At 36.5% G+C, this 121,896-nt stretch overlaps 8 protein-coding genes across 24 annotated transcripts in view; 5 read left to right on the top strand and 3 right to left on the bottom strand.

Moving 5' to 3' along the window:
• The first annotated feature begins 363 nt into the window (after nucleotides 1-363).
• mfsd6a (major facilitator superfamily domain containing 6a) lies at nucleotides 364-10,401 on the top strand. 6 transcript variants are annotated; one of them, XM_067398574.1, is made up of 9 exons: nucleotides 364-603; nucleotides 1,783-2,784; nucleotides 3,396-3,988; nucleotides 5,173-5,270; nucleotides 6,126-6,287; nucleotides 6,380-6,478; nucleotides 7,393-7,676; nucleotides 9,119-9,155; nucleotides 9,517-9,654. In XM_067398574.1, exons 2-8 carry the CDS (start codon nucleotides 1,807-1,809, stop codon nucleotides 9,140-9,142), a joined length of 2,238 nt encoding a protein of 745 aa, XP_067254675.1. In that variant the 5' UTR covers nucleotides 364-603; nucleotides 1,783-1,806; the 3' UTR covers nucleotides 9,143-9,155; nucleotides 9,517-9,654. The 6 variants fall into 6 exon arrangements, with proteins under 6 accessions (XP_067254675.1, XP_067254672.1, XP_067254676.1 ...); XM_067398571.1 differs by having other exon boundaries at nucleotides 7,393-7,702; nucleotides 9,517-9,613; XM_067398575.1 differs by having other exon boundaries at nucleotides 9,119-9,183; nucleotides 9,517-9,611.
• Nucleotides 10,402-21,365: 10,964 nt separating this feature from the next.
• nab1a (NGFI-A binding protein 1a (EGR1 binding protein 1)) lies at nucleotides 21,366-31,679 on the top strand. 5 transcript variants are annotated; one of them, XM_067395981.1, is made up of 8 exons: nucleotides 21,366-21,482; nucleotides 22,466-23,250; nucleotides 23,383-23,516; nucleotides 23,940-23,991; nucleotides 26,158-26,277; nucleotides 26,856-27,015; nucleotides 27,112-27,255; nucleotides 30,508-31,679. In XM_067395981.1, exons 1-8 carry the CDS (start codon nucleotides 21,380-21,382, stop codon nucleotides 30,579-30,581), a joined length of 1,572 nt encoding a protein of 523 aa, XP_067252082.1. In that variant the 5' UTR covers nucleotides 21,366-21,379; the 3' UTR covers nucleotides 30,582-31,679. The 5 variants fall into 5 exon arrangements, 4 of the variants coding, with proteins under 4 accessions (XP_067252082.1, XP_067252083.1, XP_067252085.1 ...); XM_067395982.1 differs by having other exon boundaries at nucleotides 21,374-21,482; nucleotides 22,496-23,250; XM_067395984.1 differs by lacking the exon at nucleotides 21,366-21,482 and adding an exon at nucleotides 21,553-21,668.
• A 2,764-nt stretch (nucleotides 31,680-34,443) lies between these two features.
• On the top strand, nucleotides 34,444-61,397 carry glsa (glutaminase a). 6 transcript variants are annotated; one of them, XM_067395976.1, is made up of 18 exons: nucleotides 34,444-34,725; nucleotides 44,723-44,813; nucleotides 45,007-45,125; nucleotides 46,044-46,173; nucleotides 46,301-46,380; nucleotides 46,473-46,636; nucleotides 47,067-47,125; nucleotides 48,734-48,766; nucleotides 48,843-48,901; nucleotides 50,305-50,371; nucleotides 50,454-50,504; nucleotides 52,565-52,741; nucleotides 52,849-52,980; nucleotides 53,069-53,161; nucleotides 57,063-57,124; nucleotides 57,243-57,319; nucleotides 57,445-57,508; nucleotides 60,213-61,397. In XM_067395976.1, exons 1-18 carry the CDS (start codon nucleotides 34,568-34,570, stop codon nucleotides 60,364-60,366), a joined length of 1,770 nt encoding a protein of 589 aa, XP_067252077.1. In that variant the 5' UTR covers nucleotides 34,444-34,567; the 3' UTR covers nucleotides 60,367-61,397. The 6 variants fall into 6 exon arrangements, with proteins under 6 accessions (XP_067252077.1, XP_067252076.1, XP_067252075.1 ...); XM_067395975.1 differs by having other exon boundaries at nucleotides 44,720-44,813; XM_067395974.1 differs by having other exon boundaries at nucleotides 44,717-44,813.
• A 194-nt stretch (nucleotides 61,398-61,591) lies between these two features.
• Nucleotides 61,592-80,251, bottom strand: stat1a (signal transducer and activator of transcription 1a). 2 transcript variants are annotated; one of them, XM_067395972.1, is made up of 26 exons: nucleotides 80,068-80,251; nucleotides 78,832-78,974; nucleotides 75,373-75,523; nucleotides 75,129-75,224; nucleotides 74,835-74,924; nucleotides 73,587-73,665; nucleotides 73,274-73,365; nucleotides 73,036-73,187; nucleotides 71,353-71,511; nucleotides 70,809-70,901; nucleotides 70,650-70,709; nucleotides 70,453-70,476; nucleotides 70,035-70,122; nucleotides 69,892-69,933; nucleotides 69,665-69,748; nucleotides 69,475-69,573; nucleotides 68,431-68,566; nucleotides 68,281-68,336; nucleotides 68,068-68,159; nucleotides 67,699-67,838; nucleotides 67,317-67,505; nucleotides 67,132-67,207; nucleotides 65,690-65,762; nucleotides 65,043-65,244; nucleotides 63,494-63,517; nucleotides 61,592-63,374 (listed from the first exon to the last, which is right to left on the bottom strand). In XM_067395972.1, coding segments are annotated over exons 2-25 (2,403 nt in total). In that variant the 5' UTR covers nucleotides 78,960-78,974; nucleotides 80,068-80,251; the 3' UTR covers nucleotides 61,592-63,374; nucleotides 63,494-63,515. The 2 variants fall into 2 exon arrangements, with proteins under 2 accessions (XP_067252073.1, XP_067252074.1); XM_067395973.1 differs by lacking the exon at nucleotides 65,043-65,244 and having other exon boundaries at nucleotides 61,595-63,374.
• Nucleotides 80,252-82,282: 2,031 nt separating this feature from the next.
• On the bottom strand, nucleotides 82,283-87,647 carry mstna (myostatin a). The gene is made up of 3 exons (XM_067395971.1): nucleotides 87,241-87,647; nucleotides 85,528-85,898; nucleotides 82,283-84,964 (listed from the first exon to the last, which is right to left on the bottom strand). Exons 1-3 carry the CDS (start codon nucleotides 87,593-87,595, stop codon nucleotides 84,596-84,598), a joined length of 1,095 nt encoding a protein of 364 aa, XP_067252072.1. The 5' UTR covers nucleotides 87,596-87,647; the 3' UTR covers nucleotides 82,283-84,595.
• A 2,590-nt stretch (nucleotides 87,648-90,237) lies between these two features.
• Nucleotides 90,238-96,322, bottom strand: ftcd (formimidoyltransferase cyclodeaminase). Its single transcript, XM_067395970.1, has 14 exons — nucleotides 96,175-96,322; nucleotides 95,115-95,298; nucleotides 94,904-95,032; nucleotides 94,710-94,798; nucleotides 93,361-93,540; nucleotides 93,062-93,199; nucleotides 92,832-92,963; nucleotides 92,687-92,748; nucleotides 92,450-92,579; nucleotides 92,142-92,303; nucleotides 91,935-91,978; nucleotides 91,348-91,486; nucleotides 90,889-90,984; nucleotides 90,238-90,692 (listed from the first exon to the last, which is right to left on the bottom strand). The coding sequence occupies exons 1-14, from the start codon at nucleotides 96,226-96,228 to the stop codon at nucleotides 90,609-90,611; spliced, it is 1,623 nt and encodes a 540-aa protein (XP_067252071.1). The 5' UTR covers nucleotides 96,229-96,322; the 3' UTR covers nucleotides 90,238-90,608.
• An 883-nt stretch (nucleotides 96,323-97,205) lies between these two features.
• On the top strand, nucleotides 97,206-105,384 carry cnot9 (CCR4-NOT transcription complex subunit 9). Its single transcript, XM_067398569.1, has 8 exons — nucleotides 97,206-97,366; nucleotides 97,912-98,094; nucleotides 102,401-102,516; nucleotides 102,628-102,737; nucleotides 102,817-102,926; nucleotides 103,069-103,167; nucleotides 103,408-103,499; nucleotides 104,192-105,384. Exons 1-8 carry the CDS (start codon nucleotides 97,349-97,351, stop codon nucleotides 104,358-104,360), a joined length of 897 nt encoding a protein of 298 aa, XP_067254670.1. The 5' UTR covers nucleotides 97,206-97,348; the 3' UTR covers nucleotides 104,361-105,384.
• A 3,952-nt stretch (nucleotides 105,385-109,336) lies between these two features.
• Nucleotides 109,337-121,896, top strand: part of plcd4a (phospholipase C, delta 4a) — a 14,981-nt gene continuing 2,421 nt past the window's right edge. Inside the window, exons 1-12 of one of the 2 annotated variants that reach the window (XM_067398567.1) lie at nucleotides 109,337-109,579; nucleotides 110,732-110,791; nucleotides 111,602-111,760; nucleotides 112,695-112,923; nucleotides 113,183-113,312; nucleotides 113,462-113,693; nucleotides 113,926-114,127; nucleotides 114,292-114,436; nucleotides 115,171-115,323; nucleotides 116,092-116,259; nucleotides 120,622-120,778; nucleotides 120,870-120,986. In XM_067398567.1, the coding sequence (XP_067254668.1) occupies nucleotides 110,752-110,791; nucleotides 111,602-111,760; nucleotides 112,695-112,923; nucleotides 113,183-113,312; nucleotides 113,462-113,693; nucleotides 113,926-114,127; nucleotides 114,292-114,436; nucleotides 115,171-115,323; nucleotides 116,092-116,259; nucleotides 120,622-120,778; nucleotides 120,870-120,986 (1,732 nt within the window). In that variant the 5' untranslated portion in view covers nucleotides 109,337-109,579; nucleotides 110,732-110,751. The remainder of the gene's footprint in view (nucleotides 109,580-110,731; nucleotides 110,792-111,601; nucleotides 111,761-112,694; nucleotides 112,924-113,182; nucleotides 113,313-113,461; nucleotides 113,694-113,925; nucleotides 114,128-114,291; nucleotides 114,437-115,170; nucleotides 115,324-116,091; nucleotides 116,260-120,621; nucleotides 120,779-120,869; nucleotides 120,987-121,896) is intronic. The other variant, XM_067398568.1, reaches the window with a different exon arrangement.

Below are 121,896 nucleotides of genomic sequence, written 5' to 3'. Positions count from 1 at the left end.
CTTTGGTTATCCCGTAGGCTACATTATATTTTGTAATGTGAAAGTGATACCATCAGCGGCCATGTCTTTTTCTATCAGTCAGTCTTGTAATGTTCTCCATAAGGAACTAGAGAAATGACGTAAAAAACATGTAGGCTAGTATCTTCAGAGAGATAACTACAAAAATGACAAGGCACATTTTCAGAATTAAATTTTAAATTTATAATTTTAAGACTTCAAAGTGCACATTTGCTTTGGGGGTGAAGAGGAAGAAATAAGCTGTTGTCAAATATTTTACAATATTTTTTTTTCAGAAGCCTTGCCTTCTCCAGAAGAAACTAAGCTAGCAACGTCAGCACCTAATTAATATTCATGAGGTAAGCCCCAAGTCGGTTTGCGCTCAGGTGAACGCTGGATTCTCGCCACCAAGCAACAAAAATGCATTGACAGGACATTAAATAAGGGAGAAATTGCCTATTTGGACTGGTAGAGAAGCCAGAATACCAAAAACACTGTCCATTAAACAAAACAATCACTGGAAATGGAAGAAAATCAACTTAATCATCGAAGCTCGTCTGTTCCAAAGTAGCCAACTCACCTGAAAGTACCGAGGCTAACTTGCAGGTAAATGCAAATGACTGTCTTCTTATGACATGCGAACTTTTATGTAATAAAATACACAACATTGGGACTTGATGGACTTTTCTTGTCCTTTTCCTGCAATTCTTGAATATAATTTTGTGACCCGTTTTAGTCATTTAGGTTCTCATAAGAAACAGTACAAAGAATTTTCTAGAAATAGTTTAAAGACTTTGGCGAACACGGTTTATCTTTTTTTAAATGACATCTCAGTATAGGAAGCGCTAATACTTCCGTAAAAGTGGGACAATTTGAGACAGGCGCGCCATAAACCTCCATTACGTCATTCAGCAGTATACATGACGATCAATGTTTATATGCGTTATATTTGGAATATAATACTTGATTAGGCTACTACTTAGTGAATACGGCACAGTATACACTGTATAATGCTTCCTAGTTTGATATGTGAACCCTGCCTTGTATAACTTACACCTATAATTTAATAATATAGTAGTATGTTACATTGTTGTCACATGACCTTATCACATTAATTATAAATATAATATATAGTAGTATATAGTGAATATAGTAGTAATCTGTGTATTCATACCGAACATTTGTATACTGTGAATAGTATACTTGTACTGCAGCACAATGTTAGTATATACTGAACATAACCTTGCAAAAATTGCAATAAAGAGTGTTCTGATAGTAAGTTTTAAGATTGGTTCGCCTTTTCTAAAATCTGTCAAAGATCTGTATCTTTTTTTATTTGTTCAACATTATTCTCATTCTTTTAAAGTTGGCATGAAATGGAAGTTGCGGTAGTCTCTTCTTCCCTATTGTGTATAACCGAGTGAAACAGCTTCTCAAACCAGAAAAAAATATAGGATGTTGCTGCAAGAGGGTGGGGAAGATATTTTGATTAAAGATTATGAGGGCACATAGATTTAAAAAATAATAATAAATAATAATGATGATGTGCACTGATAAATCATTTATAATTCGTACTGCAATATTCTGTAAACAAATAATTGTCAATTTGGTTTCATGGTGACTTTAAAGTCAACATTGAATCAAAACTGACCCTATTTACTTGCTTTACATTTTCATCAAAATACTTTTGTGAGTGTCCTATTTACAAACAGTGTCTCATATTAAATTTAAATGTCATTTTTAATGCATTTTCATATGTTAATATGATCTTTAACCCAACTTTAGAAACATCAAAGCCCCCCAGCGAAGATGGCAGATGACCGTGTAGCCATCTTAACTGATGATGAAGAGGAGCTGAAAAGGAGACACCTTGAGCGCTTTGACCGTCTATCGCTTGAGATTAAATCAGATCAACCATCCCAGCCATCTGAAAACAATGTACCAAGCGATACGGCACCAACTCCATCCCCTCAAAACGACATGGGCTGCTGCGAGCGATTGTTCCTACGGGTCAACCGCTACCTCCTTGTGTCAAAAGTCTTTTATTTATTCTTCTATGCTGCATATGGTTCCCTTCATCCACTTCTTGCTCTGTACTACAAGCAGCTAGGGATGAGTCCCACCCAAAGTGGTCTCTTAGTAGGAATCCGATATTTCATTGAGTTCTGTAGTGCCCCTTTTTGGGGCATTGTTGCAGATCGCTTTAGGAAGGGTAAAGCAGTCTTATTGTTCTCAGTGTTATGTTGGCTCTTCTTCAATTCTGGGATTGCCTTTGTGCAACCAGCGGACATGAAGTGTCAAGAGAACCTCCCAACGACCACAGCTATGGCTGCGACTGTCCATCCTACCACATCTAACGAGACATTCTACCTCAATACCACTTCTTTCCTGACAACAAAAAGGATGAGACAGCGCAGGGATCTGATTGGACACTACCCTTGGCGAACCATCCTCTTGTCTGTTCAGTCTTCAGGCTACAGCGCTGAACACCGGTTCAAACGGGACTCTAACATGAGTTTCACTGTGGCATCTGATGAACCAGCGAGCACGACAGAATCTGTCCAAACCACGACCACACAGCCCGAGCCAAGTACATCCATCTCAACGTCAACCCCCAACAGTACAAACACAACGTCCAGCAGCACTACTCAGAGTACAACATTGAAACCAAAACTACCACCTCCTGAATATAACATGGACCAGGTTCACGCCATTTTCCTGCTGATTCTGCTCGTTATCATCATTGGCGAGTTTTTCAGTGCTCCAGCTATTACAATCGTAGATACGGTATGTAACTCTTTCTCCTCAAAATGAACTTAATATTAAGGCATATCAACTTGAACTTCCATTGTATTTAAACGGTAGATATAAAATCAAACTACAATCCCTTGTTGGTGCATGAGCACCTTACCGATCTGGAACCACTTCATGTGTTTCCACTTCTGAAAAGGTGCTTCTGGGCTTGAAAAGCCGTAGACGTGGGGTGGAATCTAGTAAAGTTTGCAGAGTAACAACTGGATGATTCATAACAACTAGTTTAAGAAGTCTTTGTATGTCAAAATATGTTGTAAAAACATGTTTATTTTGGGGAAGGTTATGTAGCATCATAGCTAGTTACATTGGAAGCATATCTATATTCCCAGGGAATTTTGTTAGAGTGAAAATAAGGGTAACATCGAAACATAAGAGTTTACCCTGGGAACATTGGAACATTCATTATGTGCCATGTAATTTTGGGGAATATAGTACTCTAGTACTAAAATGTACGGATTACATCGCTGTTCAGTTCTCAAATCAGTGGAAACCTTAGATCCTCTGGCACCAGCTCCAGCACCTTTATTGGAAAAGAGGTATTTGTTGTGTCTAAAATAGGTGCATGACGATTTGGATTGTTGTAGGTGACGCTGCAGTACCTGGGCCTGCATCGTGACCGCTACGGTCTCCAGCGAATGTGGGGATCTCTAGGCTGGGGTGTCGCCATGCTCTGCGTCGGCATCTGGATCGACCACACTAGCACCAACCTTGTCATTGGCGAATGCGTCATGGAAAATTACAAGAACTACCATATTGCCTTCATCGTGTTCGGAGTATTAATGGGAGTCGCTCTGGTCGTTGCCACTCAGTTTATGTTCAATGTTCAGCACCAAAACAACAGTGAAGAAAACGAGGTTGGCAACCAGCAGCAAAACGCCCAACCTAGAGCTTCCCCTGGAAGGGATATCTCTGAGACCCAAACAGTTGTCCAAGCCAAGGAGTTCCAGTACTGGGACTTGATGCGACTGCTGTGCGGCATACAGTACGGCACTGTGTTATTCGTGGCCTGGTTCATGGGCTTCGGCTATGGGTTTGTTTTTACTTTCCTTTACTGGCATTTACAGGACCTGACAGGAACCACAACACTGTTTGGGGTTTGCTCTGTCCTAAGTCATGTGTCGGAGCTTGCTGCCTATTTCACCAGCCATAAATTCATTGAACTGGTGGGACACATCAGGTGAGGTTCCACACTTTTTTTTGATTAATCTGGGTATTGAAATGCACGTTTTCTTTTGGAATTTTCAGTGAACACACTATTTATACTACAAAATAGCATAGAATAGTGCACAAGTGTGCAAATTGGAACACACCTTTACTTATGAGGTTCCCTTTTTTATTTGGGAAATAAAAATTATGTAGACCGCAAGGCAGCTCGCTAGTGTTCAAAACAGGGCCGCTCATTTGACTTAGCATATCTACTACTGTTTGTGCTTCTGAATTATCATACCATAGTAGTTTAGTCCAGTCACAGCAGAGAATTGTCCAGGTAACCCAAACCATCTCACTGCACCTTGTGACTCAAGCTCATGTGATCCTGACCTTGAATCAGTGAGCCTTTGTGCGTGGTGCTGTCTTGCGACTCTGTAGGTCTGCACTGGGATCAGCGAGGCATTGTTTGCTTCAAGAACACAAAGCCTTTTTCTGTCAATGGTGGCCCAAGTCCAGAATGCATTGCACAGCAGCTACAGTGTCTACTTTGTGGCTCCTTTCAAAGAGGGAACATTCATGCTCTTTTGGTGTTTAACTATTTCTCTATAACTACTTAAGTTATGGAGATAACCAACCATTTGACTGAATGATTGACAGATCAATATAAATTAATAAGTAATCTCACCTTTGACCAGTTCAACTTCTTGTGACAGTTAAAAGGAATTTCCTGTTCGACATTGGTATATTTTATAGACTCTTCTTTGACCTGCACGGACGGTAAAGATTTTTGTGATATGACTTTGCAGTTATATCTAAACTGGAATCCTGTTTTACTGCACAGAGGAAGTTATTATAATGAGTCATCATTTGCATAGACAAAAATTAAACTTGGTTGGTTGACCATCAAAGTGTTTTGTATTGCAACTATAAAATGCAATTATTATTATTACTATTAATATATTTATTTATACTTGCATATTTTATTTATTTATTTATTAATAATACTAATTTACATATATGCTACAATTTAGCTGTCCTATTTGCATGGGGTGCACTTAATTAAATAAAAATAGACTTTATCTTCTTTAATTAAAATATATCTTCTTTTTTTCCTATTTTTTATTTTTTTTGGAGGGGTGAAGCATAGCCTGACATGTTTTGTGAGATTCATGCATGTATTTTTAATAATTGTGTATTGTGTTTCTTTGTCAGAGTTTTGTACATCGGCCTGGCCTGCAACACGGCACGCTACCTCTATATCTCATATCTGGAGAATGCATGGACTGTGCTGCCCATGGAAGTGCTACAAGGTATGAATCATCAAGCTCTCAATCCTGGGAAAAAGCAAATACTACATCATTAAAATGGGTAAATGTGTTCTGTGTGTACACATTATGTTTTAAACCATCAAAGTCGGTTATAAACATAAAAAGATGTGCAGTACAAAGAAGGCCCAGGGTTCATTTCAGGGGAAGAAATCAAGTCAGTTTGACATTGTCAGTTTCACCAGCCTTTCTTGTGGCAAAACAATCAAGACGAAACCAATTACTGAATGAATACATAGGAATGAAGATCTGGATCAAGTCTGTTTACATTCAACACAGACATTGTTTTGTGTGTTCAAAGAAACGTCAGTACTCTTACAGTCTTATTAGCTGCCTTCTCTTTCTTTGTATTTTGAAGTTATAACACAAGTTTTTTCATGAGACAAATTTGTATGTTAGCACATAAATTTAAGCATGTAGGTACACAATGAACTTTAAGTCAAAAACACTTGTTTGTTTTGTTTTTTCATATAAATTTTGAGATTTTGAGCTCTTTAGCTTTTAGTAATGTGTTGTTTCAAACTAGTGGAAAGTAAACATCCAAAAAACACATTTAAGTGTTTATTTTATTGCCTTTTATCTATTTGTGTCTGTACCCTAGATTACGCGATGATCGCGTAAATGATCGGCTGATGTTTTTAAGGCCCTACCTCGTGCACAGATGATGTATATTAATATTATTCCTTTCAGTGCACCTAATAAATAGTCTTTTATCAGTTAGTAAAAACAGTTTCAAGTAATATTGCAAAAATGTATAAAACAAAACATCCTCTTTGAACTAACCTTTTTAAGCTTTATTTTATGTATGATTTGATGTTAACTCCTTGTTTACCTGCACAGGAATAACACACGCATCAGTTTGGGCGGCATGTATCTCATATTTGAGCGCAGCCGTACCTTCGCCGCTTCGAACGTCAGCTCAGGGCATCTTGCAGGGTCTCCACCTCGGCCTGGGCAGGGGCTGCGGGGCGATGGTCGGCGGGATATTTGTCAACTACTTTGGTATGAACATTGATAATCAATTTTGTAATTTTATGACAATACGAATACTGTTGTGTGTGTGTGTTTATGAATGGGGTTGTCTTGTTTTTCAGGTGCTGCCGAAACATTCAGAGGAATAGGAATGACCTCACTTGTAATTTTGCTGCTCTTTTCATTAATTATGTGCATCACTGGCCAGAATGAGAAAAAAGGTGAGAAACACAATTCATTGTTTATTGTTGTAAAGTAATAGCTGAGAATAACGAAAATGAGGAAATCGCACTTTTCGACACTACTAACTTACCTACATTTTATTTGTTAATTGAAAATACGTATCCTCATTAGTATAACAAAAGCACTTTTTTCTTAATTCTGGCAAAAACTGTAATAATAAAGTATCTTTACAAAATAGTGAAAAAAATTTTATGTGTAATTTGAGCTTAGATAATAAAGTTTTGTCTTTGCGTTTTTTTTTCACGTGCAGACGGCAACGTTGTCAAAAACGATCCCTGTTCACACGGATCTGCGAAAACGACTGAAACTCTGTATTGTGCTGCCAGGCCAGTAGTTTGCTATGTCACTTTGTAAAGAAACACGACTCGCCTATAGACTGAACACGTAATACGCATGTGCATGACGTCACCGTTTTCACACATTCAGGTTTTGTGCTTTACACTGAGACGATAACGGCATCGTTTTACAAAAATTGCACTTTCCGTTTTTCACTTTTTGTTGTCATGTTAATGGACAGCCAAAATGCATAAAGCGTTTACCGTTTTCAGTTGAAAACTACAACATGTAAACGGCCCTTACAGTGTCTTCTCTAGGAAGTCCATTTAAGTTTATTTCAGCAATTCATTTGGATAGTTTGTTCAAATGATATTAAATGATTTTTGATTAATTTGTTCAACATTCTTTTTGTTTTTTTGCAAAATGTTAAGTTTATTTGTAATGTAAACAAAGCGGCAGAATTTAAAACAGATAGTTTTTGTTACTGTTTTTAGCCTACTAATAGATACATTTCTTTAAATTACAAGAAGCTTTACAACTTCAATGTAATTATTGTTAATAAAATGTTTTAATGTTTTTTTTGTTTTGTTTTAATTGTTTATTTTTTACCCCACAGAGGACAAGATGCTGGCAGAGAACATTCCTATCCCGTTCAGTCCTGTTCCCATTGCGACCATCGACCTGGTTCAGAACACAACAGACGTGGCCGCACCGGCTCGACCCGAGCCCAAACTTCCAGCTCGGAAAACTAGGCACCAGGAAGAGCAGGAGGATCTGAACAAGCCTGCTTGGGTCCCTTCCGGGTCGCCGTGGGTTACAGTCGTTCTCCTGTTTTACCAAGTCAGAGAGATGGTCGTCATGGCAAAGAGACACCCTCCTGTTGAGGTCCTGCCCCTTCAGGTAGTGCAGAGGATCATGGGAAAATAGTAGGAAAATTATGAAAATGATTATTATGAATATGGATCTAAATGTTTTCAAAATAGTAAGTTGTATGTTGAGTGTTTTCTCTCTCTTTTTTAATGCATTCTTTGGCATTGGCAGAAAGGTGAGAACACGTAGATTTAGTTGAAAATTATACTTTATATTATATATACAGTATATGAAGACTTCAGATGCAAAAGCCTCTAAGTGCCGTCTGAAATTTTCTTCTAACTTAAAGGTTTAGTCCACTTTTAAATAAACTTTTCCTGATAATTTACTCACCCCCATGTCATCCAAAATGTCCATGTCTTTCTTTCTTCAGTCGAAAAGAAATTTAAGTTTTTGATGAAAACATTCCAGGATTTTTCTCCTTATAGTAGATTTGAATGGGCACCAAATGGTTGAAGGTCAAAATTAGTTTCACTGCAGCTTCAAATTGTTCAAAACGATCCCAGATGAGAAATAAGTGTCTTATCTAGTGAAACCAGTGCTCATTTTCTGAAAAAAATTGAAAATTATTTAAGTTTTAACCTTAAATGCTCATCTTGAACTAGCTCTCTTCTTCTTCTTCTCTATTTGAATTCCAGCAGTGTAGACACTGCTAAGTGTATTACTGCCCTCCACAGGTCAAAGTTTGAGCTAATTTTTATATGCAATATGCTAGTTCAATAGTATATGAGCACTGGTTTCACTAGATAAGACACTTATTTCTCATCTGGGATCGTTTTGAACAATTTGAAGTTGCAGTGAAACTAATTTTGACCTTCAACCATTTGGTGCCCATTCAAATCTACTATAAGGAGAATAATCCTGGAATGTTTTCATCAAAAACTTAAATTTCTATTCGACTGAAGAAAGAAAGGCATGGACATCTTGGATGACATGGGGGTGAGCAAATTATCAGGAAAAGTTTATTTAAAAGTGGACTAATCCTTTAAGCATTTTTATCAAGCTTGTATGTTTAGGTTAGTAATTCCTTAATTACTAAATTATTAGTAATTAGTAAGTCCTTTTCATTGCCATTAAAGTGAGATAACTGAAAATAAACATACAAGCTTGATAAAAATGCTCATTTTAGAAGAAAATTTCAGACGGTACTTAGAGGCTTTTGCATCTGAAGTCTTCATATATATATATTCAATATTAAAACTCTTATATATTTATATACTATAATTATATAAATATTATTTATAACTTATTTGATCCAAAATACAATAAAAACTGTAATATTGTAAAATATTGTTATTTGATTATATTTTAAAGTGTAATTTATTCCTGTGATGCAAATCTGAATTTTCAGCATTATAACTCCAGTCTTCGGTTTCACATGATTCTTCAGATATCATTCTATAAAGTATAAAATACAAAGTAGGGTAAAGCATAATTTTTGCTTTTTGTTTTACACTTTTTTTACACTGAAGAAAAATCAAGATCTGACGGTCTGACTACAATCTGAAGGTCTGACTAAACAACACCATAAATATTTGTAAATATTTTTTTCCGCACCACAAATAAACAACACAACAGTATAAAATGGATTTAATCAACCAGTTACACAAACTGACAAACCTTCATAATTTACACGACATAAGTTTAGTTACCCAAATTAATCAGCATCTGAACAATGAAAAATCAACCTAGTCTCAAATAAAATAATCACATTATGCTATTTTATATCCTGTGTACAAAACTCTGCAAAGATGCATTTTTGTTTTAAAATATTATGCATGAGTTTTTTTTTTTCTGTCAGAAGTTTTATTTTGTGTCAGATATGAAATAACTTCATTACATGCATTAAACTGACTGTTTCTCTAACTAGGACACACCTGAGGTTCCCTCAGACTCCAGAGAAGACGACCAATCAGTGTTTAGTGATGCCTTGCATCAGGAAAGCTTTCCCAGCAGCCTCCAGTCCCAGAAGGACCCTAGGCCCCCAGAGGCCATCGCACAGCTTGAATTCCCACCACATTCTGTATTACAACCAAACAGCTGATGGCACAAACTGACTCAGTAACCCCTGTGGAAAGTAAACATCAGTAACCTTTACCTTTACTGACTCACTTCATTTTGTTTTCTTTGTGAAGAGTTTTTCATGAACTACTTGGGGAAATACAAGAAAGATGAATGTACTTTGCTGTATAAGTGGCCTTTGTATGATTTTTAACTTATTTACAGGTGTTTTGCACAAGCTTTAAATAAAGCCTGGCAGGTTTTAATGAAACTGTAACATGTGCCTGTTTTTACTTTCTTTGACCTGTAGAGGGCAGCAGTGCCTGGGCATTCTGCCCATACATGATTGAGCTTTATGAGGCCTATAATAATTGTATATATCTTCCTTGTGAAACAAATTGTGAAATATGAATATAAATGAATTTAAATAGGTGAAATGTCATTGCTTACTTGTCATACACTTACTTGTGTCATTACTACGTCATTGCATTGTGAATAACGGGGACGTTTGCGTTCACACTTTCACCTGTGACTTGTAATGTAGGTGTAAAAGAGTTGGAGAAATTTTTGCAAGGGGATTTAATGGTGTTTTTATTTTAGCACGTGTCGGCGAGCACCTCTCTCTCATCATTAAAGACACCAGCATTAGATCATATTCTTTCATACATTAGATTGGCAGACATCTCCTGTTAACCAGACCATAATGCTTTGCTTTATATATACACATACATATAGGTGGCTTCTTGGTAATTAGATAGACTTGAATTACCTGCTAAAATGTTTGCTCACCATGTACAAGGAGTAGACTTTTTTTTTTTTTTTTTATTCCCAGAATTCATTTCTTTCAGTGTAATCAAACACCTTATTTGCAGCACACAGCCACTCACAGCACAGATTTCATCTCCGGTGGGATTAACTGTCACTAATGCAATATGCCCTGCAACAATGCAGTGCCATGTGTCAGAAATCGGTTCAAGGCAATTTATGATATCAGAATGTTTGAAAGAGATAAAGATATGTGACAACAAAATGCTTGTTTGCTAATCTGAAGTTCCTAGGATCAGTTACGCTTGCTTTTTTGTTATTGTTTTTGTTTTGTTTTCTGTTAAGTTTTAGTGTTGTTTTTTTAATTCTGGTCCATTTTTGTTCTGCTGCTTTGTTCAGTTCCTTTTTGTTTTATTTTAGTTTAGTTATAAATTTGTTATTGCATGCTGGTTTAGTTTTGTTTGTTTAGTGCAGTATTTTGCTGCATTTTATTATACAGATGTTGTTTGGTTCTGTCAAAACAGAATAGTTTAGCCTGTCCATTTAATAATGTTTATTTTCAATTCTTGTTCTGCTTGAACATGGATAGCTCTCTGGGAATTACTAACATAATAATTATCGCAGGCAAACATCAGGCAGAGCTGGGAAAGCGGTGTGAAGAGATTCCAGGTGACCATAGCTGGTCTCTGACGCATATTAATGTAGACAGCTGCCACACTCGCATACTGAAAGCACTGCCTGACTCAGTTTCTCACACAGATAACTTGGCGGAAGAAAACATTATCCAAGAGCCTTTAGTAGTGATTCTCTGGCTGCTTTTACGTACTGAATGTTTCGTTTTAGTTTTCGTTTGGCTGTTTTGTTTAGTTTTAAGGTCTGTTTGGGTTTTTGTAGTTTTGGTTTGTTTAGTATCATGTTGCGTTGCTTTTTTTGTTTGTTTAGTTCAGTCAAGTCTTGTTTTTTGCTTTTTCATGTTAGCTTTTATTTATTTGTTGTTTGTTTAGTTCAGTTAAGTCTTGGTTATTTGCTTTTTAATGTTGCCTATTTTTGTTTGTTGTTTGTTTGTTTTTGTTCAGTTAAGTCTTGTTTTTTACTTTGGACCACCACATAAACCCTTTTGTGGTAAATTAGCACCAAAATGTTTGCAAACATTTGACTAAATTTAATTATTTTTATGATAGTCTTTCTTATGAAATTGTAGATTCGAAAACATTTACACAAATTGAAGATAAAACTGTCAATTGAGCAAAACTTGTCAAATTAATGTCATTTTATACCATAGTGCTGCCACCATACCTTTTACTTCAATACAAGTAGAACCCGTCAAAGTTTGACAGGTCATTTTTTTTCCTCAACCGTGTCTAAAGTCCAATTCACTCTGCACCAAAAGACACTTCTTCAGGTTTTGTTGGTTCACCAGTGTCTGTTGCTGTTGGTCACCACTTATTTTCGCCAAACGAACATGTTGAATCGGCGTTTTGTCTGGTCGTGGCATGTCTGAGAAGTGACATCTGTTGGTGCAGTGTAAGTTGCTTTTATGGACTTCTTTGTTTCACAATTAATTTTTATCACCATTTCTCTCTGAAAAATATCTGCAGGTTTCAACTAAGATTGTGCTGATCCAGAGAATAGTGTGGCATTCTGTGTGAAAATTTCTGCGGCCCTTAAACACTGTTCCCACACGGCAGCAGAGTGTGGGCAGCCACCGCCTATTCTGAAATTCCGAAAGCGAAGATCCAGCCAAAGGAGAGGAATTAGTGGGAAACTAGGGAAGTCATTTGGATGGTTTAAAAAGTAGGCAAACAACGTGTCCTTGTGAGGGGTCGCTGAATGGCCATCTTGACCTCTGACCTCTAAAGAGAAGTGATATGCCAAGTAAAACAACTAATGACTAATGAATAGATGGAGGGCATAGAAGATGTCATATAAACAGATGGTGGTTTATAAGTAATTGCGAATTTGTTATGCAGACTGAGCTGAAATGCAAGAAAAGTGAGTCATGCTCATTGGTGTGTGAAAGGTAAATTGGAACTTCTGAGGATTGGATTGCAGATATTGTTTAAATCATTATTTAGTTGGAGACACTTTTTTAGTCAAACTATGGTTGTTGAGATGAAACCCTGTTTAAGTGAGTTTGAGATTTTTACATGTTGCTGCCATTGTGGTCGATGTTCTGACAACACCAAATTCAGGAAGAGGTTTCTGCAGAGATGATTACCAGGATTTCAGCTTGTTTCAAGTCATTGTGATTTGAATCATGTTGAATGTATGGCTTATTTTCTCTATTTCAGCCTAATGAGTTGAGTCAGGATTTCCTCCTGTGTGGTGGGTGGAGTTGTGGGCGGGGCTATTTCTCATGGGCCCCATTTTTCAAAGCTGAAGGGCCAAACATCAAAGACTCCAAATGATAATCACCACGCCTGATGTGTTTACTGCATTTCAAAGGGGCGACTGAGTTTATTATCTTCAATTATGTTGCTCTTGTCTAATGAGTCCTTTGTTTGTCAGATCTCAGAATTTCCATTGTTCCTTTCTCGTTTCTTTGTTCATGAAGAAATGTCACATTATTCACGTCGCATGCGGAAGCTTTCATGTCGAGATAAAACCTTTGAAATGTCAAAACTGTGGCAGGTAGTCCTGATGATTTCCAAGTGATTAATTCACTTCGTTAGTCTTGATGGGGCTTTAGAGGTGACAATAAGATAAATCTAGCATTTTACATTTCCTGAAGAAAAAAAAAAAGTTTTTTTAATATGTTTTTGTTTTTAAGATGGCAGAAAGAAACATGTTTTTTCAAAACCTAAACAAAATGTTCCACAATTGTTGCAGTTAAGTCTTGTTGTTTTCCTATTAAAAATTAGAACACTATACCAAAGTTTTGAAAAACATTAAAGAAAACATGTCAGAGGTGTTTTCAGTGTGTCCAAAATGTTTTATTTTGGTTTTATATGCATTTTTGCAATATATAAGTATGATATGGGAATGCATTTAAAATGCTCAACTGCAACATAACTTGTCTTATGTACTTTATACGTATTATTACACCCACCCTTCACACGCATGGTATGGCAGCAAAGTTCCTTGATTATTACGCCGGAATGAGAGTATAGTTCCTAGCCATAACAGCCTACAAAATCGTAACTTTTCATTTTCAGTCGGTCTTAGTACACGATGTATCTACAGAAGAGTCGAGTTTTAAATAAGAAAAATACCGAAACTCTTTGGTCATTTTTGAGCGAGATGCTAACGGTCTAATCAGATTCAATGAACTATGCTAAGCTATGCTAAAAGTGCTACCGCCAGACCCGGAGATCAGCTGAATGGATTCGAAAATGATAAAACTCAACTGTTTAACTCTAGGGGAGGTGGAAAATGAGCCTATTTTCAAAAAAAGTGGAGTGTTCCTTTAAGCCAGTTATTTTTATCTTTTGCTGTATTGTGTCAGTAGGAAATATCAGTTAACATTTCCAAACCTTCATTTTGGCATTAGTTATAATAATCCAGTGAGATTTTTTGTATGCACAAGAAGTCCAGCAACAGCCAGTATGCTCCACACGGAGATCTGATCTCACCATCATCGAGTCTGCCTGTGATTACATGAAGAAACAGAAAAAAACTGAGACAGGCTAAATCCAGAAGAACTGTTCCAACATCTCCAAGACGCTTGAAGAAACCTACTACTGTCAAGTTATGTAGAGATTCTCAGCCTCAATGTTTTCCCAAACTTGACAAAGGCTTCATTCAACTTCAGAGGGCACATGGAATAACTCAAAACATCTGATTCTTCATCATCAAAGTAATCATTTGCTTATTTTCAGAGCTTAAGTCAGATGCTTAGCTTAATAACCTACAGGCCTACAGAGAATCTTTATAAATATATATGAGTTACTACACACACAGCAATGACATAATTTAAGGATATTTAACTCATTTAAACTACAAACAATGTTACTTGAATACTCACAAATCACATAAAGTACATAGCGGTTCAACAGCAACACTAAATCAAATGCATTTACTCCACGTGGCCAGTTAGCATATTAGATGCTAAAACCACTAGCATTACCAAAGAACTTGAGACAGAAGTTGCGTCCCAAATGACGCACTATACACTATGCACTTATACACTATGTACTTGTGCACTATGCACTCATCCATGTAGTGCGTGAATTGTATAAGGTTATTTAGTCATTTAACAACGGAGTCCGATCCTCCCTTCCCCTCCGCTACGTAATTAAAGCTGCGACAGTTGAGTGCACGAAGTGTCCAACATTCCAAACTTTGTTTTTTCCGTTAATTTAGTGCATCATCCGGGTATTTAAAGTGCACTTTTTCTTTTTGGAATTTTCAGTGTGAACGCACTAGCACTATTTGTACTTAAAAACGTCATGGAATAGTGCACGAGTACGCGAATTGGGACGCACATAGACACATTTGTTCTTTTAAACAGTTTATAGTCACTAAAGAAATTAATCTTTATCCTGTCACAGTAGCATCACAAAGTTGATGAACACATTGTAGCTTTTCCCTGCTGTCTTCAGACTAACTCAGCATGTGGTTTACTCCAAACTCAATGGCTATATCAGTGCATGTTTTAGCAATCTTTCTCCTCTGGTTTTATAATCAGTATCAACACCAACTTGGGTAGGAGAAACACATCCACTTTGCAAACCAGTGTTAATTTAGTTGACAAATAATTTGTCATAATTTTCGTCAACGACATTTTTTCACGGACGAAAATGAGACGATGACTAAGCAAAAATGTGAATGACTAAAACTATGACTAAAATCTACAAATTTTCGTCAACGAATAAAAACGGGACGAAAATGAAAGAGAGGATCGATTTGGAACGATATCCAGTCAGGACTGTTGTCTTGTGTGGAAGATGCGCACTTTTCTTTTGAAGTGTAACGTGCTGATCTAACCGCGGGAAATGCGGCGCTGTTTCGCCCTCTACAGGCTCGTCAGAAGCACTTCAGACTGCTGCGCAATTAATGAATAGCACACATTTATGCCAAGCGATTGCTTATAAGCTAATGTTGATGAATTATGACAGTGTTTACTACACGAATGTTTAAATGATAGTATGTTTTAGACGGTTGAAAGAATGCATATTTATCACCCTCATGAGCAGCTACAGTGCAGACTGCAGACATTTCAGAATAAGAGTCACGGTGTATTTCGGGATGGTTTATTTTCTATTTAATTTATAGTAAACTACTGTAATTTAAACTTATTTTATTTCAGCTAGTTTCTAGCTTAACCTGAGGTATTAAAATAACAAACAGAAATAAAAACTTATAGACATTTAAAAGCAAAAACTAAAACACATAAACACAAAAAAAAAATACTAAAACTTTTAACTAAAATTACAATGAAAGCAGAAAAACTAAAAATCAAATCTAATACATTTTTAAACGAAAGCTATAATAGTACCTCAATGAAAAGTCAATCCCTGAAAAGTACTGAATTTTGCTCTTTCGTGTCTTTTTGCACTTTAACGGTCAAAAACAGTTGGGTGAACATAAACAGTTTGGGGAATATCAGATGTACCTATATCAGTGTATAGGATCTGTGCATTGTTAGAGAAATGCTTAATGCATTACAATTTAACTAAATTAGATTTTAGTCGACTAAATCTACTGTAGATTTAGTCGACTAAAACTAGACTAAAACTAAAACAATTTCCGACGACTAAAATATGACTAAAACTAAATGGCATTTTCATCAAAAGACTATGACTAAAACTAAATCAAAATTTGCTGTCAAAATGAACATTGTTGCAAACAGAGATCCCTCTGCACATTGATAATCACACAAACACACCTGGTTCATTCCACAGTTCTTCTGGATTTAGTCTGTCTCAGTTTTTTATATTTCTATTCTGGCTTGGGTCACGCCTTCAATCAAAATCTATGGGATTTTTTCCTTCCTTGTTTTGTTTGCTAGGTGAAAAATCATCAAATTTGTAGTTAGTTTAAAACTAGTGATTTGAACAAACCCCATAGCACTAAGTGTGAGCGATAGGGTGATATATGAAATAGGTGGGCATTGACAGTTCAGAGAGGACAGCATGATCTCTCTAGCTCTCTGTCTGTCACTCTCGCCCACACAATCTCCCCCAATTGGTTGTCATCGGGCACTGAAGGTCAGTGGAGGTGTTCTTGCATTGTATAAGGGTGCTAATAACCAGGCAAATATGTGTGTCTGTATGAGTGTGCGCGTTGTTGTTGGCACGTCTGCTTGTAAATTGCTGTCATCTAATCTGTGGTTAAAGCTCCAGCCAGTAATCCATTTCACACTTCGGGTTATTTTGTGGCATCCACAATCTTAAAACACGCCAACGGCACGCCACCTAATCCTGCCAAATAAAGCCACGGTATACAGGATCCACGCACTGCATAAACGCTGACATCGCCATGGTAATCTGACACACGTCACTGCTTATGTTTATACATTTCCTTTTGTTCAGTACAAACAAATTCATCCCAGTTAAGAGACGTCATATCTCAGTTCTTAGGCCCATACCCTGTCAAAACTGAACAAACAGATTGTGTCTTAGCTGCATAGTTCGGGTCCTGGATGCTAAACTTGTTGAATACGTTACCCATGTTATGTTAGCTAGTTGACCTTTTCATCCACTAAAGCAACACTTGTGGCAATTCTAAAAATGCAACGTATACTTTAATTGAATTATTAAATGTGAACTGTAAAGGTATTTCAAGGGACAACATCTTCATAATAACTTAACAAAACTTATGTTACACTAAACATATTTTTTAACCCTGTTCCACCAATCATTATTACATATTCGGGTCTTTAGCGACCCGGATCTATATCTAACATGGATGGATCTCTAACTGCCACAATAGTATAAAACTCTCCTGATATTTTAATAACAATTACAAAAGAATAAATTTAAACATATTTAGTTACCTTTTGGACATTGGAAGGGTTCAATATGAGCAGATGCTTTTACTATCATCACTGTCATCGTCAAAGCTCATTTCCCCAGTACAATCAGCATGTGGCTCATATTCATAATCTCAACCATATTCTCAAAACTATTGTTTTTAACGTCTTCGAAATCAAAATTTCCATCACTTACAGCTTCTTCACCAGATCCACCATCACGTGACCGTGACACTAATATTTAATCGTGTATAGTATTTGCTCAGCAGTAAATCACTGAGCCATTTCAAGTTTTGCTGATGATACTTGTGTATTCTTTTGTTTTATGCCTGCGGTAATTATGAGTGAAAAATAAGAAAAAAATTCTGCACCAATTACAAATTAAAACATTTAATTGGGGGCATAGATTCAGTGGGTCAATGAGGAAAAACAGAAAAAAGGAATCCGCACACCAAACAAGTTGAAGGTCCTTTGAACAAGATTTACAGAAATTGACAACAAAATATTAATGTGCACTAACAAAAATGTGACTGTGCACATACAAAAAAGAAAGAAAAAACAAAAAAGAAAGTTTCAGTCCATTTTGGAGTATCTTCAGTGCTGATTATGTAATTGACCATTTGCAAAGACCCGCCCCCTTTAGTTAAGCTGCATTCACGTCACCTCGTATTTACCGGAATCTTGAAATGACAACACGTGACATTATATTCGGAGCTGTTCACGTCCTTTTGGTCCTTGGACTGGAAATTATGCGTTTCCATGGCACCACTATCAACGCCTAATAAATCAATCTACAGCGGTCAGGTGGTATAGTGGCCACATGTTACATGTGGGAGCTTTCAGAAAACTCCCAGCTTACAAGCTGTAATTACGAGCTCTACGAGGACGTGAACGCTTTTTACAAGCTAGAATCTTGTAACTACAGGAATTACGAGGCCGCGTGAACGCACCTTTTCTGTTGCTACATCCGACATCATGTTCTCACGCAGTGAAAAATACACCGCGGAGCAAAGAGGACACTGACAACGCGTCAACAGACAAAACAAGCAGGTTATTTTGATATGAAACAAAGTCACAAATTTAAAATTTTGTAATTTTTAAAGAAATTTAAACAATAAAAACCGTTTTGTGGCTCTTTAATGTGCCATGACAGATCGCTGTAGCGCTATAGTTTAAGAGTCTGGCGAACCAATCATCTCTTCCTGATAGTTAATAATAGCATCAAATAAACATGAATGAACTGAACATCAGACGTCAGTACACACCATTTTTCAAGTTCAAGTCCACCGATGTTAATCTACTAATAACTCCCCTAAAATGCTCCCCAAAATGGCGGATTCAGCGTTATGATTGGTTAGATCGTCTGTCAATCAAACTCCCGGTGAAGGGTTAATTATGAGAGAAACATCACATCATCGTGTATCTATCTATCTATCTATCTATCTATCTATCTATCTATCTATCTATCTATCTATCTATCTATCTATCTATCTATCTATCTATCTATCTATCTATCTATCTATCTATCTATCTATCTATGCCAATAATTAAATGTTGCAGCTTTAAGCTCTCCCTGATTCATAAACAACCTTTTTTTGATTTTACCAGTGATAAAATACATCACTTCATTACTGTTTTACTCTCTCAGACAAGTTTACCAAAGCATTTTAGACAGAACAGTCTTCTGCATGTTAAAACTAAAGTCAATTAATTAAATCTGAAAGTGAGCGTGAAGTTGCATGGCAAAGAAGGAAGAAAGAGGATTTTCTGAGTAACTGTCAGCTTAACCATTAAAAACCGCAAACCCACGCGTACCCTGTCAACAGCCCTACCCTGCAATGACAACACCCACTCTGAGCAGGGGGCCCCTATACGCAGTCACACACAAACCGAGATGTGTTTGCACGTCACAGAGTGCCTATGTATATGTGCGTGTTCATATGCGTAGGCGGCCAAGTGTGTGTGTGGGCGTGTTTGAGTAGGAAGACACGCTTGACTCGGATAGGCTCAGCAAATTAAAGGAATCTTAGTTTGTTTGTTTTTTTCATTGCCACCCCCCCTTTGTCTCTCTCTCTTTCCCTCTCTTATGTTTCTTCAGGCTTATGTTAGAGGTCACCTATTTCCAGATATAAAGGAACAAGATCATGTATAGTGTATAGATAAATATGACACACGTGTGTGTGTGTGTGTGTGTGTGTGTGTGTGTGTGTGTGTGTACATATGTATATGTTGTCATCATTTTTATCCTATACCATTTATAAAACGCAAATTTTCCACGTTGAAAAAATGTTAGGTCATTTGTTTACAAGACCTCAAGAGCAAAACTCTGATAGCATGACAGAAAATCATCACATTCCCTTGAGAGCAGATACACTTTACAAAACTCCAGTAAAAGGATCCATGATGGCAGTCAAGGTGTCGCTTGTCATTTTTGTCACATAAGATGGGAAAAGACTTGGAAAAGCTTTTGTTTTGAGGAATAGACTAACACAAAACTGGGGGATGACAGCAACCACCACGCACTTCCTCCCAGGGGCTGTTCGCTGTGCCCAACCTCCTTCCTAAAATAGCTCAACATCATGCTATGGCAGATGGGAGGTTGCTGATGCGCCCCTTTATCTAAAGATCCAGCCTTTTAGATACATGAACATTTCATTTTAATATGCTGTTATATCTCTCTCTCACTTCCTGTGTCCTCAACATACTAAACAGTGTTTTTTTGAAATTCAAAAAAATGCAGACAGTTTTCTGTGATGGGTAGTGTAGGGGGATAGAATGTACAGTTTGTACAGTATAAAAAAACATTACGTTTATGGAGAGTCCCCATACACCACATATACAAGTATGTGTGTGCGTGTGTGTGGGGGGTGAGGGGGGGGTTGAGCATGATTTAACATTATAGGTAGATTCTGCTGTGGTGTTATGTTAGGTGTTTATTTAAAGCTGTAATTTTATTGAGATGCAAGAAAGAAAGAAAAAACATTCAGACAATTATACATTTAAGTAGAAGCATACTTGGGTGGGTTTGGGGGGATTTTGCACGCAAGAGAGTGTGAGTGAATTTCCTGTGGGGTTTACTGTCTGTGGACAAGAACAATTGTCACACAGTGGATAAATGCAGTAAGCCGACCACATTAAGTTGCAAAAAGTCTTGCAAGGCATTTGACATTACAGCATGCGTTTATGAAAACAAAAATGATAAAAGTAACACATTACATGACATAATAATGTCACATAAGCAGTCATTAGAGTGAATAAATTACTTAAAGTAAATATTTTGGTGGTGCTATCCGTGAGTTTAAATATCAAAATGTATACGCCTGCGGCCTGCCACTATTCACTGAAAATCGTCCACATTCAATCACATTTTTATTAGTTTATTTTTGCAGCCAAAACTTTAAAGCATGCATTTACACTGACAATGACTTTTACCTGACTTAAAATGTAAATGTTTTGTGTTGTTTCTGCTTACGAGTTTAAAAGTCAAAATTTTTATCGCTATTGGTCTAAATTAATCGATTAATCGTTCCCTCTTCTAGTAGCCTATTTTCAATCACATTTTTATTATAGCTTATTTTTCGCGGCCACACTTTAAAGCATCCATTCTGACTTTCAAAAGTAACCCATATCATGTTAAACATTTACTGTGATTAAAAAAAAAAAAAAAAAAAAAAAAAAAAAAGTGAAACAATCTGCCTGCCTGGTTTCCCTTATTTACATGTACGAACATGGACACCACAAAAAAAAAAAAAAAAAAAAAACTTCATATAATGTACTGAAGGCTGTGTGGGTTTGTGTCGAAAAAAAAAAACACTGTATTACCGATTAATATTCCTCAATATGTCATCATTAATGTGTGTATTTTATCGGGTGTGTGACCGTTCAGGTCTTCTCTCTCTTTCTCTCTCGGTATTCCGTCCCACGCGCTCAAGCCGCCCACGCGAGGATTTGCGTCAAGCAACGCGTGGGAGTAAGAGAGCAATGCAGCTTACATCGGAATATCCCCGCACAAGCGAGAGAGAGAGAGAGACAGCGCGAGAGGGAGACAGCAGTGATGAGCCTTCAACGCACTTTCTCTCCTGCGCGAGAGGCGGAGCGCTGCCTCGAGACAGCGGCGAGCACCGGGAGCAGTCGCGCGCACCAGCTGCGAAAAAGAGGTACGTAAACCTGAGGACTAATATAAAAATTTCATACATAAACATTCAGATGGGGAGGGTAGACAGTCAAAGCATGTTGATTTGAGCTAGTTGGGTATATAGACTTAATATCCGTGTTATTTGCGTGCATTGATCTCTTGGAGATTCCCAAGTGCATAGTCAAGCAATAGTTTGAGATCTTCTCAGGTGAGTTTGCAGGAACCTGTACATGCTTGTGTGAAGAATACTGTAATGCACAGTTGTGTCTGCAACAGTATGGACTTATATTTGACACAGCCTACTTGCAACTTCATTTTTAATTTGATGTTATGATAACTAAATTTGAACCTTTATGGGAGTTTACCTATGTGCACTTGAGCAAGGCACTCAAATTCAGGCTGTGTCAAGTGGATTGTACCTGTAATAAGCGTAGATTAAGTCACTTTACTTGAAAACATCTGCTAAATAACTACTTATAGGAAACGTGTATAAGTTTTTCAACATTAAAATGCAACAATAAGCCATCTTTTCATAGCTTAATACAAACAACAGTAGATAGCCTACATCGGTTATTAATTTCCATTTGAAGTCATTAATTTCTGATTGAAAGTAGGACAGAGGTTCCAGCTCTCTGCAGATGCAGGATTTCCAGATACAATTTGAGCTTCAAATGCATTGTAAGTTTGCAGGTTGAGTGAATAAACATTATGTGACCATCTGACTGGATATTATGTAGGCTACAGACCTTAGTCACGGCAGGTGCCATAGAGAATTTGATGTGGATGAAAACAAGACTGTGTGGGTAATGGGCAATGGGTAAATGCTTTTGTTGTCGGCTTCATGAATGACTTCAAAGTACATTGGCATTGTAGACAAACTGTGACAGTCATATTGTGAGTTCACAGACCTTTCCTGGGAAATTGCTTCATGTTGACTTGAAACGTTGTCGATAAGAAGCTTGGAATGACAATACTATGTTTTGCTCTATGTGTTTGCATGTGTAGCCATGTCAGTGCTCCTGCCTCGTTCCTTAGGCGAGCTACAACTGTACCGGATCCTGCAGAAGGCAAACTTGCTCTGCTACTATGAAGCCTTCATCCAGCAAGGCGGTGACGATGTGCAGCAACTCTGCGAGGCTGGCGAGGAAGAGTTCCTCGAGATCATGGCCCTTGTCGGAATGGCGACCAAACCCCTCCACGTTCGGAGGCTCCAGAAGGCTCTACGGGATTGGGTGACCAACCCTTCCCTCTTCAACCAACCTTTGACATCTCTTCCCGTTTGCAGTATACCGGTGTACAAGCTACCTGAAAGTTCCCCAGGCATCCACAGCAATGGGCAACAGAACCAGCTCGCGGTTCCTAGGGCGTTATTACCCACAAGCCCCAGTCCTGGAAGGCTGGATCTCAGCAGGGACGGCACACCAGGCTGCTCCCCACTCCAAGGGGCTAGCGAGAGTCGCTTCTGGGGAAGCGAAAGCGAACACAGCCTATCTCCTTCTGGAGCCTGTTCCCCATGTTCTCCACATGACGCTCTCGAAACTCTCGATTCTGTCGCCGTCCAGTGCGTGATGGAGTGCGTAGAGCGACTAGCCCAAACATTGCCCAAGAGCAACCCCACGGAAGTCAAAGAACACGTCCGTGCCAATAAGAAGTTCAGCAAGATGATCGGCCACATCTGCGAGATGAACGAAGACGATCCGCAGAAGGAGGTGGAGATTCGGAAATACAGCGCCATCTATGGGCGGTTCGATTCCAAGAGACGGGACGGACGGCAACTTACGATGCACGAGGTTGGTTGATTCTTCTGATTGGGGTGAATGCTAAAATATCGGGATTCCCGCATCAGATGACAATTGTGGTGATTAACAGAACATGTTGTTCCATAAGTTTCAGTTTTCATTGTTGTCTCATTTATTGTGTAGCTAACGGTGAATGAGGCGTCCGCTCAGCTGTGCATGAAAGATCTATCGCTGCTCACCCGAAGAGATGAGCTTTTCACGCTGGCCAGGCAGATTTCACGTGAAGTTACCTACAAATACACACGCAGGAGCAACAGGTAATGAGCAAATTCTCCAATTCTTCATTTGATTCTATAGAATAGCTTTCCTTTGTTGACATTTTCGAAGGGCTTGCTTTTGGTTAAACAGCAGCCGGGAATATTGCAGGAGGGGCATTCTCATTCTTAAGATCATATTATTAGACAAAAATTTGCATACAACCTTGTGACCTTGTCCCGTAAGAAATTTTAAATGTTTTTTGAGTCTACTGTTTAGAGTACATTGGCATTTGCCAACGTACTTTCATTAACGTCACAAAACCTACATGTGATTTTGACCATTTTTTCAGACACTTATGGTCTTCAATTATTCATATAAGCACCATCTTTTTAGTAGCCTACTTTCACTAGTTTGTTATTCAGTAAAACTGTGTTACCGGAGTGACTGTTTATGGTGTATAAAAATAAAAATCTTTGTTTTAGGTCCCACTGCGGTGATGATGATGAACCATCTCCCAAGAGAATCAAATCTGAGGTAAGGTTAAACAAGTTCTGTAGATTCAGTTCATATTCATAAACCCCACTGCGACAAATTGCTTTATTTGCATGAGACGCCTCAGTTTTGTAATCATTTCGAGCTCCAGGTGGTTTCTCAGGACTTCTTTATTAGTTTTGCATTCTTGTCATGATATTTATTGCCAGCCGCCTTCCCATTGTGTCTGAATTTAGTGCTGTGTTTGTGTGTGCACTCTCTCTGTTAATAATCTCAGGAGAGTAATTACTGTCATGATTCACTCCGAAATGTCGCGTTCACAGCTTTTTCCCCATGAGCGACAGTCTGTGCCTCTGGGTGAACATCTAAAAGTAAATGATATCGTTGTTTTCATATCTCTGTGAGGCCTCTAAGTCAACAAAACGGTTGCAAACAAAACTCTCAAGACGTCAATTTAAAACTCTATGCGATTAATTTTAGCTCGCTTTTAAAAGCTTGTTTTTGACGGAAGTTGTTTTGTGGGGTTCTCTGGATAAAGAGAAGCTTAGTACACAAAAGCACAATCATTCATCCACACAGGCGGAGAAGTACACAGTGGACTGAAACACATAATTGACATCATCCTGTGGGTGCTTACTGAATTACCCACGCATCGCTGTGGCTGTCTTTGCCTGAGTCTAACGTCATACGTGGACACACACACACACACACACACACACACACATACGTGATGACCTCAGAGGAAAATGCGGAGGTTGTCAAGGGGCAACATGAAGTTCAAATTCGTTCAAAGGTGACGATCTGAATAACAACATAAATACTGGTGAGAGATAAACAGTAATGTTGCCATGGCAGAGAAATGTTCATTATGTATAAGTGTTTTTAAGAAAAAAAAAAAAAAATCTTATATTTGAAGATTAAATCCTTCAAAAAGGACCAAATGATTGTTTTTCATAATTATGTGTATCTAAAAACTCAAAAAGTAAAAATAATAATAATAATAATAATAATGCTAATACTAAAAGCAAATCTAAAAATAAAAGACTATATTTAAGGTTTACTATGCCTCTTACAGTATATTTGATGTCAATGGTTTTATTTTGCACAAATTCTTCTTCTATGCGCTAATATTCAAATATTGTTTTATTACCAAATTTAAAAACATAAATTATATAAACTACTTTATACATAAACTATAAACTATATTTACTGTACTGTATATTTACTCTTATATTTGAGGTCAATGTGATTTATGGCTTTAAAATGGTTTTATGAACATTTTACACAAATTCTTCTTCTGTGCATCCAATATCAAAATAAGTAAATATTGTTTTATTACTAAATTATAGTTGGAATATGATCTTTACTAATATCCTAATGATGTTTGGCATAAAAGAAAAATAGATTTCAGTTCAAAAATAAAAGACTTTATTTATTTGGCTTTAATATTTCTTTTATAATTTGAGGCTTTAAAATGGTTTCATGAATAAAAATATAAAAAAAATATTATTTTAATACTAAATTTAAATAAAAAAAAATACTAAATTTATTTAGCTTTAATACATCTTTCATATTTAAGGTTAAGGTTAAAACCATTTTATGAAAAATTCACACACACACACACACACACACACACACACACACACACACACACACACACACACACACACACACACACACACACACATTTCTGCTGGATTTTATGCATCCAAGACCCAAAAAGTTAATATTATTAGAATACTAAATTTACTTTAGCTTTATTATAACTCTTATATTTTAGCTGTATGTATTCATGCAACAAATTCTTGATCTGTTTGCAAAATTGTGTGGTTTGTTTCTAAGCTCAGAGAGAGGGGGGAAATTGTAATGAACAAAATAATGAATGGTTTTGGTGCAAACATATTTGACTGGCATTATAAGTGGAGTTTTGGGAAAAAAACAACTGCTACAAAATTGTAAAATATGATTATTTGGATGGTTCATCTCTGTAAGCAGCATGACTTGCCTCCTCTGGCACTGTGGACTACAGATGTGATGACTCAGACTGTGCTAACAGCTTTCTTCATTTGCGCAAATGTCATATTTGCACCAGACATGCAAATAAATGAAGCCATCATAAAACTCTCTCACTTCTGTCTCAGCTAGTTTTAAGGAAAGTTTCCCATGAGCTCATCCTTCTCTCTTTCACTTTTTCTCACTTTCTCTTAGGATGGTGTCTATGATCTACAGGAGGCCCTTCAGGTTCTTCATACGCGGCAGGAGACAGTGAGAGAGCAGCTCGCAATTGCCAAATCTAAAGGAGATGAGACGATCAGACATAGTCTACAGGTAGTTTGAGTCTGCATTAAGTTGATGTATCGCAAAACACGGTGTCTGTCGTTTGCATGATTTGTTTGAAACTGTTGTTTTAGTCATTGAATGTTTGTCTAAAGTTAGTTTAAACATTGTTTCAATGTTGTTTGAACTTTGTTTGAAAATGTTTTTTTTTTCCAATGTAATTTTGAAAGAACTTGTTTTGAACTTCATTTTAACGTATTTTGTTTTCAAAGTTGATTTAGCTGTTTGAAAATATTTGATTTGACAATATTTTGTTTGAAAGTTAGTTAATTTATTTTAACATTGTTTGAAAGTTATCATCAAACTTGTTTGAATTTCGCTGTTTTAAAAAAAATGTTTTTATTATGTTTGTTTTAAAGTTGTTTGAACTACAGTATGTTTGTTAACAGTGTTTGTTTGAATGTTTTAGGTTTTGTTTTGTAGTTGTTTGAACTTTGTTCGAAACATTCTTGTGAATATATATTTGTTTGAAATGTTAGTTTTCAAGTTGTTTGACATTGCTTTTTTTGAAATCTTTCTGTGGACATTTTTTTCCCCGTTCAGTTCACATTCAGTGTTTGTGTGTGTAGGTACAGCTGGACTCTCTCCTGGCCAAGCAGGTGGAGCTCTTGCGTGATGCTGCCGTCCAGGAGAGACTGAAATCACTGGACTGGCGGATTCCAACTGCGGCACTGAAATACCTCGCTCCCACCGCTCAACACTGCAACAGCGGTCTCTCACATCTCTCTGGTACATATCTCCTTATTTTCTTACTGTTACTTTGTAACTGTTGCAATTGTTTGTATCAGTGGTTGAGTATACGCACCTTTCTGTGCTTAAATACAGGCGAGAGACCCCTAAACTTGCGTCTGAGCGATGTTCCACTGGGCAGGCAACTGGCCAATGAGCTGAAGCGACATCACAAACAGAACACAGAGGAACGACATCATAATCAGCAGAACTGTGAAGAGAGAATGACGGCAGCCACAGGTTAGTGCTCACAACCAGACCATGACAGATTCTTCACAACTTCGAGCTTGCGATTACTCTTAAGTGAAGCTAGAAAAGAAAAATACCACCTAATAAATGTATCTACCCTGTTGTGTAGTCTAACTTCACTTTGAGAAATGAACGTTCAAATTGGAACTAAAAATTGTTCTTCAACCTGATGTCATAGGAGAACCTTTTGAAGTTGCTCGAAGAACTTTTTGTTGTCTAGTTCTTTAGAAAACCATCAGGTTCTTTGAAGAACCTAAAATCTGAAGAACATATAATGTAACATCAAGAACCTTTTAAGTTCTATTCCAAAAGCTAGTGTGCTGCCATGCTGTGTACTACACTACAATTCAAAAGTTGGATCAGTAAGTTTTTTTAAATGTTTCTTTTTTGTTGTTAATAAATTAATACTTTTATTCAGCAAAGATTAAATTAATGAAAAAATGATAGTAAAAATCTTGACAGTGAATTTTCAAATGAATGCTGTTTTTAAACTTTCTATTCATCAAAGAATCCTGAACAAAAAGCATCATGGTTTCCACAAAAATATTAAGCAGCACAAGTGTTTTCAACATTAATGTTTTCTTGAGCAGCAAATCAGCGTATTAGAATGATTTTTGAAGGATCATGTGACACTGAAGACTAGAGTAATGATGCTGAAAATTCAGCTTTTCATCACAGGAATAAATTACCTTTTAAAACATATTCACATAGAAATAATGTGTCAATCTGATCAAATAAATGCAGCCTTTGTGAGCATAAAATACATGGTCTTTCAAAAACATTTTAAAATTCTTACTGACCCCAAACTTATAAGCAGCAGCATCTAAACTGAAATATAACCTAAATGACTAATCTGGAAAAATGCATATGCAGATACAATCAGTAATATATTGCAATACGTTTTCTATTTATGCATTTAATGTCCTGATTCAGCTCAATAATGTCATCTAAATAAGCAGAAATGTGACTGGCGACACATTGGGAACAGCTTCACCCTCATTGCAATGCATTCTGGGACTGCCAGGCTATTCACAATGGATACATGTGGTTCTGCCTTATAATTTGGCTAAAACGTGGTATCTCAGAAGGCAGCATAACGTTGCCGCCTACCTTTTGGAACAGCCTTCAAATGCTGTCTAGGTAGAGCTGTAATCTTCAAAGAACCGGAGTACAAATTAAAATCGGTCTTGTTGGACCAGGTATTTGCGTGCATGTTGTAGCCTGGATTGGCACAGGTTTATCTCAGTATCATCCTGGCACACTGACACCTACACCGCTCCATTAAACCCTGATGTGTCAACGTAGCGCACATATCAGCAGGGCTTCAGAGAACTTTGTGTAATATATGCTATCTCTTGCATGCAAATGTCCTCGATGAAGGTAGCACTTTCTCTCTGAAACTCCTACCTCCCTCTGCAAGCTGCGTTAGTACGCCGCGAGTAGGTGAGGAAGGGGGTGAGGATTTACTCGTCTTTTTGACGTTTTGGGTTTTTCTTCCGCCCCAATGTGGGCAGAGCCTGATGTCAATCAGTGTCATTTACTGATCGCACTGGTCGTTTGAACTAATTTGAATATTTGAAAAATACGTTTAATACCCTCAACTGTCTATTCAGTGATATAGATTTGAAACAGTAAAAAGTACCATCCTTTATTTTGGCGTAAGCACTTACAATATGTGTTTGTTTACTGGAAATGGCTGAAATATGTTGAAAATTCCAGCATACTGAAACTGTTATGTTGCGAGAATTGAGACAATGAGGTTCAAGGTGGTTTTTAATGCACTTTTACTTGTTAACCATTTTTAAAACTACACAATGCACTAAATACTTATATATTATACATACTTAATATTAAGTAAACCCTTCCTAATACAGCCAGCAAATAAAAGGGTTTAAGGATAATTTTATAGTACAAAAGTTTCCACCTAGTACTAATTTATTATGTTGTTTCTGCAGTATTTTTATTATTTATTTGGTAACACTTTACAATAAGTTTCCATTTGTTTACATTAGTTAACTGTATTTGTTTTCATTAACTAATACTTGTACTAGTTATTAATACTTATACTAATAATACTAATTATAGTTATTAATACTAATACTAATACTAGTTATTTCAACATTTACTAATACTTTATTAAAATCAAAACTTGTTTCTGTTCATATTAGTTAATGAACCTGAGCCAACATGAATGAACAATGAACATTTGTATTTTAATTAACTAACTTAAAAATAAATGTTAATAAATGCTGTAGTGGTAACACTTTATTTTAGGGTCCAATTCTCACTATTAACTAGTTATTAGCATGCATATTACTATATTATTGGCTGTTTATTAGTACTTATAAAGCACATATTAATGCCTTATTCTGCATGACCTTATTCTACATCCTTAACCCCCCCAAACTTAACAACTACCTTACTAACTATTAATAAGAAGTAATTAGGAGTTTATTGAGGCAAAATTCGTAGTTAATAGTTAATAGTGAGAACTGGACCCTAATCTAAAGTGTGACCATTGAAGCTAATATATTTCTCATTGTTAGTTAATGCATTAACTAACCTGAATTGTAAAGTGATACCATTAATATTGAGAAATAATTAGTATTTTGGTAAGTATTAAATATTATTTTGCTAAATATTTATTATTTAGCTTGATTTGACTATTGCCTCGTTCTAGAACTTTGAAAATTTGATGAGTTTCCACATAATCAAACGTATCTTGAATCTCAGTTCCACACATTTCTTCATTGTCATTTAACTTAATGCAAGCAAGCTAACCAATACATATTAAACAAATTAATTTTAACAAAGTCCCTTTAAGACAAGTCATTTGACTCGGCGGCCATCTTTGAAACGCCTCTCGGGCAGCTCCAATCTCTTTCAATAGGAAACATCAAATTCTCTAAAGCTATTCACCAAGCTTACGATTAAATTTCACATTTGAAATCACCAGTGAAATCTGATAACGACTTTCACACAAATTGTTTTTTAACACTCAAGTCATGACAGAAAACTGCATTTACTACAGTCACAAGCGTGCATCTCAAATCACTGACTGTTTCATTAGCAACCAGCACTTCTAATGGCCACTGCAGTGATGCAATGACTTTACCAACTGACAACTTTTTTATTTAGAAGGCGGGACTTATTCCGCATTGCACTTCCTCCCATTCATATTTGAGTGTACTGTGTTTGTATACCTAAAGTCTTTGATTGTAATCCATTGCCTTTTTATTTCAGAAAACGGGTCTCAAAAAGAGCTCAGGCTTCTGGACAAGAAGACCATCAAATCAGAACCAGAGGACTCCAGATAACATCTTCAGCCTGTGAATGAAACTCGCGTCTTGTTTGCTCAGTGGATTTAGTACTGAAACTGTGTGGCCTTAAGAACTGTAAATGCCTAGAGATCAATTTATTTAGATTTTTAGTTTTTAAGAATTATTTTTATTTCTAATTTTAGAACAAAAAAACGTGCAGTTTGCAGTTGGTGTATACAGGGAAACTGTCTAAGAGTTTATTTGTGAATGTGCATCTTTTTGTACATAATCTGTGTTTGTTTATTTGATTGCATGTCTTATTCGTAAAGTATTTTTATTTAATCTATTCGTTATTCAACGGAAGCACTCTCCAACTGAAGTTTCGTAGAAAACGGTTGTGTAGTCCTTAGATTAGTTGATAATTTTAAGGTTAAATGATGACATTCATCTGTTCGTATTGGTTTGTCAGTGAGGATGAACTTAACGTGTACTTTGTAAAAGAATACTGAATATGTAGAATTAGGTTTGTGTGTTTATGTGATTGCGTCACTTTAGATGTTAGTACTACAAAAAAAGTGTGTTCCGTATTTGTTACCAGCAACTCTAGCCTTATATGGCCCATTCAAACCAAGAACGATAACTATAAAGATAACGATATAACGATCATTTGTATCCACACCAGTGGCCGATATCTTTCTGATAAGCGCATGCTGCAGTTTTGTCATCTGCCACTTTAAATTTTGGTGGATTCTGATTGGCTGTCGTTGTTTTTATTGTTCATCTGCTGGAAAAAAATAATTCTGAAAGCGATTGCAACGACACTGCTGTGGTGTGGACTCTGCTATTCTTTTGCATTTAGAACGATTTTTAGAAATATATCTTTATCGTTATGGTTTTAGTTGTCGCCCTTGGTGTGAACGGGCCTTTATTCTCAGCATACAACACTGTATATCTCGCTGTCTTTAAACGTTAACTGTTACATCGTGACTGTGATTTTTTTTTTTTTAAGTTCTCCAACATTTTTTTCTTGACACGCAGTTGTTTTGTTAGTTAGCTGTGATAGTCTGTTGTGTACTGGTCTTTTTCTATGTACATTTGTCGTGTTTCACTCTTTTGTGTCTTGTTTTTGTGAAATTGTTTTACAAATAAAAACCAAACTGGAAAAATGTAGTTCACAAATTTCTCTCTTCTAGTACTTCTAGCTACTTCAAGTGTTTATCATATGTTACAGTTAACGGGAGGAAAAACATGAGATTGAGGATTAATTCAGTGCTTTCATGTTTGTGTTCCACTGAGAAAATTTGCATTTGCTCACAAAATTTTGGGAGCAAACTGTATGTAAATACTTTTTCAAAAGAAACTGATGCCATTTTCTTGAGGTAACACAAAAGTTATGCAAACGTAGGCAAAAGCATTGAAATATAATTCTTCCTTCCATCTTTCTCTTTTTATTACCATGTAAAATGTAAGCATAAAATATCAATACAATTATTTAATTTTAGATATATAGATATTAAGATATATTTAAAGGTGACATGAAACGGATAGTCTTTTCTTCCCTATTTTGACGTATGGGACAAGAAAAAAAATGTTGGGCAGAACTTGATTTTGTCCATTGGAAAATGATTGGATGGTTGTGGTTTTGAATGTAAAATTAATTTTAAAAAAATAATGTCCATCATTTATAATAAAAAACTGCAATATCCCATATAAAAATAAGAATGATCTATTTTGATTTCATGGTGACTTTAATATTTACATATAGGCCTATAACTTATTAACTCATTTTAATTTATGATTGCCATTAAACTTTATGTAAGCAAGCTAACAAATTAAAAATGTAAGAAGGCGATAATCTGGAAGCAGCTCATAAATCGAACTGATCCAAGCAGCTTCCTGTTCCACGCATGTCACACACATACGTTAATGCAAAAAAAATGCGCCCACGCTCCATACATGTGTGTGTTCTCCAGTCGCTTCGATCTAAAGAAGCCCAACACGGGTGTTCCTCAGGAGACACGTCAGTGAGCACCTACAGAATCTCTGCGTGTGTGTGAGCGGTTAGAACACTGTGGTGACCCAGATGTGTGGGCGGTGCCTGAATGTGGGCGGAAACATTTCGAACAGCACTGCAGCTCACAGAGAAGGCTTTTGTCTTGGTGGAAGGGGCACTTATTTAGCGCTTGGATTTTTTTTTTTTTTTTTTTCAAAAAACTATTATTAAAGATTAACTTGTCGGGATTGGCAGTAAATGCAAAATATAAACTCTTCAAAACAAACAAACAAAAAAAAAAAAAAGGTAAAGTAAAGGTGCAGGATTTCCCATGACGCCTCTCCTTCCTGGGTTTAATCATGAACGTGATATCTCACTCTGTTAAAGGCCATGTAGATCTTGTCTCAGTGGGATAGAGGAAACATGCCTCATTTTAAATATACTACTTTTAAAATCCACTTGAGTTGTCTTGTGCAGTAAAATGAAAGGCAGAAAATAATTAGAATTGTAATATATAGCCTATATAGATAGATAGATAGATAGATAGATAGATAGATAGATAGATAGATAGATAGATAGATAGATAGATAGATAGATAGATAGATAGATAGATAGATAGATAGATAGATAGATAGATAGTCAAACCAAAAATTATTCAGACACTCTAAGTTCATTTATCATTTATGTAAGTGAGGATAGTAAAATAAAGTAAACCGTGACATATTATACCCAAAAATTCTTCATACAGTTGACTACCAGTGAAAGTGATAAAATGTTGGAATCAGCTATAGTGAATAAAATGTATTAATTGTTAATAAATTAAATTGTTCGAGATGTCTGAATAAGTTTTGGTTTGACTATATATATATATATATATATATATATATATATATATATATATATATATATATAGTTTTATATTATCATAATATTAATATTAAATATTTCACACACACACACACGTGTATCTATATATATTATAATATATCACTTAGGCCTACTGATATCCATTTGACTGTATAAACATTTTTTTTTTTGTGAAAAAAATAAATCTGTTAATTTTTAAATTGTCCACCAGGTGGCGAAATAGCTTAAGGTATTGGCATGCTTTTGTAAAAACGGGAAGATTCATTGTGTAAAATGTGTAATTTAATCTATTGCATATTTGTAATGTTCATATGCTGATAATGTTCCATTATAGCCTACATGATTATACATAATTTTTCTTTGCTGTGAGAAAAAAAGAACAAACTATTGATCATAAATACACTTTTGACAGATTTGCACAATTGTGGCGTAAACAAACACACTTTATTTAGGAATCAGTTTATATGTGAATTATATCAGTTAGATGTAGATTGGTTTACATTAAACAGACGTTTTGGATCAAAGCAGGCTTTCATAGGGGGTCAAGTCAACATTCAACTATGCAGGTTGGTTTTGATGATATATAGAACAATAACTCGTCTTTGTCGCGCCAAATTCCTCCGTCTCACGTCAAAACCTCGTACGAGATCTCGCTGAGGCTTTCGCTGTGTTTGCATTGGACATTATGTTTATAAAGCAGGCCAGTCATCCGTTGAGAAGGTCTGAATAAACTGTAAAAGGGTTATATCATGATGTAAACTAAAAGTACTGGCTGTAATTTTGCATATTATTGTCTCACAAAATGTGAGAGTGGCTCTCAACAATTATAACAGGTAATAAAAACTCCTAACGTTTGCAGGTCACGCACATTCAGAGAATGTATACTGCACAGCACGCAGGACGCCTCTCTACCAAGCGCAGGAAAGAGATAGGAGTCATAATACTGATTGACGGATGCCTGAGCCAATCAGCGTCCGCCATGATGTCACGCGACCAATGGAGTACGAGCAGCGCTTCAATGGGCGGATTCGATTTTGTCGTCACTCGCGTGAAAACACACCGAGCAGGGGGAGACGAGGAAAGAAACCGGCACGACTATTTCAAATATATTCCAATTAACATATGCTGTAATATTGCTAGTATTATTGTTGGAAATTACTCTGCGTAGCCTGTCGAGTTTAAAATGTTACAGTTTAGGTTCTCGAGGGTGTTAAGGGGGGTTTGTAAATCCAATCTAAGGCTCATTTGGAAAAATAATACAGGTCATACAACAACCGCCGGAGGATGCGCATCTTCATATAGACGATCGCTGTGCACACAGACAGATGCTAACACCGAGAAGTGAGTATAGTGCTCCTGATAACCAGCTCAAAACCTCAATGAGCCAAGCGGGGGTTTAATTGAACATGGTCATTATAGATACCAGCTTTGGTTTCACTTTTAAAATGTATGGATTTGATCCATCCATTCATTCATTCATTCTTATGGGGGCCCCGCATCCCGACAGATGATTCCCTGGCCTTGATCACGATGATGGATGTAAAAGATTTTTCTAAAAGGGCCTTAGATCTTCTAAATTTGTCAGGTGGACAAGATGTGTAGGATAGCCGCACCGTAGTGTGCACAAAGAGAAAGAGCTTTTACAAAGGATGGGGGCCAAATTCCCAGGGGCCTCTCTGATGTCCTCTGTGAATAATCAGAAAGGTTGGGCTATAAGGGTCGGTTTTGATTCATTTTAAGCTGCTTTTCCCCCAAAACGATGCATTTATTGGTCAAAATCAAGATAATGGTAGTGTAGAAGATTCTAGATCCCTTCATTGTAATTTAAGGTATGACTGAATGTTAAGAATAAGTAATTGATGAACTTGTACTGACTATTTTAGGTTAGAAATTATAGTCTTTATTATTTTTATTTAAGTCAAATTAATGGTAGACTGTTTAATCGCTGATATTTTGTAGTCATGATGATCCTTGAATTCTAAAACCCACTGATAGCTTTGAAAAATTAAAAATTTTTGAGTAAAATGTCTGTTTACTTCCAGCAATTTTTCAGACTTATTTTGTTATCATTACATATTTTTTAAAAATATATTTCAGTTTCAGCCAGTTCTTTTCAGAAAAAGCATGTTAGTTCCTGTACAACCAGATCAGCCATTTCCTCTTCCTGTAATGATGGCATTCAAAGCTCAGAAGTGTCGAATCAGGGGGTTCCTCAAAAAACATTTCCTCTAAGTCTACTTGCTCTTCAGCCGACCTTTCAGGATGCGCTGGATGTGTCAGACGAGCTTATTCTTTCATATTAGTATGCACTCATTTCATTCTTTCGGTATACGTGCTGTGAGTGTTTGTCCTTGGAGAGACAGATTGACCTTTCTCTCCATCTGTCTGTCAAGGAGTTGTGAAAGTCAGGTCTCAGATTATTTCAACATCTGTAAGTTTCTGTCTGGGGAAACGTTGTCAGTGTTGAAGTCTTTGTCATTATGCTTGTTCCAAAAGGTCCAGGGCTGCTCTGCTACCTACATAGTTTGCCTCCTTTTAAGTCAGTTAGTGACTGATTTTGAATGCTCTACATGTGCAGTAGCAATTTGTCAATTTGTCAAGTAGCACACAGGAGATACAATATGCTAAAAGTAGAATTTTCAGAGTTTGTTGTAAACATATTGCTAAGCTAACAGCGTAACACTGAAATAAATAAATAGCGGACAGGAGATATTATTCGCAATTGATTTTGGGTAGAGTTTGTTGATAGCATGTTGCTAAGCTAACAGCGTAACACTGAAATAAATAAATAGCGGACAGGAGATATTATTCGCAATTGATTTGGGTAGAGTTTGTTGATAGCATGTTGCTAAGCTAACAGCGTAACACCAAAATAAATAAATAGCGGACAGGAGATATTATTCGCAATTGATTTGGGTAGAGTTTGTTGATAGCATGTTGCTAAGCTAACAGCGTAACACTGAAATAAATAAATAGCGGACAGGAGATATTATTCGCAATTGATTTGGGTAGAGTTTGTTGATAGCATGTTGCTAAGCTAACAGCGTAACACCAAAATAAATAAATAGCGGACAGGAGATATTATTCGCAATTGATTTGGGTAGAGTTTGTTGATAGCATGTTGCTAAGCTAACAGCGTAACACTGAAATAAATAAATAGCGGACAGGAGATATTATTCGCAATTGATTTGGGTAGAGTTTGTTGATAGCATGTTGCTAAGCTAACAGCGTAACACTGAAATAAATAAATAGCGGACAGGAGATATTATTCGCAATTGATTTGGGTAGAGTTTGTTGATAGCATGTTGCTAAGCTAACAGCGTAATACTAAAATAAGTAAATAGCAGACAGAAGATATGATTCAATATGAACATTTTGGCCGATACCGATAATTCTTTATATTTGAAAGCTGATATATATATAGTGGCCAATAAATTTAAATGCAAATTTTTATATAATTTTTGAGAGCCTGATTACATAAACAAAAGTCTCACCATTAAAAACCATGTCCCTAGCACACAATTATATTGTTTTCATTATAATTTTAAGTAGCCTATATGACAGACTTGTGCTGTACAGCTGTTAAGTGCTGCACTTAACTGTATTTTCCTTTTTGAAGTGATTTCAATCATATTTCAAGCAATTCAAAACCATCATTGCGATCAGTGCTGAAGTGACTCAGCTGAAGGAAATAATCCATTATTTACCGGCTTTAATATATCAGCCAAATTTTCTTATCGGGCTGATAACGATAACATTAAAAATGAAGGTATATCTGCCGATACTGATATTGTGGCCGATATATCATGCATCCCTGTTCGCAGTTTATTTGGTTTTGTTGATAGCATGTTACTAAGCTAACAGCATAATACTCAAAAGTAAATAGCACACAAGATATACAATTCGCAATTGATTTGAGCAGAGTTTGCTGTTAACATGTGGCTAAGCTAACAACGTAGCAATTGCTAATTAGGGTGAACTATTTGTTCTTGAATACATTAGAGTATCCAAATGAAATATTATAAAAATAGTATATTATATATTTATATCGTGCACCATGTTGAATGGATTTTTCCACCAAGCTTGTTGCAATGCATTCTGGGATTGGTATTTCCACATAAGATTGGGCCATTTAAAGTATCTTACTAGCACGTTTATCTTATCTTTTAGAAGTGTCCAGGCATTTTTCATGTAGTAATTCAGGAATAGAGGATGGCATAAGCTGCTTGTCAATGGCAACCTCACATTCAGACAGATGCTGAATTAATTCTATGAAGACAGCCTCCCCCCCCATTCTTTTTTAGCGCTGATGATTGGATCAATTGACCACAGCAATAGTTCATTAGTGAACCCAATACCCTTTTTAATCTCTCTCAATATCACTCTTTTGCTTTCATTGTGTTCATAAGCATCATATAAAAATGCTCTTTGGCATGTTACCAGGGGCTCGCTCTTGCTCTCTACACTGTAATTCGTGGTGTCAGGTTTCAGAGGCACATGTGCTCTGTCCTGAGGGAGTCCACCAGCCTTTACATTTTTACACCAAACAAAGAGGGGGTTTATACAGATATATTTGCATTACAGATAATTAGTGTTATGATTTTTTCACCTGGTGGATTATAAAAAGGGTGAAAAAAAATCCCATGTTTACATTTAATCCCCAAAACACTCAACCAACCACATAGCAACACCCTGGCAACCAATCAGAGCAGCAAAGCATTTTAGCAGACAAGCACCAGATATTTTATATTTTGAATTGCAAATTTTAAATAAACTCCAGTTTTAAGGTGCAGTCACATTTACTAGTGATCGACCGATATTTATTTTTTATAACCGATACCGATTATTTGCATGTTTATGTACCCGATAACCGATATGCAGAACCGATATTTATTTACTGTTATACTTCTGTTTTTGACAATTATTACAACACAAATGAGCTGAACAAACCATTTTATTTATAAGAATCACTCCATCCTTGCATACAAAAAAAAAAAAAAAAAAACTTTACTGAATAATATTAGCTGGAATATATAACATTGTCAGGAAAGTAACAAACAAAACAGCATACATCATTGAATTTTCCAACTAGTGTTATTAATTACTATGTTTTGTCGGTCTAGATCATGAAATGCTTTCTGACAAAGTGCTGTAACTTATCTATGCATTTACACAAAACTATAACCGCGATCGCGTGTGGAGATACTAAATAATTTCCACAGAGCTGCATTTATTTAGATTTCTATTAACTAAATAATGGTTATGTAGTAAATCAAATGATTATATAATCTAATAAAGTTAAACAGCACTTGTCAGTTGGCATTTTATGATCTAAATTTAATCTAACGTTAAATCATGAAATGCCAACTGACAAAGTGCTGGAGATAATAAATAATTAATTTCCACAAAGCGGTAGGCTATATTTATATGTGTATTAGCGAAATAATTGTTATGTAGTAAATGATAATATAATCTAGGGTGCTTAAACAAGATAATCTTGTCAAAAGTTTCATTCAGTGGCCGTGCTTAAGCCTCCTGATCATCCGTCAGTTGCTAAGCAATATGAACGAACTTTTTCTTCTAGACTAATGGTGAGCAAATACAACAGATAGAGAATTAAATTCAGCGCTTTTATTTTCAACATGCACTCATTCATGTCTGTTTTATTTAATTCATGTAAAGTTACATCTTTATTGGGGCAGGACATGACGAATTACACTACGTGACTCAATGAGTTCGTCTCAATTGTTTAGAAACAAGCTGCATAAATTAACGTTAACTATATCAGGAATTTATGTCTCAGATCTCATTTGTGCATGTCTGTTATGTTAAATAAAGTTGATTAATTAAAGCAAACCAAGTAGAACATATACTTTACCTGTGCACTGAGTTGTTGACTGATCTCCTCAGACGGAGGAAGTCTCAAAACGGCCACAAGATGGCGCCGTAAATCGGCGAATCCGATATTACAAAACCGACACCCGATTATGGAAAAATGCTTAAATATCGGGAAAAATATCGGTAAACCGATACATCGGTCGATCACTAACATTTACTGTTGCTCGGCGAAAATTCGCCTGCAAAATCCAGTAATTTCAAAAGGATTATGTGAGATCAGGAGCTTTGTGTGAGGGCATGAACACTGATTTCACTCGTGTTCAGGTTCACCATGTTGACCAACAGAAAGCTGCTTGGTTTGAAAGTGACTTCTGTCTGAGCGGTGCTTCATACATCACCGCACTATGGACCTTTTTTTGCATGCAATTTTTTGATAATTTGACCGCACTTTTCATAGTAGATAATGTGTAGCTGTCAAGTACTTTGAAACATTGTACTTGCTCTTTTGACGAACGAGCCTTTAGAAGCCAATATTTGTTTATCCTTACATAAAAAGGATAAACAAATATCGGCTTCTAAAGGCTCATTCACACCAAGGAGGAAAAATAAAACTGTAACTACAAATTTTTAATAATCATTCTAATTCTGTGAGAACATGTTAGTCCACACCACAACAATATGATAACAACTTTGCGATATCAACACAATCACATTCAAAATGATTTTTCCAGCAGATGAACGAAAAAAACACTGACAAACAATAAGAATCCACTCGACTTTAAAAGAGCTTGAGCATTTAAAGCGGCAGATGACAAAACTGCAGCGTGATTACAATAAACAGAATATCATCTGTCGGTGTGGATGCTAATATTAGTACTGTTATAGTTATCGTTCTTAATGTTAAAATATGCCTATTTTAGATATAGGGACCAATATATTGTGCATGTCATTTTCATTGTCAACAAAGATTGTTTATACTAAAATAATTGCTAATTTTACCTTTAGTTGTTTTTGTTGGTTTTAACACAAATCCTGCAGTGCGAACACTAACAAGAGTATCGAATGAATCACTTCACAGCAGACTCGCTGACATCTGAGATTTATCTGACATGACGGCACCAGCTGACACGTGAGTGTGTGTGTGTGTGTGCGTGTGTGTCACGCTGGCATGGATGGCATCTCTGCATGCCACTGCTGAATTGCCAGATTGTGCACACTGAGCATCTTCATCCAAACAAATTCTGTGAAAAATGAATGGAATAGGAAATTTCAGACACGTCACGCAAAAATATTTTGCATTCTTTTTATGTATAGTGGAATATTAGATAAGAGAATCATGGTAATACCGTGGTACCTTTCAGTAAGTGACAGCTGGTTCATTTTCTGTGTTTTATTCACTGCAAGCCAAAATATGTTTCTGTGAATCTAAACACAAGCGATTCTGTGGGAGTGTCAGCTGTTTTGCTGGTTGTTTGACTGATTCTCATTGAGGTGGAAGAAGATAATGAAGATATTGTTACAGAATCATCTCACTTCCAGGTGGATGTGGGCCCTCTAGTGAATTTTACATTGTATGTTGAAATGTAGGCTAGATGCTGATAATGCTGCTTAGAGATGGTGACAAAAACAATTGCTTTAGCTTTAATTTTTTTAAGTACTGTAAAAAGCCTTTTAAAAATCTTTATAAGAAGACAACATTATGTTTTGGAAACATTTTAAAGTATAAAATTTAGAGTTTCAGAAGTAATCCAGTGTGGATGCTAATCATGCTTATCCTGTTTTGATACCAACTTTTATCTCCACTGTTAATGTAAAATAACCATCATAAAAACAAACAGTGTGTTTATTGAGCTGTGTCATCAAAAGGATTATTTCTGGTGTGTTTGTGTGTAAAAATAGCGACGTCAGAGAGTCGGTGCCTGCATTAGTGAGGATCAGAACTTGCTAGGAAGTGAAGGCTTAACTCACCATCATTTACGGGACGGGAGGGGCGGCTGCTCTCGTCAGGTTACGTGTCCTAGTTTAATGCCGTGCCAGGTCGGACGGCCCGCGTCAGAGCACGGGTTGTGTTTGGCTCACAGAAATTGTGTCTGATATTGTTTTGTCTACAGGCTGTACTAAAGGCTGATAATCGACCAGTATTTCACTGTTTTGGGTTCTGAGCAGTTTCACAAATCTGTTGACAGCTCAATATCTGATAATGTTTTTAAATATTTATTTAGCAATATTTTGAGTAAACATTATGGAAAATTATTTAGTATATTTTATTTATTCATCATTTGTTTATTTTTTTATACATTATGTATATATTTTTGTGGGTTTATATTTAATTTGTGGGTCTGTTATTAATTAATAATCTCTATTTAAACTCAAACAAATGTCTGCTTTTGATCAGTGTTGTTCTTATTTAGAAATTAAATGCAATTTCTCATGAACACATGTGACCTATGCATTTATGTGTATTTATTTATTTACTCAGTGTCTCTGAATGTCTCATTCATTTCTGTTTTATTTCTCTCTCCTTTGGTTGGTCTGCGTACTTTGCATTTTTTTGTGTGTGTGTAAGTATCATTTTATTTGGTGTTATTTATTGTTCTCTTCCAATTGTTTCTTACTCTTGCAAAATGCTATGCTTGCTTTTCCCGCTGTTCTAGAACCACATGTATCATCCCGAAATGACATCGCAAAGGCCTTGAGCCATTATTGGTCACTTGTCTCTACCTACAAACAATTTTCAACTGGGTTTAAGAATAATTTTATTGAATAACTTATTGAAGTTAGTGTCTCTTTAGTTCATTTCTGGATGGTTTGTGGTCAGATTATAAACCAAAGTGATTCTTTTTCAAGGCCTTATATGGAATTCTGTAGCTATCCCAGAATATAATCCATTGTTGAAACTTCTGAATCTACTGTGGGAAGTCTTTGGAAGTTTTATTCCCAATTTTTTTACTAAGATCCTGCTTAAATATTAAACCTTTGCAAACCTGAATTATGTTACACAACTACCATTTCTAACAGACTAACCTTTACTGAGGGAAAATGGGTTTCAGACAACCTCACAATGTCAGTCAGCGGTAAAATGCATTTTCCCTTCATAAAGAAACATTCTTTATGCAAATACAATTAATCAATTTAAAGGGTTAGTTCACCCAAAAATTAAAATTCTGTCATTAATTACTCAATCCAAATTCGTAAGACTTTCGTTCATCTTCGGAACACAAATGAAGATTTTTTGATGAAATCTGAGAGATTTCTGTCCCTCCATAGACAGCTATGCAATAGGGCTGGACTATATGGCCAAAATTTATATCACAATATAATAGCCTCAGAAAAACAGCCACAATGGATGTCTTTACCTACAAACGTCTGAAAAATGAATTTGCCAAATCTATGAAATCTCTTCCTATAAAACTATATAATATTTTAGAAATAAAAACAGTACAAATAAATTTATGTTCAGCTTTTATTTGTATTTAGCCTTCATACAAACATAAAAGTAAACATAAGACTCACTCACTTTAGTAATATTAATATCTTTAACATTAAACTATAACGTAGGCTGATTTTATTATTCTTAAAGGGTCATGAAACCCCAAAACACTTTTTTTGAGATGTAAACAGATATGTATAGGCTGCATATTATTGAAAACACTAAAGGTACTCAATGTTATTCATAAGTGAAAAATAGTTATTTTTGCATTTTTCATAGCAATTTCTGTCTCTCTGTTTGAAAAGCTGAGTCAGAGCAACGTCACAAAATCTGACGTAATCATGTACTTTCGGCCCAAGCATGGGCATGGTCGAACATGCTGACGTAGACCGTTTCGAGCTAATCTCGACATATATATATCGACATATATATTTCGAGCTAATCTCGACATAAAGCTCATTTAATCCAATCACTGAGCTGTAGTATGCATAAGATTATAATTGCAGTATTATGCATGAGGAAGCATCACTTCTCTCGGAAGTGGATTGTTTTGCTGCAATCTACCAGCACAAATGGAAAATATGTTCGCATGAAATCGCATTACAGCGGAGAATTCAAATGTCACAAAAGTGCTGTTCATTCACCTCTGCCTTCCCTAGCTGCATTCAAATACGCAAGCCGTAGGCTGTTTCCCTCAGCACAGCAGCACATGTGTTGTTTGTATTTTGCTCGCGATGCGGTCAGAACTGGAGTTTGAATACGAACACATGAAAAATACGATTGTTTTTATGATATACAGGCGGAGCGTGCATATGCTCGGTTTCAGCGCGGAGCTCCGCGATGAGTTTAATAACACTAGCCACGTGACACACAGCTCATACAGAATAAAGTATCCGTGTTTAAAGTTTTTATTTCACACATTCTCCTGCACCAAACATTAACCAGCACGGTGTAGTTATGCACACATATTTTCATCAAGTTGTGGAAGCTTGTTCCGTCGCATTTGCATCAGGTGTACTCATTTTGTAAAACTTGCCGCGTTTGCATTTGATCTTAGCGTACAACTGTTGAGCACTGGCAGGTGGCAGCATGTCTCTGTGGTGTACATCATCACGCAAATAGCCAATCGCGTTCTGCTCTTTCTAATGGCTGCGCCTCAAGTCAGTGATGCTGTAATGTATATATCGAAATACAGGAAATGTGTTTAAAAATCATATATCGAAAAAAATTATAATCGCGATATATATTGATATCGAATAATCCAGCCCTACTATGCAATTGAAATTTGACGCTTCAAAAAGCTCATAAAGAGATCGTAAAACTAATCCATATGAATTAAGTCCAAATTTTCTGAAGAGACTCGATCGCTTTATATGATGAACAGATTGAATTTAGGCTTTTATTCAGATTTAAACATTCATAGACTACACTGCTCAATTTATATTAGTTTTACGACCTCTTTATGAACTTTTTGAAGTGTCCGTTTCAATTGTGTAGCTGTCAATGGAGGGACAGAAAGCTCTCAGATTTCATCAAAAAGATCATTTGTGTTCCGAAGATGAATGAAATTCTTATGGGTTTGGTACGACATGAGGGTGAGTAATGACAGAATTTTAATTTTTGGGTGAACTAACCATTTAACTAGTTAGCTATAACTAGTTAACTTACATAGCAAAATGCTCCTCAAACTTTTGATCTGCCTGTTTCAGCATAAAAAAATACCATATGAATGTTTATTCTAAAACACGCTATGGCACCCTAGTGGCAGACTCTGAGAATGCGACTTGTTAATTGCATAGCAAGTATATTTTGGGCCTGGCGTTTTTTACAAATTACAAAGATTTGACAAACAAAATTTGTTTTATTTCATTCAAAAACAACTTTGCCATCCAATGTGAAACCTACCGCCTGGCATTTTGAGAGTAATTCTGAAACTAAAAACAAAACATGAAATCTCAGTATAACCTCTCCTGCTGCTGATAAGCCCTTTTTATTAAGCACATTTTGTCTATTTTTGTTGTCTGTCTGCTTACTGAATTTTTTGTGTATCTGTTCGTGTCTCAGGAGAAGGAAGGCAGGCATTTTGCCCAGCCTGGAAGATCTGCTATTTTACACCATTGCAGAGGGCCAGGAGAAAATTCCAGCTCACAAATTTACCACGGTAAAACCACACACCAGCTGGTCAAGGAGAGCAAGGCCATTGCTACCATATCTCTTATAGCACATATCTTGGTTTCCAAATAGCTGTGTCTAGAATGGCGAATCCTTTGATATGTTCCACAATAAAACTGCAGGTTAAATGAAACACAAGATTTGTTGTAAATGAATTTAAGGTGAATGTTGTTATTTTTCAGGCTCTGAAAGCCACAGGTCTGCGTACTGGAGACCCTCGTCTTAAGGAGTGTATGGAGATGTTAAAGGTCACCCTCAAGACTACTTCAGATGGTGCTCTGGATCGACATCTCTTCAAAAAGTAAATATATAGCCTATTTTAAACCAAACCCCTATTTGTTAAAACTAACAGTTTTAGTTGAGAAAATAAGAATATATTGGCTGTAGTGTGTTTATCGTAGTTCTTCAGTCTGTCTTTTGTTGAACTCCAGTCAATGTTGCTACAGTCACTGTTAGATTCAGATTTCAGAAACCAGTAGCTGTTACTTAAGCATGAGTTTTCATAGGTCAGCAATTTTTTTAAAGGACCTTTGATAGTCCTGCAGTATATGAATTATTTAGTCTAGCTCAGAAAATACAAATAAAATGGCCTAAGACTTGAACATACCATCATACAGCTATTTATATTACGTTTGGGTCTATATAGTATAAGTGAAAGCAAGACTATTATAATTATGAAAGGAAATTATGAAGTAGTTTATATCATCAGATATATTTCATCAGATAATTCTGTTTTCCGAATTGTTTGCAGAACAGTTAAGTATCTTCTGTTTGAAGTTTTCCACAAAATCTTATTGACTTCCTAAAGTGTTTTTTATGTTTGTGTCCACGTCGGTTCGAATTTGAATCAGTGTTATTTTAGTTTTATTAATATTATGTATTAGCTTTTAGTTTTATTTTAGTCATTTCGTTATGTGCTTTTGTTATTTTTATTATTATTATTTTTTTTTAAATTTCTATTAATTTTTTATTTATTTTTATTTAAGTTTTAGTAAGTTTTAGTTTTTATTTCCAGTTAATATATTTAGTGCTTCAACTTCATTGCTAAGGCAACATTTCAAACTTTTGTTAGATTTACATTTTTCAGCTAATTTTAATTTCATCTTAAATTATTTTATTTCAGCTTTATTTAAATGAACAGAAATGTTTTTATTAGTTTTAGTTAACGATAATAACCCTGATTTGATAAATCATGATCTTCACTTTTCTCTTCCTATAGGTGTGTGCAAAGCAACATTGTGTTGCTGACGCAGGCTTTCCGAAAAAAGTTTGTCATTCCCGACTTTCAGTCATTCACCTCTCACATCGATCAAATTTATGAGAGCGCTAAATCAATGTCGGGTGGCCAGGTACACTTATTAGACAAACCCTATTACACAGTGTGAATTTCTGATGCTATTTGTTTACCAATATTTTTACGTTTTGTTTTGCCACTTTTTTGTGTGTGTGTGTGTGTGTGTTTGTGTTTGTGTGTAGGTGGCAGATTACATTCCTCAGCTAGCGAAATTCAGTCCTAATCTCTGGGCCGTTTCACTCTGCACTGTAGATGGCCAACGGTGAGCTTTCTGTCTTTAGTACAATAGCTACATTTATCCCCATTTGCTTTGCCTTGTCATAATTCTATAATTCTTCTTTTTGTATTTTACAGATACACTGCAGGTGACACAAAAGTTCCATTTTGTCTCCAGTCATGTGTGAAACCATTAAAATATGCGATTGCGGTTCACGATCACGGCACTGAATACGTGCACCGCTTCATAGGGAAGGAACCCAGCGGCCTTCGTTTCAACAAACTCTTCCTTGACGAAGATGGTAAGGATTTCTATGATGCATTAAAAAATAGATAAAACTAAATAAATGGCTTTGTTGTATTTAATTCCAAAATCAAAACAAAGAAATTCAACAGTTTTTTGTGTGTGTGTGTTATTGCATGATTTTCAAGACAATTAAACACATTGTTCCCTTTAACTCTCATTACCATAAAGCAAAAAAAAAACTAATTTATTGTAAGATAAAAAAAACAATAATATTAATATTTAAAGTATTTATATACACATGCTTTATTATTTGTTGTAATGTTTTTCATTTATAAATCATTTAAAAATACATATAAAATGTAATAAAACTACATATAAAATGGGGTAAAATGTTCTAAAGTGCCATTAAAATAGTCACAATGAAAAAATGTATATTGCTTCTAAAAATAGGCATTATTTATTTATTCTATCATCTATTTTTCCAGATAAACCTCACAATCCCATGGTAAACGCTGGCGCTATAGTTTGCACTTCCCTTCTCAAGGTAAATCTCATTCTTATCTTCACATCCTTCTAGTGTTTTGATAAAAATGGGGGCCTAAAACTGCCATTAGCTGTATTTCCTACATAATGCGTTAAGTTCAACAGAATTCCCATTTTTTTTCCTGAACTGAACTAAAAAAAGTGCCTTGCCGAATGTTTAGCTTGATGCGTTTGTGGATGTTTGACGTGAGAACGGATCAGAGGGACGAATGGATTTAATCTGATTACTTTCCCTCTCTCATCAGATTAAGGTTATGAATAATCACGCTAAAAAGGATTATATTGAAGAGAGGGAAAGCAGGAGAAACGGAAGTGGGATGGGGAAAGATAAGGGAAAAGAGCAATCAGATGTGAGAGAATAATAGTAAGGTATTTGAAAGGGCAATGTGATAGAAGAATGAGCACTTGTATATATATAATGTTTTTATTGTTCTAAGAGCAGGCAGAATACCATATTGTTGTCATTCTCAAAACAGCCACAATCTGTATTTAGCATCCTTGCTAAAACTTGTGTTAAAAATGCTACACAGGGCTTTGTTGACCTGTTAAAACAATGCAAAAAAAAGAAACTGTTTAAGCAGATATTTATAACATAACTTGTTTTGTAATTAAAAAATTTGTGATGAAGGTTTGTAGCGTTTAAGGTAAATACACTGCATGATACGCATCTTTCTTAGGCTTGTCGGGGTGGTAATGTGTGATGTCTGTGTGAAGGCTTTTTGTGGTTTTATTGTTGTTGCGTATTTTACAGCATTAGGAACTGTGGGAAATTTTGACCCTCCAACAGGTCAATGACGTTGGTAATTTCCCTTTCATTTATTTGTTTTTCCTCATTGAACAAATTTCAAACTGAGCTGCATTAGCACAAGTCTGACAAATTCATTGCTTTGACTGAAAATCAAATGTGATTCTGTTTAATTACTGTGGGAACAGGAATTAAGTTTTATTTTAATTTTTTAAATAGTTTTTTTTTTTTTTTTGTATATTTAGTAACTTCTTAACTTTACAAATTTAAGTGTTTAATAAGATACAGTACTTTTTCTTTCTAAATAAACATTTCTTCAATGTGGAAAAAACTTTACTTAAAAAACTTTAAAAGTTTACTTATTTTAGAGCCTCAAATCAATGTATTACACGAGACATAGTTACAGTTTCTTTAGAAGTCTACTAAAACAAACTTACAGACAACACACAGTTCAATTTACTTGACAATTTAGTGTTGTTATTGTTCTTTTAATCTTTTAGTTTTGTCTGATTTTTCCACACCCCCTTTAACAACTACATTTGTGATTCCATAGCAATAATAATACATACTTGAACACAAACACTGTTTGCCTTTATTTCTTTGAATGATGTTACTCAAATCTAGAATCCTTATAATTTTTCCATCCTTCACTTGAAATGCCTCTCAAGCTATAGAGAAATAATTTTACTACAACTGTCAATCTAATTTATAGAATATCTGTGTCTACTATGTGTATGTCTAAATATTGTGGTAGTTTAATAATGTTTCCTTTAACTGAATGGCTATGCATTCAGAAGTTTGTGTGTAACTATACAAAATATTTCAATTATACAACACATTCATCAGTTTATTTTTGATTTTCAGCAAGGTGTAGGCAACGCTGAGAAGTTTGACTATGTAAGTATAATACAGTATACATTTTTTTTATTAAAAAATAAATAAATGAAGTGTTTAATGAAGTGTTTTGTATTAGGTGATGAACTTTATGAAGAAGTTGGCAGGAAATGAGTATGTTGGTTTCAGCAATGCTACGTAAGTGTTCCAGATGCTAATAAAAATGAAATTTTACTATTCTCAATACAAATGAGGATACTACATGAAGTACTTTCTCAGTTAAATAAACATAGCTCAGTTATCAAGTAGACGGTCAGTAAGTAAATAAACGTAGAATCAAACTGCAAACAGTAGAATAAAAATACAAATTAAATTATTTTTAAAGGTGCCCTCGAATGAAAAATTTAATTTATCTTGGCATAATTAAATAACAAGAGTTCTGTACATGGAAATGACATACAGTGAGTCTCAAACTCCATTGTTTCCTCCTTCTTACATAAATCTCATTTGTTTAAAAGACCTCCGAAGAACAGGCGAATCTCAACATAACACTGACTGTTACGTAACAGTCGGGGTGTACGCCCCCAATATTTGCATATGCCAGCCCATATTCCCAACATTATGAAAGGCATTAGACAAGCCAGTATTAACGTCTGGATGTGCACAGCCGAATCATCAGACTAGGTAAGCAATCAAGATCAATAGCGAAAAATGGCAGATGGAGCGATAATAACTGACATGATCATTGATATCATGATATTTTTTGTGATATTTGTAAATTGTCTTTCTAAATGTTTCATTAGCATGTTGCTAATGTACTGTTAAATGTGGTTAAAGTTACCATTGTTTCTTACTGTATTCACGGAGACAAGAGCCGTCGCTGTTTTCATTTTTAAACACTTGCAGTCTGTATAATGCATAAACACAACTTCATTCTTTATAAATCTCTCCAACAGTGTAGCATTAGCCGTTAGCCACGGAGCACAGCCTCAAATTCATTCAGAATCAAATGTAAACAATATAACAGTATACAATACTCACATAATCCGACGCATGTATGCCGCATGCTTGATGAACACTTTGTAAAGATCCATTTGAGGGTTATATTAGCTGTGTAAACTTTGTTTAGGCACTGTTTAAGGCAAGCGCAAGCTCCATGGGCGGAGAGCACGAGATTTAAAGGGGCCGCACAGCATAAATCGGCTCATATTTAATGATGCCCCAAAATAGGCAGTTAAAAAATTAATTAAAAAACATCTATGGGGTATTTTGAGCTGAAACTTCAGACACATTCAGGGGACACCTTAGACTTATATACATCTTGTAAAAAATGTTAGATGGCACCTTTAAATATTTTAATGGCAGTATAAATTATTCAATTTAACATTCAGAAATTTTACATTTAGAACTAATCAATTGTTAAATAATAAATGTTAAATGTTGTTAATATCAAACTGCAATCAACTATTGACACTGTAGTGACAAACACTTTTTAACCGCATTGATATCAAATTTAAAGAAAGTTATTATTTTAGTATAAACTTACTACTTTACTACCTTTTCTTTGGACATTCCTAAACATTCTTTCTTGTTCTTGGCAGGTTTCAGTCAGAGCGATTGTCAGGAGATAGAAATTTTGCCATTGGTTACTACTTGAAGGAGAAAAAGGTATATGTTTAAACATTTTACAGCAATTAGAGACCATTGAAAATCCACTAAAACATTATTTTTATTTGTTTTCCATACCTAGTGTTTCCCGGAGGGTACAGATATGATTTCCATCTTGGACCTTTACTTCCAGGTTAGTATAAGTTAAACAACCATTCTTACACACAGTTTGTTAAGGGATAGTTCACCCAAAAATTTAAAGTATCCCATGAAAGCCATCCTAGGTGTATATGACTATCTTCTTTCAGCCAAACACAATCGAAGTTATATTAAAAAATATCCTGGCTCTTCTAAGCTTTATAATGGTAGTGAAGAAGGCTCAAAATTTTGAAGCCAAAAAAAGTGCATCCATTCATAGTAAAAGTAATCCACATGGCACATGGCTGGGTTAATAAAGGCCTTCTGAAGTGAAGCGATGCATTTTTGTAAGAAAATTATAAACAATATAAAATTTACAATATAAAACTTAATAAACTATTATCACTGGCTTCTGGCAACAGCTGTATGTAAGTCTAGTTCTGGCGAAAGGGTGACCTCTGGAGTATCATAAGCTTAGGTGAGAGTAGACGCCTCTCGCAGTTTAAACAAATAGGGCTCGGTAACAAACTCAAGCTCCTTTTCTCTTATATCGGAATCCACCGACATTTCTCTTTTAAAAATTCTCATTTTAGACTTTTAATTCATGACTGGTGTTTTGTTTTGCTCTATCCTCTGCTCTTTCACGTTCACCAATATGTCGCAATACGAGTGCCGCAAACAAACAGTAGCCGCCTTTTACAGTTCTTCCTGAACCCAAACAACAAGCTTATGCTGTGCCATGTCATCACTGTAATTACGAGATGGCAACCCGTGACGTTCCCTGAGCTGTTCATGTCCTCAGACTTGGATTTATGCGTTTCTATGTCAACACTATAAACGCCAAAATGAATCTGCAGCAGTCAGGTGGTACAAGTCAGAGCTCTGTAAGTTGTTTACATTCATTATTGTAATGTTATGTGCTTTGAGATATGAGATAATTTAACGCGTGAAGCTTTGCAGACTTTGCTGTATGCGTTCATTTGTTGTGTGGCTTTGGAGACGCTCTGTAGGGAGAGTGAGATCTCATGCTTTCAAAGCTACCTTGCTATTGCTAGCCTCTCTGAAATTGCCTACCCTACCTTTAATACTTGTTTTCCACATTAAAGGTGCCATAGAACGCTTTTTCACAAGATGTAATATAAGTCTAAGGTGTCCCCTGAATGTGTCTATGAAGTTTCAGCTCAAAATACCCCATAGATTTGTTTTTATTAATTTTTTTAACTGCCTGTTTTTGGGCATCATTAAATATGCGCCGATTCAGGCTGCGGCCCCTTTAAATTCTCGTGCTCTCTGCCCCCGGAGCTCACGCTTGCCTTAAACAGCATAAACAAAGTTCAAACAGCTAATATAACCCTCAAAATGGATCTTTACAAAGTGTTTGTCATGCAGCATGTCTAATCGCATAAGTACAGTATTTATTTGGATGTTTACATTTAATTCTGAATGAGTTAGATAGTGCTCCGTGGCTAAAACTAACATTACACACTGTTGGAGAGATTTATAAAGAATGAAGTTGTGTTTATGAATTATACAGACTGCATGTGTTTAAAAAATGAAAATAACGACAGTCTTGTCTCCGTGAATACAGTAAGAAACGATGGTAACTTTAACCACATTTAACAGTACATTAGCAACATGCTAACGAAACATTTAGAAAGACAATTTACAAATATCACTAAAAATATCATGATATCATGGATCATATCAGTTATTATTGCTCCATCTGCCATTTTTCGCTATTGTTCTTACTTGCTTACCTAGTCTGATGATTCAGCTGTGCACAGATCTAGACGTAAATACTGGCTTGTGTAATGCCTTGAACATGGGCTGGCATATGCAAATATTGGGGGCGTACATATTAATTATCCTAACTGTTACGTAACAGTCGGTGTTATGTTGAGATTCGCCTGTTCTTCAGAGGTATTTTAAACAAATGAGATTTATATAAGAAGGAGGAAACAATGGAGTTTGAGACTCACTGTATGTCATTTCCATTCCAACTATGTCAAGGTAAATTCAATTTTTAATTCTAGGGCACCTTTAGAAGCATAAGTGGACCTCTTTAAGATTTAAATATCAGAAAATACATGATTAAACATATATATTTTTTTTTAGCTGTGCTCTATTGAGGTAACCTGCGAAAGTGCCAGTGTGATGGCAGCTACCCTGGCGAATGGCGGCTTCTGTCCAATCACGGGCGAGCGCGTGCTAAACCCAGAGGCCGTACGAAACACTCTGAGTCTCATGCACTCCTGCGGCATGTACGACTTCTCCGGACAGTTCGCTTTCCATGTGAGTTTTGCACGTATGCATTCCTGGGGAAATGACAGTTGTAGTTTTAATGAAAAACATTCATATTCACAATCTTCGTCAAATTTAAGTTGTATGTTGTGCTGTAGGTCGGTCTCCCAGCTAAATCAGGTGTTGCCGGAGGCATCCTGCTGGTGGTGCCCAATGTGATGGGCATCATGTGTTGGTCTCCTCCTCTTGACAAACTGGGCAACAGTGTGCGAGGAATCCAGTTTTGCACGGTACAAAATCTATATAATCTTAGCTAACGAATCAGTAGATTTCTTGCTCTTTCACTTAATTTAAGTCTTTCGGTCTTTCCTTTTACAGGATCTGGTCCAGCTCTTCAATTTCCACAATTATGATAATTTACGCCACTTTGCCAAGAAACTGGATCCACGCAGAGAGGGCGGAGAGCAACGGGTGAGTGTCAGATTCAACTTCCCAACCACAAACAACATGCAACTGATGCAACTAGGGGTGGGCAATAACCTGGCATACATTTTTGAATATTGTTGTACAAAATAAATCTTGACTTTACATTCATATAGACAACGAGAAAGTGCTTTTTACATAAAAATAGATAATCCCATTTCCAGAAAAGTTGGGACATTTAGTAAAATCCAGTAAAATCAAGAATCTGCGGTTTGTTAATTCTCTTTAACCTTATATTTAACTGACAAAAGTACAAAGATTTTCAATGTTTTCACTGACCAACTTAAGTGTATTTTGTAAATATAAGCACATTTTTTTATTTTAATGGCTACAACACAGTCCAAAAAAGTTGAGACAGAGGCATGTTTACCACTGTGTCACATCACCTTTCCTTTGAATTTCACTTTTTAATTGTTTGGGAACAGAGGTTACCAATTGTTGAATTTTTTCAAGTGACATTTCTGCACAATCTCACCTGATACAAGACAGCTGCTCAACAGTCTGTGGTCATTGTTTGATTCTCCTTTTCATGATTGCTTTTGCATCTGTCACTGATGAAAGTCTATATGGTCCTTTTTGTCTTTGGGACTGAGAACTCAGTGTCCGTTTTTTCCTACAACAAGCTTAAACGTGGACTCATCTGACCACAGCACACATTTCCACTGTCTTTTGGATCATCCGAGATGAGCTTGGGCCCAGAAAACTCAGCAGCATCTCTGTGTAGAACTGATGTACAGCTTTCTCCTTCAAGTGCTATTTCTTGATGCAGTGGAAGACTGTTAAGTGACAACAGTTTTCCAAAGGGCTCCCAAGCCCATGTGGCTGTTTCTCATGTAATGCTGTCTGAGGGGTCAGAGGTCACGCATATTCATCTGAGGTTTCCTGCCTGGCCCTACACGGACTGAGATTTCTCTGGATTCCCTGAATCTTTTCACAATATTATGCATGGTCGATGGCGAAAGAGCTAAATACTTTGCAATCTTGCATTAAAAAAAATTGATTTTTGATTTGTCTGACAATTCTCTCATGAAATTTGGCACAAAGTGGTGAGCCATGCTCCTTTTATCCCCAATCACGACCCTCACCTATTACCAATTCACCTGCTTATTGTGGACTGTTTTAAAACTATTTAACTTTCTATAACCTTTTCACTATTATTTTGCCTTGGTCCCAACTTTTTTGTTGTGTTGCAGCCATCAAAATCAAAATTTGTTTAAATTTAAAAAATACAAATATTTTTAGTCAGTGAAAACATTTTAAACAAAGGTTCAAGAGAATTAACAAACCACAGATTCTTGATTTTTTTATATATTATATATATATATATATATATATATATATATATATATATATATATATATATTATATATATATATAAATTTATTATTTATTTTTAATAAATGTAGGCCTATTTCATATTTGTTTGATGAGCATAACTTTAGACATTGTTAAAAACCAACTGCCATTTAAAGAGACAACAAAATAGCTCAGAAAACTGATATTAGTTTGCAAATGTCAATTGGTCTGATATTTTATTATCAAATGCAATTCAATCCATGCATGACTTAAGCGTCCATTTCATTTTTGTGGCCACTGTATATCCCACCTCTAGATGCAACTAATGCAAATGATCCTGTAACATTGACATATTGTGAGTGTGTGCATATGTTCGTATTGATATGTGTCCTGCAATCTTATCGTGTATTATCCAGCATTTCACTTCTCTTGGCAATTGCATATTTCTTTTCCTCTTCATTGTCTGCCCTCTGCTGGAGGACCAGCGTACTCTCTGCTTTTAAACACCACTGTCATCATCCATGTGCCTTGATGCTAAATATTTTACTGCTTGAATTGCATACACTTGCTAATATATATAATTATGACCTTTACTTTTCTATACTAAAAAATAACACCTCAGTGCCACTCTGATTGACTGGCTTGCTTAAGTTTCTGCCGTATCTGTGTTTTCTTCTTTATTGCCATCCATACTAATCCAAGCAGGAAATTCCATAATGAAACAATCTAATCTGATAATCTATCCGTGTCCGTATTGGTTGAACCGCAGCAACAGCAGCAGCAGAATCTCGAACCGCTGGACTATACAAGCCTTCAGAAGGAACTAGCGCTGACTGACAATGTGTGGAAAAAAGTCTGTCCTTCCGAGACAGACGAGGACACTTCCACCTCTGTAGTCTATAGGATGGAAAGCGTGGCGGAAAGAAACTAGAAGAGACAACAACGCACACTCTTCCTCGTTTTGTCATCCATCATCCATTCATTTTCTTGGGTTCATCAGTCTTTGGGATTAGAGAGGTTTTTGTATTGGTTTTGTTTTGTTTTTTTGTGAAGGATTTGTTGTTTTTTTGCTTTAAATGCACACTATAGAACATGCCAAAGACTTTGAAACCCAATGTGCAATTATTTTGTTACATTTTGGGGTATCCGCAAGGACCAAACTATACAATATGATATCAGTATCTGGGTAACAATCCAATAATATTATGATGCATTTGTTTATTGTATCATGATTCATACATTTACTGTTTTCCTTCACCGCTAGCTAAAATACTTTCTCCTATCCTAGTTTAATGTGAAGAGATATTTAGCCAGTCTATACGTAAACCACTCGTAAACTGACTTCCTGAACCTGCCTGACATGGCAACACTGAGTTTTGGTCTGACTTCTCGAGTGTTTAGAAAACCTGTTTGAAAAAAAGTATTTTTTCAATTCTGTTTGTTGCTGCTAGCGGCACATCTTTACATCTTTATGCCGTACAAAGTTTTAAGTTCTAAAAAAGTTCTTTTTGATACGTAATCACAAAGACCTTCTAAAAGAATTGTTCTTTACACTTAAATGTTTTTTTATTCACCCCTTTTTTACCCTATGTGATGTCTAAATATTTGGTGAATGTATGTGTTGGTGCATGTTCTGTTAACTTATTTCAGGCAGTATTGGGCTTCAAGTGAAAATGTTTATCTGGTAGAACTGATAACTGTGAACAGGTCAAATCTGAGACTGTATAAAGTGTCTATAAATCCTCCAGATCACTGGGTTCAATCCAGCAGCCACAATGTTTAATTTTGTTTGTTTGCTCACACACACACACACAAAAAAAAATATTATTTGTAAATTATAAATGGAAGGCTTTGTACAAGTACAAACCAAACTGTATGTTTCAGAACCAAACAAGTGATAAACGCTAACTAGAGCGGAACTAGTCGACTGTGATCAGGAAGGAAAGATTGTGCGACTAGTGGTTTCACAATTCAAGTTGATCTTGATGTCATCCTGTATTCAAATCATCTGTAACCCAGTTTTCACTTGAATTAAATATTTACTGTAGCAGTTTATTGATACCAGAAAAGTTTTTCATTACTTTGTCCATTTAGGGAATCATTTCTGAAACTGTGCCTCTTGAAATCCAGTAATGTGCTTACAAATTACTAAATTAAAAGTTACTTTTCATTGAGCTATATGTATTTAACTGTCTACTATTTAAAACTGACTATGTGAACTTGATTTATTTTATTTTTAAGAATGTAATGCTGAATTTCAAGCGACTGGCATTTCATTTGTTATAAAACAGTTGGAAGCTTCTTCTTTTTTCTTTTCTTTTTTATGTCTGTTAACCAAATTGTTTAAGTTTTTAAACCATTTGTTTGTGCCATTTGTAAAGACTAGCTTCTTTAAAAAAGCTTGACTTGTTTTTATTTATTTTGTGATTGCGGTTTTAATAAATGACTGGTAAAAACAAAATTTGTTTTACTTAGTGTGTAGTTTGTTTCTTTATTGCTGTTTTTGAAAACATTGCAACTGTTTTTAAGTAAGTGTTCACTACGCGTTGATGTCGTCCAAATGTCCACAAACGACTCGTCTGTTTTCTTCCAGGTCAAGTCGGTTATCAACCTGCTGTTTGCGGCCTACACAGGGGACGTGTCCGCTCTGAGGAGGTACCGCACCGCCAATAAATCATGCTTTTTTGCATTTACTGTACTACAAATTGCGCAGTTTAACTCCATTAAATCCTCCATTTTTAGTTTCTGCCTACTTCACGTGTGTTTTGCCTAGGTTTGCGCTCTCTTCGATGGATATGGAGCAGAGAGATTACGACTCGAGGACGGCTCTTCATGTAGCTGCCGCTGAAGGTAGTGAACTCATCTACAGTAAACCCATCTTTTTCAACCCCCAGAGACTTGCTGTTTGTGACTGACCTCATTTTCTCTACGTGCTGTGTGGAAATCATGCTAATGTGCACTTCTGTGGCTTTCAGGTCACGCTGAGGTTGTGCGTTTTCTTCTAGAAGCCTGCAAGGTGAACCCGGTGCCCAGGGACAGGTACGAATCTCATTAATTATGCAGATCTTTGCGTTTTGCTACGCAACTACTTAACCCTCTGGTCCTGTTTGGTAAAATCGGAATGGTAAGAAAATTTGTAAAGATTTTGGCACTTGCTGTGACAACAACAACAACAACAAAAAATAATAATGGAAATGATTTGAAAATGTTAAATGGTCTTAAAAAATAATCACACTTTTAGTTTTAAGGTAAAGAAAGTGTGTTTTGGAAAATATTTAATATAAAAATCGAAAATGGTATTTTTGTGCATTTTTTCATAACAATAAATGTAAAGTTTTAAAACTTTTTTCAATTTCACTTTTTAAAACTTTTTTTCACTTCAGCAAAAATCTGTTGGAAATTTCATTTTCAGGTACATGCTCAAAAAGTGAATAAATAGATTAAAACTAGCCTACTGCATAAACATAATTTAATACCCTCTAAATATAATTTAAAATCCCCTAAAAATACAAAATATTAAATAAAAAACATTATCAAACTAAAATATAGTACAATTATTTCATTGAAATTCAAAAACATAGGTAATTTTTGACTGACACATGAACAGCACCAGAGGGTTAAACCGCCAAAATGTGGAAGGTCACAAAATTCTGTTGCAAACAACAATTTTATAGTATATTCTCAAGGTTGTATTTCATACCACTGTATTTCAGTGCGTTTATGTAGCGTCGTGTCATTTACGTTTTTTCATAAGTTGAATACAGAAGGTGGTCTGGCAGAAGCTAGTTATTTTACTTTATAACTTGTTAAATATGGATATTTTTCTTACACAAACGCATCGCTTCACTTCAGAAGGCCATTATTAACCCACTTGAGCCATATGGATTACTTTTATGATGGATTGATGCTCTTTTTTTGGCTTCAAAATCTTATTATTCACTCCATTATAAAGCATAAATGCACAGCATAAATGAGTACACCCCCATCTGAACAAATACAAAAGATGTATTTTGTCATGTATTTAGCCATAAAATAGGAAAATAGCCACTTTTGTTTAAATTAAGGATTGCAGAAATTAGTACATGCTAGATTTCAATTCAACAAATGTATAATATTCCAGTACTTAGTATGCCCTCCATAATTTTGAATATACTGCTCTGACCCTTCTTGGCACGGAGTGTACAAGTTCATGACAAATTGTCACATCTGTCCTGTTTAACTCCTGGATGATGAGCTCCTTAAATGCCCTGATCTTTAATGGGGAGTGTTGCTCAAATCTACTGAATCTCCCACAGTTGCTCAAGAGTGTTAAGATTGAGTGCGATACAAAGTCCATGGAAGGTTTTTCACCCTGGGAGAATGCATATCCTCATTGTTATGTTGAAAAAATGCTCAACAATGCAGGGAATGAGGAAAGGGTAACATCTTCTGTTTCAAGTTTGTGTATTAAATTACACAGTGGTGTGGGAATTCAAAGCACAACTCCCTCACACCTTCAGCACTCATACTCCCTATATAAGAGCTTTACTACCACTGAACTTCACTGTGGGAACCAGGCACTTCTCACTGTACTCCTCCTCTAGCAACACCATAACATTTTGGATGCTGTTAGATCCAAAATGATTGATTTGGTCTCATGAGACCAGAGTATTGATTCCCAGAATCTAGATTTTGTAAATATGGGCTTTGGAAATGGCTAACTGACTGTGCTTTGGCTACAGCAGGTAGTTCCAGTGAGAACAAGCACCATGCATGTCATTTCTGCAGACTGCATCTTACTCTGAGATAAACAGTCACTCTTTTCATAGCTTTTGCTGGCTCTGAGACACTCACTTGGTATTTCTCCTGCTCTTTGTCTAGCAAAAGATCCCTCATCACTAAATGAAAGCTTAAAATGAAGGCCTGATTATTTCAGGGGCCTTGTCACAAGTCCATTGTTTTTGAATTTCTGTGTTACTTTTGCTATATTTTCACACTTAAAACAATGATTTGGTAATCCTCTTCTACTACTGTCCTCTTTTGTGCTAAGAAATACGTCTCCTGACAGTTCTCTCACAAGTGCTTCCACTGTTGTCAGTATCAAGTCTGAGAATGATTCAGTGGGCTATATAACACTTTTAATAGTCAAGAAATTACTGCTCTTTAAATGTTTTGGCTCAACATACTTACCTGTTGAACCAACAATATTAATGAATTGAAACTTATTGTAAAGTATTACCAAATTTTCATACCACTGTATTTAATGCGTTTTTGTCAATTTATTGTGCTTAACTAACCATTAATTTATTAGCAAAAATAGTAATATTTATATAAATTACAGATGGAGCACTTTCTCCAGTAAAAAAAAATAATAATAATAAATATATAAATAAATATATATATATATATATATATATATATATATATATATATATATATATATATATATATATATATATATATATATATATATATAATATCGTGTGGATAGTAAAATATTTTGGACATCACATTTTATTTGCAAATGAAACTGAAAAAAAAAAAGTTTACAATAAGACATTTACAATGAAAGTTTACAGAGCAAGTGCACTGGACAGTTTAAAAGTAAAATCTTGTATCGTAAATAACATTAGTTTAAAAAAAAAAATTGTCATGAATTGTATATTTTTAATGTTTGTGCTGTACATTCACCTGTGACTTTGCAGTAACCAACAGTGCACAAAAAATGCTGTTTCTTTAAACTTGGGTTTTGATCTCCATACAGGTGGGGCAACACTCCCATGGACGAGGCCATTCATTTCGGCCATCATGATGTCGTAACAATCCTGCAGGACTATCACAACACCTACAGCCCCAAGGAGAGCACGGCCGACAGCGAAAAAGAGACTGCTGAAAAGAACCTGGACGGCCTGCTGTAGAGATGAACTGTTGCGTTAAAACTCTTCAGATTTTTCCCAGTGAGTCTGTGTGTCTGAGGTACGCATTTAAGAAAACTTACAAAACGAAAAAAAAAAAGAAAAAAAAAGTGTTTGGCGCCTTTTACCCTGTTTTGTGATGTTTGTGTGTATGCGTGGTTTGTAACCTGGTAATTTTGTTTTATCGTACACACTGAGGGATGTAGCATCATAAAGGTCTTATTTAGCTCTATCTCCATGTAAACATACAATATAAATTTAATATACTCAAAACAAGTATATATAAAGTGTATATGTACATTCATGTATGTTTTGAGAAGCTTCATAAATGATGTCAAAGAGATATTTAAGAAAAGATATCTTAAGAAAAGGCAGCTTGGCTGAAGACGGAAGTATTGGGTGGGATGTTTCATTCTGAATTATTTTCATATTTTTACCTTTTACTTTTTCTTTATCCTCTACTTTAGTCTTTACTTAGTTATAAATCAACATAAAGCACAGTAGTAGTTCTTTATGCCTTTCTGATTGTGTATCATCTTGTGAATATGTTCCAGATATGACACTGTTCTTTGTCAAAAATATTTGCACTTTTTTATTTTATTAAATATATTTATTTCTTTTAAAATATTTTTTTCAAGTAAAGGTTTCAGTAAACCTTAGTACGTTTTTTTTCTAAATGTGTTTTATCAGTTTACAATGTGATAACATTAGTTATGTTTGTTCAGCATATTTTATGCTATCAATGTACAATTTAACAGGTATTACTAGTATATCTAACAATTACCAATAACCAAGATTAATAAATGCTGTAAAATTGACCCCTATATACATAACTAATGTTAACAAATTGAAACTTATTGTAAAATGTTACTGAAATTACTTTGAAGCACTAGAGGACCATTTTCGTACCTGCCCATTAATTGTGCTATGGGAATTTCCTGTATTTTCTAAAACTATCATCTAAAAAAAACAAATTTCAATACTGAAGTGTACTGGAAATCTTACTGTAGTAACCTAATGGATAATTATTTGGAAAACCAACACAAGTTTCACAAATGACTGCAAAACTGGGAAGTTGCAATGTTGTAAATTCTGCAAAACTCAAGGATGTGGAAATGGATTTTGTCTTAGCAATTAGACAAACTGCAAAGAATTTACATGTTTAATAAGACAAATTCACTTGACAAAGGAAAAAAGAATCAAGCAAAAATTTGACATTTTGTGTTTTATTCTCAGTACATGGTTAAGTGACAAGTAAGGTTGAAAGCTGAAAACAAAACAAAAAAAAAGTATTGGTATTAACATTCTGCAATGGTTAAAAATGTAGTCTAAACATGTCCCACCAGTTGTGTAACTGAGAATTTCTTTTGGTTACATGTCTATAAGCACGCTGTATGCGGACAAGCACACTGATTGTTTTAATGTACAGTTTGGATGATAAAGAGGCGTGCATATACTTGAAAAACCTCCAAAGCTGAGTCAGTCTCAGATATGTGAATATTTTCTAGTTGGACACTATTGTTGAAGTATTGTAAATGTGTTTTGTAATGTGTGTGTGTATATAAATGCTTAACCTGGAAATGTTATCTATTGGGGTGGAAGTAACACAACCAGAAGACAAAAAAAGTAGGTCATTGATCGTATCCAAATTTGTTCATTTCCATGTGTTGCACTTTAGTCATTTTTGTTGCTTTATGTAATTTTAGAAAGCTGTTACAATTTTTTCAGCATTTATTTACTGCTATGAATGTATGAATGTACATCATTGTGTTGTGAAATTTCCTTTGACTTTGATTTTAATTATGCTGTGCTGTAAATGTTCTAGATTTAAGCTGATAAATATATTCCACAAAAAATACTAGATAAAACAATAAAGACCTAGAACACAGATCACTATGCTTTCCAGGGGGGGGGGGGGGGGGTCATATTGTTAGTCAAATTTTTAAGGCATTTCAAAACATTGGATTTCCACAACAGTACTTATCTATAAAGCCCAAAAAATATTCTGTAATTAACTAAACACAGCCATACAATCCAGTGCAAAAAGTAGAAATGACAACAAAGTACATAAAGTGGACATAATACTAATAAAGCACCAGCAAGTTTAAGAAAACAGATCAGAGATTTTTTTCACATATACAGAAACAGTGTTTAAGAAAATAAACACCTAACAGCTTAAATGTTTAATCAGATCTAAATTCCTGCATTTCTCAGTTCTTTGAGTAAATCTTACAAAACACATCCAGGTCTTGTTTTTACCCAAAATCTAACAAAGACGTTTAAAATATTATATATATATATATATATATTTTTTTTAAGAAAATGAAGCCTAATTTAGGACCATTTTTAAATTCTTGTTTTATTTATTTCATTATGACAATTTGTTTGTTCATTTCCATAATTCTCATAATGGAGTTTCATTATTGTAATACTCTAATTCCCTTATATTACAGTAAAACTTCCTGTACTAACAAATGTTAAATTAAATCAGCATAAATTAAAGGCAGTACAACAACAACTGCTGCCCCCACAATATTTGTTGGCATTCTTATAAGAAGTGCTCAACTGTTAAAAAAAAATCTTAATAGTCCTAAAAATGGGTTTCATTTTCTTTATAGAAATGACAGATTAAACAGTTGTGAAATTCATAACTTTCTCATTCAATCATTTATTACTTGGCATATTAGAAAGTGAAGTGCTCTACTGAATGGAGTGCTATTAGTACACAACTTCCCTGCCTTAAAAGTTGCTTAATTTGTGAGAGGTGAAAGTGCTGAGGTAACAGTAGCATTACTATGAGGGCTAAATCAGCGGTTGTCTTTTTGCTATAGATGACAGTGTTTTTCTAATAATTTCCTCTGTTAGAATGAAAAAGAGAGGACTACCAAACCCTATACCTCAGGCTATACCTCAGACAAATTGTTCTTTCATTTGCGCTATTAAAAACACAGAATGATTTTTTCTGAGTCATCTGTCTTCTTTCAGGTGCCTTAAGAGATGAAGTCTGATGGCTGTGATAAAACACAAAAAAACAACATTAGCATCTCACTGTATGCAGTGCACAATTTATAAAAAATAAAATTGATGATATGCATTTTATATATTATACAAAGGAATAGTAGTACTCTACCTCCAGTCGGATATCGTATCGGTTCTAAAAAAAAAAGAGAAATGGAGAGAATAACTGCTGTATATATTGAACTATTGCTTTAAAGGATTAGTCCACTTTTAAATAAAATTTTCCTCATAATTTACTCACCCCTATCCAAGATGTTCATGTCTTTCTTTCGTCAGTTGAAAAGAAATGAAGGTTTTTGATGAAAATATTCCAGGATTGTTCTCCTTATAGTGGACTTCAATGGCCTCCAAACGGTTGAAGGTCAAAATTACAATTTCAGTGCAGCTTCAAAGGGCTTTAAACGATACCAGACGAGGAATAAGGGTCTTATCTAGTGAAACGATCGGTCGTTTTCGGAAAAATACAACTGTATATGCTTTATAAACACAAAATATCGCCTTGAACGTACTTAGGCTTAGGCTGTATGTCTTACGCCTTCCCTATTCTACTTAAGGAAAAAAAATGGAATTGTCACTGCATTCAAGGCGATATTTTGTGTTTATAAAGCATATACAGTTGTATTTTTTTCGAAAATGACCGATCGTTTCGTTAGATAAGACCTTTATTCCTCGTCTGGTATCGTTTAAAGCCCTTTGAAGCTGCACTGAAACTGTAATTTTGACCTTCAACCCTCTGGAGGCCATTGAAGTCCACTATAAGGAGAACAATCCTGGAATGTTTTCATCAAAAATCTTCATTTCTTTTCAACTGAAGAAAGAAAGACATGAGTGAGTAAATTATCAGATAAATTTTATTTAAAAGTGGACTAATCCTAAGTCCCTGTAAAGTAATATTAAAATGTGTTCTGAGTTTATCACACCCCAGAAAAATGTGCTGTTAACCACCCAGCCAAATCTGAATGATTAAAGAAAACTGCCAAGTAAATGGAATAAGTTATCAAAGCCTTGAAAAAATAAGCAGTATTGTCTGCTCTCAAATGCTGGGGGCGTGTCCGTTGTTGGCGCTGAAACCACACCTACTCGCGAGAAAGATGCAGTCTCTTTCAAATGACTTGTCTAATGAATCAAACATAGAGACAGAGCACATTTAGGCCACGCCCACACCGGAGGGGAAAACAATCCAACCATCTCCATTGACTTTGTATTGCATGGAAGCTGCCTCCTTGTCATTTCTTGCTTCTAACAAAAGACAAAACAATGCCTAAAAGCTGCTGTGTGACAGGGTGTACAGTAAACAAGCTAAAAACCCTCAGAACTAAGTTTTTATAAGCTACCGAACTGTAAAAGCCAGCCTTTAAGGAGACAAGGGGGTATTTTTGGTTCTGGGTTTTTTTGCTGTACACCCTGTCACATAGCAGCTTTTAGACCTTGTTCCGTTTTTTGTTATAAGTCAAAAATGACAAGGAGGCAGCTTCACGCAATACAAAGTCAATGGAGATGGTTGGATTGTTTCCCCCCCCCGGTGGGTGTGGTTTTCAGATTATGCTCTGTCTCTATACTGATCCATATAAACAAAAGAATCATGTTAGAGGGTGGCAAAATTTAGTAGAGTTACTGTGGACTACCAACTAATTATAATATAAGCACACAAGGCAACTTACAGTCATTGGTGGACACGTACTGCCGACTGTGGCACCAGATGTCGGCACCACGAGACGGGAGGGTGAAAGCCGGGGCGGGAGATAGTCGGTCCTGCCCTATATCATCGGTTGTCAGCGGGACGGGAGGATGAAGGCCGAGGCGGGAGATGTTTGGTTCAGCCCCATTCACCAATGACAGTGGATCAATGAATCCCAGTTGTCTCTGATGAAAGTTTATAAAGCTATCCTGTGTTAACTTATCACTGCAGAGGCCACCTCCTCTTCATATCATCGTTTTTAGGAAATTTAAATAAGGAGTCCGAGCTGTTTTTATCGCAACCAGGTATTATGCATGGCTGTAGTAACTAACGAAAATGACAGTAACTCTTTGGTAACTTGTGATTGAGGGGCGAGCCACTGATGCTAATACGCTGTCGTTATTATTGTGCTAGGGGCAGGGCCATGCTTGGTGGCTCCAGTGCATCATCGAGCCACTGTTTTAGCCCCACCAAAAAATCCTCAACACAGAATTGGTGAAAAACTGTCTTTGTAATGTGTTTCAGCAATACATTTGTAACATTTATAATGTGTTTAGAAACAATTCTCAGAATTGACTTTACAGGGACTTTGAATGATTTTGTAAATATATAGATTATCATTTTACATACCACCTCCTGCTCCAGTTGGCCGTAAACCTCAGGTGACATTGGCATGAGCGTGTCGTTATAATCTTGTGGTTTCCTAAAATTCAAACACATTTGAGCCCCCCCCCAAAAAAATAATTTAAAAAAGAAATCATTATTTTTGCATGCTCAGAAATATGGAAGCTTGTTTCCACCATGAAATAAATAAGAAGTCAACAGCGACTTTGTGTCTCACAATTATTACTTTTTTTGTCACAATTGTATGATTATGTAAAACAGTTCTGACAAAAAAAAAAAGAGCTGTCAGAGTTGGTCTAAATTGCTAGATATAAAAAAGAAGAAAGTCAGAATTGTGAAATATAACCTTGAATTTACGTGTTAAATATCAAAATTGCAAATTATAAACTCGAAACTGCGCATTTTAAAGTCTGATATTTGAGATATAAACATGCAGTTATAGTTTATAGTTTAAACATGCAGAGAAAAAAAAGATTTAGATATAAATTCGCAATGCTGAAAAAAAGTAAAAATTGTGAAATATAAACTCGCAATTCAGAGTAAAAAGTAAGAATTGCTAGTAAAAACTTGAAATTGCAAGAAATTTCAAGTTTTGAATTTATTCAAGAAACTTTAAACTGAGAAATACAGTCTGAATTGCGATATATGCAGTAAACTCGCAATTGCAAGTTATAAAGTCTGAATCGCAATTGTATGGAACAGGATTAGGGCCAAGCAATAATAAAAAAATAAAACCATCTCTAGATTAAAGTTGTTAAATTTCAAGAAAAAACTCGAGGGATGTTAAATGTCGAGGGAAAAAATTTTTTGAAATAAAATGTTGAAAATAAACTCATTAAATTACGAGAAAAAAAGTCGTTAGATTATGAGAACAAATTCGTTAAAATATTTTTCTCGTAATTTAACGAGTTTATTCTCAACATTTTATCTTGACTTTTTTCTTGAAATGTAACAAGTTTTTTCTCGAAATTTAACGATTTTTTTTCTCGTAATTTAATGACTTTATTCTCAACATTTTATCTCGACTTTTTTCTCGTAATGTAACGAGTTTTTTCTCGAAATTTAACACCTTTAATCTCGAGATGGTTTTATTTTTTTGTTTTATTGCTTGGCCCTAATCCTCTTCCATACAATTGTGAGTAAAAAGTAAGAATTGCGAGTTAGAAACTCAAAATTGGATGAAAAAATCTGAATTGCAAAATACAAACTTGCAATTCTGAGAAAAACGCCAAAATTATGAGTCATAAACTCGAAAATGCGAGAAATAGTCTAAATTGCGAGATATACAGTGAACTTGTAATTGTGAGTAAAAAGTCTGAATTGTGAGTTACAAACTCGAAATTGAGAGAGAAAAAAGTTGCAATTACAAAACAAAATTCCATATAGAAATTAAACATTTCTAAAATAAATCTTAGTCTGACTGGGGGATTGTGGAAGTTATTGCTCACATTTCAGAAATGGAGATGAGAGTGGTGCTGATGTATCCCTCATCTGACTTCTTGTCGACATCCATTGGTTCTTGCTCTAAAGAAATGGAAGACGAAGAAAGGGTAAGAATTTTATTTTTACGTTTTTTAATACATTTAATCATATTTAATAGGATTTTTATATAGTTCAGAACTGTGTTTCTTACTATCGGTAGGTTTGGAATAGTATTTTTTGAAGGCGTCGTCTTTGGGTATATTGGGATGGAGGAAGCGCAGAGGGTTTTCTGGGACGTTGTCGGCGGCCATTACGCGATAGTTGCGAATAATGTCAGGAAGTGAGACGGCAGAGAGTTCCTTCTTCGTGTAGGGCTCTACGGAGCGAATCTGCGGCTCTTCTAAACCAACACAAAGCCAAACACATGAATGAACAATAAATTTGCTAAAATGGATTAGATTTCAAGTTTAAGCAAAACCCACATCTAAGTTTTGACATTTTGATATCAAGACCAGAGAAAAATCCTATATTTTATTTAGTTTAATTTAATTCTTTATTGTTCCATAGCATATCAGAATAAAGGTGAGTCTCACCGTTTGCATCATGTTGGACCCAGCTGAATGTGATTGCTCCGTCGCGGTTGCTCTCACTGAAGCGCAACAGAAACGTGCCGGGAGCTTTATCATAGAGCAGAGCTTTTGTACGGTCCTTGGTCACAAACCCCATTATACACCTGTGAGAGATGGACAGTGTTAAAGCAATGTTCCTGCTTACCCAATTCCCATTGTGCAAGTTTATTAATATGTTTTTACACTTAGAAACTTTGAAAAACTAAAAATAGAGGGAAAAACTGCTGGTAATTAAAAACATGCCACAGACTGTCAGTCTGTTGTTGTTGTTGTTTTTTACAGAATTCATTAATTATAATTATATATCCAAAATTCAAACATCTGGATTCTTACCCATCATCCCACAGGCTCAGCAGATGTCTCTTTATAAGGTCCAAAATTGCTTCAATCCACAGCCAGAAGGTGAAGTTCTTCTCGCTGCCAGACTACATCATACACAAGACTCAGATCAAATCACTTTTAACAAACACTGGTAACAAAACTAGGGTGCTCAATTCAGAAGGTTCGACCTAAATTAATAAGTAAAAATATCTAGTTTAGACCAACCTTACAAAATTTATTCCAAGGTATCTGAGCTTCAGGATCCATAACTCCTTTAGCACCTGTCGGCCAAAGTTCACAAGCTTGTGCATTTAGTTCAACTGATCCAACAGAATCAGTCACACTCAATGGCAGGCAAGTAGCTATCAGACTCACCTAGCAGTTTAGTTCCCAGCATGCTTAACTGTTCCTGATTAAGACCTCTTTTGGTGATGGAGGAGAACTGCCAGCTCAGCACCTCCGATAGATGCCCCCAAGTAGCTGAAGAAGGGGTCACGAAGAATGAAAGGTTCTGGAGAAGAAACGGCAAAAGGAAACAGAGGTTCAAGGCAAGTCAGAACCTGTGCAAGCACCTCCTGGCATCTGTTTTGTTTTGATGTAAGTAGAGCTCAACTACTGCTGAAACCTTTCAAGAACATTTGCCTTGAGGATTAGGATTTGAGGATTACTTTTTTGAAATATAAATATTCCTATTTATATTTAATTTATTTTATTTCAGTCTTAGTTTTTATTTATTTTCAGTTAGTAATTTTAGTGCATTAACTTGAACTTATTTCAGTTTTTTGCCCAAGCAACATTTCTAATTTTTTGTTTAAAAAGTATTTATCTAATATTTAAATTTTCAGTTTTCATTTTAGCTTTAGTTTAAGTTTTAGTAATTTTGTTAAGTGCTTTCATATTATTTTTTGACTTTTGTTCTTTTAAAATATTTCTATTTAGGTTTAATTTATTTTATTTCAGTTTAGGTTTTAGTTTCGTTTTCTTTTCTTTCTTTTATTACTAGTTAATAATTTTAGTGCTTCAAATTGAACTTATTTCAGTTATTTTCCAAGGCAGCATTTCTAATTTTTCATCAAGTTTTAAGTTTTTCATCTAATATTTGTATTTTCACTTTTCATTTAAAATTTAGATTGTTTTAGTAATTTTGTTATGTGCTTTTGTGATTTTTATTAGTTCTTGTTCCTTTCTATTTAGGTTTTCTATTTATTATTTTTAATTCAGTTTTAGTTTTTATTTATTTCCACTTAGCAGTTTTAGTGCTTCAACTTAGACTTATTTCAGTTATTTTCAACATTTCTATAATTATTTGTTTAGTTTCAGTTTTTCATCATGTATTTAAATTTTCAGCTTCCATTTTAATTCAGTTAAATTTGTAATAAACTTGTTATATGCATTACATTAGTGTTGAGGAGGTCTAACCTTTGGATCAGAGGTCAGCATGTTATACCACATGATGGAGGCCCATCCACTGGGTAGCTGACTGACATTGGAGATCACAACTATGGGCAGAGATGTAGTCTGAAGATGGAGAGAGAGAAGAAAGTTCATGATGATCATGATTTGGTGGTGTTCATGTTTCGAACTCAGTTCTTCTGAAGGATCTTCTCACCTCAAAGTTCATGACCAGTCCAGACCAGCAAAGCTCAGCCTCAAAGGTGATGGAGTGAAGTTCCTCTGTGACGATCAGAGGGCCCTGCCGAACATTTAAGAAACAGTTTAACCAAAAACGACTAAAATTTGTTCTAAAATATTTAAAATTTGATCAAACAAATGCAGCCTTGGAGAGCAGAAGAGAGCTCAATCTTATGAACAATAGAGTAAAAACCAAACCCTCACCTCACTAGTTCTGTTTCCGGTAACTTTCTTCTCTTTCAGTTGCTGTGAAGTAAAAAAAATATTGTTACTATTACTTATTTGACTGAATTAAACTGGAGCTACAGTATAATTTGCTTTTTGTTTTGTTTTTCTTTTCACTTTACCAAATGACGGAATTCTGCTGCCATTCCATTGGATTCCTCCATGTTCATCACCTTCATGGCCGTTCCCAAGATGTTGAACATACGAAACCTAAAACAGGAGCATTACTAAGTAAGCAGAATAATATTAATTCAGTTGGGATTCAACCAATTTAAAATGAACTACATTTAAGGAACAGCTCAACAAAAAATATAGATTCTGTCATTATTAACTCGCACTCGCTTTTTTGCAATATACTTTTTTTTTCAACTGCTGTCGTTTTGCAAGACCTGTGTAACAAACATTTTAAAATGATATCTTTTTATGTTCATTTAAAAAAAAAAACGACATGAGGGTGAGTAAATGATGACAGATTTTAATTTTTAGGGTAACTCTCCCTTTTAATGTAGAATGCAAATAAAGAAATTATGTAGCACATACCCTTTCCGTTTCTCAACGATATCCCTGGAAGGCGAAAAGAGACGTGTTAACACAAGAACATATGAAATGTTGTTTTTTCTGAATCTATGTTAAGCTAAAAATGCTAACCACATGTGTGAATCATTAGCAATGTAAGCATAAACTCTATTCTATTAAACATCTATGCTAAATCACTAAAAAGTTTGCAGACCACTTACTTGTCAAACTGCACCTTCACTCGAACAGTGTGATTGAATTCCTGAAGTTTTATGAGCAGCCTGGAACACAAAAAATTTGAATCATTATTCATCAACTGAACATTATCTGGTTTCTACTTCCAGAGAAATGTGAACTATCTGCCATGTGTTTAAGGTTACCGTAATTTGAGAGTGAACAGGACACCTGTCTTCAGCACCAAAGGTCTTTGCAGTTGGGTTGGCATGCATGGCTGTCTCTCGACTACCAAGGAGCTGAAAACACGCAAACCAAAATTACTCATTGTCAGCGACACATTTCAGAAGTGTTGTAAAGCCCGCCAATATACTACAAGCAAAAATGAAGAAAAACCTACAGAAAATTATTTTAATACTCGTTGTTTATCACATTAAACATCTAAAAATCAAGTGCCGTTTTTTCCTCTAGTTGCACTTCTCCTCAGAATAACCCACAGACCAATCAGCTGTCATCTTGCATCTTGACATCATAGCTGATGACCTTCTTTGTTTTCTGCTTTATTTTCTTATACTTCAAGTGAAATCGAAGAACAAACTGGTGTAATGTCATTTCGAACAAAATCAGGCCAAACAAAGTTCTTTTGGAGTTCGTTTAGGGAATTCAAAAAAATCCTGAAAAAAGCAAAGAACGAAAAAGAACTTTGCTGTGAGCATATCGGGGCCTAAACAAGCAAAGAAGAACTCTTACTTTGTTATGAGAGTTTTGAGGTTTAACATGATCCTGTCATCCAGAGTGCTTTTGCTGAGGGTGATGGGATCGGTGTCATATGTGAACTTCTGCTCCAGCTCCAGAAGTTTCTTGAGCTGCTGCCTGAGCTGAAGCAAAGATTCTGCGAGAGATGTAAACCTGAGAGGGAAAAACAAACAGATCTCAATAATATTGTAGTTCACCCAAAAATGAAAATTCTGTCATTAATTACTCACCCTCATGCCGTTCCACACCCGTAAAACCTTCGTTCATCTTCGGAACACAAATTAAGATATTTTTGTTGAAATCCGATGGCTCAGCAAGGCCTTCATAGGGAGCAATGACATTTCCTCTCTCAAGATCCATAAATGTACTAAAAACATATTTAAATCAGTTCATGTGAGCACAGTGGTTCAATATTAATATTACAAAGCGACGAGAATATTTTTTGTCCACCAAAAAAACAAAATAACGACTTATACAGTGATGGCCGATTTCAAAACACTGCTTCATTAAGCTTCCAAGTGTTATGAATCTTTTCTGTCGAATCATGATTCGGATCGCGTGTCAAACCGCTGAAATCATGTGACTAACTTTGGTGCTCCGAACCACTGAGTCGACACAAAAGATTCGTAACGCTCCGAAGCTTGTGTTTTGAAATTGGCCATCACTATATAAGTCATTATTTTGTTTTTTTGGTATAATATTAATATTGAACCACCAAACTCACATGAACTGATTTAAATTTGTTTTTAGTGACTTTATGGATCTTGAGAGAGGAATTGTTATTGCTCCCTATGGAGGTCTCACTGAGCCATCAGATTTCAACAAAAATATCTTAATTTGTGTTCCAAAGATTAACGAAGGTCTTACGGGTGTGGAAAGGCATGAGGGTAAGTAATTAATGACAGAATTTTCATTTTTGGATGGACTAACCCTTTAAATATCAGCTCACACTGAAATCACTTTCAAAACAACCAGTTATCTGTTGGTTAGTGCAGCAAATTCACACGACCAATGACCATCGTTGCGAAACCTATGTGGGTAACTCTTTTGTGAGTAAAATATTTCCCATTTGCATGGATTACTATTAAAATGATTGGATTTAAGTATTGTACAGTCAAAATTCGTAGTTATGATCGATACTAGTAATTCACTTCAGGCATTATTTGATGCCCCTGAAACTACAAGTGTCAGTCATTATGACATTGTGGCGGTGGTGTTCATGTGCTCTTGTAAATATGCATATGTTTAAATGCAACATATTTCCATTACACTGTGTAGCTTCACCCACAGCGAAATCTTATTGGTCCACAATCTCCCTCCACATACCTGCATATATAAACAACAAATGTGTTGCTTCACAAGGCATTAAAGTTGATGGGTCACTTTTTTATTAGGACGAATGAACAATTCAGTCTAGTATTTTATCTTACAAACTAATCTGCATATGATTTTTATTATGTGATTCTTTATAAATAATCAATTTGTACAGAAAATATGTTTAATATTTATAGTTTAGCACATTACACGTCTAAAATCAAGTGCCGTTTTTCCTCTAGTTGTGCTTCTCCAGATCATCTGTAAGCTTGCAATTTGACATCATAATTGATGACTTTCTTTTTCCTCTACCAAAAAAAAAAAAAAGGTTATAAATAAAATCTGAATTCATTTGTGGTTTACCAGTTTTGAAGCTGGTCCAAGCAGACATTACTCATCCCACCAATGCAAGCCATCTGTTGTCTGCGCCTCCATTCGGCCAGTTCTGTTGAGATCAGCTCAAAGATCACTGGATCCATAAGGTTCAGCACCTCTGACATCTGACCAATCACGTTCTACAAGGACACAAACAAGGTTGAACGCAACTGCTTCTCTTAACTAACCAGAATGAGGAAAGACGACAGATCTCCAAAGTCCTCACTATTCTTGTGTCGTGGAGTTTCATAAACATGGCGCGGATGGTCAGTCTCTCCCGATTCAGGTCTTCCTTTGAAATAGTCCCGTTGAGTTCCTCTGTTAAACAGATGTACAAACAATACTGAGTACAAAATATTCTGTACTTGCACTGCACTCACCAACAAAAAGCTGCTTGGTTTCAAAGCGACTTCTTTTGTGAATTTACATCGCTACACTATTGACAACAGACAATTTTTTCTTGTGAAATTGTGCTAATGTGACCGCACATTTATCAAGCTGATTTCGACTACAAAGAAAGCATTTCTTAATCCCGTTACCTCTGCTTTGAAGAGTTTTGCTCTTGAAGTCGTATTCGTCTTGCAGGTCTTCCAGATTTTTGATGATCTGCTCGGTGTCCTGATTGGAAATAGGAAAAAACAAAACAAACGATGTTTCACGCGATTTGACTAGGACAACTAAATGTATTGGTAACACTTTATTACAGCGGTCCACTTTAGACATTCTACTAACTACAAGTAACTTTGCAGCTACATGTCAACTAACTCTCATTTGTCATGACTTCGGTCTGATTTGCCATGTTTTGTTGTCTTGTCTCTGTGTCTGCATGTCCTGTTGTCTCTAAGCACATCATTTTTGTTTTGACAGCCCTCCATGTGCTCTGCTGTCAGTGTGGCGTTTTCCCCTCCCACTCGTTATCTTTATCTTCAATTGTGTTCTGTCGCACCTGGTGCCACTTATCCCTCATTAGCTTTCCCCTATTTTAGATCCTCTTATGCTCAGTCTTTTGTTAGATGTATGTTTGAGCTAACGCGTCGCTTGTGGTCTTCCCTTCTTGTTTGCCTAGTCTTGCTGGCTCCAAGTGCTGTTTTGTTTTGTTTCTTTTGTTTTGTTTTGAACAACTCTTTCTCATCCTGCCAGAATTTTTTGTTCTATTACCTGCCCTGGCTATCTTTGTGTCTGTTGAGACTCGGATGCATCGCTCCAGCCCCTCTCTGCATTCTCAAAGCTCTCTTCTGGGAACTTAGTGAGACTTTGCTGCGTCACGGACGACACTCTAGTCAGAGTGACTTCCAGGCTAAGACTTTGTTTTGGACTTTCTCTTTTGTATTCCTGTTGTTAACCCCCCATGGGCTCAGTGAGAGCAAAATAAATGTTCTGTTTCCTGCAACTGAATCCGTAATCTTCCCAGACATCATTAGAGTATTAGTGGAACGTCTGTATCTGCAACACGTTATTTTGATGCTCCTCAACAGACATTCTACTGACTATTTATTAGTCCCTTTGAAACTACGACAACATAAATCCGTAAAATAACAGGAAAAAGTACTGGTAGCTCATTTCCTGGACATTATCCAGTAATTTTAGGGATATTTGCGGTAACCCTAAAACACAACTAAATGAAGTGCGAAATTCTAAATACTGGTAAAACGTGTAAAAAATAATTACAGAATAATTACTAATACTTTAATGAGAGTTAGTTGACATGTAGTTGACAAGTTACTTGTAGTTAGTAGAACGTCTAAACATTGAAATGTTAAATTGCGATACATTTGTGTATATATCACCTGTACTTTGTTCTTTATGTCTTTCACCCTTCCATCCATTTCTCGATGTTTCTCCACGATCATGTCATTTTGAGTGCTGCTGGTTTGATTCTGCAATGAAATACTAATTACTAACTTCATATTATTATATAGAAAAGGGCAGCTCGGAAAAAATTGCAAAATATCTCCTTTTGTGTTTTACAGATGAAAGAAAGTAATGCATGTTTGAAACAACATGAGGGTGAGTAAATGTCATATTGAAATTTTGAGGTTTTGGTGGTGGAGATCAATTCTTGTCATTTATTAATTACAGACCTCTGACATTTGGGCAGAAGCCAGAATCTTCCTTTCCTCGCTAAGGTTCCTACTGATGATCATCGCCATGGAAACAGGATTGTCTTGGAAGAGGTTCTAGAAAACAAGTTTCACATGAACTCACAAACTCACAGACATCTGCATGTTGCAACTTGTTTTTTTTATCTCTGTATTGCCTAATGATTCAGAGGCTGCTACAGCACACTAAAAGGAAATGGTCATGTAGCCAGTTGTCGACAGGCACCTGCAAGTTCCTCTTGATCTTGCGGATGTTATGCTGGTTCAGGAAGTCTTTCTCCATTGCGAAGCGGCTGTGTTGGTGATCTAACTGGGTCAAAAGATCATGAAACCTCACGGTGGCCAGGGACTCGTTCTCCACATTAGCAACATGGTCCCTTTGAGGAAGGAAGAACAGACGATTTACATCAACTGAAGATGAGAGAGGAATGAATTCTATTTTAATACAATTTCTATATTTGTACCTATACAGTCCCTCTTATTGGGTTATCAAATGTAATAAGAAAGTAAAGATGTTTGCAGACTGATAGGTACTGTTGGGAATCAAAAATATCTTGGAATAGAATACTTAAGGTCAGGAATCAGATACTTGTCATAAAATTGAATTTTTGATTCCACTTATCAAATTCTGTGTGCGCATTTTAAAGAGTTAGTTCAGCCAAAAATGTAAATTCTCATATTTATTACTTGCCCTCATCCGTAAGATCTTCATTCATCTTTGGAACACAAATTAGGATATTTTTGATGAAACCCGATGACTCTGTGAGGCCTGCATTGCCAGCAAGATCATTTCCTTTTCCATTTCCCAAAATAACGACTTTACTCCACAATATCTAGTGATGGGAAATTTCAAAACACTGCTTCATGAAACTTTGATGCTTTAAGAATCATTTGTTTCGAATCAGTGGTTCGGAGTGTGTATCAAACTGCCAAAGTCACGTGAACTGTTAAAATGTCTTATGATGTAACAAAGCCTCGTTTACTGAAATCTTGTAATTTTGGCGCTCAGAACCACTGATTCGAAAGATTTGTAAAGCTTCATGAAGCAGTGTTTTGAAATCGCCCATCACTAGATATTGTTGAATAAAATCGCTATTTTGTTTTTTTGGCTCACAAAAAGTATTCTCGTCGCTTTTTAATATTAAGGTTGAACCACTGTAGTCACATGAACTGTTTTAAATTTAACTTTAGTATCTTTCTGGGCACTGAAAAGCAAAATAATCTTGCTGGCAATGCAGGCCTTACTGAGCTATCATATTTTATCAAAAAATATCTTAATTTGTGATCTGAAGATTCTGAATGTCTTACGGGTGTGGAACGACATGAGGGTGAGTAATAATGACTGAATTTTTGGTTCAACTAACCATTTAATGTGGTTTTAAACCATTCAAGCACAAGAAGATGTGAAAAAGAGCTCAATTCAGTATTCGTTCAGTATTCAGTATCTCTCTATATGAGAGACGGCTTATTGTGTGAACTGAGTTCTCTTTCACGTCTTCTTGCACTTGAATGGTTTAAAACCATTTGAACAGACATATACACACAAAATTATGTCCGAAAATCCTCGTAAACGCAGCTGGTCGTGTCTTAAGAGAACATACACAGTTGAGAAAGAAAATGCATGTGTAACAGTATATTGGATATGTGCATTCAGTCTTAAAGTGACAGCAGCCTAATAAACCTGCTGTGCCTGTGTTATTAATGTTAATAAAGAACAAAGAAAATCATTCGCTGATCTTGACTGAATAACTTTTTTAACTTTAATAAGGATTAATCTATATTTTATTTATGAAAAGAAAACTATGCAGTGTTATTTTACATTTGATTTCAATTTCTGAACTTTAATATGTATTTTTATTTTCTAATTTGCTTATTTGTTCTCATTTTATTACTGACTGTATACTTGTCTTTAAAGGTGCCCTAGATTCAAAAATTGAATTTACCTCGGCATAGTTGAATAACAAGAGTTCAGTACATGGAAATGACATACAGTGAGTCTCAAACTCCATTGTTTCCTCCTTCTTATATAAATCTCATTTGTTTAAAAGAACTCCGAAGAACAGGCGAATCTCAACATAACACCGACTGTTACGTAACAGTCGGGATCATTAATATGTATGGCCCCAATATTTGCATATACCAGCCCATGATTGAGGCATTACACAAGGGCAGCCAGTATTAACGTCTGGATGAAAGGCATTAGACAAGGGCAGAACGTCTGGATGTGCACAGCAGAATCATCAGACTAGGTAAGCAAGCAAGGACAATAGCGAAAAATGTCAGATGGAGCGATAATAACTGACATGATCCATGATATCATGATATTTTTAGTGATATTTGTAAATTGTCTTTCTAAATGTTTTGTTAGCATGTTGTTAATGTACTGTTAAATGTGGTTAAAGTTACCATTGTTTCTTACTGTATTCACGGAGAAAAGAGCCGTTGCTATTTTCATTTTTAAATACTTATAGTCTGTATAATGCATAAACACAACTTCATTCTTTATAAATCTCTCCAACAGTGTAGCATTAGCCGTTAGCCACGGAGCACAGCCTCAAACTCATTCAGAATCAAATGTAAACATCCAAATAAACACTGTACTTACGCGATTAGACATGCTGCATGACAAACACTTTGTAAAGATCCATTTTGAGGGTTATATTAGCTGTGTGAACTTTGTCTATGTTGTTTAAGGCAAACGCGAGCTCTTGGGGCATGGAGCGCGAGATTTAAAGGGCCATACACCCTGAATCGGCTCATTTCTAATTATGCCCCAAAACAGGGTTAAAAAAATTAATTTAAAAAAATCTATGGGGTATTCTGAGCTGAAACTTCACAGACACATTCAGGGGACACCTTAGACTTATATTACATCTTTTAAAAAAACGTTCTAGGGCACCTTTAATAATGTTTGAAAATATATATTAGTCTAGTTTATTAGTTGTTCTTTAGGCTGCTGATTGTTGTTCATGGTATTCAGCAGCAACAGAATGTTTTGCAAAAAGACATAGAATAAATGTGTTTGATATCTAAATGTTTGACTTTTTTTACCATATTGGAATCGAAACTGAGAATCGATAAGCAGAATCACAATTGTAATCGAAATCACCAAAATTCAAATCAAACCCAACACTATAGTTTGGTGTGTATGCCATAATAAGTTAACGTTTTTCTGGAAAATGTCATATGTTTGGTAAGATCATCTGAAGATTGTTTTTATTAACATCATGTGATCTCAACATGGAGGCTTTATGAACAATAAACAGTTTTTGAACAACTAACTTCTTTTTTGCAAATAGTCAATTTTCTTTACATTTGAAGTGTACAAAAATTACCTTTAAAATATTTATGCATCTTTTAAAATATTACTATAATTATTATAATATATCACCTTTAAAATATATGCACCTTAAAAAGTACTCATTAATTGTTTAATGTTTAAATATTATTTTAATTAATACTAATTACCTTCACAAATGTTTATGCACATTTAAAAATATTTCTTCAGATTTTCATATTTTAATATTAACATTTTAATAAATATTATCTTGCACTTTTACACATATTTATTATGAAGACATTGGTTGCCTACTCTAGTTTAGCATTATTATACTTGCAAAAGATTGTGGTTGTGTGTTTGATATGGTAACAAAGCTAAAGAGGGTATAAAATCATTCATCCGCACCAGTCGTGGCTTTCTATCCAGCTGCTGAGGTACTGCCGGATGGCCATTGGAAAGTTGTCATCGTAAAGTTGGTCAACCTGTTCCAGAAACTTTGAATCCAGTTGTTGAAGCTCCAACCACTGACTCATTTCTGCGACTGTGGGCTGAAAGGTAAAATAAATGAAAATATATGTTTGGGTAATGGATGGGCCACAGTGAATTGCTGGCTGCATAATCAAGATTTTCTTGCAGAAATTAAAGTAAAACAAAGGTGGAAGACTGCAGACACACCAGCCTAGCAAAGCATTTCTTTGCAAGATGCATGATTAGATTTATATCTCGATTTAGGTACAAGACGTTTTGAGGTTTTTGTGCTGTGTGTATTTCTAACCTAGTAGCTACTAACAGATTTGCCAAAACACTAATGATTGTGTGTTTGTGGAGCTCTAAGACAGATGTGTACAACACATGTACAAACATGTACAACACATGTAAAAAAGATTATTTTTATATTATTATTATTAAAATGTTTTCATAGTTTTAGTCTATAGTAGGCATAGTTAAAATAGGTCAATAAGAATAACATTAGTTTGATTTGAATTTGATTTGAATTATTTATATCTTTGAAAAATAATATTTTTTCATTATTATTATTATTATTATTATTACAAATAGGCTGTATATGATATTTAAATTATTAACAGTATAACAAAAACAACGTACGTGCGCGCGCAAGTGTGTGTAGAGTAGGGTTTATCAGTACTGTTGCTGTATAAATATACATTTTACGAAGCTTTATATGAAAACAATAGACGTCTATGCGATGTACCCAAACATACAGCAGCTTTGGTAAACATGTGGCTGGGTGGGTTGGGTGCATGTGGGGTGTTTTTAAGTTTAAAATGCACAGCAAGTTTGATCATTCAGCCTGAATTGGAATCAATCCATATTAATAATAATAATAATAATAGTAACAACAATAACAACAGTTGAGTAGGATATTTTTATTATTTTAAGTATTACATAATAGCATTCAGGCCACAAGTAAAAAGCTCGGTTTACATATGGCCTTGTATGTTTCCATTACTTTCTTAACAGTAAAAATCCCCAAATAACACGTGAAATCTTAGGATTACATGTATTCTTTATTATAATAATATCACGCATTCATCAAACGTGTGATCAAAACTTCCTGTAATTTGTCAAACAGAAAAAAACGATGAATGCGGAAATTAAAGTTATTATTTTGCTACTCACCCCAAATGTAATCCAAATACGGTTAAAGTAAGAATCCGCAGATATATGTTTAATGTGTCTTCAATAGCAGCAGAAAAATACGGAAGAACAGGCAAGTTCCCTGTTATTGTCGATTGTTATTGAATTCCCAGTAGTCTTTCCAGTAGATGTCCGACTTTAACTGCTCGAGTAGCACGCCTGTGCATGTTTGAGTGAAAGCTGATTGAACCAATCAGTGAGCAAAATCTTGTTTGTTACGTATGCACCGGCCTATCAGCGCGTCCTACCGTCCTTTATGACGCAAGGTGGAATTTTGGACCAACGTTGTTGCGCAGCCCACGTGATTTATAAGAAACTGAAACTGCGTAGTACACCAGAGGAAGATGCTTATTGCATTACTGCGTAAAAACTGAGCTGAAATGCATGTAATAATCAACTTAATAGAGTGTAATAAGAAACATATTTGTTTTAAGAGGTAAATAAAAGTGACAGGACTGTATGGTATGGGGTCAAATAAGGTGAAGCTCCATCTTACCTGCTGCATTGCAGTACAATTTGCATCTTGCTCTATGGGGGAGACCAGGACTAGTGTTCTTTCTCCTCACTTTTAAAACGTGAAAAGCCATTGTTTGTGTTTATTTTTTATTTGTTTTGATATCATCTCTAAGCATGATTATTATATGGTTAGTTGCATTTTATTTTATATAAAGCCTTTCCTCACTTTTCATCCTGTTTGTATGGTACAACAGAGTCACACCTTAAGAAAAAATTGCTTTTCACTATGCCTATAGAGTATGATTGCATACAAAAATATGCATGTTTTTATTGAACATTGATGGACCAATAGATTTTGTGTAAAAATAAATCCTAAAAGTGGGCCACACATGATGCAAAAGGCGCAAAGTATTTACACAAATACTTTAGCTTAAACCTTTTTAATGTCTAAGTTAATACTTGTTTAAAACAATAACTTTAGGAAAGTTTGTACTATTTTCTGTTTATTTTGATAAATAAAATAATTAAGTTTGTTCAATAAATATACTGTTATTAAAATATGTTTATTTTAAAAGTACAGAACCAAAATTATTTTAAAAAGTAAAGATTCTGAAAGCATTCAATGAGATCTCATAATAATTTAATATAGCTTTACAGTAGTAAGAGTAAATATGATATTATATGATATGATTAATATCATATTTTTAAAATGTGATGGTTTCATTATAAATACGTTGATTATCTCTAAGGCGGACAGCCAACTTAAAGGTGCCATTGAACGTTTTTTTACAAGATGTAATATAAGTCTAAGGTGTCCACAGAATGTGTCTGTGAAGTTTCAGCTCAAAATACCCCATAGATTTTTTTAAAATAATGTTATTCAACTATGCCGAAATTCAATTTTCAATTCGATGGCACCTTTAATATATGATATTTATTACCATCTGAATCTAACCATGTCATGGCAACAAATGGAAAAGTCTGCCTGCTTTTCATTACCATGTTAATTATTGTGCCTTTCTCCCGAACAGCAGGGGCGCTGTTTGTACCTCAAATACCATACTTTACAGTCTATGACTTTAACGTATTCTTCCGTTGTTGAAAAACTATTGCTTTAAGTTGAACAAAACTGAAATCATTAACAAGACCTTTGTCTCAAAATTGCATCATTTTAGCAATTCTCATTTGCTACTTAAATCTACAAAAAAAAAACAAAAAAAAAAACATTAAATATCAATTTAACACAGAATCAACTTTGCGCAGCTGCCCACAATCACGTCAAGGATAAGCCAAATGTCCACATGCATCTTGGAAAAGCGGATGTTTAGGAAAATGCTGCAGCAAGTTTTTGTGGCCTCTAGTGGTTTAGAGGAGAATAAAATCAAATGGATCTTTTTTCTTTTTAGCCCCGTTGTGCCCTACTAATATAGTGGAAAGGTTGTTCCAAAACAAGCCGTGTCTTCATTTACAACTGAAGATATTTTTATCTTCATTTGCATGTGGTCACGGGCTCCACGTCATTGTAGATCACTTTCAGTATGTGTAAGCTGTGAAAGATCTCTATTTAGGGCCCGAACACCGAGGCACACGCGTCAGAAGTGGTGAAAATTTACGTCTGATATGGGTTTCAGAATTAGGTGTGGCAAAATGGCTCGATAGCGCCACCTACAAAATTTCAATTAAGCGCCCTTCTCCCTACGTTTCACATACAGGTATGAAATTCGGTGGACACATCTAACAGCCCAATAACTACAAAAAAGTCGCTGGGTGCAAAATCTGAAAACACAACAGGAAGTGAGGTATTTTGAACTTTCTCTGCAAAATCTTTGCCATTTTTGCCATTTTCAGATGTTGTACTTTAACAAACTCCTCCTATTTAATTTAATCAGATCAACATCATATTTGGTCAGTCTAATCTAAAGGTCTTTGCGACATTAAATTGCGAAGATCTTGAGTTTTTTGCTGAGGGTGTGTCTGTAGGAAGTTGTTGTAACTCGGGCATACAATGTCTGATCTGCCCCAAACTTCACATGTTTGATAAGAGTCCTGGCCTGAAGACATCTACATGCCAATATTCAGTGACAATCATAGCGCCACCTGCGGGCAACAGGAAATTACATGTTTTGCACTGTAATAAACTCCTCATAGAGATTTATCCAGAACAACATCATATTTGGTCAGTCTAATCTTAAGGCCTTAGCGATGTTAAATTGTGAAGATCTAGAGTTTTCGCTGAAGCATGTGTCTGTGGCGGCCTAACAAAGTCTGATGTTTCGCAGAAAGAGGAAACTGTTGTAACTCAGGCATACAATGTCTGATCTTCACACGTGTGATAAGAGTCCTGGCCTAAAGACATATGCCAATATTCAGTTGATCATAGCGCCACCTGCTGGCAACAGGAAATGGCATGCTTTACACTGTAATTCACTGCCAGAAACACATTTCAATATGTCATGAAGTACCAAACATGCTAGAAACACATTAAATCATGCAACACTTGGGTAAGTGTTAAAGTATCCGATTAACGCCACAAAAGGAAGTTGTTGTAACTCATAACAACTCGTAACAATGTCCGATCTGCTCCAAACTTCACGTTTGATAATAGTCTTAGCCTGAAGACATCTACTTGCCAAAATTGAGTTACAGTAAAAAAAACAACCACCTGTTGGCAGCAGGAAGTGTGACAATGTGTGAAATGATATTTCTCCTGTATTTACTCGCTTACATGCATGTCGCCCACTGTTCACTGTTTTCATAAGGCCACCGGATGGCAGTCAGCCCGGGTGTGAGGGCCCTTTCATCGCCACTTGCAGCTTTAATTATATTTGACCCTTCTGATCATTGCTTGATTCAGAGGGTAAAAAAGCGCACCCACTTAGGAAATATCTTATTGTCATCCTGCATTGTGAATTTAATTCTAGATAACTTCAGCCTACTTTATTGCCAACTCAAGTGTGTGTGCAGCTATTGAATCATGCAGCAAAGTGTGCAAAATCCTTTTTTAAAACGCGAATTAGAAGTGCACTCATTGTCCTGGGGACAGACTTCTACTATTGTTGCCTCACGGGGCCTCCATCACACTGGGGAGCCCTCCAGAGAACAAAATAACACAGGAGAGGCTTCAGCTTCCATGGAATATGGGGTTGTTGCTTTTTGAGCGCCATAATGTGCTCCACATGCTTGGAATGGTGTCAATGGTGTCACTCTGTTAAGGGTTACTGAGGGACAACATTGAAGAGGTCCCTTAAGGACGTGGAAAACAACTCCTCAGAAACATCAGTAACAGGCATTTTACTTGGTACAACAGATCAAAACTACAACATAATTTTGAACCATAGAAAACAATTAATTCCATGTTAAAATCATTATGACCATCTCTAGCCTAAGCTATTATGTAGGATAACTATTGAATTGGCAATTTAATCAGTGTTGTTTGACAAGAACATAAGATGCACACTTTTGCATAGTTGACATGTTCCAGCAATGTTTAATACTACTTAAAAAGCATAGACATTATGACCAGTTACAGCACTATAAAGTTTCCTATCCCTATCATTTGTCAACTACCCATATGCTATGAACCAACTGCAGAATTCCTAAAGTTTGTTGTTCGGACGTCATGTTGAGTGAGTTTCTGGGTCAGAGTTCCTGTTTTTGGGTCACTGGGGGATAAGCAACTTTATATAAATAATCAACTATACAACCCCCTTTGACATTAATTTAAAACTTAAAAGTACTTTTTGCAATTTGTACATTCTGATATCACACTAGTAAAGCCCGTCAGGTCAACTCTATGCTCAAATGCATTCACAGAGGAAGACTTATACCTTCATAAACTTTCAAAAGAAATCCTTGTCACCTTGCTACCACTGTCCTTGTGTACAACAGTTGATGAGAACAAACTAAATGATTTGGCTAAGTTGGTTTGTTGGGACCCTGGTGTGGTCAATTGTTTTAGCAGGAACTATAGGGACAAGGTAAAAGTTATTTTCACTTCCCTCTGGGCCAGAGCATTTAGGGCTTGCTGTCCTAGTGACTGGAAAAGCCCTTGGGCTCAAGAGCAGCCGCAAAGATCTACAACCATTGAAGGGATTTTTCCGTAGATTATCTGCTCACGGTCATTGAAATACAGCATGTTTATGGGTGACATCTTTGTGGGTGTGCAGCAGGGTCCTGCGCTGCCCCGAGGGTTGGCCTTGTTAACGATGTGACTGTGGGGGTACTTCTGCACGCATTCACCGGAGCAGTAATTGGCCTTGTAGCGCTTGGGGGCAATTATCCAGTCCCACCCGAAGTCCTCGAAGTCAACAGTGAGCGGATACCGGCAGCAACGAGACTCGGTGGAATGCTCATCGCAATCAAGGCCGGTGTCCCGTCTGGACCGCTTGCCAGTGTCTGATATTTTCACCTCCAGGAAGGGTTGCTGCAAGGGCGAAAGAATGGTAAGTCATGGTCATGCATACTAGGCATGCAGATGTGCAATTAAGCACATACTTGACATGAATTGCAATGCACTTGTTACAGGAACATCCCCTTTGACCAAGCAAACCTATTTTCAAGGGTATAATGTCCTTTTGAGATGCCCGACTGATGGCCTACACCCCAAAAAGGGTGAAAGGCGAAGTAGTAGTAGTAGTATAATGGCCCCTTGTAAAGTTCAAATGAACCATGTCCTCCACCATTGCTTTCAAATCTCATTCAGACTTGGCAGGATGTGCCAAGTTTGAATAAGATTTGACAGCCATGGTAGAGGGCAAGGTTCTTAAAGGTATGCTTAAACTCAACAAGGTGCACATTTGAGAGGAAGATGATGAATTACAACAAGAATTGGATGAGTATTCCTTTATCTACTAGACTACTCTGTAAGGTAAGACTATGTACACTTTCTTAAACCATTTACAGATTTGTTAATCAAAGTTTGACAACTGTAGTTTGTTGTATCCTAAAGAAGCATGTACTTAAGTACCAATGCACGCACTGACTTACCAGTCCTTCCTCTCCAGATTCAGGAGAAGTCAGAGCAAGATCATTTCCTTTCATGTCAAAGGCCTTGATTTCTATCCCAAAGTTACTCTGGGGCTGTTTGAGCCACAACTGCAACAGCTGCTTCATGTCGATGTGCTGCCAGGAGTTTGTCCGGGCGTTCACATCAATTTTTTGTGCACGTATTCTTGAGTGGCTGTTCCCTTCAGAAGAAGACTTCAGATGAGATATCTGGATGAAGACCGTGGTTGGCTCCTCAGCTGGTCGGAGATAGATCCAGAGCAGAGCTTTCAAGATGCTGTCGGGCAGAATCTTTGGGCTCAGTGAGAACATGCAACACTTCGGCATCCCCTCAAGATGGGTGATGGCTTGCGCTGCAAGGTATTAAGTTTACTAAGACCATGTATACCTTTTTTACTTCACACTCTCAGAAAAAAAACAGCTTGTTACTGATGCAATACTTAATACTAAAAGGGACACTTTTATACCTTATTAAAACTTACAAAATGTTCATAGTAGTACCTTTAAGGACATATTACTACTCCAAAGTTCTAATATGTTTCTTTTAAGGGTAGATAAAGTACAAAATTGTCTCTTTAAAGGTACAACAGCTTGTAACTGGGGCTGTGGTAACCTTAAAGGAACAAATTTAGTAAATTTTTCTGACAGTGTAAAAACATTTACCATGGTAAACTATAGTTCAAAGATGGGCAACTCTGCTCCTGGCACCACTTTCCGGGAGATTTTAGTTTCTACCCTAATAAAACACAGCTGTCTAAGCTACTCAAATGCTGTGTCCCAATTCACATACTATCCATCCTAAATAGTATTCAAAATTAGAATTAGTGTGTCCCAATCCCAAATCGTAGTATGTTGAAATGACTATTCCAATGATACAGGAGGATTTTAACTAAAAAGATTATTGACAGAGCAGTTTAAACAGTGACAGAATGTACTAAACTAAGCGACAGAGAAGATGAAGATGTGATTATGATGAAGTAGTATGTCCCAAAACTTGCTTACTCTTCTGATACACATTCAAAGTATGTACTTTTTCTTCACAAAAACACTACATACTTTTAGGGCAGTAGGCAAATTTGGACAAGGCAAAAGTCTTCAGGATTACTTGAAAATATCAGACAGGTGTGTTTGATTATGTTTGGAACTAAAATATGTGGGACAGTGGCTAATCAGGGGCAGAGATGCCATAAAATTCTTCAAACAGTGTAACCTTTCTTTACTTTTTCTCATGACACTGGTTGAAAATACCAACTGCCAGTTTTACTGATGAAACATCAATAGAGTAATTGCTGTATTTTGGCAGAAACTAAGCTTTCCATTGTAAATCCTTTTAAGAGCCCTTATTTTCACAGGCCAAATGTGCTTTGCATGTTGTCTCTTGGTGCACAGCTCTGCGTATATGCAAGGTCTGTTGCCTTTGGCCATCTCCCAACAACAGCAGAATGAATGAACCGTAGTCGGTTCATCGTCAACTATTTCAATAACTCTTTCAAACGTATTTGGACACTTAAGCCACACTTCAAAAAGTATGAGTTTCATTGCATCACAACAAAATAGCAAACCAAGTGGCATCTGCAAATGATGCTAGCCCTTTCTCAGAACTAACTTGACATGATTTTAATGACATACATTTTTGACTTAAGTGTCCAAATACCTTTTGGGTCAGTATATATTGCAGTACACTGTAGTACTTACGTTCTGTGGCCATGGTTATGATGGTCTCACTGCTGCCTTGTTCCTCATCCTCACTAATGCCTCCATTTTGGTCATACTGATCCAGGAGCTCCTGCAGTGGAGGTGCTTTGGGTAAGAGTAGCTTGACCGTGTCTCTACTGATGTTCGGAGCCTGTTCTAGACGCAGGATGCTCAAAATCTGAGACTTAATGGAGTGCAGGCGCATGCGTTTGCTCTGTTGTCTAAACTGACAGGTTGTGCACTGGCCGTTGTCGTCTCCAGATGTCACAAATGCTTGCGATGTTGTTGTTGCGCTCAGGCTCTGACTCTGTGACCCCAACACACTCCAAAAGCTCAGATAAAGAAGGAGAAACATGTCTTCTGATGTGTCTTCGTAGACGTTTACACATTTGGGAATGGACAGCACCTTTACGCACTCTCTCCAAACAGCACTGGACAGATGTACAGCCTCCCAGGCAGTTTTATACTTAAGATTCCCTGCTGTTAGATATCATGTGATTGGTTGGATGAATAAGAAGTCCAGATGAGACAGCACAGAGATGTTCTGCGCTTTGGGTAAATTCTAAAAGCAAGTTTTGATTTGAGGATTTTCGGGGATATTTATTTTGTTGTACATGCCATGTATTTATTATGCAAATACCATAAATATCATAAAAAATTCATTATGGGAATTATCCATTAAAATTTGATGTGCCCATGTGTCTAGCCTTTCCGATGTTTTTACATCTTCTAGGACATCTAATCCTTTTAGGAACTGTATGTTTATCATGCTGCTGGAGGATTCAATATTGATTGCAAGGATGTTTCTAGGCGGTTGTTAAGATGGCTGCTTGGAAGTTTTTGCATATTGCTATACATTTGTGAGGGTGTTCTGAGTGGTTTTAGCATGTTATCCCTGTTGAAAAAAACAGCATATGCTGATTAGGTATGTTTTGAAGCATGAGAGCTTGTCTGAGCTGGTTTAAGCTGCTCCTGAGCTGGTTAGCTGGAGCTAGTTGCTTAGGAGCAGCTTAGAACCAGCACTTAACCAGCTAATGACCAACTGAGGACCAGCTTAAACCAGATCAAACCAGCTGTCATGCTTCAAAACATACCTAATCAGCATATGCTGTTTTTTCAACAGGGATGGGTAGTTTCTAGGGTATTGCTAGGTAGTTGTTAGGTTGGTTTTTAACATGTTGCCGAGCTGTTGCTAGTGTGCTCTGTGTGGTTCCAAGGTATTGCTAGGTGGCTGCAAGGCTGTTCTGACCATTTTTAAAGTGTTACTATTATGGTTGATGGAGTATTTCTTGGTGGTTGCCATGTGGTTGCTGAGTTTAGAATTTGAGAGTGTTTGTTTTAAGACGTCATCATGTTGTTGCTTTGGCATTATGGATTGTTACTAGGGGGTTGCTAGGTTGTTCTGACAAGTTTTTTATTGTTGACAATGTTTCTAGGTGGCTGTTATGGGTTTCTGAGTGATTTTTGTCTTGTTGTTTTATAATTGAGAGTATTACTTTTAAGACGTCATCATGTTGTTGCTTTGGCATTATGGATTGTTACTAGGGGGTTGCTAGGTTGTTCTGACAAGTTTTTTATTGTTGACACTATGTTTCTAGGTGGCTGTTATGGGTTTCTGAGTAATTTTTGTCTTGTTGTTTTATAATTGAGAGTATTACTTTTAAGACGTCATCATGTTGTTGCTTTGGCATTATGGATTGTTACTAGGGGGTTGCTAGGTTGTTCTGACGAGTTTTTTAATGTTGACACAATGTTTCTAGGTGGCTGTTATGGGTTTCTGAGTGATTTTTGTCTTGTTTTATAATTGAGAGTGTTCGTTTTAAGACATCATCATGTTGTTGCATGGGCGTTATGGATCATTACACATGGTTTCTAGGTTTTTCTGAAAGGTTTTTACAGTGTTGGATGTGGTTTGATTGTATTTGTAGGTGGTTGCTATGAGTTTGTTATGATTTTTAGCCTCTTGCTATACAATTGAGAGTGTTCTTTTTAAGACATCGTCATGTTGCTAGGGGTTGCTAGGTTGTTCTGACAAGTGTTGTTGCTATATGGTCGACAATGTTTTATTCTGTCTAAACACCTGAAAATGGGTGCATTCACCAGTTTATATTGGTGAATGGACTCTTTTCACTCTTAGATCACAGCTGTAACTTTTAACGTTGTTTTGTTGATGTGGTGCTTCTTGAATATGCAGGGAAGATGACTGAGCTGTTGCTAATTATTGCTACAGCTGTTCTCTGACAACTGCAGATACAGATGTCTCTGCTCTCCCTATCTCTCTTTTTCCAGCAGTGCAGCTTTAATAGATGCATAAATAACAACAGATGATAGCGGGGATGATAACAGAGGGAGTGTGATACTGAGGGTGGCCTTTGGTTGGTCTGTCACAACACCACCTGCTGGTGGATTATCAAGTTCTTTAAAGAATGATTCTAGGTGAGTCTGCTTAAAATATGACTGCACAAAGCACAAGTCTCGTTTATGAAAAATGTCATATTTTGCAACCGATTTTGCAAACCTAAAAAGGTTTAGAAGTTTTTACATTGCAATTATCACAATGATTTCATTGGCACTCACTTTAAATGAATTACTTGGAAGTGGCAAAAAGGTTTTACATTGTCTAATGAAATATGAGAGGTGCTTATCAGTGCAACACTGTCTTTATGCTAAGGTATTTTGGCTGGTTGCCAGGGTGTCGAGAGGTGGTTGCAATGGTGTTCTGGCTGTTTGCTTGAGTCAAAAAATCCCCATCCTCAATCTATGTTATTGTGGTCCATTTTATGGTCCGGTCACCGTGATTTTGCCAAGCAAGACATGTTCCTGGATCAGCATATCCTGTCCGAAAATTTTGTCCTAACTATATCCCTATCCTTAAACCTAACCCAACTCATAACCTACCCCTAAAATCAGAGGGAATGATGAATAACACTGATGTTATACAACCCCGGTTGTAAGCCTAATCTTGACATAAACTGTAAGCATGTCCCTCAAATCTGATTGGTTGATTAGAATGTTGCTTCAGGATCAACAAAGATGTTGTTCCAGGCACATGTTGCACTTGGTGAAATCATGCTCATCTTTATGGTCCACCATGTTAAAATCGAAAATCCAGTTGCTTTGAAAAGTAATGGCAAATATCTTATTAACAAGCTGCACAATTTTTAGTTTATTTATGATTGTATAGTGGGTATTAACAAATGGAAAATGCATTTAGAGTAACACACTTACAAAGTAATTCTATGGGTTATGTGCACCAGAGAGCTTTACAGCAGAATAAAACACAAATTGCATGTCAGTATGTGTTCAGTTCAGTGTCTTTATTTGATCTTTTGGAAGTTACTGTCTCACTATCTGTAAAGACTGTGTCATCATTTCCTCTGGTCAGCCATCTGCAGTGCTACATTGGCATTTTCTCTGGCGTTCTTTAACAGCACAGACATTTTCGCTTCAGTCTAAAAATCAACAAACCACATAAATGTCCATGATTACCAGGAACAATGACAATTGGTTTTTTGACATTTAAGAGTTCCTCAAAATAAGTTTCAGATCATGTAATGTCTGTGTTATTAAATGTAAAAAGAAAAATGTGTGGTTTTATTTAAAATGCATCATGGGAATCTTGACTTTTGAATGTTTCCAGATACTCACAGCAGCTCTGAATGAAGCATCTGTGATGTCCTTCAAGTTTATAATTACGTTGTAATTTGCTCCATATACTGCTGCTTCCAAAGCTTTAGCTGCTACCTGCACGTGAGAGGAATCATGCATTGGATTAAATCCTGATGTCAGCATTTTTAACCTTAAAAGTCATGCCATTTTTGTTAAATCAAGATTTTGGAAGCACGTGTTGGAAGCACGTTTTGGGGTTATTTTTTATAAATTCAGCTTTTTTTTTTTTTTTTGTCTTGTGGACTATATGTAAACATCTTTTATTTAAAATATCTTATTCAGGACAGTACTAAATAAAAACAAACAAACATGCATTTTGTATGATATCTCTTTTAATTTGTTAAAATAGTTAACATTTTGCAGATTCTGCAAGGGATGTGTAAACTTTTGAGCATGACTGTATATGTGTCAGAACCCCAAAAATCAGCCCATTCTCACCTGAATGTCTGATTTACATGCCACGTTTCCGTACTTCACCATCTCTTTGAGAACCGGCCACAGTGTGTTTATTCTCTCTGCCAGGGACAGAGGGACGCCCACCGCCGCCTTCAGACCCTCCTGCATGGCTTCTTCCCTCCTGTACAATGAAAGAACAAGATTTAGTTAGTCATTACTCATTTAAAATAATTATAGCCACATTAGGGGTCTGATACATTTGAACGGTTGTTATGCCATGTTTATGTGTGTTTTTGCCAATGCTGTTGTCATTAACATTCTCTAACTACCTTTCCACAAAAGAAGAAATTTACTTTGGAAGATAAATGCAGGTTGAATGGTTGCATAATATAAGTGTTTTATCAGTCACGCTCTCCTCTGCAGACATTATTGTCCTTGCTAAGTCCTTGCTAGTCTTTCCTGTTTCTTTTTGTCATGCATGACATGTTTTTACATCAACAAAACCCTTAAACTGGTTTAACATGAGACAGAACGTTCCTTAATTTTCCAATGACAAGTTTTGTCTCTAGTTTGATGAATGAGAAGTTTGGTTTTGTTTGTTTAAACATCACAGAGTCGATAAACCGCACCTTTTGATTTCATCTGCTGTGCCCTTGGGTAATTTCAGGGCAGCCTGTAACCAAAGAAACATGCAGGGAAACAATTATTTGCTAGTACATATAATTTACAATGGTTTCCATGGTCTGATGGTACACAAGTGGTGTATTTATAATGGCATACTCATACATTTAATATTCTTTTTAAAGTCATTGAAAGTTGTTTGTGTCGTCATGTACCATGTAGCAGTTAAAGGCCATTGAGTCAGCATCCACTTTTAACAATAAATCATTCATGGCTTCATGAAATGGAGGGATAAGTTTCCTCATCTCTGCATCCAAAGACTCAAACTGCCTCTTTCCGTATGTCATCTGACCGACCATGCAGCCCAGAGCCGCACCCTTACAATGAGATGCATGTATTTATTTAATCATTTAAAAGTATTACTATATATATATATATATATATATATATATATATATATATATCTATATATATATATATATATATATATATACACACACAAAAATATGACATTTATGATTACCATAGCAGCGATTGCAGCAGAAACGGACCCTCCTCCAGGAGCCGCTGATCTGGCCCCAACGCTGTGGACAAACTTCTGCAGAGACAGAGACACAAGCCGCCCGTCGCCCTGATTGTCCTGTACCATATACCTAAACTCAGCGTGGACCAATCAGATACAGTGCTTCTGTTAGTCATCAAGATGCCAATCAGAATTTAGAAATTATTGCTATTCCACTAACACAGTTTTGGGACTTACTCTATAATTCTCTCCTTTGGAACAAATGACCCCAAAGAGTCGAGTCCTAGTTTGCTGATAACCTGATAGAATAATGAAAAAGTAATTAAATGAGACCTTTGATTTGCTACTGTGTTTACATTTAACCATGTTCATTTTAACCCACCAGTCGGATTTTGTGCTCCTCTTCCACAACAAACAGCTTTTCTCTCTGGATGTAGAAGTCTGCACAGTCCAGGATCGCCTTCAGAGGAATCAGACCGACTATCTGAGACCCCACCACTGGCAGGTTCAAATCCTGTACAGGTAGAATGGATATAAATTCACTTCAGATTCATGCAATTTCAAATGATTCTGATTCCAATTCAGATTTTGAACGACTGAAAGATAACTCACCTTGGCGTCTCTACAGATCTCCTCATACACCATGTGCATGGGTGTCAACTCAAAGTCTAGGATGTTGGTGGACACTTGAGCCAGGTTGACCTCTTCCAGGTACCATCCCATTCCCTGGACCTTTTTAAGAAGCCCAGGCTGCAGCAAAACAACAAATGCTTTTAATGCATTAACAGGAATAAGAACATAATAAAAACCTCAAGGTAAGTGATGGGTATAATTAAGTCCGATTCTCAAATTCTAGATCTGACGCACATTGAAAACCGAGACAGATACAGTGACGTCAGACAAAGACATACTTGATCTTTGCTACGGCCCTGTTCCCTAATATCCAGGGCAATTCTGTGAGCCTGTTCCTTTGTGCTCAGAAGGTTCACGTTGTAGGCGATGAGAAACTTTCGGGCGCCGGTGACCGTGGCGCCCCAAGAGGGGACGAAGGTGGCAGGACCATATTCAGGGGCCCATTCAGTCTTTTTCAACTGGGGACAAAGAACAAAAGAAATTATTGTTAATTTATTTTTTACTTAAGGTGTTTACTTGTGCAAATATGGCATGTAAAACAGTGTTGTTTCTCAGAAATTAAGCCTCAGACATAATTGAAGTCTAAAGCCCAAAGTATACTGAAGTTTTTACTCGAACACTAAAGGCCCCAATATACTCAGAGTGAATTTCTTTTTCAACAGTTCACTCCTCCTTTTAAACACCTTCGAACTACTATTGGTCTGTGACGATTACATAATATATGGGTGTGGCTCTGAGGCTCCACCTTCTTTTACATGGAAATCTTCTCCAGATCATTTCTTTTGTTCGCTATGATCAGATGCTTTCTTAACTGTTGTTTTCTCACCACTGTCATTTTTGTTGTGATTATTTTGTTACTGGGAGCAAAGCATAAAGCACATATTTATATATTCATCTATCCCAGCAGCGTGGGTGGCGTCAGCATGTTCACAAACAGTATACCGCAGCTTGCATATTTTGAACTTATTTTTTACCCCCAACTTTGCCATGAGCATATGGAATATATTTTAAAATAAACTGACCCCGCCCACAGAAGAAATGAACCAGAGAAGATTTCCAGATCAAAAAAGGCGGAGCCCCAGAGCCACACATACCTATTGGACCAATGGTAGTTTGAAGGTGTTTACCAGCCGGCAAGTTGTTTCAGACTACCAAAATGAACTCCAAATGAGCTTTGTTTTAGCCTGATGTTGTTTGAAATGACACTACTTCATTCTTCGATTTTGCTTGAAAAAAAAAAAAAAAATTAATTCATATGCCCTCGTAATATTAAACAAAATAACTTCCCCTCTTGCAGCGATATCGCATCTCTTCGCTGATGACATGTTTACTGGTGTGAGGGAGGGACAACCTGTCACTCACATGAGATCGACCAATAGCAAACCACAACAATCCAATGATCCAATCAATTCCTGTTGGACAAAATCAAGCCCCATCCTAATTTTTTTCTTGTTCGAGAAGCCATTTCACATGGATATAGCCTACCATCGTCAAAACAGGGAAGAAAGGACTATTTCTAATACTAATACTAATACTAATACTTCTTTTTTCGATCTCAAAGTAGTGAGGTCACAGATATGTCATCATGAATATGAGGTCACAGAATTGTGGTCTAGATGAGTCTTACCTTCTCTGGTAATGCCTCGTATTCCCCTGCACGGATGGAGGGAAGTGACCTTCTACTTTCTTTTCTAGCCGCCTCTCCATAGAGATAGACTACAAGACCAAGACAAGATAGAAAGAAGAACGGAGGATGGAACTGAAGCGATTCTCAAATAGTTCAGGTAATAGACACCATGACCTTGGCCTGTACAAACACACCTGGCACATGCAGCATGTCTGACAGTCTCTGGCCAAATTCATTGGCACACTGTACACACTCCTCCATGGTGACGTTCTGCACCGGTATGAAGGGACACACGTCCATTGCACCCATGCGAGGGTGTTCACCTGTTCAAAAACATATTTTTTACTAAATAAATTCATGTGATGTATGACATCTTTACGTCTGCTTCTGCCGCCACAGCTGTACCTGAGTGTTTGGTCATGTCTATGAGTTTAAACGCAACACGTGCAGCGTTCAGAGCCCCCTCAATTACAGCCTCGGGTGGGCCCACAAAAGTGTACACCGTCCTGTTTGTCGAAGACCCTGGATCGACGTCCAGCAAGCTGCAGCCCTCCGTGGCAGAGATGGCATCGGCTATGGCGTCAATGACCTGGATATTATATATTTTGGCTAAAATATTGTCATGTAATACAAAAAATGGAAAAACTCTGTACAGTACATTAACGTATTACTGTATGTATGGTCTAACAAAAAATATAATATATTAAATTTAATTTTGTGTATTGATAGAAATCATTTTAAATACATTTTAAAACAATTCATACAAAAGGTGTGTTTACATTGACTTTTAATGCCTTTTCATAGTCTTTTGGCATTTTTCACTAGGTACTTGGCCTTAAACAATAGGTCTACTAAACAAAGAAACACAATAAATCTTCAACTAGGTGCACTTTGTCATATAAACAACCACGTAATGATTCTACTGATTAAAGTATCAGAGTTGCTGTTAAGGGAATGATTCACTAAAAAGATTCAAATCATTATAGTCATTCGTTCTATCATCGGGTTTTCGCGATATTCGATATTTTGATTCACTAAGCAGAGTAATCCGTCCAAGAATCGTTTGGCCATGCTGTAAATGAAAAAGAACCGATTCATTAGAGTGATTTATTTGAAAATCGGACTGTGGTTGCACGCTTTGATTCAAATACGAGTGATTCATTCAGGATTGGACTACATTGGTCTTGCAGTAAATTAAAAGAAATGACTCACTGATTTGACACGGTGTATGTGTTTTTAATCCACTAAAACAACCTAATTATTAGAGTCATTCGTTCGGGAAGCGGACTAGAACCGACTCATGTGAATCATTTGTTCGGGAATCGAACTACAGTCGTTCCGCTGCGAGTTTTTGCTTGCGGCTTCGTTGAATAAACTTGTGTTCAGTCCACATCGGCGGAGAACCGTTGTCGGTACAAAATGACCTTTCTTTTTTAAAAGGATTCCTTCTGTTCGTTTGTCTTACCTCCTTGTTTCGCCCCTCTGAGAAATTGGGCACACATTCCACAAATTTAGCCATGACTGCAAGAAAAAACTAACTTTCCTCACACACACTTGTCTACTGACTACCCTGATTTTCCAAAGTGGAACCTTTAAAGCGTCGGCAAACATGTCTTTTGAATAATTAACCTGTCCTGTGGACTGGATTTAGGTCATTTGGCAATTATTCCCTTATCTTTACAGATAGGCTCTTTTGGGGAGGGATTCCCATCAAACATTGTTCAGACTTTGGGAAAACCTCCCAAAAAGTCAGAATACACTGTTATTTTTAAAACAGTTTCTGGCTACGACTGGCTTTATGGTTTGTTAAAGATTAGGGCATGATGACATTTGGTCTTGTATGTATAATGCTTGATAAGCAGATTTAATAAGTGACTTTTTAGTCTTCAAAAACACCCAAACAGTTGCATCACATCCAAAAAGCAGACACTGCGATGTCTGGTTAATGAATGATCCAGAAAGGGGGCCAAAGAGCCAGAGGAGGACAACTTTACCCCATCCCCATGTTTTGGATGGGACAAAAATAAGTAACACTGATAACAGTACAAAGTTCACACACACACACACAAAAAGAGAGAGAGAGAGAGAAAGTTTTCTTATGTGGCCTGAGAACACAATGCTTTTTTAAATGATGATAGTAAATGATATTAAAAACAAGACCAAATTATTTTTATGAAGGATCAATTATTATATTATTTTCTGGACAAATAAACAGCTAAAACAAACTCAAGTGGTTCAAATATATCATAATAATATTAAATTTATTATTATTGTTGTTGTTATTATCCATATTTTTATAATTATTATTTTAATACGTATAATGATATTTTATAATAAGTTGTAATGATTATTGTTTATCATATTGTTATTATTAGTTTATTATAAAAATAACAATACAATTTATTGCTAAACAAAGTCAGCATAGGGGCAGCAATGAACACTAGACTCGTTATCACCCGCCAAAAACTCGCGCAGAAGAAGAAACGCCAACCGGAAGAGAACCGTACAAGAAGAAACACCAGCGGAAGGCGGTTGTTTTTTATTAGCTTATTTGCTAATGTAAACCCGATCTATTTCTCGTTATTTTAAAAACTACTGTTCACTTTTACTCTGGAGATCACAATAAAGTGATAGGGAGGATGTTGGCTACAGGAGCGGTGAGTTTTTGGAAGGTTTTGGGCGTTTTACCCTTGTTTATGCTGGGGCATGATAGAGCTAACGGCTAAAGCTAATGTAGTAGGTTACTATGGTGATATATTAAAGCATATATGTTGCTTTATATTAGGATATGCGTATATATCTTGCGCAGTTTGCCTCTATATAGTTATTAGCGTACCTAATGTCTAAAAGCAGTCTTAAATTGAGTATCGAGTTTTTCCACATGTGTACTGTGCTGTTTGTAAACATGTGTTGGTAGTATTTAGTTATGTATATATGATTAAGGAATATATAAGGAATAAAAAAGAAATAAAATCTTTAATTCATATAATTTAATATAAACTTATATAAAAAAAATATTTTCTGGAAAGTAAAAGTATAAACAATCAATTATGAGGAACAGAAAAAAGCGTTTCCAATAATAACGGTGTGAATGGGAATCAACCCTGACGGCCGAATAAAATTGGTTCTGAATTCCTAATATACATCAGTTGCTTGTATTTCTCTCGTTTTAATTTGAAGTTGTGTGATCTCTGTCCTGTAGACTGTAACCACGGCGGGTCTGGCTCAGGTGGACCGTGAGAAGATCTATCAGTGGATCAATGAGCTCTCCAGTCCTGAAACTCGTGAGAACGCCCTGCTGGAGCTCAGCAAGAAGAGGGAGTCTGTGACGGATCTGGCCCCGATGCTCTGGCACTCTTGCGGGACTATAGCGGCTCTCCTACAGGTGCCTGTCAATCAATGCTGAATTCAACACTGATAGTTGGTTAGGAAGAAATATTATAGGCTGACATGGTATATATTTTAGTGACACATTAAAATAAACCATTTTTGGTTGAAAAACTAAATTCTAATCTAGACGTAAAGGTAGGGTAGGCAATTTGTTTTTTAAAATGTTTTTGTTATTCTGGTTGAAACTTTTCACACCTTGATAGCAATCAATAATAGAAGTGGTCTAAATATTAAATATCATCAGCGCGTTCAGTAAGGCTATGCAGAGTTGTAGACAGACAGTCACAGAGTGCCACAAACAACAGCAGCTTCCTTTTACAGTTCCTCCTGAACCAAAACAACAAGCTTATGATGTGTTCATGCCATAATTACTGTAATTACGAGGTGGCAACCCGTGATGTTCAAGTCCTTAAAATTATGTGTTTCTATGGAATTCTGCGTTTCTAATAGAGGTGTAAAGATATATCGCAGTACAATATTTCACAATGCAAAAATGTTACTATATGTATCGTAGTGATGGCGATACTTTTACGATATGATTACAGTGCTTCCCACAGGTTTGAAATATACTTGCGGTGGTAGCTGGGTGAAAAATCTATTACCCACGGCACAAAAATGGTCTACTACATGTGACAAACAAATAATGTGTGATTTTTAATAGTATTTTTATTTATTGAAATTAATTTTAATTACGTAGCATATTACATTTAATTACACACTAATATTATGCATTATTATGCATTGTAAATTATGCAAAATTACAGCATTTAAATGGTTCACCTTTTCCTATGTTCTCCTTGCTGTCATATAGTGTCTCTCTCAGTGAATGGGACACAGATTTTAATAGTAAAATTTATAAAAATGAATAATATGTGTCAAATAATGTTCTTAAGGTGATGATACACGGGGCAACTTTTTGAGCAATGTTGCTGAGCAATGTTGCTGGGCAATGTTGCCGTCAACGGGCAACCTGATGAGACACAGGGCAACTAATTAGGGCAACAGACAGTGGGCAGCAACTAATCAGAGAGGAGCAAATCTATTGCTAACTCAATAAATACTTTATTATAAACACTTGTTAGGCACTTTTCAAATATTTTCTTCATTTTTATTAAAAATAAATGCCTTTCCGATCTGATTTGTGACAGGAAAAGGGAGAAGAGCGAGTTCGGCAAAAGGCGGATTCGAACCCGCCTCTATCGCATCAAAAGCTATTCAAATGTCAAACGCCCTACAGCCTACGCTACTACAGACGTTGAAAAATCCCGTCTTTTTAATATTTAACTGAAATCCTTCAATAGCTTCATTACAGCATACACACATTACTTTCGGACAGTTGTTGGTATTTTAAGCAATATATGAGGTAAATTCCCTGTTTTGGGTTGACGCATGACAACTTACTAGCGTAAAAAGATAAAAGTTCACACTCCTTTTCTCCGCTCCACTGCTGCTGAGAGGCCGCCATCTTGTTTGAATTTTTTCGGTCACGTGAGCGGCTGCTAACATTCTGATTGGAGGATCTCAAAAAATTGCCCACAACAGATCTAACGTATCCAGATATAAATTTGTTGCTCATTCTCAATGGGAAAGTGCCCAAGCAACATTGCCCGGCAACATTGCGCAAAAAGTTGCCCCGTGTATCATCACCTTTAGTCTTTTCTTCCTGTGGGGGAGACTACAATAATTTACTATAAATTAAATGGAAATCAAATTAAATACAATTTATTGTGTAACCAAAATACCAATAATGCCCAAAAGAAAAAGAAAAAACTTAGCGTGTGACTTTTAATTATAAACAAGCCCGAAATACACCGGGACTCTTATTTTGAAATGTCTATACTATTGCAGGCTGATCCTTCAGATTCTTACAATCGTCTAAAACATTTTATATAAAGGCCATGAAGTAGACTTTGTAATAATTCATCAACTTGAGTTCATCGCTTAGCAATCGCTTGGCATAAATCTGCACTTTTCATTGATTGAGAATCACTTTGAAACAGTCTGAAGCGCTCTTACGCAAGCTTGTAGAACGCACAACAGCGCCCCCTTGTGAGTTTGCAAAATGCAGCGCCTGTGGGAATGTTAGTGTGCGTCAGAACTGTACTCCCAGTGGGAGTACAGTTCTGAAGCACACATAACGAGCAGGTATGAAACGATTAGTTAATCGATCACGGATGGTTTCATTATCTTGCGCGGATATAAAACTATAAGAGGAAAAAAAACAATAAAAACAAAAATATGTCTCCAACTTGGGCGGCCACTATTCCGCTATTAAGCTGTTAATTTGAATACAGAAGGTTTTTATTAAACCTTGAAGTGTGATCTTGTATGTATGTAAAACAAGAAATTATTGAAATTTGTTATTGAAATTTTATTTGAATTAGTTTCATTTTTTTTTTTTTTTTTTCAAAATATCGTGATGCATATCATATCGTGAACTCACTATCGCGATATATACCGTATCGTGACCTGAGCATATCATTATACCCCTAGTTTCTAACACTATCTGCTTCAGTCATGATGTAAGGAATGCCATTTCTGGGTCCAAGCCTCAACTTGTTTCACTTGAGAATGCTATCAATGTCTGTTTATTAGCGCTATTTATTCATATTAAACATCAAACATTTTAAAAAGTTAAACATTTTATTAGGGCTGGGCGATATATCGAATGCTTTTGTCACGCGCATTTCTTCAGTAAAGCCGGTTCCCTGATTACCGCTAAATCGCCATAACCTGCTTTCAAATGAAGCGGTATTTAATAAACAGAACCGTAGTTCACTGATAAGACACGCAATATCGCGTTCAATATCGATATGTATCGCCGTCGATATTGAGCGCGATATTGCGTGTCTTATCAGTGAACTACGGCTCTGTCTATTAAATGCCGCTTCATTTGAAAGCAGGTGATGCCGATTTAGCGGTAATCAGGGAACCGGCTTTACTGAAGAAATGCGCGTGACAAAAGCATTCGATACATCGCCCAGCCCTACATTTTATATACTTACAGTCTAAACAACAGTCTCCAAGCTCACAGCATCACAGACATTAATATTTTAACTATTTATAAAAGATGAATCACTGTCTGGCCATCTGGAATTTTGGTATGGAGATAAAAGTTATGATTATAATTTTTTTTGTAGTATTACACCACATTGGGTGTGTATATTAGCACCGTTTGTTGTTTTTCTTGTGGTATGAGATAGAGCGTTTGGACCCGGAAGCGTTGCCGCGCGACGTCAGACTTAACAACCGAATATACGCCAAAATAAATCTGCAGCAGTCAGGTGGTACAAGTCAGAGCTCTGTAAGTTTACTAAACTATGTATTTATATTTGGATACATAAATGTGTTTGCATTACATTAGTTAAGAATGTGTGATTTAATAATAATAATAATAATAATACTTTATTAATTTATAAAATATTAATAATTAATTACTAATTAATAATTTGAAGTATTGTTTAAATGTGTAGGCCTAAACAAAAACCTATAGCTATGTATGAATGCCATTTAAACAATTAAATTCAAATAAAAATGAGTTTGAATACTCTTTTTTTGTTTTTCTTTTTTTTTTCTGGATGAAAATGAATGATATTTGATAGAAAAAATAGAAAATAAGTTTTCAAATATTCAGATATTAAATTCAAAATAAAATGCATACCTGCAAACTAGTCACTTTTCTGTGAAATCCGTTTTGAATCAAAATATATATTATGTGAATCGTGTAGAACCGTTTTTTTTTTTTTTTTTTTTCCTCGGGGGGTGGGGGGTCAGGGTGAGTTTGCAGGCACAATAAACCTCACAAGAATCAAAATGGGCTACTTTCCTATAGACTGGAGTGAGACCAGAATGGAACGTGCCTGAACGTGCTTCAATACTGAATGTATAAAACCGTTTTATGATGGCCACCATTTAAATGTTTAGGCTGATAATAAAAATGAGTAGTAATCAAATTGAAATCAAAGCTTCTGAATCAAAAAATTTAATTGTGAAATTTGTCAATGCCCAGCCCTAGTGTAAGTAAATGTTTTTTATTTTTACTTGAAGCAAATGTTGTTGTTTTTTCCATCTATTTTCTTGTCAGAGTGCACCAGAATGCTTAGTTTACATGTTAAAGTCACAATTTTCTATTTGTATTTTCTATTTACTTTGTAAACATGTCACCTTTTTCACCAATATGGAGTTTGCAGGTATGAAAATAGAAAAAGTAAAATTAATAATATTTATATATAATGAATTAATGTACATTCAGATATTAATTCAAAAATTAAAAGGGGATTTTATTTTTTATTTTTTTACAGGAAATCGTGAACATCTACCCATCCATAAACCCCCCGACACTGACGGCACATCAGTCTAATCGAGTGTGTAATGCTTTAGCACTGCTGCAGTGTGTGGCCTCCCACGTAGAGACACGGTAACTCACTTCCTGTATTCACCAAAAATGACACACTGTCATTTAAACCTCTGTCATACTGACTTTTTTTTTTTCTTTTTTCCTTTTCCTCCCTTTGTTTTTCATCCTCAGGTCTGCTTTCCTGGCAGCTCACATCCCACTGTTTCTGTATCCCTTCCTGCACACGGTCAGTAAAACTCGACCCTTCGAATACCTGCGGCTCACAAGTCTGGGTGTGATCGGTAAGAAAACCGGCTAATGCGGGAAAAAAGCAAACAATGTTTTAGTAAAGAAGTGTTCATTGAAATGTTTGTTTTATAGGAGCACTGGTGAAAACAGATGAGCAGGAGGTTATTAACTTTCTGTTGACCACAGAAATCATTCCTCTCTGTCTGCGCATCATGGAGTCCGGCAGCGAGCTATCGAAAACGGTTTGTTTGCAAAAACGTCATCAAATTCCTTCCCACATATATATTATTTTGGCCTATTTTGATCTTATATGAGGGTAAATCCAAGACTCAGAAAGGTGAATTTATCTTGCAGGTGTTTAAACCACATGTTTCTCTCTTTCAGGTGGCCACGTTTATACTGCAGAAGATTCTCTTGGATGACACGGGTCTGGCGTATATCTGCCAGACTTATGAACGCTTTTCACATGTTGCCATGATTCTGGTGATTAACTATTATTCGTATTGTTTACAATTACAATTGTCGCTTGATTGGCATCTGTTACTTCTGTCAATCAGACTGAGAGTTAATCATGTGTGACACTTTATATTGTCTGTGTTTGAGCTGAATATCTCTGATTGGCTGGTTATTTGCAGTTCTGGATTGTGATTGTAAATGTTATTTAAGCTTAAGGTTTAAATGTTGTTTTTTTTTTTTTTTTTTTTTGTGCCTTTTGTCTTGCAGGGAAAGATGGTTCTTCAGTTGTCTAAGGAGCCCTCGGCTCGCCTGCTGAAACATGTTGTGCGATGTTATTTAAGACTTTCTGACAACTCCAGGTATTTTTTTTCTCTGCTTTTCTAGTTCCTTGCGCATTTTTGGACGGTAGGAAGTGCACAAACATCGCAGTTCAGAAAAGTTGAAGATTTGGGAGCCTGTTTGTGCTGCTTAATAATTTGAGATTGCAATTACAATATGAAATATAAAAACCTGGTTAAATACAATAATATTAGAATGATTTCTGAAGGTTCATGTGACATCGAAGACTGGAATGATGCTGAAAATTGAGCTTTGCATCACAGGAATAAAGTACATAAATGAATTAAAATTGCATAAATAAATTTAAAATGTATTCAAATGGAAAACTGTTTTACATTGTAATATTTCACAATATTATTGTTTTTACTGTATTTTTATCAAATTAATACAGCCTTGTTGAGCAAAAGCGATTTCTTTCAAAAACATTTTAAAAATTTACGACCCCAAACTTTTGAGAGAAAAAAACACATTTTGAACCAAAAAAACTAAATTAGATACAACAAAGTACAATTCAGTTTATAATATATATTTATAAAATACATATTTTATATTCATATATAACTTTTACATTTATACAATTTAATTTTATGTAATTTATATTTAAATATATTAAATTAAATTACATATAATTTATACATTTAGCTAAATTATTAATATTTAAATTTATATTATTTAGTTGAATTTATAAATCACTATATTTTCTCTTTTTCAGGGCGAGAGAAGCTCTGCGTCAGTGTCTGCCGGACCAGCTGAAGGACACCACGTTTGCTCAAGTGCTAAAGGACGACTCCACCACCAAACGTTGGCTCGCACAGCTCGTCAAAAACCTACAGGAAGGCCAGGTCACAGACCCCCGTGGCATCCCTTTACCGCCTCAGTAACACACTTAAACTCATCCAAAACCCTCCAGGACAGCCCAGCACCACACCTTACACTCATCAGACTGTTCTTACTTACAAGGGCACTTAATATTTTTTGCCAAGAAGCTTAGAAACGGTGCTCAGCATTCACGGTTTGTTTTTGAGATATTAAAATTGACTTTGGACTCTGCTGGACTGAGGAAGAGTCAGTCTCAACCATTAAAACTTTTTCTTTTTCCTCTATGCCTTTTTGACAGAATCGAGAGGAATTGAAAGACTGTATTGTCTGTATTTTCAACACAAAAAAGGAAACGTGTATGTAGTTTTGAATGCTGTAAAATAAACGGTGTCCTGTCATTGTAAATGTCAAGTTACCGACTGCTGTGCTGCTTTTCTGATTTTGAGGAGGAATTAGGATATTTTGTACTGGAATGAATTTCGGCTAATGGTAATTTATCTTTAAAGAACTTTGACATTATGAAATGACGCAAATGAAACTGAGGATTTGAGTGTGTAGAAATATATAATTTGTTTAATATGTTGTACTTTTGGGAAAGGCGCTTAGCCAAACAAAACCTTATAAAACACTGGTTCATTTAGGGTTAAATTAGACCTGACTGTTAGAGATGTTGGCACACATTGCGTTTTACACTCATAATTTGATATACACAATTATATATACATTTATAATTTTAACCCCCCGCCCCACTCGCTGAATTAAGCATATAATTGGACAATAATGAAGTATACTACAATTTCAAAAATTTACAGTTTTATTAAAACATTGCATATGGTTTCATACTTTTGCCATGCAACAGTGTTCACATTGTATCTTGATTATTTGCATCATTGGCTGCCACCAGCTGGCCGTTAGTGGTACTGCAAAAACCATCTCTGGAGCAGTAATAAAATAATGGCCACTTGTTTTGAAATAAGAAACTTTTTATCTTTTTTTATGCTGTGAAACTGATGGTAAACAGTATGTATTATAAAAGTACTGTTACTTGTTCAGATTTATTCAAGTTTTCAACATGCAGGAATGTATATGTACCATTTTCCATAAATGGTGAAATAAAGTCCCAGTTATAAGCGTCATGTTAACCGAACAGTCGAGTTTAGTTGCTAATCACCTTTGTGTAATGAACGATCTGATACGTCGTTAAACCCAAGGTGAGAGTTTCATTGAGGTGATGTCTGCAATGGAAAGTGTTCGTCCGTGTGTGAGTGTGTTCATATAGGAGTCTGGAAGAACTCCAGCCATTGGCTCGATGATATAGCAAGTAGGCAGGGACCCCCTTTTAAAGATGCCAGCGCTGTGTGTGTAAGCTGAGCTCAGACATTGAGCTCAGTTGTGTTTTATTAATGAACAGAAACACGAGGAAGGGACAAAGAAGTAGTATTCCTAATGGGAGATGAAGCCAGGTACAACCGAAATTGACGGCGAGACCCCTCAATAGGAACATAGTGCTCCAAATGTGTTGATATTTTGAATACGAGATATTTGAAATTGGCCTAAAAAGTTTATTCCACTCTCAACCCCCTTTCATCTTTCTGTCTGAAAACAGTTTAACAGGGTGCTAAATGATGAATGCCTACTTTAGTAACTTGATCCGATCATCTGGGGGCTCCGCTAAAGGGCCCCAGTGAGGGAGGCCAAGCTTGAGTTGTGCTCTACAAACACGCATTAAACTTCCTGACACGTGTTTCAGAGCCAGACTGGAAGTGGACGGCTGCAAGGTTACGCAAAAAAGCGTAATGCCTGCTAACTCTGCATTGTGGTATGCGGGGAAGGATACCAGAGGCCATTTTTTTGTTGTTGTTGTTGAATGGATGGATGGATGTTAATGGAGCAGAGGCTTCACTACAATAAAGTGCTTTTTCACTTCACTACAATAAACTGTTTTGAGGAAAAATGGCTTATTTAATGAATGAACAGCAATTCTGCAATAAAACCCTAACAATGTTTTGCTCTTTTGACTAAGGCTAGTAAGCAAACACCCTTGCAGCCACAAAGCAATGTGCTAGTATCTATCCACAACACCCTAGTGGCTATAGCAACATACTACAAAGCACTCAGAACATGTTAGCAACCATAGATATATATACATCGATCATGCATAACATTTTGACCACCTTCCTAATATTGTGTTGGTCCCCCTTTTTCTGCCAAAACAGCCCTGACCCATCGAGGCATGGACTCCACTAGACCCCTGAAGGTGTGCTGTGGTATCTGTCACCAAGATCTTAGCAGCAGATCCTTTAAATCCTGTAAGTTGCGAGGTGGGGGCTCCATGGATCGGATTTGTTTGTTCAGCACATCCCACAGATGCTCAATTGAATTGAGAGCTGGGGAATTCGGTTGCCAGGTCAAAACCGCAAACTTGTGCTCCTCAAACCATTCCTGAACTATTTTTAATTTGTGGCAGGGCTCATTATCCTGCTGAAAGAGGCCACAGCCACCAAGGAAAACCGTTTCCATGAAAGGGTGTACATGGTCTGCAACATTACATGTCAAAGTAACATCCACATGGATGGCAGGAAACAAGGTTTCTCAGCAGAACATTGCCCAAAGCATCACACTGCCTCTGCCGGCTTGCCTTCTTCCCATAGTGCATCCTGGTGCCACGTGTTCCCCAGGTAAGCAACACACATGCATAAACACCCGCACCCACAAGATGTAAAAGAAATTGTGATTCATCAGACCAGGCCACCTTCTTCCATTGCTTCGTGGTCCGGTTCTGATGCTCACATGCCCACTGTTGGCACTTTCGGCAGTGGACAGGGGTCAGCATGGGCACCCTGACTACGCAACAAACTGTGATGTGTTGTTTCTGACACCTTTCTGTCAGAACCAGCATTAACTTATTGAGCAATTTGAGCTACAGTAGTTCATCTGTTGGATTGGACCACATGGGCCAGCCTTTGCTCCCCATGAGCATCAATGAGCCTTGGCCGCCCATGACCCTGCGCCAGTTCACCGTTGATCCTTACATTAATAAGTTACCATAGTTTAAACATCTGTAATATTGAGTAATTACATAGGCCTATCAAAACACAAACCAAAACATTCTCACTTGTGAAAGGTGATGCGATTTCGTCGGGAATTTAAATCTCAGCAGTTTCACAACCAGAAATTGTGCAACGTTGTGGCATCATTAATTCTTACTGTGAGTAACAACGACATGCTGACCGTTCCATGATGACCGTTCCATTTCACCTCTGTAGGTGAAAGATCAGGACTGCAGGCAGCCCAATTCAGCACCCGGACTCTTCTACGACGAAGCCATGCTGTTGTAATAGCTGCAGTATGTGGTTTTGCATTGTCCTGCTGAAATACACAAGGCCTTCCCTGAAATAGATTTCATCTGGAGGGGAGCATATGTTGCTCTAAAACCTTTATATACCTTTCAGCATTCATAGTGCCTTCCAAAACATACAAGCTGCCCAATACGTATGCACATATGCACCTCCATTCCATCAGAGATGCTAGCTTTTGAACTGAGCGCTGATAACACGCTGGAAGGTCTCCCTCCTCTTTAGCCCGGAGGACACAGCATCCGTGATTTCCAACAAGAATGTCAAATTTAGATTCATCTGACCACAGAACTCTTTTCCATTTGAACCAGTCCATTTTAAATGAGCTTTCGCCCACAGGACACGACAGCACTTCTGGGTCATGTAGACATATGGCTTCCTTTTTTGCATGATAGAGCTTTAGTTGGCATCTGCAGATGGCACTGCAGATTGTGTTTACCGACAGTGGTTTCTGGTAGTATTCCTGGGCCCAGTTAGTAATGTCATTGACACAATCATGCTGATGAGTGATGCAGTGTGAGAGCCCGAAGACCACGGGCATCCAATAAAGGTCTTCGGCCTTGTCCTTTACGCACAGAGATTTCTCCAGTTTCTTTTGATGATGTTATGCACTGTAGATGATGAGATTTGCAAAGCCTTTGCAATTTGACGTTGAGGAACATTGTTTGTCTGCCCATCTTTACTTCTGAGAGACTCTGCCTCTCTAAGACATCCCTTTTATGGCTAATCATGTTACAGATATGATGTCAATTAACATAATTAGTTGCTAGATGTTCTCCCAGCTGAATCTTTTCAAAATTTCTTGCTTTTTCTGCCATTTGTTGCCCCCGTACCAACTTTTTTGAGACCTGTAGCAGGCATCAAATTTGAAATGAGCTCATTTAGTGGATAAAAGTGTAAAATTTCTCAGTTTAAACATTTGTAATATGTTATATTGTGAATAAAATATTGGCTCATTGGCTTCATTTTATTCAAATTTAAAAAACGTCCCAACATTTCTGGAATTCGGGTTGTACATATACATATAGTATCTATGGTAGCAACCGCATAGCAACACTCTTTTGACTTAGCTAGTTATAAAACACATAGCAACACGCCAAAAACCTCTCAGCCACCAACAGCAACAATAGCAACACCCTAGCACTGTGGCTCTTTTGAATTGTTCCAGTAAGCAAACACCTAGAAACCTCATGGCAATTCACTAGAAAAAATGCAAATGCTACAATACAACCTGAATCACAATTGTGCAGCAATTCCCTAACAACTAAAAACCACCCAGAACGGCAACAGCGTAGCAATTTTGACTCAGACCTTATAGAAACCACTCAGAACACCCTAGCAACCACATTAGAAACTGAACTGAACACATTAGAAATTAGAACTTTAGAAACTGCAAAAAACCTCTGTTCTGCATGTGCAAACAGTTTCCACAGCTAATCAGTAATTAGGGGTGTTATTTATTTTAATTCACTCAGGATTACTTAGAAAAGTGTTAAATATCACATCTGCGCATGTGGCGATAAAACCTTTAGGTTGTCACACCGCAGGAATGCAACACTCCAATTACGCAATACGCAGGATTGTGTTTCCTCCACAAAACTGACATACCCTCGTTTTATCTGTACAGAGGGACAGAGAGACGCAAAACAAAGCAGCCAGAGGGGAGGGAGGAGGAGGACAAGAGATGTTTTGACTCCCAAAGGAGAAAGAAAGTGTATTTTGTGGATAACGGGCCGTGTGTTTGTGTGGATCTGTGGGTGTGTGGTTGTGCGTCAGAGGGAGGTGTGTTGTGGTAAGATCAGCTGTGGCGAGATGTGGACAGTCAGTCCAGCTCTGTTGCAGCGGGGGCCACATTACACCGGCTTCTCCTGAGTTGTACTTCTCTTCAAAACTCAAATACAGATCCGACTATGAGCCCACAAAGGGTAAGTGGACCTTCAACCGCGAGATATTAAAAATTATAAGACATAAATACTTTATTATGAAAGTTCATGTACAGATACAGTATACCTGTACAGATGCTCCTCATAACTGCTGCTTGTTTTGTCTTTCTGCTGTTATTTTTTTTTAAATTAGGAGTTTCTAAGAATTTCTAACACTGTTGTTGTTGTCATGCTTTTAGTAAGCTTTTATATGTTATTTTGGTGTTATAAAAAATCTTAGTTGTTAGTTGTAACAGCAACTAACAACATATTATTTTAAAGAATCTGGAGAATCAAGAAACATGCTTGAGTTGAGCATGTTTTTAATAACACAACAGCAATGTTGGGCATTTTGTCCGCCATGTTTAAAGTGATTGTTGCCTCATGTGAAACCTGAATCTCCATGGCAACTTTGGCTGGGTATTACAACACACCTTTAAATGCTCACATGGCGAACGTGTGTGTGCGTGTGTTTTTATATATAATTATATTTATGTTGAAGATTTTAAAATTTAAAGAATTTAGTTCATATAAATATTTCATTAATAGTAACAGCAGTTTCCACAATCATCATCTTCTCTTTGTGTGTTTTTGTCTGATTTCGCATGACTGTGCAGTATTTGAGGGCAAGTGTGACATGCTTTCACAAAGAACAGATCCGCACAAACATTGAGTCTGAGGCAACAACTGTAGTGCTGATCCCTGTGTTAAAGCCAGACGTCCAGGGGATTTTCACTAATAACAGCCATTTACACTGTCTGAAAACACTTGTTTGAGGGTGTGCATGTGTGTTTGTTCGAAACAAAGGCGGTGAAATGGTTGTAAAATGTAGGAACAGACCAAATATAAGCCTTAAAGGTCAGAAATCCCTGACCTTAATCCCTAGAATATTAAGTGTTATTACTGTGCATGACTGATGCAGTTCAATTTCTTAAAATATATATATATTATAATAAATATTTCACATTTACGTTTTTTTTTATGAAGTTTTAATTTTTGTATGTTTTTAATGTTCCTTGCCTTCCTCTAATGCATTATATTTAAAAGTGTAATGTTATTGTATGTTAAACATTTTTTTGAACTGTGTGATCCATTTTAATATTATTTTCTCTGCTTATCAATGTGACAATTCATTTCTTCTCTCTCTTTATTCAGAAACAGGAGACGCCTAAAAAATGACAGAACGACTGATGGCTTCTACTGAAAGGAGCCTACGTAAGTTTACATTTAAACTATGAGAATAAAATACTCGCTGCCGTCAGTGTATTTATTTGTTCCTTAATCACTGATAGCGTTGTATATGTGGTGATATGAAGGTGATATGAAGGTTAGTCAATCAGTTTTGGTAGATCTTGTCTTCAGATGTTTCCACAAACATTGTAAAAACTGAAAAACCTACATTTTTAGTTGTGCGGTCCTGAATAAGGAAGGCTTAATTGTATCTTATTTTGCATATAAAATGCAAAATATTAAAGACAAGTCTTGTAGATTATACTCTAGACATTCTATTAACTGTAAGTAACTTTGCAACTACATGTCAGGTAACTCATTAATTTGTAACTACATGTCAACTAACTCTCATTAGAGTTTTGGTAGACTGTTAGGTTAGGGTTAGTAGAAAAAGTTGACATATACTTGCAAAGTTACTTATAGTCAGTAGAATGTCTGTTGGGGGAGCATCAAAATGAAATGTTAGCTGATATTAAGCAGACAACCTACTAATACTCTAATGAGAGTAACTGACATGAAGTTGCAAAGTTACTTATATGTAGAATGTCAAAAGTAGAAATAACGTGTTGGCGATTATAGTGATAGCAACACCAGGTTACAAGGACTGCTAAGATGTATGCCAAAACCCATCTGACTTATAACTACAAAAGAAGGATTCATTTTCTGGTCATGAGAGACAGGGGATGATTTAGTGTGTTTTGTTTTCATGATGTGCTGTGAATCTGGGTCAGGTTCATTACCTGTCGTCTGACCCCTCCTCGCCCTCTTCGTCTCCTGTACTGTCTTGCTCCTCAGGTATCCAGGCTGATGACAACCTGAAGTCCATGATCGTCGGCACAGTGATGAGAAAAATCAAGTCTCGCACATGGAAAAAGCAGCGTTATTTCCGGCTACAAGAAGACTGCATGACTATCTGGTACAAGAGCAAGAAGGCTGGAAATGCCCACTCCACCTGTAAGCAGAGTTAACAAGGCTAAAATCCACAATCTTTAATTATTAGTCATTTATACAAAGCAACGTACTGTATTACAAGTACAATCCCATGGACAGAGGTGTCCAATCCTCCTCCTGGAGGGCCACCTTTCTGCAGGGTTTAGGACTGGAGGAAAACTCTGCTGGAAGGTGGAACTTCCAGGAGTAGGATTGGACACCTCTGCAATAGGAGAAACCTGAGGTTAAGTGTCTAACTTAAAAGGATAGTTCAACCCTTCTTCTACTGAACACAAAATAAGATATTTTGAAGAATGCTGAAAACCAAACAGTTGATGTAGCCATTAACTTCCATAGTATATTCCTTATATTCCTTAAGGCTACCGTCAACTGTCTAGTAACCAACATTCTTCAAAATATATTATTTTTTGTTCAACAGAAGAAAGAAATCATACATGTTTGGAACAACTTGAGGGTGAGTAAATGGGTGAACTATCCTTTTAAGGTCACAATGGTGATAGTTCATGGATCGACTCTTCCTGTGTCTGTACCTATAACCAGCCTAGAACAAGTACACCATTACCCTAGACAGAAATTTAGCAGCTTCAGACAGTACACAGTGATTTCAGAACCTCTAGACCAGAGTTTAACTGTAATTTGCTCCAACACACATGTTGTTTCTAGTCATTGCAAATACATTGATTAGCCTAGCCTGGACCTGGTTCAGATGTATTTAATTAAGGTTTGACCTGAACTCTAACATTGGCCCTCCAGGAGCAGGATTGGGTACATCATGCTCTATACAGGGTGTAGGATTTGGCTGGGGGTCAAAGTCTTGATATTTCTTTGGTACTGGCTTTGGTCTGGGTCTGGGCCTTGATGAGTCAAAAATGGGTCTGTTGGCACGGGTCTGCTATATATATATAGCTAATTTAAATGTTTGTTTATGTGTATATAGTTTCTGTTGGTGATGTGGAGGCCGTGCGGGAAGGGCACCAATCTGAGGTTCTGCTTAGCATTGCTGACGAGTTCCCACCTGACCGCTGCTTCACCCTTGTGTTTCGTGGTCGACGGGGCAACTTAGACCTAGTGGCCGAATCAGCAGAGGAGGCACAATCATGGATAAAAGGGATACGCAAACTCATCGATAACCTGGAGAACATGGGGCAGAGAGAGAAACTAGACCAGTATCCTTTACTGTGACTCTTTATCTATCTGTCTATCATTTCGCTCTCTGTCCATCTTACACACACACAAAAGGTTTCACACAGGCTAAAAGGCATTAAAAGACACCTAAATACATTGGGACATCAGCACATCTGATGCCCTTAAGATTCTTAATTTACTTGGATTGAAGTGCAAGTCCCTGAAATCAGATTAGTTGATAGGAACATGTCCTACTTTGGTAAATCATGTGGAGCACTTTCCCTTAAATGCTGTTTCCAGATGGATCTGTGATTGGTTCAAAAAGGCAGACAAAAACAGAGATGGGCGGATGAACTTTAAGGAGGTCAGAGATCTGTTGAAGATGATGAACGTGGACATGAATGAGCATCACGCTCTCCGTCTCTTTACGGTAACTGCACTTTCATGGCCAACCTAAGGTTATGCTGCTTGATGTAGCTTCAGTTCAGTGACGGTTTTGACATTTGACACACTTATGTCATTATTTGGTGATCCATTTCCTGCCAGTTGTTTGTATTTAGAGCGTCTGTTGTTCTCCAGATGGCAGACAAGTCTCAGTCAGGTACTCTTGAAGACGATGAGTTTGTGCTGTTCTATAAGATGCTGACTCAGCGTGAAGATGTCCTGCGAGTGTTTCAGGAATATTCAAGTGATGGACAAAAGCTAATGCTCCAAGATCTGAAAGATTTCCTGCGGGAGGAGCAGCTACACGAGGATGAAGTTCAGCAGTATGCACTCAATCTCATTGAATGCTATGAACCTTCAGACACAGGTAAGCAATGTTGTGATGAAGCATAGCTAAAGAGGTTGTACTTTTCTTGCTCAAGTTTCTTCAAAGCTTCTGTTGTTTGTATTTGACTTTCCACATACCATTGATCTGTTTAGGTCATCTTTGGTGGTTTGGCCTCTTGTCCCAAACTAATTTTTAACTTTCAAACTTTTTCAAAAATAAATTTTAGTTCCAGGTATCTTGATGCTGTTTTTTGTTTTCTTCTTGACTCCAGCAAAAATGTTGCAAGCAATGACATTTGATGGTTTCCTGATGTACCTGAGCTCATCAGAGGGCTCCATCTTCAATCCTACCATGGTGAAACTATACCAGGACATGACTCAGCCTCTCTGTCATTACTTCATATCATCTTCTCATAACACATACCTTCTGGAGGACCAAATCAGAGGACATAGTAGCGTGGAAGGCTATATACGGTACACATTTTCAAAAACCTATATCAAGTAGGCATTTCCTAACCCATAAAACACTCAATCAGCATGCTTTTCCATGTTAGTATGAGCATTTATCTGGTATAAAAGACACAGATACGTGTCATTCTTCTTATATTCATAAATATGAGTTTGTATGACTGTTTCAGAGCACTGAAACGTGGTTGCCGATGTGTAGAAGTGGACTGCTGGGATGGACCAAATGGAGAACCAATTGTCTACCATGGACACACATTGACCTCCAAGATCTTCTTCAAGGATGTAGTCACAGCGCTGAGCAACTATGCCTTTAAAGTATGTCAAAAGCTCATTTGCTCTTTCACAGCTGTTCCAATAAGGAACCGTGATGGTACTGTGGTAAACCACATTACCAAATAATATGGTATTTACATGGTTTTCTAAGGTAAATCAAGGAATGTCATGGTATTAACATTATAATAGTGTTACTATAATAATGTAAACAACGTGCCATTAATACCTTTCATCATGGTATAGTAATGGTAGCAGATGGTAACACCATGGTACATTGATTTATATACCAGGGTGACTGAAGGTACTTCAAAGGAAACCAAGGTATTACCATGGGATTTTAGAACACCATGTTGATATCATGGTACATATATTTTAGTACCATGGTATATTTCTAAATACCATAGTATAACCATCTGATTCTATCACTAAACTATGTTGTCACAGTATTTTTTTGTAAGGGGATGGTATCTGATTGAAATACCTTGTTTGAATGATAAATGTCCATAAAATGTGGTATTATCTTATGTGGTATATACCTCTTGGTTTATTTCTTTATCTCTTCATCTTTAATCTTTCTAAACCCGGTTAGAGTACTGTACTTGCTTGCATTTTTTGTGTGTGTGACAGGCTGGGGCCAGGGCACCATACCCTTCTGTTTGTGTGTAATGTGATCTAGGGCAGTCGACCCCTGCCTGAAAGTGTGTTAGCCGCTGTTCTCTGTCGAGTGTTCCATTTCACTCCATCACTTATTCACACACACACTCTCCCCTCCTCAGGCATCGCAGTACCCTGTCATCCTGTCCATTGAGAACCACTGCAGTGTAGAGCAGCAGAAAGTCATGGCCCAACACCTCACCCAGATCCTGGGAGACAAGCTGCTGAAAAGCACTTTAGATGGAAAGATTCCCATCGGCCTCCCGTCCCCCGAGGTGAGCCAGAGAGCATGGATGCATGTGGCCAGTTAAACAAGTACTTAACATGTCAGCTTAATTGGACTGCTTAATGGGCAGTAAGTAGTCATTCATCTTGAAGTGTCCTTGGCAAAGATCTTGAAGTTTCCACCCCAAGAGCAGACGTGTGTATCAGAGTTCAGAGTGCAGTGACCTCTCCATGATACATTCACTTTCTCCGGCTGTTCACCTGGGGTGGCAGCCATATGATCTATGTCTATGCGACCCAGCCACACTTAATTATTAAAGTAAACAACAATATTCCCCCCCACAAAAGCATACTACCCTGCTGAAGAAGAAAAAAAACAGCTCAGACTAACATGAATTACCTTGCTTGTCAAGACTAGTTTAGGCTAGTTTCTCTGATCTTTCTGGTTAAACTTGTTGACTGATTAATTCTTTCTTAAGTAGCCTGGTGGAGATACCTGCACACCACCATCATCGCTTCAGCAGGGTCTAACCAGGAATCGCCCTATCAAGCTTAGCTGTTAGCCACTAGCAACACTTAACCAAACATCATGGTCTTCCTGGTGAAGCTAATTGACCAAGGAAGTCTAGCTAGTTTAGGTGTAAATTCATGGATTCCTTTAAAAGAGATGCTTTTCTATTCGACCAACCCCTAGTTGACATTATTTCTAGTAATGATTTCTAGTTTGTGTTAGTGTGTTCACTGTTAAAATGTTACTGTATGAGTTTTCAGATGGTTGCTGATGTAAGTGTATCCTCTCCATATTTGTGTGTGTATAGGATCTGAAAGGGAAGATTCTGTTGAAAGGAAAGAAGATAGGAGGATTAGAGGATAGCATGAATGGGGTGGTGGATGACCCTTTGACAGGAGAGGTGAGCGACGAAGAGGAGACTGCTGAAATTGATGATGACCATCATCGCAACGACAGCATACGACATAGAGGCAAGGTACAGTGATACTTTCAATTCATATTAGCCAAGTGGGTAAAGAGATGAACTGGTAACAGAAAAGTTGTAAGTTTAAATCCCACCAAAAGTAGACACATGAACTATCTAAAGGAAATAATGTTAAATAATGGGGCATATCTTGAGTACAATTTCTTTGGCTACTTGATGTGCCAATGGATTGTAAAATATTGAATGGTGGTCTTGTCTCACTGGTAGCTTATCAGTTCTTCATCAGAGCTCTGAGTCCTCAAACAAGAGTTTCAGTCTGCCTAGACTTTAACCACAAGTTTCAAATGTACTTACGTAACACCTGTTGAACACACTCCTTCATTTGGCTCATTCATGGAAACTTCCACTTCTCCATTCTAGACCGTAAGCAGTTTACCTAATGTAGACCAGCTTGTCTTATGTTGAAGGTAGCAAAATATTCTGAAAGACAAGAGTTGCACAGTTGCCCTGAAAATGAGCCGATGACAGAAAGCACTAAGAAAGTTGAATGGGGTGAGAATGAAGCAATCTTGGGAAGGAAGTAGACAAACAAACAAGAAAATGCAAGAGAGAAAGTCAGAGATAGATAAGACAGAAACGGCATATCTTCTGTTGTCTTCTGCCATCTGATAGGTGGCCATGTGCACTTGCTGGCACTGCTGTTACCATGCGACACTTGATTCTTTGAACTTTGGTTAGCTACAGTCAGGGATCACCCCTCTTGGTTTCTCCAATCCGAAATACAGTCACCTTGTTGACTTGTCAACTGGAACATTTTGGCATGTTATGTGTTAGCGTTTAATTTGAACATTAACACTGCTCTTCGGACTCTGTCTTGTCAGATTACTGGTTTAGGCTAAGTACTAATAATTATTTAAATGACACATTTATCCCAAGTGATTTACAGTACCCTTCCAACAGGGATAGTCCCTCTGGGAAGTATCTTGCTCAAAGGTACAATTTCAAAGGATTAACCCTTGCTGGCTTTGAACCTACAACTTTTGGTTACCAGCCCAGATCAAGGCTACGCCACCCTAGGCAAGTTGAATATCATGTTAAGATGGCACAGCAGATTGGCTAGGACAGATCCAACAAATGGTAGTGTAAGATGAAGCCAGGTGGATACTGGTCCTCATTATCCATGGGTCGTCTGTCATGACATTGTCTAAGTAGTCCTAGGTTGAATGGTTTGGGGAGCAGAACTGAATGCTTGCAGTAAAACCACATAATACAATTTAGCTAGTTGACTTCTCAAACACCACAGCCATGTTGGAAGGTTTTAGATGCTGTTGAGCTAGTTAAAAGCAGTTATGACTGCCAAAATTAGTCCTTTGAGTTCTTAGTAAAGATGGGTGCACACTGTACGATTTATAATAGTCCTTTATGACTGTTGCTTGTCAGACTGTATGAACATGATTCCTGCTTTAAGCCATGTCACACTGTGGGATCTCAGTTGTCATTATTGTCAGACTGTACAGCAGTCAAGGCGCGTTAAAAATGGAGACACGCAAGAAGACTTGTCCGGAGTTTTACATCATCAATCCATGACGCGTTCGGTGACGTGAGCTGCATTTACATACGGGATTGAAATGGTGACTAGCAGGGGCGGAATGAGAGAAAAATTCAGCCCTGGCACTGTAGCCACACCAACCCACATTACCACACCCACAGACACACACATTCCCAGGTGAAAAAAGTACACTTCCATAATGTACTCTATTTTCACACACTAATTTTGTACTTTAATATACTAAAAATTCTTTAGTACTTCTTAAGATAATGTAAGAACATCTTAGTGTACTCAACTGTGCTATTGTGAGACACCATTTAGTTACCACTATGTTAAAAGCACATTTTAGTTCTAATTCATGATGTCTCAAAATAGCACAGTTGAGTAAGTACACTTAGATATTCTTAAGATGTACTAAAGAAGAATTTTATTTAAAAAATACTATGCAAGTACAAAATTAAGAACAATCTATTAAGTACCAAACTAGTGCGCGAAAATAGAGCACTTTAAGTACGTTATGGAACTTTTTTCTCCTGGGTTGCTATACATTTTTGACTATATTGCAAGTAGCGTACAGCAGTCTGTTTACCTAAAATCCCACCTTATCTGCTGATATTTCAGTCATGTAATTCAGTAATAGGCTAGCTAACACTTGTAACCAATTATCATGAAGCAATGACATTTTAAATTATACAGGGGTTGTATGCTACGCTTACAACTGTTTAATACAAAAAAAAAAAAAAAAAAAAAAAAAACAACACTAGAGCAAAGTAGCGTGAATTGCATGAAAATGACTTGAGCTAGCTGTATTTTCTGTTTTTTCTTACCTCTACATCACTGTCCTCCACTGCAACAGCCGAATTTAAACCCTTTGAAAAGAGTTTGGTTAATTTTAGGCAGATGGCAGCGTCGGAGTCGGACTTAAGAGTCTTTTTTTGCTTTCTCGAACCTTTTCTGCACTGCCTTTCCTTTTTTTCTAACTTTTACTGACAATTTGCTCGTGTTGCGCTCTCTCTCTGATGACGTGCTTGATTTTGACTGAGTTTGACTGACAGGCTATCTAACCAATCATAATGCCGTATCCACATTTATGTCCGACAAAGTAGACTTGAATTTGAAAAATGGTGTGTAGTGTCACGGGCTGCTTGAACTGAGGTGCTACAGCAATCGGTCAAGACACATTAAAGAGCCACAAAATGGTATTTATGGTTTAAATTTCTTGTCTGTCGACGCATTGTCAGTGTCCTCTTTGCTCCAATGTATTTTTCACTCTGACAGAGCATGATGTGTGGCGTGAGAGCGCCATTGCTTGTTGGACATACATAGCAACAGTAACTAAAGGGGGCGGGGCGGTATGCCCATCTTGGGAGGGGGCCGGCCATTTCTTAACATTTATTATTAATATTATTATAACCATAGTGAAATCGTGCTAGCAATAAAAACCCATCCTATGCTCTGTCGGCCTGTCAAAACTATATCTATATATATATATTATATATATATAATAAAACTGACTGGCCCACATTAAAAAAAAATGGTCTGGCCCCTCTGGCATTTGCCAGAATTGCCCGATGGTCAATCTGCCCATGGTGACTAGCAAACAAAACAATCTCTAGCATTAATTTTGATCATGGCTTCTTTTGAAAAGAAACAAAGATTATGTGGAGCAAGGTGGTGGTTTGTTGTCTCACTAAATGCATCATCAGGTTCAGCGTTCTTATTGGTTTTTGTTTTGACGGGTGTCGTTGGAGAAGTCACACTGCAGGACTGCACGTCAAGTCTTCTGACACTCCCAGAATTCCATAGGAGGCCAAATTTGATCACAATGGTCCAGAGGCGTAATTTGCGGGTGGGACAGGTGGGACATGTCCTCACAACTTTTTGCCAGGGTTGATATTGTACCCACCACTTTTTGAAACATCTCGCGGCATGGATGTATTTAATACAAAAGAAACATCTCTAGTTAATTAGCAATTTGTTAGTTTGTGTTAAATAATAGGCGATCTGGTGCTGTTATCAGTGGCACAACAGTGTACTCTTGGCGCTCATGCACACTGCGCAGTCTTCTCGGACAAGCGCTTCAATCTATCACTTAATGCTGTTGCGAAGACTCGTTTCGGTGAAATCACAAAACAAAATGCACATAAACGTGTCCCTGCTCTTGATATACAATCACTGATGAGCATCTTTGGTTTTAATGAGAAAAAATAAAAAAATAAACTGTACGGGGGCAGATTAGAACCTGATTGGAACCTAAAACCTCTGGCACGCTGAACAAAAATTCTACCACTAATCCATCAGGACAATCTAATACATTCTCAAGACCAACAATATATTGTATTATAGTAGATTTAAGGATGAAACTATCATATTAAAAATTAGGTATATGTAAATAAACTAATGCATTTATTATTGTAATATTACAATCCAATTCCACATTCCTGTCCCACCCACTTTTTAAAACAAAGTTATGCCACTGCAATAGTCATTAATCAGCTGTCAGTCAACATGTCAAACTAACGATCAAAAACTCTGAGAGATTTTGGCCTAGGATCTGAGGAATCATTTAGGATTCACAAAATTTGTCTCAGACTGCCAAATCGTACAGTGTGAACCTGACTTTACCCAGCTAAAAAGGTGGTTTGCTGGTCTTAAATGATTTAAGCTGGTGTTCAGCTGGATTAGCTAGTTGACAAGCTTATCTCAAAGACCTGACCAGCTGACAAGTGCCCGCAACTCTTTTAAATCATCAAAAAAAGATCAGCCAGGTCAGTGGAAAACCAGCAAACCACCTAAAATTTAAGAAAATTAAACTGATGTGGAACTGTCTAACTGAACTAAAGGACTTTTTTTGTACTGTCTAGAAATCCAAGCAGCGTCTGTCTAAAGAGCTGTCCGACTGTGTGGTTTACTGCAAGAGTGTCCACTTTAGCAGCTTTAAACATTCACGAATTCACTCCAAGTTTTACGAGATCTCTTCCTTCACGGAGTCTAAGGCCCGGAAACACATAAGGGAGGCAGGTAAAGGAAACACGAGTCTGACTGCTTATAACAGCTCATTAATTATTTTTTTTAGAGAATTGTATTGTCTTACTTTGTCTCTGTGCTACAGGAGCGGAGTTCGTTCTCCATAACGCTCGTCAGTTGAGCCGGGTTTACCCCAGTGGTTTGAGAACTGACTCATCCAACTTCAACCCACAGGACATGTGGAACGCAGGGTGCCAAATTGGTGAGCCTACCTGAAATAAATTTTTTTTTTTTTTTTTTAATAACCATGAGATTCTGCTTCAGCTAGCCTAACTAAGATATGTTTCTTGAGAGCTTTAGAATTTTATAATATTCTCTATTGATGAACATAGCACAACTATCTATAAGATTGTTAGTAATACAGATGTGATTAATATCTATAGTAGTTGTTGGGTCAAACTTATGTACTAGACCTTAGTCAGTAAAAATAAAAAAATAAAACTGGGGCCGGTTACATAAACCGCCAAGACTAGTCTTACAAATTTTTTTCCCTCAAGACTGTTCGTAACTTTTCTGAGTCAGTTCCATAAAAATATAGATTGGTCTAATTTGATACCGAGAAGTAAGACTGGCTGCCCCTTGACTAACTGCTATTGGATCATACTAGATCTTAAAGGGTTAGTTCATCCAAAAAGAAAATTCTGTCATTAATTACTCACCCTCAAGTCGTTCCATACCCGTAAAACCTTCGTTCATTTTCAGAGCACAAATGTAAGATTTTTGATGAAATCTGAGAGGTATAGGACTCCTCCATAGACAGCAATTTAACTACCACTTTCAAGGTCCAGAAAGGTACTAAAGAATTTGTTAAAATAATAATTTTATGAAGTGATGAGAAAAACAAAACAAAAATATGCATTATACAAAAAACAAAAAATATGACTTTATTCAACCATATCTTCTCTTCTGTGTAATTCTCCCTATATACTGTTATATACTGAAATATACTGTTTACGTTCAGACATAGAACCTGGAAGCGCTGAACATAAACAGTGTAGGAGAATGACACAGAAGAGAAGATACTGTTGAATAAAGTCATTATTTTTGTTTTGCTTTTGGCCACAAAAAGTATTCTTGTCGCATCATAAAATTAAGTTTGAACCACTGTCTTT

This window comes from Chanodichthys erythropterus, chromosome 10 (genome assembly GCF_024489055.1).
Source record: "Chanodichthys erythropterus isolate Z2021 chromosome 10, ASM2448905v1, whole genome shotgun sequence".
NCBI classification, from domain to species: domain Eukaryota; kingdom Metazoa; phylum Chordata; class Actinopteri; order Cypriniformes; family Xenocyprididae; genus Chanodichthys; species Chanodichthys erythropterus.
The sequence above is the reverse complement of the archived record's forward strand: the minus strand, read 5'-3'. Positions and strand labels throughout refer to the sequence as shown.

What these genes read in the sequence shown, in the direction of transcription:
- mfsd6a (XM_067398570.1), top strand. Translation starts at nt 1,807, where the DNA reads ATGGCAGATGACCGTGTAGCCATCTTAACTGATGATGAAGAGGAGCTG. An exon ending in GAACTGGTGGGACACATCAG is followed by an intron (nt 3,989 to 5,172) that starts GTGAGGTTCCAC and finishes TTTCTTTGTCAG; the next exon opens with AGTTTTGTACATCGGCCTGG. An exon ending in GATATTTGTCAACTACTTTG is followed by an intron (nt 6,288 to 6,379) that starts GTATGAACATTG and finishes CTTGTTTTTCAG; the next exon opens with GTGCTGCCGAAACATTCAGA.
- nab1a (XM_067395981.1), top strand. Translation starts at nt 21,380, where the DNA reads ATGAGCCTTCAACGCACTTTCTCTCCTGCGCGAGAGGCGGAGCGCTGC. An exon ending in GGCAACTTACGATGCACGAG is followed by an intron (nt 23,251 to 23,382) that starts GTTGGTTGATTC and finishes TTTATTGTGTAG; the next exon opens with CTAACGGTGAATGAGGCGTC. An exon ending in GAGAATGACGGCAGCCACAG is followed by an intron (nt 27,256 to 30,507) that starts GTTAGTGCTCAC and finishes TTTTTATTTCAG; the next exon opens with AAAACGGGTCTCAAAAAGAG.
- glsa (XM_067395974.1), top strand. Translation starts at nt 34,568, where the DNA reads ATGTTACAGTTTAGGTTCTCGAGGGTGTTAAGGGGGGTTTGTAAATCC. An exon ending in AATCAATGTCGGGTGGCCAG is followed by an intron (nt 46,174 to 46,300) that starts GTACACTTATTA and finishes GTTTGTGTGTAG; the next exon opens with GTGGCAGATTACATTCCTCA. An exon ending in ACTACTTGAAGGAGAAAAAG is followed by an intron (nt 50,372 to 50,453) that starts GTATATGTTTAA and finishes TTCCATACCTAG; the next exon opens with TGTTTCCCGGAGGGTACAGA.
- stat1a (XM_067395972.1), bottom strand. Translation starts at nt 78,959, where the DNA reads ATGAGTCAGTGGTTGGAGCTTCAACAACTGGATTCAAAGTTTCTGGAA. An exon ending in CAAAACTCTTCAAAGCAGAG is followed by an intron (nt 73,366 to 73,586) that starts GTAACGGGATTA and finishes TCTGTTTAACAG; the next exon opens with AGGAACTCAACGGGACTATT. An exon ending in CTATTCCAAACCTACCGATA is followed by an intron (nt 67,208 to 67,316) that starts GTAAGAAACACA and finishes CCATTTCTTTAG; the next exon opens with AGCAAGAACCAATGGATGTC.
- mstna (XM_067395971.1), bottom strand. Translation starts at nt 87,595, where the DNA reads ATGTTTCTCCTTCTTTATCTGAGCTTTTGGAGTGTGTTGGGGTCACAG. An exon ending in CATAACCATGGCCACAGAAC is followed by an intron (nt 85,899 to 87,240) that starts GTAAGTACTACA and finishes AATACCTTGCAG; the next exon opens with CGCAAGCCATCACCCATCTT. An exon ending in AATCTGGAGAGGAAGGACTG is followed by an intron (nt 84,965 to 85,527) that starts GTAAGTCAGTGC and finishes TCGCCCTTGCAG; the next exon opens with CAACCCTTCCTGGAGGTGAA.
- ftcd (XM_067395970.1), bottom strand. Translation starts at nt 96,228, where the DNA reads ATGGCTAAATTTGTGGAATGTGTGCCCAATTTCTCAGAGGGGCGAAAC. An exon ending in CAGAGGGGCGAAACAAGGAG is followed by an intron (nt 95,299 to 96,174) that starts GTAAGACAAACG and finishes TATAATATCCAG; the next exon opens with GTCATTGACGCCATAGCCGA. An exon ending in ACAGCAGATGAAATCAAAAG is followed by an intron (nt 91,487 to 91,934) that starts GTGCGGTTTATC and finishes TTCATTGTACAG; the next exon opens with GAGGGAAGAAGCCATGCAGG.
- cnot9 (XM_067398569.1), top strand. An exon ending in CTATAGCGGCTCTCCTACAG is followed by an intron (nt 98,095 to 102,400) that starts GTGCCTGTCAAT and finishes ATTTTTTTACAG; the next exon opens with GAAATCGTGAACATCTACCC. An exon ending in GCAGCGAGCTATCGAAAACG is followed by an intron (nt 102,927 to 103,068) that starts GTTTGTTTGCAA and finishes TCTCTCTTTCAG; the next exon opens with GTGGCCACGTTTATACTGCA.